General features: G+C 46.8%; 7 protein-coding genes across 8 annotated transcripts in view; all 7 read left to right on the top strand.

Moving 5' to 3' along the window:
• The window catches only part of LOC122386295, a 3,381-nt gene extending 1,696 nt beyond the window's left edge, over positions 1-1,685 (top strand). The window contains exon 1 of the mRNA XM_043375368.1: positions 1-1,685. This exon is cut by the window's left edge and continues 1,696 nt beyond it. Coding sequence (XP_043231303.1) covers positions 1-1,685 — 1,685 coding nt within the window.
• A 22,676-nt stretch (positions 1,686-24,361) lies between these two features.
• On the top strand, positions 24,362-65,386 carry LOC122386300 (solute carrier family 13 member 5-like). Its single transcript, XM_043375373.1, has 10 exons — positions 24,362-24,805; positions 36,335-36,461; positions 36,843-36,999; positions 37,386-37,544; positions 59,081-59,230; positions 60,552-60,680; positions 61,749-61,937; positions 62,457-62,539; positions 62,665-62,757; positions 63,612-65,386. Exons 1-10 carry the CDS (start codon positions 24,686-24,688, stop codon positions 64,079-64,081), a joined length of 1,677 nt encoding a protein of 558 aa, XP_043231308.1. The 5' UTR covers positions 24,362-24,685; the 3' UTR covers positions 64,082-65,386.
• An 8,619-nt stretch (positions 65,387-74,005) lies between these two features.
• LOC122386299 lies at positions 74,006-75,127 on the top strand. The gene has a single exon (XM_043375372.1). The coding sequence runs from the start codon at positions 74,006-74,008 to the stop codon at positions 75,125-75,127; it is 1,122 nt and encodes a 373-aa protein (XP_043231307.1).
• LOC122386298 lies at positions 75,045-79,320 on the top strand. The gene is made up of 7 exons (XM_043375371.1): positions 75,045-75,175; positions 75,586-75,772; positions 76,140-76,230; positions 76,723-76,937; positions 77,349-77,614; positions 78,306-78,471; positions 78,803-79,320. The coding sequence occupies exons 1-7, from the start codon at positions 75,143-75,145 to the stop codon at positions 79,024-79,026; spliced, it is 1,182 nt and encodes a 393-aa protein (XP_043231306.1). The 5' UTR covers positions 75,045-75,142; the 3' UTR covers positions 79,027-79,320.
• An 8,883-nt stretch (positions 79,321-88,203) lies between these two features.
• LOC122386318 lies at positions 88,204-94,526 on the top strand. The gene is made up of 7 exons (XM_043375392.1): positions 88,204-90,378; positions 90,789-90,975; positions 91,343-91,433; positions 91,926-92,140; positions 92,553-92,818; positions 93,512-93,677; positions 94,009-94,526. Exons 1-7 carry the CDS (start codon positions 90,346-90,348, stop codon positions 94,230-94,232), a joined length of 1,182 nt encoding a protein of 393 aa, XP_043231327.1. The 5' UTR covers positions 88,204-90,345; the 3' UTR covers positions 94,233-94,526.
• Positions 94,527-99,244: 4,718 nt separating this feature from the next.
• On the top strand, positions 99,245-109,561 carry LOC122386317 (centromere protein V-like). 2 transcript variants are annotated; one of them, XM_043375391.1, is made up of 5 exons: positions 99,245-99,536; positions 106,201-106,444; positions 107,545-107,642; positions 108,034-108,215; positions 109,340-109,561. In XM_043375391.1, exons 2-5 carry the CDS (start codon positions 106,424-106,426, stop codon positions 109,435-109,437), a joined length of 399 nt encoding a protein of 132 aa, XP_043231326.1. In that variant the 5' UTR covers positions 99,245-99,536; positions 106,201-106,423; the 3' UTR covers positions 109,438-109,561. The 2 variants fall into 2 exon arrangements, with proteins under 2 accessions (XP_043231326.1, XP_043231325.1); XM_043375390.1 differs by lacking the exon at positions 106,201-106,444 and having other exon boundaries at positions 99,312-99,536.
• Positions 109,562-133,566: 24,005 nt separating this feature from the next.
• The window catches only part of LOC122386308 (SCY1-like protein 2), a gene marked incomplete at its 3' end in the record, with an annotated part of 22,577 nt that continues 11,964 nt past the window's right edge, over positions 133,567-144,179 (top strand). The window contains exon 1 of the mRNA XM_043375381.1: positions 133,567-133,817. Within this exon, the coding sequence (XP_043231316.1) occupies positions 133,683-133,817 (135 nt within the window). The remainder of the gene's footprint in view (positions 133,818-144,179) is intronic.

The following is a 144,179-nucleotide window of genomic DNA, read 5'->3' as shown; positions in this document are numbered from 1 at the left end:
GGCTCAATCCGGCGGACGATGCTTCCAGAGGACTTCATGTCTCCGCGCTCGCGCACAACTGCCGTTGGATCGCTGGTCCAGACTTCTTGCGTGAGGACGTCGACCAGTGGCCACCAGTGGAGAAGCTGGCACCACTGGCAGACAACGAAGAAGAACAAAAACAGGCGACGTCAGTGAATGTCATCGCAGCATCAACACGACCAGAAGAACCGGACCCAGCGAAGTATTCATCGTGGATCAAGTACAAGCGAGTTGTCGGCTGGATCAAGCGTTTTGTGCACAACCTGAAGGCGTTCTTGCCTGGCCGACAACCTCCATTATCAGGTCCACTATCACGCTCTGAGATGGTGGAGGCCGAAGTCTGGATCATCAGACAAGAGCAGCTCACGACGTACGGGGAAGAACTCCGATGTCTGAAACAGCGACGGCCGATCCAGACTTCCAGTCCTCTGCTTTCGCTGACACCGATCTGCGACAGCAATGGCCTGGTCCGTGTTGGAGGACGCATCGGGAAAACATCTATTCCCGAGGAGTCCCGACATCCGATCATCCTGCCGAGGAAAAGCGAGCTCGCCAGGCTCATCATCATGCAAGAGCATGTCCGTCATGGTCATGCGGGGACAGAACACACGCTGAATGAAGTACGGCAGAAGTTCTGGATTCCCCAAGGACGCGCAGAGGTGAAGAAGCAGCTCCGCAGTTGCCTCTATTGTCATCGACGCAGAGCTGCTCCGGCGCCACCAAGGATGGCTGACCTTCCCGCTCAGAGACTCGAAGCCGATCATCCGTTCAAGAACGTGGGTGTGGACTACTTTGGACCACTGCGAGTGAAGCGGTTCCGAAGAACTGAGAAGCGATACGGACTGCTGATAACGTGCTTGGCGACCCGTGCTGTTCATCTGGAGCTGACACATTCGCTGGAAGTGGACAGCTGCATCATGGCCCTCAGACGCTTCTTCTCTCGCAGATCCCAGCCAGCGGTTATTTTCTCGGACCGCGGTACCAGCTTTATCGGCAGCAACCGTGAACTACGCGAAGAGCTAAAGGTGCTGCTAGCGCAGATGCCTGAGCGCCTGAGCGCCTTCGAGATTGACTGGAGGTTCAATCCACCAACGGCCAGCCACATGGGTGGTGTTTGGGAAAGGATGGTGAAGTCGGTCAAGACGTGCCTACAGGCAGTCGTCGGATCTCAGCTGCTGACCGATGAAGTTCTCCTGACTGTGTTCGCGGAGGTCGAACACATGATAAACAGCCGCCCACTTACCTATGTGAGCTCCGATCCATCTGATCCCGAGGCATTGACTCCTAACCACTTCCTGCTTGGTCGTGCTTCCCCACACCTGGCACCAGTCCTGACAAGAGGCAACGACATGTGCAGCCGTCGGAGGTGGAGACAGTCGCAAGCTGTGGCTGAACACGTCTGGAAAAGGTGGACTCGAGAATACATACCGACTTTGACACAGCGGAGCAAGTGGCGCCAGGAAAGAAGAAGCCTTCAAGTAGGGGACCTGGTCCTCATGGCTGAGTCCGATCTGCCCAGAGGAGCATGGCCTCTGGCCAGGATCGTTCAGGTCTTCCCGGGTAAGGACGGAAGAGTCCGGTCAGCTGCGCTACGGACCTCCTGCGGAAAGACGTACACCAGACCAGCAGCAAAGATCTGCTTCCTGGAGGAAGAGTGCCGTTGATCGCGGGAGCTGGGCTGCCTGGTGGCTGAGGATCATTCGCGAGGCGCGCTGTGCGGTGAGCAATCGTACAGTGTTTGATATTGTGAGGTGAATGTTTGAGTCATCGCTAAAAGGGTTAGCTGGCAGCGGTGTTTATATGTCTTGTATGTTTGTAACAACGACTTTGGTAACTGTGAAGAGTGAAGACACATTTATGTTCTAAAGGCCGCGAACGTGAGAATGTATAATGTCTATATGTAGCATTGGCGCGTCGGCTGAGCATTGTGTAGTGTTGCTGCGAGGCGCAACACGGTGGGGAAGTATGTAGTGGCCGACGGCCGCTCTCCGCCCGGTTACGGCCGAGCCATGTGGTGGCCACGTGCGTCCGGTGGTCCCGCTCGAGGCGAGGCCCGGCTCGGGTCACGTGAGGGCCCGCTGTCGTGATTGGCCGCCGCCGGCGTGTGCCGCGAGGGAGGAACGAGGTGACCTGGGGCCGGTGCTCGCTGCGCCGACCCACTCTCTGTCTGTGACTCGTGCGGTGAGGACGGTAAAGAACAAATACAGCGTCCTACTAAGTGCATCTTTGTGTGGTGGGCGGTGACATAAGTGGCGGAAGACGGTGCGAGCAGTGCTAATCGTGGCTGCTCCTGATACCTGTCTTTATGTCCTGGGGCCCACTACTTTCTCTCTCCTTTTCTCATTGAGGGTGTGGAGGGAGGCGGCTGCGGTGTCTCGCCATCGAGTCATCGAAGCTGACCGCGAGTGACGTGTCTCGCCATCGGGATACAACACTCGTGGCCTCCTCGTTCCTGGGGCGGCCAGTCGGTTTCGGTCAATCTCGCCATCGAGATCCCGGAGCATCTCAGATCCGTCTGACCACAGCAGCCTCGCCATCGAGGGGCTGTGGTCACTCGGCGGCTACCGCATTCCTTCCCATCCTCTACCAAAATCCACTTTCTCCTCACCCTGCACCACAGCCAGTCAGTCAAATCAAGTGTCGCTGTACGCAACTACAGACCAGAGGACGGCGTGGCGACAACCTTTGACCTGTGACCTACTTTTCGAGACCATGTTTGGCCGGAATCGCGATTCGGCGTATGTCGGCTCGCATTAGCCGCGCGTTTGCAGTCTTTTCGTGGTTTTAAGCGTTCAAACATGGGATATGATGTTGCTCCCATGCATTAGGGCGGGTGTCAAGTTCACCGGAAGGTCAGGTCAGGTCATTGACCTTTGATGACCTCGGTTCACTTTTTCGAGTTTTACATGTTTCTATGCCAGTTTTTGGAGCTGAATTCGAATTTAGCATCGATATGAACATTTACGAAGTAGTTTTGGTGCCTTCGTAACATGTTACGAAGCTGTCAGAGGCGGTTGCCACCTACTACGAATACCCTTACTGGTTGACCTGACCTGACCTGACCCGACCTGACCTAAATGCATGAAGACATCATCTGTGATCAAAACTAACATGATATTCGTGATCAGCACCCCGAAAAACCCCACAGCAGCCACGCTTTACGACTTTCTAACAGGTCCCGATTTTCACGACTTTTGGGTCATTGACCTGACCTGGAAGGTCAACCGATGACCTAGGACCTTAAAATTGGGTATCATCGGCTTCCTCTCGTCATGGGCAACACGCTCCTTTTTTGCGAAGCTCTAGCTCGATCAGGGGCGAAACGGCAAGGGGGGGGGGGTCCAACGGACCCCCCTCCCCCTTATACGTTCGCGGCTGGAAAAACACCAATACGGGCGAGGGTTATCCCTCGCCAGGCCAGGGCCTTTTTCATAACGTAGACGGCCAGGGGAGGGGGGGGGGGTTGGGACTCTATTCTCATGGACAAAATAACGTATTTTCAGTACCACTTTGACCATGTACCGGTTCTTGTGATTTGTGACCTGACCTGGGGTCACTGGAACACAAAACTCCCAGATCACATGTCAAATGGTTGCCCCTAGTTGTGTCTGAAATTTGGTGGCACTAAATCTTGCGGTTCTTACGCTATAAACGATAAACTCAGCGATTCCGTTGTTGCTTATATATGTAGTCTAACTTTACCCTGACATTGTAACGGTTTTGGTGACCTGACCTGAAATGGCACTTGGCAGAGACCTGAAATTTTCAGGGAAGGTGCCAAAAGGTTGCCCCCGAGGGATACATATTACATAGTTATACCAACCAAATTTGGCGGCGCGTTTTTACGTTATTCGCGAAAAACCTTAGGGGGGTTGCATCAACCTCCCAGTCCCCTAGCCCGGCGAGGGTAAAGCGGATTATACTGTATAGTTAGCACTTATGACACTCTGAATTGTGTAATACGAGAAGAAGTAGCCTTTGTATTACATAGTAACGATGCTCATCACAGCCATCTATTTTATTTAGGGGAGAGCGGGGTAATTTGGCCGCTTTTTTAAGAAAACGATGTAACTAAAAATGGACAACACATTTCTGCATTTTCTCAACGCTGACAGGTGCGGCATACATTTTACTTTTTTTGGACAGTAAACTTGAAATAATAGATTAACTACTTATATTGAAATTGTGACGCATTACAAAGGCCTGCAAAGCGGCCAAATTGCCCCACTAGCAGGGTTATTTGGCCGGGGGTGTGGGGCAATTTGGCCGGTGTTAGTTTGAGGCCCTGATTTTTGTTAAAGGCGAGTCAGCTTCACATTCAGCAATGACGTGTGTCCTATGACGCATTTGAAGCATTTTGGAGGTTGACTCAGCGGTCACAGGGGTCGAAAATAGTCAAAATAGCGGCTTTAGATGCGATGACAGTTTTTTTACGAATAGCTTTTGAAATAATCAAGCTGGGCCAAAACTAAAAGTACCATCGTAATTCTCTCGTCATTCCGCATCGAAACATGTATGTGTTGACCTCGAGAGGTCAAGGTCAAAGGTTGGCTTCAGGTCACGCTACCTCAGGTCGCGTGACCTCAAGGTTACGTGAGTCCAAGGTCATCATGTATATCATTCGATGCGCCTTGACGAGCTGAACACAATAAGGCCATTTGCGCGGCTGTATCTTTTTCTGTAAGTATTTATTAGCAAAAAAAGCGTTAGGTTACCTTTGATGACGTCACATACCCTTACAGCTGTCCAATAGGAAATATGGCATCAAGGTAGTCAAAGTTGGTCATGAATTATGTCCTTTATGGTATAATTGACCATTACAACTCGGCCGTCCCAGCATAGTGACTCTGAGCGCACCGGCCAAGTTGCCCCGCTACTTGGCCGGGACTATATATAGTCCCGGCCAAATAACCCCACATTGCCATTCTGAAAATTTTTGTCTTTAAAGTCGTCATGGCTGTACAAAACTAGATGAAATTGCTCTTGGAACCGCTGAGCACCCTAAAAAAATGGCGCTATAATGTTGGAATCCGTTTACAGCCCAAATACTACATGTTATACAAATCTTTAAACGGAAGTAAAAGTTACCATTTTCTAACGAAATTCACCTTTTATTAATTTTGAATAAAACTAAGAGGGGGAAAGTTTTAACATTTGTTCTCGAGTTAGTTCTACCGATGACAAATGAATAGAGACTTAAGTTATTTCATTCACTTTTATCAGCTTTCGCACAGGTGGGGCGGCCAATTTACACCACCGGCCAAATTACCCCACTCTCCCCTACTCTGAATTGTGAGTAAATTCAATGTTGCACGAGGATATGCCTTTCTAACTTCTTCTACATTCATCACATTACTGTATGCCTGGGCTATTCAAATACATTAGCCAGAGGGGTGTGGTAATAACTGGTGTAAGCAAATTGACCACGGTCAAAAACGAATTACCAAGTCAACATTTTGGGATGGCCTCGTTCAAAAAACGGCTAAGAGCTTCGGTCTAGACAATTATTTTATCGTTGGCATACAGTAAAATACATACCAAACTCGGCCGGTGATAAATTTTCAAGACCTCAGTCCTTACTGATTTTTGAACTCGGCCTTCGGCCTCGTTCAAAAATTCAGTAAGGACCTCGGTCTTGAAAATTTATTTACACCGGCCTCGTTCAGTATTATATATTACCATTATTAGCAACTATATCGTCAACAACTCTTATTCCCGAGGCATACATGTCCCTGATAAATGCTGGTTTTATCTATCTATCTTGAACCTTATACCCTAGGACGAACTTCTGAGAAACAACTTCTGAGAAACAAAATGTTTCTCAAAGAAAGAACATTTTCCCCATTTCTCCACAGTCACATAGCCAGGATTTTGCTCAGGGATGGGCCACAGATCGCAGCCTAGTGTCGTAAGTACCCCCTCCAAAAAAGGAAATTTCCTTGGAGTTGGACCACTGTTTTTGGGGTTGTCGTGCAGATGTTTTTATTTTTTTATTTTTTTTTATTTCATTTTATTTTTCGTCTTAAGAGGACCATTGCCCCCGTGGCCCCCTCCCCTTGGCTACGTCCCTGATTCTCCATTTATTGTGACATAGAGAACAAAGAGAAAAGTTAGAATAACGACCATGCTAAAACGCGCACTTCAAATGCGTACCAACCATGGTTTACACCCGAAGAAAATAAAATGGATTAATAACAGAGAGCCAAATTATGTTTTCGCTGAAAGCTACAGCCAAAACTACAGTAAGGTATAAGGTAGGTAATTCACCATCAAAACAGGTTTCAAAAAGCAGCACAAATCACCGAGCACGAGCTTGAGTACCATATAATCACACATTGCTCGCCATTCGTACAGACTACAGATCCGGTTGGGAAAACATGTTTCATGTTTGGGTAAATGGTAATTTAGCCTGCTTGCGGCGACGCGTGGCTGGCCGTTTCTTCCATTGTATGCGGCATACGAGCGAGGCCGCCACACTGGCGCAGAATGACCAGCAGTGAGCGACATTGTTTGCCATGGATTATTCATTTCATTTCATTTATTCAGTAAATCGCCCACGGAAATAGCCCATTGACGGGCAAAGTCACATGATATCCTCAAACACCAAAACAAAACCATAAACATAACACATACATACCATGGTGTGTCAAAAGTGGAAATAGCCGCTGCGCCGGCTACCCGGCAGCCCGCCGCGCCGCCATAGGGAAATTCATGTTTTTTGTCGCCTTTTCGCTCCTTAGTCCTTGAGTCGCTTGATCTAATTAGAGCTTAACCCGGCAGGCGGTGGGCCCACCAGCCACCTTCCGCGCGGTGGGGGGGGGGGCACTTTTTTGCCCCCCCCCCCCCGTATCTCCGAAACCACTGGACGGATCCGGAAAATTCAAACGGCGCTCGATAGCCCTGTCAAATTTGTCGAGGGAAACCAAATTTCATTGACCTCGGGGTCACCGATGACGTCACAGGTCAGGTCAAAGATAAAATGTTTCACCGTTCACGGGGCTTCTAGGGAAAGCGCTATAACACCGAGTAAAACGCATTTTGTCGAAAATCAGCGATAAGGCGTCAGTTGTCTAGTACATATGTTGCTATTAGAGGTCACTGGTCATACCAGGTCAGGTCGCAGGTCAGGTCACCAAAGGTCACCAAGGGTCACCACATGAGCCCAACTTTACTAAGGTTATGCGATGCATGTTTTATGGCCAGTTTTTCATTTCCAACTCAATGGTGTTGGTTATAAGACCATCAGGTACGGTTTAGGTCACTTTCTGGTGGAGGTCAGGTCAAGGTCAGGTCAAAAAAGGTCAAATTTCAAAGTTGATATTTTTGCATAAAATGGGTATCGATTCGATGCAGCTCGTCACGGGGAGTCTAATGGTGGTCTTTGTTTTGCGCTACGAGTTCTAGAATTGCTAAAAATTGAGTTTGAAAATTTGACGTCATCAATTTTGAACAGTTTTTTCGCTATAACTTGGCCAAAAAAAGAGGTATCGATCTCAAATTTGGTATGTAGATAGAAGGTGGTAGGGGCTATCACATATATTCCGGTTTTTTCGAAATTCAAAAAACTTTTTGGATTTTTTGGCTATTATATTCAAAAAATCTATTTTTTTATTTTTGGGAGTCAAAATCCAAAAAATTCGAAAAAAAAACGAAATAGCAGTTTTGTAGCCCTATTAATTCCACACCTTTTATGCTTGAAACATTTTTCTGTATCTCTAAAGCTGTAGGCCTGACAGCTCTTCCCGCGAAACCTTTTTTTGGGTCGAAAATGGCAAAAATGACGTCACTCTGACGTCATTAGCGGCCAACCTATCATAGCCTTTGGAAAAATGTTTGGTCACCATGTGCGCTAGCTGCTCCCGGGAGGGTACTGAAAGTTTGGTGACGATCGGCGCAGCGGTTCTCGAGATATATCGAAAAAACTAAAGGGGGGGGGGGCAAAAAAATGCCCCCCCCCACCGCCTTGAAGGTTAACTAGGAACGAGGCGGATCACTTGGACGTATTCGGGAGCCGAATACGTTGTTTTGGAGCCAATGCCTCGGAAACCCTATCCGCCCAATGGGAGTTTTTAAGTCTACGTGCCCAAATGTTGAGCGCGGCCGTTTTCGGTCGGTTTTCCGCGACCTTTTGGCGAAATCGCCTTATTTATTCAATCAGGGTGGACTAATTCGCTTAAACTAGGAATAAGGCGTTGAAGACAATTCTCCAAGGAATAGAGCTGTGCAAAAGTATTGTTTGTATTGTTACAACTGTATTCGCCCTCGAACCAGCTTCTTGGATTGCACAGTAGGCACATAAACATACATGCTTCCTGCCCTTGGATTATTCCTCACTTGAATGGAGCTTTTGCTATAATAATTATTCCAAGCAGTTGAAGGTTTTAGTGCAATGCAAAGTCGGAACCGTCCCGCGCCGGCAGACTCCCAGGCGGCGCCCGCGCCGCCGCTCTGGCAGGGTGTTTGACTTTATACCTACCCTTGTTGTTAGAAAAGCTGTGGACCGATTTACTTGATTCTTGCATGACAAGATCCGCCATTCAATTTAACAGACAACGAAAACCGAAATACTTAACAGACACCGAAAAGTTGACGTCAATTGCACGATCCGCCGCCCATATTGCGGTGCTGCCATCTATTGACAAGGCTGGAGAACTAAAACCGTTCGGCTATTTCCACTTCTGACACGCCATGCATGCATACACAAGTGTAAAATGTGTTTGCCATTGGATAAAAACATCCATTTCCCAACTGCAAACCACTGTTCAGTGGGTGGATATGCTCTCGCCGTTAGCCTCTTCGAGAGTGCTCTACATGCTGACCTAACGTGCACAGAAAGAAAAATGACACCCTTTTCTGGTTTTTAGGCTCTGTCAAAAATGCTACCATTTTTGGGGCCAAAATACATAACACCCAATAGGGTTGGGACCTATCTGCATGCTCTGTATGTTTTGGTAAAATAAAAAAGCTCAGAATTTTTAATGATTTAATTTAAAATCACTTTGTTAAAAAAATGCCTAGTTAGTTCAGAAATTAATTATTTGTGGCTGAAAACAACTTGCTTCTGATTGGTCGGGCTAATCATGACGTCACATGTAGGTATATAACTGTCTGTATATTTGGCGCAGTTGAGACATACATTGTCTATGTATTTTCCTATGGTAAATCGGAGTGATTGGTCGTGTTTTCAGTGTCTCTTTATTTTGCGATGGTATTGCGTGGCTAAGAAGTTTTATAAAGAATGGCATATACTAAAATGTTCCTTTAATAATGGAGCTTCAATATCTGTGAGTTTTATTGGCAAGCGAAAACTGATTTCGCTGTTATTTTATCTGGAAATCACTCATTTTTTTAGGTCAATATTCAAAATATTTTACGGGAACAAGTTGGCACTTTTCTTGATTTTTGCACTCAAATCGCGTGCGATTCAACTGTATTGGAACTTGCAAAACAGCTTGGTGATTAATTAACTGTGTTGTTATGGCACTGTTTGCAAAGCATGGATAATGAAACTCTGCCAAAGACTTAGCTACATAGCAATGCCTCAAGTAATACGCAGGAGGGACAGAATTCAGAGTCCGATCGAGAAGAATCTGTGCAAATGCTACGAAGACCAGGCAGCTCTGATACAATAGCTAGTCGTCTCACTACTCTCACTCCATTAGACCAGCTGATTCCTGACAGCACCGACTCGGATGCAAAGATGGAGCTCATCTTCCAAGCCAGAAACCAGTTCTTTGATGGAAGATGTGATGCTGCCTCTGTCTCTGCTTTGTTGGCCAGTTTGGACGGGGCGGAGCTCCGCTCCTTGCGTGAGCGGTTATTCGCCTGTCATCCAGAAATAGTTCCTCCGTTTGCTGGCCGTTCCCTGATTAGGTGCAATACGGGGAGCTGTAATCAGGGAAGTAACTTTCCATATGAAAGGGGTGCAGGTGCACCCCCGTCCCAATCCACTAGAAGTGCACCCCCATAGGCTAAGCGTCGCCCCACACGCCGCCCCACACGATTAGCTCTAGAGCAGATGGCGAGGGTGATTTCCCGGCTACATTCCATCTCGGCGTCGTCATGCTTGTGGGCTTGGAAAGCGTCCAGTCGTATGTAGGGTAGTGTAGGGGTAGGGTTGAGTTCAATAAGGTCCTTACATTTGAAAGGTTTGAACAACCCGCAATCAGCACAACATACCACAAGTTAAATAAAAAACTACCAAACTCCGCCCAACTAATATTAATAAACATTACAGCCAAACTAATGGCCTAAATAAAAAGATATCTCAAATCCTAACAGTTATCGCGGGTGATGGCGCCATGAGTTGCTATTATCCAAAACAGATGCAAATAAACATGTTTGTATGTCCTATGTATGTTTGTTTTAAAAACGTTGCAGCGGCGCTGGGAACTGCAGTCTTAGATCTGGGTATGTTTGGCATCTGCAACTCTTCATATACACATTAACCCTATTTCGGACGGGGAGGCCTTTCAGGATTTTCTTGTACAATTGCCAAACGCCGCGAGACATTCAGCTCATATTTGGTGACTTTTCCTAAATGCTCATTGCGCACATCTCAGCAAAAAAAAAAAAAAAAAATGCCGGGTCAGGTCAGGTCAGGTAACCAGAGCGGGTTTGTTGACCCCACCTCAGAAAAGTTTGCAAACACGTCAGAGCTTGAGTTTTTCACGAAGTTATTTCCTCTCATCAAGTCTTCAAAACAGTACCTGCAGTATGTGTCGTTCGTATATCTCAGAATTTTTGATCTGTGACCTGAGGTTAGGTCAGACAGAGTCGTGACCTTTACATTGCAAGCCTATGGAAAAGTATTGAAATGCGACCTGCACCTCGAGTAAACGAGTCAAAACCACCCAATTCTTTAAGAATTATGACAAATTATCTTATCTGTAATAGTCCAGGTGCCATTTACTGACAGGGACACCGGAGAGGGTTATCTGAGCCGAGATCATGTGAGGTGATATCTACCATACATCAATGCTCACAATACTTACAATATTGACAATGCTTTTGCTTACAACACTTACAATACTTATGATGAGACCAACCAGCAAGCACTCTGCCGTTACAGTTCTAACTTCTGTTTCGAAAACCGACGTTACACACATTCGCTGCCAGCATAACATGTATTGTTTGACAGTAACAAAATACAATTGACATCTGAACCCCAAACGGACCGCCATCCACTCAAATTTTATAACCCTGACCGGTCAGGGGGCGAATGGAGGTCATCTCCTGGGCATTACACTCAGCCCTTACACAAAATATCTCACCTCACAGTGATCATTACAACAATAGCACCGACTTGATAGTGGATTTCAAAGTACTTGCATCAGCTCTTCCTGCTATTGCAGACGATCATCTCCTCAGGGTAATGTTGTTCGGGACATGAACGAAGATCGTTTTCGGAGTTTCATAAGTGCTGCTGCAACAGCCTGGCACAAAACAGGACTTGTACGCTCTTCTCTGCACTTTGCCCTTCAGTATATCACAAAAGAATTGTTTAGAATCCATCTTACGCTTCTTTCACAGTCTCCCTTGCCACCGTAGGGCGTACCTAGATAGATTGCTGTTGCTGGTAAGTTAAGGCACGGTAGATAGAAATTACCTCGGTTCTCAACGCCTTAAGTTATTTTCATAAAAAAAAACAAATAAATGATCAATAAGATGACAGGAATGCAAACATTTTAATCGTAAAGTAGTCCAAATATTGGAATGAGCTTTTGCTTTTCAGCATCCTCCGATTCATCATCTTTATCATTTGAAAATTCGAGGTACATAAAATGTTTATCACGCGCTCAATGTTAAGTGGGAATATAGTACACGGCAGACACATCAATTTTTGACACTGAACATTTCATCCGTAAATGTTTTAGCATAATTTAAAGTTAAAAACAGCGCGAATGGCAGAGTGAAACAAACAACATCTTTCACCCATTGATATAACATGTAATCTGTGGTGCGCCAGATGCGCCATTATTTGTCAACCGCAGAAGGTGACATGTGACGTAACAGCATCAAGAGCATCTTTTTCAAGAACTTTTCAAAACAAGTTTCCTATCTTTCTTCCCCCATTTCTCTCAGGATATTGATTTTATGAGGCAATGGTATGCACCATAAATTCTGTGAAAATAGTTTGATCATTTTTATGCATTCTTAAAAAATCGAGTTCCCAACCCCATTTGGGCGCCCTGGCACTGAAATATGGGGTCCCGATTCCTAAAACGGGTTCGAAGGGGAATCAGACGCCTGTAAAGGGTGTCGAAAAGTGACCGTATAATGGAGCTGCGGGTCACCCGTCACCTCTTCGTGGGTGTCAGACACCCCTCTAATGACACCAGAAAGGGATGCTTTGGTACTCTTTCACGGTTTCAGGCAACCTATAGGGTGTCAAGCAAGTGGAGCAGCTTCGTTAACCCGCGAGTTGCTGGGGGGGGGGGGGCGTTAAACGCCCCCACCTTTTTCGCCGGGCCAAAGCATAACGCCGCAGGCGCGCCAAAATTTGGGTACCTGTAGGGAATTGATTGAGGTTAATTGTGACAAAGTTTCAAAAAAATCGATTTGAAAATTTTTGAGATATCGAGGTTTTAGTGACGTCATGATTTCTGAGTTTTCGACCAAAAACGGCATATGTTAGAAAATCATATAAAATCACGGAATAGACATAAAGACATGCCGTAAACGCCATTAGATTTCTAATACCATGAACAATCAAATGGCTATCTTCGATTGATGATTATCGTTCCGCATTTTCCAAAATCTTGAACTGAATCTTGGCAATTTCTCGTGACTACTTCACGACCATGATACATGCAATTCTTAAATTGAACTTTTTGAACCAAACACGTACACATATTGAGTATATATAGATTGACAATTGTTGATAAGCGTTTAGGAAGGCCTTTAAATTAAATATTCATTTGCTTTAAATTAAGAATAAAGTTAAAATTGAAAAAATGATATATAGCCCGACGTTTCGCATTTATTGCTTATTCATGGGCAACTGTTGCCCATGAATAAGCAATAAATGCGAAACGTCGGGCTATATATCATTTTTTCAATTTTAACTTTATTCTTAATTTAAAGCAAATGAATATTTAATTTAAAGGCCTTCCTAAACGCTTATCAACGTACACATATGATAAAATGAATGTCACCATCGTGTTCGACGCCCCAAATTACCCATAAAACATGTGTCAAAGGCTGCGAATATCAGTTTTGATTTTCGGGGATATGTGCCTACCCGGTTGACCTGGCCTTGACCTTGACCTATGCTTGAATGACCCCTACATGGAGCTGACACTCTCGTAGGCCTTTTATGATGGATTGTGCACCGTTTTGGTAGAGTTTATGACGAGAGGCGCCCATTGCGAAGTCCTGAAGTCCCTGCTACTGAAAGCCCGATTTCAGGTGTTTGACCTGATCTTGACCCGACCTGTGACCTCAATATTCAACTTTAAAGTACTCATCTGAAGCGTCTCGTCGCGTTCTTTCGTTTGCCGCCTCGTGCGTTTCGCTGCGCCTATTGGTTCTCGAGTTATCGGCTGGGGGCGTTTAACGCCCCCCCCCCCAGCAAACGGTGGGTGGCGAAATACCCCAGCAACTGCCGGGTTAAAAAGATCAAGTTTATCGTTCTCGTGTAAGAGTTCGTTCATCTTTCTCGGCATCCTGCAGAATAAACCATACTCACCGTTTCGACGCGAGCAAATGGAACAGCAAACAGGTCTCGGTGCCGAACTGAACGGGCTGGAACGGCCAAGCCAAACGCGGAACGCAGAGCGAGAGAGTCAATTAGGTGCTTGAAGAGCCGAGCCAGAAATAGCCGCGCTTACATAGGGCCAGGGGATGCCAGATTCACATGCCAGGCCTTTACACTTTTACCATTTTACTTGGTTCACCCATTTTCCGCTCCTCTTACACCCATGTACCACTCAAGGCACCCATGAACTCCCATGATGTTGCTGGCACCACCAATATTGGATCTGTTTTGCTTCGAATCCAATCGTACTCCTGTATTGGGTGTAATGTAAAGAACACAATACACCAAGCCAGTAAACAACGAATTTAGGATAAAACACCTTGTATCCATCCCTATGAATCGCAAGGTGATAATTACATCCAAAGTGTCATGCCTCACTGGAGGACAGACATCACTCGAACGAGCAGACGTATCGAAATACCCTGCACCAAACAATCATCACTCGCCATTAAAAGCCTGAACAAATAACTTCTTTCCAACCTCTGGGGTCATAATGACACCCGAAGTGTTATTGCTGTCTGGATGGCAAAATATCATACCACCATGACGAGTAAACATATCGGAACACCCTAAACTAAACAGGTATCCGTGGTCCAGGGACCGAGCACGAGGGCGGAGTTTAGACACCCCCTTCACCCAGCAGGGCGTAGAAATCCATGACAACCAGCGGGACGCAGGCTAATGCTCTTCTACTGCTCCATATTTTTTTTTTTGTAGCGTAATCTTGTTCACTGCTTTTTAAACCAGCTCTTACAGGAAAAATAACCAAAAATATTCAACGCATAATTGGTCACAAAAGTCTAAAAAAATGCCGTGCAAGGCATTGCAAAAGTTAGACCAAGAAAATGCCTTTTGGGGCGACAAACGAGCGAGAGAGAGGGCGAGCCTTGAACGTGCGGGATTGCGAGGGGTACTTCTAAATGACTTGTGCACGGCACCCTACCAATCGGTCTCTAGCGATGTGCCAAATTTAGGCACGATCGGCCTAGGCGTTTCAGGATCTGGAGGCGGCACCCTGCACGTGCGTGCACGTGCAAGCTGGGTCCCAACCGACTTTTGCATGACACCTTACTAACCGGTCCCCAGCCGTGTACCAAATTCGAGCGCATTCGGTTTAGCCGCTCTTGACATCTGGACTTGACCCCCTACGTGTGCACACATGCAGGATAGATATTGGCATTGTTAAAAACTGACCTTTTCGTTCTGCACGTGGCACGTGTATAAGGGGTCACCCACAAGCATCGCGAATAGCTCAATACTTGGTAGAGGGAATGAAGCTACACTGAAAACAATTTCACCCAAAACTGGCGAATAAACCGGTGCCTCGCGGGTACCCCTATCCGCAACTATTTCTAACCACCCTTCCAGGAGTCAATTTAGGACATAACACTTTTTATTATTATTACATAGACGTATTGATATAAATGGGAAAGGTAATGGGAATGTAAAATATAAAAACAACACGTTCCCATTGCCTTTCCCATTTATATCACATAACACTTTCCCAATTCACTCTGAAGAGTAGTAACCCTCCACGCCTACCCTTCGCCGACCAAGTCACGAGGGCCAAAAAAACTCCCACGCTTGACCATATTTGCGGGAAAATATATATATATATATATATATATATATATATATATATATATATATATATATATATATATTATGGCAATCTCACACCTAGAAAACATCGGTGATAAAGCTTCACTACGGTGGGAAAGGTCAAATCGAATTCCCATTATAGAAATTACGACATGAATCAGTCACCGGCAGTCATGCAGACCGCCCGAAATCAAGGAAACCTGTCGCCACTGCTTTTGTGACCTATATAAGAATCAAAATGGTTTCACTTGGTAGTTTCGGAAGAAAAAGCGTTGCCAATCGTCCCGTGATGAATATTGCAGAGGTTTTAAAGATGGGCCCTAACAATTGTACTTTCGCCCCCACTTGAAAACCGCCAAACAATGTGCCAATATACCATTGGTGCAAAAAAAAAAGTTAAAAAATTGTTGTAATTCAAAACTGTATGAAACAGCGCCATCTAGTTGTAACAGTAGATCCAACTCCTTCAGGTCAGGAAATGTAAAGGTTCGCCATCCACGGATACGCGTTTACGATACCTCGAGTAGTTCCAACTCTTTCAGTGAGGGCTGTGCCAATGACTCGACACCCGCGGGGACAATATCCGGTGCTGGGTAGCTACCTTACTGCAGACTGTGGGTACAGTGCATATTTACGAGTAATAAGGCAGGCAAGTCTGGGTACCCTCTAGCTAGAATCTGGACATGGCGAGTTAATACACATATACCACCCGCAGAGCAACGCTTAATTTGCAAGCTTCGGGTGAAATTGTTTTCAGTGTACTCTATAAAATTACCCCAAACGAATCGGTCCAGAAGCTGCTGAGCACGCAGAAACTGACCGCAGCCGGCCGACTGCTCATACTCAGGCATTTTTTAGTTTCCACGTAAGGCAAGGCTTTGCCATGCTCTGCTCGCTCGTAAATATTTTTGGCAGACGCTAGGGGCTCGACTCATTTCCTCGGCAGCATAATTCACTGCAGGCATGATTAATAACTTCGCCCAGCGTTCTAGGCATTGCAGACTACTGCTCGACCTCCACTGCCTGAGTTTTTTTTATTATTAATTTAGTCTTCCCGGTATGCCTAAGGCAACCACCAGGGAAGGGGAAATTACTTAGGCTGGCAATGAGCCAGATCTTTCGTGTTACTTTACTTTACTGTCAGCTATTTAATTCTGACCCAAGTAAAAGAGAAGAAACAAAATTTGCTTTAATTCGGCTCATGTGGCGTCCGACTATCAAGACAAGGGTGTCCAGAAAGGGGGTTGAATAATCATACTTGCTGCTGCGAATCTTGCTGCTGGTGGTGTGCAGGTGTTGCAATGCGTGATGTTTGTTGTGGGGTGTATTTACCAGGAAAAGTCCTAACTAGAAAAAACCTGGTGCCTAAGTCAAGGGGCAAAAACTGTAAAGCACAGCAAAAATCCCCGCAATAGTTACGTTACGTTATCCCACGCGGGGCTGGGGTCTCCAGCCAAACGCGCGGGGCTGGGGGGGGGGGTAAATTTTACCCCCCCCTCCCTGTTATCTCCCGAACTAATAGTCCGATTTGAAAAATTCAAACGCCAATCGAAAGATCTCATCACGAACAACTAAAAACATGTACTTAATTTTAAGTTTGAGGTCAAGGTCAAGGTCAGGTCAAGGGTACAAATTGCAAGTTCCTACAGTATCGGCCTTGCACCGTAGTTGCCGAAGAATGGAGTCATGGACTGAGACTGATCGCCCAAAACGTGTTCTTATGCTACCAAGACAATATTCGTTGCATACAATATCATTCAGAGGTCAAGGTCAAGGTCAGGTCAGGTCAGGTCAGGTCACCAAAAACAAAATATAGAAAAGGGCATGTGCGATACATGTTTTATGGGTCATTTTACTCATAGAATTCAATAGGCACACTCAATAAGTGATATGGACCACCTCTGGATGAATTTCAGGTCGAGGTCAGGTCAAGGTCAGGTCAAGTGAGGTCAAATTTTGAAGTTGGTTGTTAAGGCCTAAAAAGTGTCTATCTGATGCAGTTTTTCACGGCGAGTCGAATGGTGCTATTTTTGTTTCCGTACGAGGTCTAGAACTTCCAAAAAGTCATTTTTTCAAAATTTTTGTGTGTCGTGACGTCATACAATTTTGAATAACTCCCACATTTTTGAACCGATTCTTCTAAAACTTGGTATGTAGGTGCACATAGACCACTTCTCTGACATATATTCCGGTGTTTTCGATACACTCATAATTTTGGATTTTATAGCTATTTTCCCAAAAGTCAGTTTTTTGAAAAAAAAAATTGGGCCAAAATCCAAAATTTTCAAAAAACCGAGATCGCCATTTGATAGACAAAGTAGAATTACGTATATCCTTTTTTGTTACGTCTTGATTCCTTTAAAAATGAAGATGTTAGCGGCGTTTGAACTTTTGCCGTTTTTGAGGCGAAAATGGCGAACATGACGTCACTAAAACGTCAATTTCTCAAAAATTTTCCGACGGATTCCGCTCAAATTTTCAGGGAACGTGTCAAATTGATGTAAGAAAAGGTACTGAAAGTTTGGCGGCGCTGCGCGCCGCCGTTTTTGAGATATTGCAAAAATTCGCGAGGGGGGGGGGGGGTAAAATTTACCCCCCCCAGCCCCGCGCGGGTTATATCTCTAATGTGAACAGTGACAGTGTCAGTGTTATTGCGCAGGCTGTTCGCAGGGATCGGCCAAAATAAAACCGGCCTACCGAGTGATACAGCCTGCGCCCTGCGGGTTAGGGCAGCCGGTGTAACCCAGGTGCCGCCAGTCATATCCCTCCCGTCTTAGGGGTACTTACAACTTGACTGGGATTTGGGATTTGGGGGCTCTGGAGGAGTAGCCGTGAGGCATAGCTCAACTCCTAGGCAGCGATGTTGGTAGGGCTAGTGCAGATTATCCTTTGGAGGAATTCTCTGGAGGAAGAGACGGCGTCCGTGGTGAGGGGGTCCATCGAAATAGAAACCAGACACGGCTGCCCTGTATGCTTTGGATTCCGGGCGAAGGTCAAGGTCAAAGAGTTGGATTTCGTGGTCGTACCAGTGGAGGGTGGAGGGAGGGAAGAGAAGTGGCTTGCCGTTGGCATATTCAAATTTCAACGACCTGATTTCAGGTGGAGGGATCTCACCTCTGGGACGTCTCTTCGGGACGAGGTCTGGATCGGGATCGTCGGGGTCGTTTCGGGAGAAGCTGGCAGGTTGGAAGCTTGCCGTGTAGCTTCGGGTGAACGGCCTGTTTCGAGAGCAGCCGAGGTCGTCGAGGTCCGGGGCTGGTGTTGGTGGGTCGGGGATGTCAGTCTGGACTTCAGTGGAGAACAGTCGGTCGGGTCGAGTTTGAGAGGTCGAGTCGGAGGTGGTCAGTGTGGTCGTTTGGGTGCTGGCGTCAGTCGTCTGAGAGCTGTCCGTCTCGGTCTGGGTCTGAGCAGGGACTGTGGTCGCCTTAGGGGCCATGACCTCACCATCTGTCTGGACAGAGGCGTCTGTGCGAGCCGGAGGGGGCTGCATCGTTCGGTGCTGGTTCTCGAGCGGTGGCCAAGCTGAGGAGTTTAGCGCCGGCGGTTGGTATGGGGCTCGCTCTCGAGTGTCTTGTTTTGTCGCCTTCCAGACGGGGCAGCTGGTTCGGTCCCATGCGGGGTGTGGACCGGAGCAGAGGGGACACTTTGGGACCGAGGTACAGTCTCCTGTGGCGTAGCTGTCCCTGGCAGAGCACTGCCCGCAGATGGACTCTTTCCGTCGGCAAGAGCGCATGGAGTGGCCTAGTCTCCAACACCTACGGCACTGCCTTGGCAGTTGGATCCAGGGCCGCACAGGAACGGAGAGGTAACCACACAGGAGCTTCCTTGGCAGGTCGAGTCCTTTGAAACGAAGTCGAATCAGGGGGTTTGGAGCTTGGTTTTTAGATTTGAGCCTCTGCACCTCGATAACACCTTGCGGAGCTAGTTCGGTGAGAAGCTCTTCGTCAGAGAGGTCGCTGAGGTCTGGACAGTGGATAAGACCCTGCGAAGACATGAGGTTGGTAGCGAGAATTGCCGAGACAGGTTTTCCAAGCATGTTTTTGCAGGAGAGAAGGGCAGAGCTTTGGTCCTTGTTGAGGGTCGAGATGAGAATTTTGCCAGATCCGAGTTGTTTCGTTTTTTCGACTTCAGAGTGACAGATCGAGCGGATTTCCCTGAGGATGGCGAACGGGTTCCCTCGCAGTGGAGTGCCATCAGGCCGGCTCATCAGAATGAGAGCGCGGCCTTCTGGTGGGTCAAGATCGGGTGGAAGACGAGCCCCTGGAGGCGGTCTTGTCGAGTCAGAGCTTTGGGTGGACATGATCGAGAGAGCAAAAGATAAATAGTCCGGTTCGTTATCACCGCTAGGTTTCCCCGGACTGAGCAGTTATCCTAATTGACCTACCTAAGGCACATATAGCAAAAAGAGCTTAAGGCTGACTCAAAGTTAGCGACCAAGGTCGTCCATGGACGACCCTGGAGCTCGGACTGCCTGAGTCTCGCCGTCCAATTCCCACTATCGTTACCGAGCAGCCACTGAGGTTGGAGCATGCGCTCGATCATATGATGTCGCATCCACGGATAAATGCCCGTTTGCTCCCTCGCCTTACCGCAATTTGAGTCGCCGCCGGGCATGATGAAGACAATGCAGTTCGGTTGCCACACTTTTTTTGAGAAAATAAATTCAAGTCACTGAGCCAGGTGTCAGCCAGAGATGCCTTCACCTGAGTCAGCACAAGTGCCGACGGCCAATCAATAGGTGCAGCGCGTCACAGGTGGCTGACTGACAAGGCCCGGCGATCCGCCGAGTATTCAAACTCGCAACTGGATGCATACTAGAGGTGGCAAAATGTGGACCCGAGGACCCGGTCCAAAGAACCAGTCTGGACCCATATGGGTCCAGACCGGTTCCTGGAAATTTTCTGACGGGTCCAACCGGGTCCTACCATAAACTGTACATCTTGCACACTACACATTATTGCAAAATATGAAGTGAATGTTTCTTGGCACACAGTAGCTCATGAGTATTCTCAGTGGGAAATAGGCTGCTTTACATGTTGCTACTAATGATACCTACAAGTAGTTTGTATTAATTGACTTTTGGGGAACCGGGTCCAACTGGTTCCGATTCCAACTAAGGCCGGGTCCGACTGGTTCCAGAAATGTCCAGCTGGGTCTGGTTCGAGTCTGGTTCCCAAAATTTTCATCTTTTGCCACCTCTAATGCATACAACCTGCAAACACCAAATTGTTGTATTTGGGGTTGGGATATTTACCCAATGGAAGCAAAGGACTATTTTGAAGGAAATAGGTATACCACTTTAAGCATGGGGATTTGAAATGGAATAGCAGTTTTGTAGCCTGAGCTGAGACTAGCACAAATCAGGGGCTTTCACGGTCCAAAGACTATCACCCTATGGCAAATATATTCCATTTCTCGATCCGAAATAAGTGCCTTACGCAGGAATACGGTGCCTTACGGAAGAATGCCAAGAATGCGACCACCTCTGGCAGAGGCCAGAGCAACGTCAGCCAATCAGCCTTCAGTTGGTTTTAGGCTACGCAATATAATTGGTCAACTCTTAACCCGCGCCCTGGTGGGGTCTGTTTATAACGCGACCTGGTGGGGGAGGGGGGCTATTTTTTGCCCCCCCCCCTCGTATCTCCGAAACTACTGGACGGATCCGCAAAATTCAAACGGCGTTCGATAGCTCTGTCAAATTTGTTGAGGGAAACCAAATTTCATTGACCTCGGGGTCACCGATGACGTCACAGGTCAGGTCAAAGATGAGATGTTTCACCGTTCACGGGTCTTCTAGGGAATGCGCTATAACACCGAAAAAAAAAACGCATTTTGTCGAGAATCAGCGATAGGGCGTCAGTTGCCTAGTACATATGTTGCTATAAGAGGTCACTGACATTACCAGGTCGGGTCAGAGGTCAGGTCACCAAGGGTCACAGGTCAGGTCACATGAACCTAACTTTAGGTACTAAGGTTGTGCGATGCATGTTTTATAGCCAATTTTTCATTTCCAACTCAATGGTGTTGGTTATAAGACTATCAGGTACGGCTTAGGTCACTTTCTGGTGAAGGTCAGGTCAAGATCAGGTAAAAAAGGTCAAATTTTAAAGTTGATAGTTTTGCATAAAATGGGTATTGATTCGATGCAGCTGGTCACGGGGAGTCTAATCGTGGTCTTTGTTTTGCGCTACGGGGTCTAAAATTGGTAAAAATTGAGTTTGAAAATTTGACGTCATCAATTTTGAACCGTTTTTTTCGCTATAACTTCGCCAAAAAAAGAGGTATCAATCCCAAATTTGGTATGTGGATAGAAAGCGGTAAGGACTACCACATATGTTCCGGTTTTTGTGAAATTCAAAAACTTTTTGGATTTTTAGGCTATTATATTCAAAAAATCTATTTTTTGATTTTTTGGGGTCAAAATAAAAAAAATCAAAAATCCGAGATAGTAGTTTTGTAGCCCTGTCAATTCTACAGCTCTTATGCCTTAATCGTTTTTTCTGTATTTGCAAAGCTATAGGCCTGACAGCTCTTCCCGCGAAACCCTTTTTTTTGGGTCGAAAACGGCAGAACATGACGTCACTCTGACGTCATTTCCGGCCAACTTATCATAGCCTTTGGAAAAATTTTTGGCCACAATGTGTAAAATTGATGTACGGGAGGGTACTAAAAGTTTGGTGATTATCGGCGCAGCGGTTCTGGAGATATATCGAAAAGTCTGGAGGGGGGCAAAAAATAGCCCCCCCCACCAGGGCGCGGGTTAATAACTAAGGTTCCTCTGCGAACACTGTTTATCCTCTACCATAGATGGAAAATAGTTCTTCCTATGTGTATGCAAATATTTAAAAAAAAATTCTTTTCGGAAGCTTATTCATTTTCGATCATTTTGAGCGAAAACAGGATCATGAAACTGTTTCAGAGGAAAGTGGCATATTTCCTTTATTTGGCTGATTCACGATTATTGATCCTAATCCTATGACTGCCATGGATATGGGGACTGGGCAATGGGCATTCTGTTTACTCGTCAGTGGAAGGTGTCTTGTGTTCTGAACAAGTATGGACCGCGCCAGTATCAGCAGTGAACGTCCACTCTGACCGTCCGCAGTCAGACTCAGACAGGACCACGCCTGTAACACACCATTCGTGTGCTGAGTGCTCGTGTGATCGCATCTTAGCCGTCGAGGGTCGCCCACCATTGTCCCTGTCTCAAAACCATTCACTCGCCGACCATACCCCATGTCTCATGTTACGCTTTAACCGCTGCCCTCTTGGGACAGCTCGACCCCCACTTTCTCCACCCCTCCCGACCATCTCCTGCTGACTCTGTTACAAAAACCGTCGGTCGCCCAGCGCGTAAGGAACCGGCACCGCCGTCGGCAAGTGGCAACTATTTGCTGTCGCAATCCGGCGCTAAGGCATTCGGTCAGCGACTGAGATCTCTGGGAGGGGAAAGAACCTACGAGTACCTGGCGTCATTGATAGACAGCAGGGCTGGACTGACTGGGGTCCTGTGACCGGTGAACAGGAACGGGTCGGGGTCCGAGTGCTGCATGTGATGGGATCCGGGGGAGGCACAGCCTTCTCCCCGGCTAGATGGCCCTATCGCAGCATGCCACATACTGGTCTCGTCAAACCGCATTGTCAAACAGCGGCTGCAGGCACTGTTGTGCTGCATCGCATGTGTCACATGCATTTTTCATGTTTGTGAGATTAGGTCAAGCTTCTTAGGCAGTTGGATAGGTAGGTAGACTGCATTAACCCTGGCCGGCCGAGGGGGGGGGGGCGGGTGCCGCCCCCCCCCCATAGGTTTTTTTCGCGATAGCTCCGAACACGCTGGCGATAGAGAGCTGAAACTTGGCATACCTGACTTTTGATCCAAGCCGGATCTTTTGACACCAACCGCATTTTCGGGTCAGGTCAGGGCACTGACCTATGACGTCATAGGTGAACCTCTGCACGGTCTTCAGATGTCGCAACTTCGCAACGCCCTCACTGCCAGAGGAGATGTCACAGGGAAATGAAACTTGCAGGATCTAGTATCCATTATGAGTCCCACAACTTGAATATCTCGGATTTTTCCTAAAGGTCATATGAGGTCAGGTCATTTTCGTGACCTCACCATTATAAGTCAATGGGGAAAAATGAAAACTGATATTCTGGCGCCGGGAACGATCTCCATTATCTCAAGCACACAGAATCGTGATTTGATGCACTCCTTGCAAGGTTAGATGAGTCACTTTTGCAATGTTGACCTTGCGTGACGTCATTTATGACGTCATCAAGGTCATTTTAGTTTTTCGTCAATAACTCTTGATCAAATTGAGCTAGCGAGTCGAGAAAGCCGCCAATGGACTCAGGAAAGCCTGCCGAATCGAATGATATGCGACATGACCTCTTTCGACCAACTTCGTGACCTTTGGGTGCTGACCTGACCTTGACCTGAGGTCAACACCCCAAGTTGACCTGACCCGGACAAAAAGTATATCATTCGACGCGCCTGGACGAGGCGAACACGATGCTGCCAAAATCGGCGCTCTGCGGCCATTTTTGCGAAGTTATTCACCAAAAACTGAACCGTACCTTGGGGCGCTTGACCTGACCTCAGAGGTCACCGGTTGATCTAGGGCCTTAAAATCGGGTACCAATCTCTGCGTCTCGTAACGGCGCACACGCTCGTTTTTTCCGCGACGCGCTAGCTCCACCAGGGGCGAAACGGCGAGGGGGGGGGTCGTACCCGCCCCCCCCCCCTCGGCCGGCGCGTATGTAGAAAACCAATAGGTCCGGCGAGCTTAAGACCAGGCCAGACCAGGCTGATAAGAAATGTTAAGAGTTGAAGCTGGAGGGTGCGTGAAAACACCGCCGTCTGAAGTATCGCGCACCTAATGTGCTGTCACACCTGAGGCATGAACCAACTCATCACAAGCTCAACCTCACCCGATGCGAACCGATACGCTAAAAAAGACGATCTCGGACGCATTCAGACATGAGTCTCCTGGAATTCGACAGCCTTGGGTATATGCGGTGGCGCGCGCGAGCGTGACTGGGCCTCCTAGTGACGCCGCCTCCCGTATACTGACGCGACGCACCCGCCGCTGCCAGTGCCGCGGGCAGCCCGCCCGCCGCCCGCCGCTCGCGCCGCACGGCACACGCGCCGCCCGTCAGTCGCGGTGGCAGGCGAGCCGCGCAGGGACGCGACGTGGTGCCGTGAGGCGGCGGCGGCGGCGGCGGTGGTGCGACTGTCGTTCGTGACCGGTTCACGTCCGTTCCGTGTCCGTCCCGTGACCGGTTCGTGCTCGTGCAGCCATGGTGCGGCCGGCGCACGGCGGCTCGTGTGTGCGCGCTGCGCTGCGGTTCTGGAGGACGCCGGTGGTTGTGCTGACTCCGTTACTAGCGCTGATCGTTCCACTGCTGGCCCGACAACAGGTAGGTCCGGGGTTCTGAGAACTGCCAGTCACGGTCCAGCTCCCGGGTGGTGCACAGCCGACTGCAAAATATCAGCTGAATCGAATGCCATGTTTTGTCATTTAGTTGTAATGTAACGCAATTAAGCTTGTCTACATACTAGTGATGTCAAATACGGAAAATTTGGAAACCGATACCAAACCAAATACCAACCGAAACAATAGGAAGATACCGAAAACCAAACACAATTTTAAAACTGATAGAAATACCAACTTTTTACCAAATTCGGAGCATCTTATACATTAGTGAAGTTTCCTTATACTAACAAAATACCAAATGCATAAGGTTTGTGTAGCAAGGGAATTATAAGAAAGAAATGAAAGGAGAAAATAAAGAGAAATACTGCTGCATCTTGCGGTTCATCAAACACCGCAGTCCTCTGTTGTTCGGCTGGTTGTAGCAGAAGAGAGAACAATTCGCTGCTGTAATGCTGTCGGTAGTAGAGCTTGTGATACAGGGGAGCTTGAGAGTCGTTGAAAAGATCCCGAGAGAGATCTACATAGAGGGAGGTTCAGGTAGTGATGAAGATCCACCTGATAGAGATGTCCAGGTAGTGATGTGATCCTAAGATAGATGTTGATACACCTTAGAGAGAGGTATGGATCCAGATAGAGATCTTGATATGACGTCCACCTGGGAGAGATGTAGATACAGATCCACCTTGCATACAAATACATCTGATGGAAGATGCTTTTTGATTTAGAGGCTTGATGATTCTGTTCATTGTATAGACCATGATGCACGAGATGCTTCTTCACTGCTCGGATTAGGGATAGAGGGATCCGATCAGCTGGGTTTGCGGCACAGTTGGGCAGGTGAAGGACAGGGCATTCGAGGTCCCGATGACCACTGCCAAACATATGGGTGGTAATTACATTGATAAATTGAATGTGATCATTGTTCCAGTCACCCATTCCTATATCACTGGCCTTCCCATTAAGAAAATTGCCCACTTAATTCGCATTAGCGTTGCTAGTTTTAAGTTGCCCTCGAGAATCGTTTGTTCGACTGCCGTAACCGAATTCTACCAAATTCCTATCGGCCTTACTCTAAGATTCATGCGTCATCATTCTCACATCCTTGCTCGCATTACGTTCACATTTCATATATTCACCCAGATTTAATTGGTAGCCCCCGAAATTCCCTCCGATAGTGTTAGGCGTCTTACAAACCATGGTCTCCCCGGCGAGATAAATGTCTCTTTCCGAAATCCATATGCATGCTCCGCTAACCGGCGACAAAGATACTTATCGCAGGGCCGTCCAGAATAATTATGCACAAATATCCACCCTACTAATTTATGGGATTCACTACACGTCCGATAGACTTATGGTACACACATACACGATTTATATCCGACTTATCTCTCTACCGGGAGAGATTACCTATGCCCTCTTCCGGTCCGCGTGTAACATTCCCGTTCACGACCCAGGGACCACAGTTCATATCCTGGAACTATCCTTAAACCATGGGATTTACTCTTCAAGGCCTTACGTGTCCTGGAGTACATTCTTCCCTCCCCTGAGGCTGTCCAGTACCGCTTAGAGTACCTTTACGAAATAAGTAGAAATAAGTATGAGGACTTATCCGGGACACTACGGCTCGACTTATCCGCCCTTTGGGTAACTCACCCCTGACCCTCGGCTTCTTGCCTTTGGCATAACTTACTCTCCAATGCACTGTGCCAATCTTCCCCTTCCCCCTGCCGTAGAAACCTCTCACTGCCTTCTCACCCAGTGTTACCTAAGCGGGAAAATTAACAGTGGCCGGTACCACTGGCGGAAAACGTGCACATGCCCTGCGTACGTGACGGTGTGTCCCTCTTATCATTTCGGTCTGGACGTGGGTTTGGAGAAGTGCATCTGTGTCTCATACAGTCATGCTGGTAAACGTTACGCCATAGGAGACGGGCAAACAAGCCGTCTGTGCCTCACAATGCCCTGTGCCAATATTGTTGGAGTAATTATTGGCGCTAACTCGCAAGAACGCGAATAACAGAAACGCATAATTTATCCGAACCTAATCGTAATCTCAAGTCCTAATTGCTGCTGCACGCGTGAACCTAATCATCAGTTCTCGTATACAATCCTAACAAACCTTGAACCGTTCTTGATTTAATCAGATGATCTAGAACCAATGAGTTCGCACCGATCTGTCGTCTGGTTGTGATCCACCGTATCATAGTGAATTACTGAATGCTCAAACGGAAATGCCTCCTTGAAACTCGTTCGATAACTTCTGATGGGCTACTAGTTACCTAAACAAATTATCTTTAGAGAGTGTCAGAATATTGTCATAGGGTCCCTAGCCTTTCATAGGGAATCTAATTTAAATCATCCTATTAGCAGTAAACAATGCGCATCAAACGAAGTGCAGTCCTAGATATCGTATAGCATGTCATATTTAACTGTCTACGTTCTTATCCCGTTGCAACTTTCCGCAACTAACTAGGCTCCTACACGTGACCTTCACCTACCGCACGCGCCCCAATTACGGCTAACCCACTGCCCCTGTTGTGGCTGCTTTTTACGCCCTCTGGCGGCTCAACGCCCGCGTCGAGAGCGACGATACTGGCCGCCGGCTGGCGTCGCGTCGACAGTCAAGGCCACGCCGCGATGGGCGCGTCACCACTCGCGGTACAGTGCTCGTGCGGGTTGTCTCTTCTGGCCGGGTAGCTTTATCCGGATGTGTCAGTGAGTGTGAATCTGGTAAAATATCGCTGCAATATCTCCCCGTTCGACATCTCATCAGCTCCATTTCACGTAAGTTTTTTTTTTTAAATGAAATTCCTGTCCCATTTAATCGTTCCCCAACAAAGATAGTCTTTTCTAGTATTTATTCTACAAAAGCACAACGATCGGTAGGTACCTATATTAGTCGCATATTAGTTCTAACCACAAACAATTCTACATCTACCTCTTACTCGACATTTCGCCACTTCAATGACGCAAAGTACAAGGACCATCTAAAGTTGCAAAGTGTCAAACCGTCGACCTCAAACCACTACTCTCAACTCTGCACCTAAGTAACAGAAGAAATTCCGCCGTAAGCTCAAGCATTCGTATCTGTCGAAAATCATAACTCATAGCCATATTCATAGATCGATTGCATGAATCAGTCGCCACCTTAAACCATTACATTCTTTCAACCGTATTTACCTGTTCTATAACTGAATGATTTCGACTTCGCAATTAATTCCTACAGCAATATTACCAATGATTTCGCAATGCAACTGTTAGTGAGTACAGCACGAATCTAAACCCTCAATTTCACAAACGTTCCAATCTCAAATCGCACCCGCCGATAATAAATCGAACGAACCAGTTTAACCAAAGACAAAGACATTTCAACGCTGTCACGCATCCTGTCATCAATTTCAGCGTTCGAGACACTGGGCTGCTTATTCAAATTTTAGCATCCCGTTCTCGACCGAATCGCGATGTATTCCGTACTCCAACTGACAATAACGTATTTACTGGCGGCTCTGACATGACCTCAAAATTCAGATCCTAATATGCTACTAGGGTGTCTGGACCAATAAGTTCAAAGTAATTTAAGTTTTCCAATTCCAATTGAGAGTGCATTTTATGGCAACCGAAAATGTTTGGCAGTCGTCACGGCACGGCAGGCTGGGCAGAGGGGGGGGGGGGTCAAGGATCGGGATTGAGCAGACTTTTGAACAACACTCACATTCTGGAGTTTCTCTGTGCTTCCGCTTCTCAGTGTGGTCACAAGCGTCGGCGGCTGTCCTCGGTTCTGATCACTCGAACTGAAGAGGCTTCTCGCGGGTGACCCCGGACTGACGGCGGCTCCCAGATGGCGTCTCCGGCTCCAGCTGTGGACTGTGACTCTCGGCTGCTTGACTGTGATTCTCTCTCTGGTTGGGTGGCGCACCCTTTTATAGTTGGGGGGAGGGGTGACTGCCACGCCCTTGCGACGTCATCTTCCTCTGCCTTCTTCTGGTGGGTGGGGCCGTAAGATGGCGCCCTCTGTCCTGTTTAGTCACCTTGCTCCTCTGTGCCTGCAATTTTTGGCCGTCGAATCGTCTTCGTGTTGAGTGCTTTATCATTTTAATAATCGCTGGCATAAAACAATCCCCGAAAGGTTTGTGATTTTCGAGTTTTAATTTTGATTCTTCAATTTCATTTTATTCAAACTTTTGTTTCCTTCCGTTTCGTCTGCCGCCAACGCCCCTGTGACGTCACTCTTGCTCCGCCCACCGTACCGGGGCGTGGCCGTAACGCAGCGCCTTCTTCCTCTGCGGAGATCTCTGGAACTACAGGTCATTGCTTGCGGCTTGTTGTGGAGGTCACCTTCAAGGCGTTCTGCCGGGTCACTCACCCTGGGTTGTTGTACCCCGACAAAGGAGGCTGTGTGCTCCAGCCGGCATCCATCCTTTACACTGCTCCATGATCTGATGACGTATCTTGCTGATCCAGCGCTCCCAGCCGTTATCTGTCCTCGGCGTGGGTCCACGAGCTGTTGACAGTGTTACTGATCCAGCTGTTACTTGTTGGGATTCGAATCGTTCATCCTGCGGTAGCTGTCTCCAAAAGCGCGCGTCTTAATGGGAGTTTAACGGCTGCCCATTTTGTGCGGACAGTGATAGATTAAGGGAACTGGGGAGGGGGGGGGGGATTTGGGTGTGGGAAAGCGAGGCTAGGCGTGTGGCATGACTGCGAGGGAGAGGGACTGCCGGACCGAGCCGTGCCGAAAAGATACTACGTTTAATGTTCAAGATGTAGCGTGCTACATTTGAAATACCAAATACCAGCTTGGTATCGGTTTGGTATCGGTATACCAAAAAGTTGGTATCCGATTGACATCACTACTACATACTGTCAGCGTTGGGGCAGGGCAATAAACTTTGGACTCAGCCGGTGTGATGCGACACAGTCTACCACTCCATGCAACTGATTGCCTGTGAAAAGTGGAACATCATTCTAAACTGTAGTCAACTGTACCTACCAGCCTTGTGCTCAAGGGCGCATCTGTAGGTCCGTGTTTCGCGGAAAGGCTAGGCGAGCAAACTGTTTATGCTAATTATGAACAAATCAGACAGGTCCCTACAGAGTGCATAAGGGTGTGCTTCTGACACATTCTGATTAGACAACTTTGGTACCGACTACCGATAAACTCCATCGCAGATTATATGGATAACTGCTCCGGCTCAGGTTTTCCGCCTTTCACTCGCTATTTTCAGATGACCTTGTAATCAGTCACGAATCAGTACGATCAATTAGGTTGACGCAAAACTCATATGTGTAGCAACGTATCTCTTTGGTGAAGGATACCTTTCACCAAAGTTTTAGATTGGTGAAGGATCCTTCACCAATCTTGAGCAATGCAGGTGAGGGTCTTCACCAATGCTGGAACGACTGGGTTCGACGGTCGACCAAATGTTAAAAAAAGCAATGCCGAATGGGATGAACAAAAAGGCTAAAACGGCGATAGGTACCCAATTACCCCATCCTTTCAGTTATGAAGCGTTATGCCCACCTTTTTTCACAATTCACGCCATTTAATAAATGATAGGTAATATATTATACTGAACGAGGCCGGTGTAAATAAATTTTCAAGACCGAGGTCCATTCCTAACTGAATTTTTGAACGAGGCCGAAGGCCGAGTTCAAAAATCAGTAAGGACTGAGGTCTTGACAAGTTATCACCGGCCGAGTTTGGTATGTATTTTACTGTATGCCAATGATAAAACAATTGTCTAGACCGAAACTCTTAGCGGTTTTTTGAACGAGGCCATCCCAAAATGTTGACTTGGTAATGCATTTTTGACCGTGGTCACTTTGCTTACACCACACCCCTCAGGCTAATGTATTTGAATAGGCCAGGCATACAGTAAAGCCGAAAACTGTATTGAAGTTGGTAAACGTGTAAATGTGTCTCAGTAAATGCCGTGAATATCGAAATAAATTGGCTTGTTTTTACTTGGGGAAAGTTGTAAGACTTTGGTCACGAAAAAAAATGCAGTGGAGCATACCTTTAGGTTCCAAAGGTATGCTTGGATGGTGGATACCTTTGGTAGGTATCCAAAGGTATGCTTGGATACCTAAAAATTCAATTTTAGGCGTGTACTGAAAAGTTGACGTTAATTAGATGATAATGGCGATTGGCGTGAGACATTTGCGAGAAAAAAAAACAGGAGTTGGCGAAATCCCCCCCCCCCTCCTCCACTGCGGTAAGGTCCTACACCTTCTCCGAAGGTTCAGGTGACATCCTTCACCAATATTTTTGGCGCTCCTACACCCATGGGCCAAAACTCCAACTGTTGACTAATTGAGGCTCAAGGTCACGTCTTGGATCGCTATCAATCAACGCGCCATTAACTAGCGCCGCTTTATTGGGAGTGTTCTATTTAAAAATGAACCTATCTAACCATTCGTGTTATATGATAGGTAATAGGTAGCCATTTCACGACAGTTTGACCAAATCTGTAGGCACCTCTCTTTTACAGGTGAGCAAATATCCTTAGATAATGAATTAATTTCAATGTTTACAAAACTCTTAACCCTCGCCGGCACAGGCCATTGGGGTCCTTCGACGGCACAAGGGAGGGGGGGGGGGGTTGGTACGACCCCCTCGCGTTTGGCTCCTGATGGAGCTAGAGCTTCGCAGAAAAAACGAGCGTGTTGCCCGTCACAAGAGGAAGCCAATGATACCCAATTTTAACCCTCGCATGTGTGCGGCGTTTTCCAGCTTCTAATGTGTAGGGGGGGTCGGTTGGACCCCCCCTTGCCGTTTGGCCCCTGATCAAGCTAGAGCTTCGCGAAAAAAACGAGCGTGTTGCCCGTGACGAGAGGAAACCGATGATACCCAATTTTAAGGTCCTAGGTCATTGGTTGACCTTCCAGGTCAGGTCAATGACCCAAAGTCGGGAAAATCAGGACCTATTAGAAAGTCGTAAAGTGTGGCTGCTAAGGGGTTTTTCGGGGTGCTGATCACGAATATCGTGTTAGTTTTGATCAGAGATGATGTCTTTAAGCATTTAGACCAGGTCGGGTCAGGTCAGGTCAGGTCAACCAGTAGGCGTCGTGACGGGTATTCGTAGTACGTGTCAACCGCCTCTGACAGCTTCGTAACATGTTACGAAGGCACCAAAACTACTTCGTAAATGTTCAAATGGTTGCTAAATTCGAATTCAGCTCCAAAAACTAGCCTAGAAACATGTAAAACTCGAAAAAGTGAACCGAGGTCACCCGAGGTCACCAAAGGTCAATGACCTGACCTGACCTTCAGGTGACCTTGACACCCACCCTAATGCATGGGAGCAACATCAAATAACATGTTTGAACGTTTGAAACCACGAAAAGCTTGCAAACGCACGGCTAATGCGAGCCGACGTACGCCGAATCGCGATTCCGGCCAAACATGGTCTCGGAAAAGAGGTCACAGGTCAAAGGTCATTTGGGTCAGGGTCATGAAATTTTCAGGGTTGGTGTAAAATTGATCAATGCGAGGGTACTGAAAGTTGCGTCGCGATCGGCCGCTTTTTACGCGAGTTATTCGCGAAAAACCATGGGGGGTCCATCCGACCCCCTACACATGCGAGGGTTAAGTTCCTAGGTCATCGGTTGACCTTCCAGGTCAGGTCAATGACCCAAAAATCGGGAATATCGGGACCTATTAGAAAGTCGTAAAGTGTGGCTGCTAAGGGGTTTTCCGGGGTGCTGATCACGAATATCATGTTAGTTTTGATCACAGATGATGTCGTTAAGCGTTTAGACCAGGTCGGGTCAGGTCAGGTCAGGTCAACCGGTAGGGGTCGTGACGGGTATTCGTAGTACATACCTACCTGTCATCCGCCTCTGACAGCTTCGTAACATGTTACGAAGGCACCAAAACTACTTCGTAAATGTTCAAATGGTTGCTAGATTCGAATTCAGCTCCAAAAACTAGCCTAGAAACATGTAAAACTCGAAAAAGTGAACCGAAGTCACCAATGGTCAATGACCTGACCTAACCTTCAGGTGACCTTGACACCCACCCTAATGCATGGGAGCAACATCAAATCACATGTTTGAGCGTTTGAAATCACGAAAAGCTTGCAAACGAGCGGCTAATGCGAGCCGACATACGCCGAATCGTGATTCCGACCAAACATGGTCTCGGAAAAGAGGTCACAGGTCAAAAGTCATTTGGGTCAGGGTCATGCAATTTTTAGAGTAGGTGTAAAATTGATAAATGCGAGGGTATTGAAAGTTTCGTTGCGATCGGCCGCTTTTTACGCGAGTTATTCGTGAAAAACCTTAGGGGGGGGGGGGTTTCCCCTATGCCGGCGAGGGTTAAGAATAGACAGATTGTTATATTTTCAAGAATACCATAAACGAATTCTTCATATGCGATTTCATATTCGAAGAATTAAAAAAACTCAGTTTCATTCACGTTTTCATATTTAATTTTCATTTATAAAAATCGCAGTTAGCAGACAACCGAAAACGACGGCCATGCTGGCTGTGACGTCACGATTCGTATGCGCGCGCAGCGTTCCCGGACGGCGGCACTGAAGACGCGTATTGGGCCGTAGTAATCTCTGTGGTAATTCGCAATTTGCATCGTCTTTATTGTGACTTCGACATATTCAGCCATTCCTGGGAGAGCTGAACTGTTTTTATCATGTTTAAACCTTGTATTGTAGGAACTGCCTTACTTTTAAAGCCTCTTCCCACCCAACTGGCAGGATGTGCGGAGGGGGCTGACAGCTGTGATGGATTCCAGGACTACTGTAGAAGTAGGATGACTCCGGCTCTGTATGCTGCAGTGCGTGAGGCGACCAAGGGGCAGGGGGAGTGTCCTCTGTGGCACGCTGTGCCATTTGGGCATTTGGCTGCATTACGGCGTCCAAAGCGCACGGGGTGGCTCACTGCCAAAAGAACAATGGCTCTTTGGCGTTAGGTATCCTCGGTGCTGCAAAGGTGAAGGATACTGCAGCGATGGCGCGTGGCCGAAGGCTAGAGCCTTTAGTGATAAGGGAAGTAGAAAAGTTTCTGGGCGAAAAGATCGCCAGCTCTAGCATTGCATTCTTAGCAGCGGTGAACATCCTGCGTTCGGTGCTTCGCCAGACAAGGTAACTGCCAGTGGTAGTATAGTCGAGGTGAAGTGTCCCTCGTCTTACAAAACACTGCGTAGGTACATCGACAGCAATGATTCTAGAAAGATCAACGCGCAGAAACATGTGGCACAGGTGTTGTTGATGCTGAAGGCGCAGTGCAAAATGGCATACTTCTGTGTGGCTGATCCGTCCTTCGAAACCAATAGGCAGGTCACGATCGTAAGTGTTGATTACGACGAGATGTAGGTACTGTCGAGGGCTATTAGCGAGAGATGAGGCGTTTTGGCGTGCGGCTGTGTATGTACGTCGAACTGCGCCGCGCGCGCACGCCATAAGTCCTCGGTAGCTGCCAGCTGGTTCCACGTCGTCGCCTTGACTGAAGTGTTATTATATTATTCTAAGTCAACCCATTATAAGTCAATGGGGGAAAATCAACTCCCTGTTTTTTTCTTCACTAAAACGCATCGGAATGGCCCCATATACCATACACGAGTTCATATACGATCAACCTTCACTAATCACTACCTTGAGGCCTGTTTTGCTGTTGGGCAGCTGTAAGGTCATGTGACGTCATCAAAGGTCACCAAAGGTTCTCTGCCAATGACTCCTTACAGAAACGAGATACAGCCGCGCGGATGGTCTCATTGTGTTTAGCTCGTCAAGGCGCATCGAATGATATACATGATGACCTCAAGGTCACGTGACCTGAGGTCAACCTTTGACCTTGACCTTTCGAGGTCAGCATATATATGGTTCGATGCCGATTGACAAGAGGATCACGATGGTGCCCTTAGTTTGTTCCTAGCTTGCCTCATTCGAAAGTTATTTGAGAAAAACTATCCATATGTAGCGCCGCCATTTAGACTTTTTTTACCCCTGTGACGTCATCTTTGACCTGACCTGAAAATGACTTAAGTAAAAATTGTAGACCTTGTCCGTGCGTATCCCATGCCGTTTACCGCTTGTCGCTATCTTGCTTCGTTCTCGAGATCTCAGGGGGGTGGTCATCCGCCCCCACCCCCCTCGGTTGTAAGTTGGCGCGAACCCCCGTCGGTGCGCGGGTTAACAAACACTTTATCAGTTGTTGAGGATGAAGTACCTACTAGTACATCCTGGAGTAATACACCACTTATTTTGCTTTGTAGGTACCTACCATCTTTCTTCCACAAAGATTCACCTTCGTCCGCCGACCAACACTAACATAATGCAGCCAACCTTCACGGGGCTCGCTGGATACGAATCGTGACGTCACGACCAATCAACGCTCGTTATTTAGTCACGTGATAATAATTGACGTTTAAACCGATTTTTAAGGCATTTAGACTTCATGAATCAAGCTGATTTTTTTCACCGTTGGAGTTTTCGGATCAAATAGCACCTAGTACGTGCGAAAAAAGTGGCATTTTTGCATAGCGCAACACGTCTATTTCACAATTCATGTAGCACGATTTTTTAGGATTATCTTAGATCAGATAGTTATCGTGACCTAACCATTACCTATACGCCAATAGCAGAAGCATGAAACTAGCACCGATAATGATCTCCACCACTTTTATGTTTCATATCCAAGTTGCAATGTCCGATGCTGAGTTTTTCCGACCTTGCGTGAATTTCTATGACTTCATATATAACGTCACCGGGGTCATTGGCGGTCATCAGTTTTCATCAATAACTTTGGAAGTTGAGTTGAGCGATCGAAAATCCCTTGTGAGCGACTTGCCAAAATGAATTATATGCAATATTGGTCACATTCCATCAGCTATTTATATACACTGTGCCATCAGCTTCCTAACTTGAGCGGCCTTTACCTGAGCTTGACTCGAGGTCAAAGCAAAAGTTAACGCTTTTTAAACAAAAGGTATGGAATACCGCATTAGGTAAGTATGTACATAGGTAGGTATGTGGGTTGACGTGTCTGAGCATGTTACCACGATGATGCTGAACCATTCCTTTTGGTCCATTTTTGGTGGAACTATTTGCCAAATCTACTACAAACACTGTGTTACGGTGAAATGGTATGCTGTAGGAAATTATCGAAAGAGTTTTTTTATGAAGTTGGCTTATCTGAAATATTGTTCCCAAAGTCGGAGCCCCCGCCACTAAACAGCCATTTTCGTGGAGCTACATTTCGTAGGTACCATTTCTGTAGTCACCTAGCGGATTTTGTACGTACAGGACCCCTTCTCCCCCTCTGAGCACCGCAGACACGGGTAACATCGATAGCAATGCAAGGTATTTTTTCAAGCATCAGAGCCCAGTAACGGTTACAAGCTATAACCTAGTCATTCACAATGAGTATTCAGCATTCACCTTACCTGATGTAACATCTCATGACATGCCTCAGCAGAGTCGCATCGCCAGTCTGCCGCCATTCCTGAACGGAGGCACGACTCGCAGTGTGACCCCGTTTCCGTTCCCGCCGGCAGAACGGTGAGATCCCGCAGGAGGCTCTGTGCGGCTACTCCATTATCGTGATGGCCGTCTACTGGATGACGGAGGCGCTGCCGATCCAGGTGACCGCGCTGCTGCCCGTCGTCTTGTTCCCCATCACCGGTAAGCCACAGCCTCGACCACCTCACCGGCAATGACATTCCGTCAACGGCGGACGATGCTCGTCCGTTCTTCAATAAACTTACACTGGCATGTTTTTAGTGCAATTGGCGCACAAATGACAGAATTTTGTTGCTATGTTTTCAATGATGATTGGCTATGTTCAATCGATGATAAGCGAAGGAATTCAATAAGTCGAAAACCAATGCTTATGTTTTGTTCTTACCTGGCAATTTTTATGTCTACTTTTTTGGCGAAAGTAGGTATAAGAATTATCGAATCGTTTATGAACGATTTTGTTTGCCTGAACTCCTGTTACGACTGTCGCTATACCACCGCAATAACCCCCGTATGATGATAACGGAGACTGCCATTTTCTTTCAGGGGTCTTGACCACGAAGGAGGTATGCGGTCAGTACATGACATCGGCCAACATGCTCTTCTTCGGCGGTCTGATGGTGGCCGCGGCCGTGGAGCACAGCAACCTGCACCTCCGGATCGCGCTGCGCGTCCTCAGCCTCATGGGCACCGGCATCAAATGGTGCGCGCTCCGTACAGTGAGGGAGGGCTCCTCCTCTGTCAGAGTCACTCGCTCCTCTAGAAACTCATTGGGAGGCTTCCTGACTGGGAGATATCCGGGTGCCGGTAACCGAGGCTATACTTGTCTGGGTGCAAGTAGTTAGAAGGGCTCAAGTAACTGTGAGCAAGTGTGGGGAAGTCTCATAAGTCGTGATTCGTAACACTAAGAAGTAGCGTTATAAGATCCCTCACTTTGCCATCCCTCACTTTGCCTCTGGGCGAATGGCAGGGCTGATGTTACATTTCATGCAGCGGCAGCAAACCCATTTCGTTATCGTCTTCGCCACCTCTCACCATAAAATCTGCCTGACAGTTTGGTTTTCACTTCACCATCCTGTCCTTCCGCAGGCTGATGCTCGGCTTCATGGGTGTGACGATGTTCCTGTCGATGTGGATCTCCAACACGGCCACCACTGCGATGATGGCGCCCATCATTGAGCGGTTGGTGAACATCTTGGTGGAGCCGAGCGCGGACGAAGAAGACCAGGAGCAGGGTGCCAAGGGCAGGTCAGTGCAGCGCCTCTCTGCGCACGATGCATTTGTGCATAAGGCAGCAGCTCATACGCAGCTGTTGGGAAGAGTTTACATGTACATGTTTGACATTCATATTAGCCTTAGGAGTTATGGAATTCTAGAAATGCTATCAAGATGAGCAGCGAAATTATAACGCTTTGAAGTCATCAAGCGAGCCATTTGTTAACACCCGCTGATATGCAATTGTTGGTTAGTATATCACTTTTGACGTTTTTTTTTTTGACAATTTGTGGTCCGCCCCGGAGTTTTGGTCGGGGGGATGGTCGTTCCTCCGCCCATCGCCCTTTCGATCGGCCCCTGGGCCACGTAAGGAGTAAAGGATCGCCACTGATTGAAGGTACAGTTACTTCTCGTGAGCGATAGCTCCTGCAGCGTCTGCTGAGTTAGACGGGGGTGGGAGCGTGAAAGCGCCTCCCCCAGCACGACACAGAAAACTCAGACCACCAGCACGACGGGGGTTAATCAAAAACAAAATATTCTAGCAGAAAAATATTCAAAACACCAGAGTTTCGTTTATTAGTTTTACCACATGCCGAGATATCCCTTTAACATTAGCACGTGCATTTGGGAAATGGCTTCGGCCCGCCTCGGCTAATGTTGAAGGTATTTGGGAAACGATTCGGCCCTAGGGCTTTTTGATTTTCCCAGACAAAGTTTTACTGAATATTCTGAGCGGAAGAACCAATTCCAAAGAAGATATTTACGGATTGTGTGTTCACTAACAGCAACAGCAAAAGTGAGCAAAATTAAGTGACTGTGTGTTGACTTACTTTTGCTGTCAACGTAATTAAACTATTGGCCCAATCTTATAAAGGTTGTGCTACCAAATGGCGTACTATCATTCCACCCCACTCTATTTACGGCACCCTATTCACGCAATCTTATAAAGAGAATCGTATGGTAATTCTATTCACGCCATTTTGCCCACAGTACAAATCAACGCCAGCAGGAAACACGCAACGTGATTGGTCAATGTCTTGTCGCCGTCGCTATTGGAAATTATGCGTACTGTTTGCGAACAGCAAAAGTTATGTGTTTTAATTTTTATGGGCCATTTATTTCTTTTAGAGACACACATATGTGTAATTAATAAGTTATTTATGGAAAACGTGATAGCAAACTATGGAAAACACAAACATGCTTGAAGAATTCTCCTGAAAAGTGGATTGCCGACCAAATAAATTTCAGCGAGGGCATTCTCGCGCTCAGAAATTCGAGTGAATAAAGTGTTTCTTCTACTTATCATTTGCATTTATTTGCTGTTAAGGCATTGCAATAAATTTGTTAAAGAATTATTTAAATAGTCATTTAATTATAGTTCGGCTACTGTTTCAGTAATTTAAGTAATGCCGTTGACAATGAAGCTCCTACAATTTGAGCATCAGGATACGTACATTAGCTGGATCAATTCAAGATAGGTATAGCTTATTTTCCTTCTTGTCATAAGCTCTTGACATTTTCATTCTTGAAGATAAACTACTAAAATTCGAAGACTACGTACATGAACTGAATTAGGTCAAGTTACAGCTTATTTTCCTTCTTATTCAAGCATAGGTACCTGTTACCTAACCTAAAGCTAAAAAGCAATTCCTCAAAAGATTGAAGAACCCAGTCTACATATCAAAGCATATCAAGAAAAATACTCGGCTCAGAAGTCAGATCGAGATGCAGGAAGAGAAACAACACATGGCCTAATCTTATAAAGGTTGTGCTACCAAATGGCGTACTATCATTCCACCCCACTCTATTTACGGCACCCTATTCACGCAATCTTATAAAGAGAATAGTATGGTAATTCTATTCACGCCATTTTGCCCACAGTACAAATCAACGCCAGCAGGAAACACGCAACGTGATTGGTCAATGTCTTGTCGCCGTCGCTATTGGAAATTATGCGTACTGTTTGCGAACAGCAAAAGTTATGTGTTTTAATTTTTATTGGGCATTTATTTCTTTTAGAGACACACATATGTGTAATGAATAAGTTATTTATGGAAAACGTGATAGCAAGCTATGGAAAACACAAACATGCTTGAAGAATTCTCCTGAAAAGTGGATTGCCGACCAAATAAATTTCAGCGAGGGCATTCTCGCGCTCAGAAATTCGAGTGAATAAAGTGTTTCTTCTACTTATCATTTGCATTTATTTGCTGTTGAGGCATTGCAATAAATTTGTTAAAGAATTATTTAAATAATCATTTAATTATAGTTCGGCTACTGTTTCAGTAATTTAAGTAATGCCGTTGACAATGAAGCTCCTACAATTTGAGCATCAGGATACGTACATTAACTGGATCAATTCAAGATATAGCTTATTTTCCTTCTTGTCATAAGCTCTTGACATTTTCCTTCTTGAAGATAAACTACTAAAATTCGAAGACTACGTACATGAACTGAATCAGGTCAAGTTACAGCTTATTTTCCTTCTTATTCAAGCATAGGTACCTACCTGTTACCTAACCTAAAGCTAAAAAGCAATTCCTCAAAAGATTGAAGAACCCAGTCTACATATCAAAGCATATCAAGAAAAATACTCGGCTCAGAAGTCACATCGAGATGCAGGAAGAGAAACAACACATTGATCCCTGGACCCTGTGCCAGACAGAAAGTGAGGAGATACGAATAGTGAGTAGGAATTAACAATTTTTTGACAAACTAAGGTATATCATCATTAATTTAAATATCTAATCAGAAGCCATGAAGTGCCCGTTATTTGTGTCATACGTGAGACGTGAGATTAGGCTAAAGACCCATACCGATTCTATAAAGCAGTGGCTGCCGTTGCCGAAAATATATGATGATTACTGGTGCTAAAATCCTCTTAAAAAATCCCTTTTAATTTGAAAAATAAATCCATATAACGATGAACACTCGTTTTTATGTGTTTTAGTGTGCATTTAGTTCCTTAAAATACATATTTTGAAACTGATCGTTGTCTGTATAATAAGGATCATTATAATAAACCATGAGTTAATATGTGGAGGATGTTTTAATCTTAAAAATATCATAACGTAAAATATTGCATACTTGTATCATACAAACATGGAATTTATCTTAAATCAACTAAACTGTCTGAGAAGCTCGTCAAAGTACGCCACAAATTCTGGCGTGAAATGGACGCCGCTGAAACCGCAAACAGCTGATGATTGTCGGTGTTTTGAGATGTGCACAGCTGCTCACGGTTAAAATCAGTCTACAGCATCCTCAAAACCAGCGACTACCAATACCGTAAAGAGCGTGCCGTGTTTTTGATTTCACAGAGTTTTATAAGATTGCGTACTATATATCCAGCCTTAGAGTGCTGCCATATCCATTTCACGGCGTTTATAAGATTGGGCCATTGATCCGTAACTGTGCCAGACAGAAAGTGAGGAGATACGAATAGTGAGTAGGAATTAACAATTTTTTGACAAACTAAGGTATATCATCATTAATTTAAATCTCAAATCAGAAGCCACGAAGTGCCCGTTATTTGTGTCATACGTGAGACGTGAGAATAGGCTAAAGACCCATACCGATTCTATAATGCAGTGACTGCCGAAAATCTATGATGGTTACTGGTGCTAAAATCCTCTTAAAAATCCCCTTTTAATTTGAAAAATAAATCCAAATAACGATGAACACTCGTTTTTATGTGTTTTAGTGTGCATTTAGTTCCTGAAAATACATATTTTGAAATTGATCGTTGTCTGTATAATAAGCATCATTATAATAAACCATGAGCAGGGGCGGATCCAGGGGGGGGCATCTGGGGGCCGATGCCCCTAGCCTATCGAAAAATGCCGCCCCTCCGCCGCCGAAGGCGGCGGAGGGCGGCTTTTTTCCATACGTGATGAAGTGCATTTTACGGAAATGACCCGCATTTCTTTGAAGCTCATTTCATAATAATCTCTGGTAGTAACTATATGAATTTATATTTAACCCTCAGAGTATGTCGCTTCTCTCCCTGAAGTCAGAGTGCCGCCCCTTAATTCGAAGTACCGCTACTTAAAGTCATATTGCTACCCTTTGAAGTAGTAGTGCCGCTCTCAGAAGTCGAAATGCCGCCCTCGGAAGTCGTAGTGCCGCCCTCTGTACTCGTAGTGCCGCCCTCTGAAGTCATAGTGCCGCCCTCCGCAGTCTTCGTAAAGCTCCTTGAAGTCATTGCGACGCCCTCTGAAGTCATAGCGCCGCCCTCTGAAGTCATAGTGCCGCCCTCTGAAGTCATAGCGCCGCCCTCCAGTCTTCGTGAAGGTCCTTGAAGTCATTGCGCCGCCCTTTGAAGTCATAACGCCGCCCTCTGAAGTCATAGTGCCGCCCTCTGAAGTCAAAGTGCCGCCTCTGAAGTCATAGTGCCTTACCAGTCCGGTTGTCCCGAAGTGACGAGATATTTCCCACCCAGTCGGAGTAAATAAGGCGCTTCAAATATCATCCAGCATAAAATTAGTTGTTGAACCCGGTGCCTGACAAATTTGCTGTTTCACTTTCTCATTTTGGCGCCAGTGTTTACACGGCCAATAGCCATTCGTCTAATACCTATAGTAGGGCAGGTCATCAAGTGGCGTATTAATATGCTGGAAAGGGGAGGAGGCCAAACATGGGAATTAAGAAGGGGTCCTATCTTAACTTTAGGGGCCCCAGTGGTAACCTACTTTACCCGAGACCGAGTGCGGCTCCTAGCCAACTTTGCCAATTTTTCCCCTCGCATCCGGGCGCATAGCTCGTGAACCGTAAGTGTTACAGCGTCACGGAACAATGCATTTGATAGATCATTGGAAGCTTCCTCTGAGTTGTCCTTAGATTCGAGCTCAGTTCAACAATTTGGCCCACACTGAGAGCAAAAACTGCCAAAATAGACGGATCTTGCAGAAGCATTTGTTCCATTTCTTTACGTACGGGGACCCGCAGTTGCTACTGTACAGCGACCCTGAGTAAATTGTCCCAGCACTCTCACAGGGAACAACGATAAGCTGTCAGAGGGTACGCACAGAAAACCTCAGCTGCTCTTGTACAGGGACCGGCAGTCGATATCAATGTTGTCGGTTGTTACTGGACAGGACAGACGGCTATAGTTGGGGTTCGTGTACAGTAGCAACTGCGGGTCCCCGTACTATACATTTATTTTTTTGTTTTTATTTTTCAGGGCTCCCTCCAACGGGCACTTGTGTCCCATTTACAGGAGGGCTCCTCCTCCTCCTGCCCTCGTTCCCCCACCCCCCAGGCTACGGCTTAAGTGGGAGCCTACCCCACACCTGATGACACAGACGGGGACGACGCCCGCGGAACGGGCGGAACCGGGAATCGAACCCGAACCCGCCCGCACCGCGGGTCGACGCCTTAAAGGGACCCTCCCACCTTAACATTAGTTTTGAGTTGAGATAGCCAAGTTTGCGGCCAGGCTCAGAAACCACCATTTATCCTGGTCGCAACCCCTGCAGCTTTATGGTGTTCAAGAAATGGCTTCCCTTTACTTGCAGGGTGGGACCAGCGTGGTCCCTATCTCTAAACCATTACGGGAATCTGATGACGTCATCAGGCTTTCGAACGTCCGTTAAATGTTTGACTGAAACGTTTTGTAGCACGCGGTGGTATATGCTGCTTTGCGCGCAACAAATGCCGCACTTTCAAATAAAGTCGCTAGGAACAGCGGAGATCCCAAAAAGTAAACAAAAGTAAAAGTCTAATATCTTGAAAACCGGTGAATATTTTTCGATGAAATTTGGTAGATATTCGTTTTTGCTCTTTCTGAACCGAGCGACATCACTTTCATGCCAATTCATTAACTTTTTTGAAGGTGGGAGGGTCCCTTTAACCAACTGCGCCACCAGGGCCGCGTACATACATATATCTACTCACTCCACGTATGGTAGGCACAGTTTTTACCGTAATTGTGTCTCTCGTATCGAGAGGCGTTAAATTATCTATAGTATGACCTATAGTCAGTTGCATGCTCTAACCGAAAAAGGTCATGCTGTACATAAACTGATCTGTGTTGTTGGGCTGAAGGCATTACATAATACACTCTTTCATCACTCTACTATGTCTTCTTTTAAAGTTATTGTTGAATTTTTTGGTGCCTTTGGTGACCTTTCTTGTGACTTCTACAGGCTCCTGCACAGACCGGTAGAGGCCACGCTGGTCACTGAGAGGTCACGCTGGTCATAGGTCGGTCTCTAAGAGCTCCATGTTGTCGACCTCTGAGGACCCTGCACAGGCTTTGGAGGCTCCTAGATCCTTGAGGGCTCAAGATGGTCCCCGAGAGCCCCACGTCAGCCTCAAAGAGCAGATATCGATCTGCCTAGAGTCTTGCGCTGGTTGAGGGCTGATACCCTAAGCTTTAGGAGGGTCCAACTCGGGCTATGAATTCCTCTGATGGCTCCATGTGGCCCTCCAGGGCTTCAGTCCGACCTCTAAGGCCCAATCATGCATAAGTGCTGAATTCTGCCTGTCGAGGCCTTCAATGTGGCCTCTGATGGCCCAGCACCAGTCTATGAAGACCCCGCGCTGGCTTCTGAGGACTCAGCAGTCAGCACCAATCTCAGTTTTCAGAAGACAGAGGGCCCCACGCTGGCCTCAGAGTGTCCAACGCTGGGGGCCCCCACACCGACCAAAGAAGGCACCAGGCCCATGGCCTAAGAGGGCCCAAATTGTCATCATAGGGCCCTATATGGCCTCAGAAGGCCCTACCCCGTTGGTCTTACAAGGCCTACGTGCGGGCTTTTTAACGCCACACGCCCCTCTCACATTTGGCCTTTTAGGGTCCCCAAAGCGGCCTCTGAGTGCCCCATGCTAGCCTCTGAGGGCTCGTCCTGGGTCTTCGAGCGCCTTACGCTGGCCTCTTAACCCTCGCCCGTAAACGGCGATCTGCCACCTTCGCCCATGCAGGGGGGGCCGGGGGGGGGGTTGGTGCGACCCCCCCTTGGCGTTTGAAAACGGAGCGTCGTAGAGCTTAGCGGAAAAGACCAACGGATTGCTCTCGCCGAGATCTCGCGATTGGTGGTATATTTTTTGGTCCTAGGTCAACATTTGACCTACTTTTGACCGGTCAAAGGTCAAATTTTCGGAAAAATAGACTTTTTTTTCAACTTTCCGCGGCGATTGGCGCAAAACGGTGGGAGATATCGACTTGAAATCTTCACTATCGTGTTCCTTGATCAATTCTCTTTCGTTTGGTATGTATTTCGTTTCCCTAGCTCTAAAAATGGCGCGTTGGGAGCGCCGGAACTCGGCAAGGTCACAGTCGGCGGCAGAAATTCGAAAAATCAAAATTTAAATTTTTGAAATCTGATTGTATTTTTGGATTTGGAAGGTCCATTTGCTCCCTATAGAAGCTAATATTGCTGCATATTCCCATTGAGGTGACAAGAATTAGCAAAATAGTGGTTCGGGCGCTTTTCAAAAATAGTACCGGACGCTGTTCCTCTTGTGACGTCATAGCTCCGTGACCTGACCTGACCCGGTCAAGTTTCTTATACCATATGATAGCCAATACTTGCCCCAACATGCATGGGAAGTTTCATCACGATCCATCAACCGATGTCCGTACCACCGGCAGGAAACCTCGGGCGTTGGCACTCAGTTTGTGAAAATCCGGCCGGAGGCTGTTCCCTTTGTGACGTCATAACTCCGTGACCTGATATGACCCGGTCAAATTTTTTTATCAAAGGATGCGCAAGGTTTGCCCCATAAGGTACCCAAAATTTGGCGGCGCTGCGCGCCGCCGTTTTTGCACTATTTCCGAAAAACCTCAGGGGGGGGGGGTTGCACCAACCCCCCCCCCTACATGGGCGAGGGTTAAGTCTTAACCCCTCAGTAGAAGTAGGTGTACGAATACTTATGTTTGGGCAGAAATTTTGTATCCTAGCCTGTGCATGTTACATGCGGTGTATACGGTATATGTATGTTACGTGGTGTCATTCTGGCTTCTGAGGTCTGGTTTGCCCCTTAGTCGAAATTCATTAGCCAAGACCCTGAGATACCTAGTGCCGCCCTCTGAAATGAAAGTAGCTCCCTCTGAACTCGTAGCGACGTCCCTGAAGCCAGTTCACCCCCTTCTTAAAGGTAGTGTGCCAGCTTTCCTGGACCGTATGGAGTTAATGGCCCAGATAAGGAAAACCGGATTTTTAGAACTTATCCATACCTTCAAAACTCATGGAAACGTCTTAAATTCTTCAAATTTTGAGTACCCCAGTGCGAAATTCGCCCCGACGGGTTGTCGGTCGTACCCCAACCACATTTCACACCACTATGAACAATAAATGCACACACTGAAATCGCTATTACGGATAGGCTCATCCAATCAAGTTTCGATAAACCCGTTCATCATCATCTCCTGCGGTTTCGAACACGCCTGTTAGGTGGTGCGGTAGACCGCGCCCAAAGCCAGGGCCCCGGTAACGTGAGGTAGCCGAGTCGGGGCAGCGTGCGCTGACCCAAGCCGGGGCCGCGCGTCCTCCCGGTGTCATGTGATAGCCCGGGGCTGCCCGGGGATGCGGTAGACCGCGCCCAAAGCCGCGGCCCCGGCTTGGGTCAGCGCACGCTGCCTCGACTCGGCTACCTCACGTTACCGGGGCCCTGGCTTTGGGCGCGGTCTACCGCAGATGGCTTCTGCTCATACTTTGTGGTGCGGTGGTGGTGCGTCGGGCCGCGCGCTCTGACTTCGGCCAAGAAAAATGCGTCAGCTGATCATTGTCATTTCTGCCATTTTCATGTGGTGAGAAGGGGTCATAACTTTAGAGACGGCTGTTTCATATCAATTATTTTATATTTCAAACAATAAATTAATGTTCGACAGCCAAGAAACAATACCAATACAGGCTTACAGTTTAAATTCGACATTGTGTTGTCTACGATTAGACAGCTGATAACTCATTCCCGTACGTCGTAACTCTATAATGACCTTTGCTTATTGTCACATGTGCGCCGCATTCGCGATTGTTGCCGACGCCTGTTTGCAGGTCAGCCCACTAAGTTGTTATACATATCGAAAAACCGATAAACTTTTCGGCGAAAAAAGCACTATTCCAGGCTCACTTTTTTATTTTTTTGCGATATTAGGTAAAAACAGAAGCTTCTTATCCTAGGAAAAATAAAATGGGAAATCTTTGAAAGGTGGCACACTACCTTTAACCCTCGCGGGCCGAGGGAGGAGGGGGGGGGGGCACCCCTTACGATTTTTTTCGTGACTGCTCCGGAGCCGTTTTCGATAGAGAGCTGAAACTTGGCCTACGTGAGCCCCCATCAAAACCAGACCTTATGACACCTGATTCATTTCCAGGTTAGTTCAGGTCCATAGGTGGATAATTGTGCCGAACGGTGGGTGCTCGGGCGCAGCAAATCCGCCGCCGCCCTAGCGGTGACCTTGACCTCCACAGTCTGTTGCGGCTCCCAAGCCAAGCCGGCGTGGAATTGGGAGAGATCGTGCACCCACAGTTCAGTACAATTCTCCAACTATGGTCAGGTCACTGACCGATGCATAAACCTCTAAAGATATAAGTAAACCTCTGCACTCTGCAGTCTGCACTGTCAAAAAAAAAAAAAATGTTGCAACTTCGCAACGCCGCCAACGCCAGGCAAAGTGTCGGCGATGATGATGACACTTTCAGAAAGTAACAAGCTCCCGGGTACTCATACTTCGTATATCTTGGATTGTTCGTACAATTCATCTTGGGTCAGGTCAGTCACCTGACCTCCCCCATTATAAACCTATGGGGGAACTACCGAACTTGCTCTTTTTGGAACATATAGTTGTCATATAATCCGCCCGAAGACGCAAATAAATGTGTTTTCATACGCTCGTCAAAGGATTCCGTGCCTTATTTTGGCATTTTTTACCTACTTGTATGACGCCACAGAGAACGTCACAGAGGACGTTCTTTTGGGTCATAATCGTTTTTCGTTAATAACTTTCGACCAAATTAAGCTAGAGTCGGGAAAGGCACCATTGTGATTGCAATGAGCTTCCAAATCGATTGATATGCAACCTGACCTAGTCCGAACAGTGTCCTGAGGGGGCTTGACCTGACGACCTTTGTGTCAATCTTGATTGTGACCTTTACCGAACAAAAAGTACCCATAACATTCGACGCAGCTTGAGAGGAATACGATTATGCCTAAATTTTTGCTCTATGGCCATTTGTTTGCAAAATTATTTGCCAAAAACAAACACCCGACTTTAGGGTAATTTACCTGAGGTCACCAGTTGACCTGAGACCCTAAATTTGAATATCAATCGCTGCGTCTCGTGACGGCCGTCAAGCTCGTTTTTTTCCACTGGACTGGAACAGACCCTATAAATGCCGCCCCCTTAGGCGGAAAATGTGCCGCCCCTGTGCTTGACTGCCCCCACCCTATCGAAATCCTAGATCCGCCCCTGACCATGAGTTAATATGTGGAGGATGTTTTAATCTTAAAAATATCATAACGTAAAATATTGCATTTTTATATCATAAAAACATTGAATTTATCTTAAATGAATTAAACTGTCTGAGAAGCTCGTCAAAGTACGCCACAAATTCTGGCGTGGAATAGGTGCCGACGATGCCGCAATCAGCTGATTATTGTTTGTGTTTTGAGATGTGCACAGCTGCTCACGGCTGAAATCATTCTACGGCACATCCAAAACTGGCGGTTACCAAAACCGTAAAGAGCGTGCCGTGTTTTCGATTTCACAGAGCTTTATAAGATTGCGTACTATATATCCAGCCTTAGAGTGCTGCCATATCCATTTCACGGCGTTTATAAGATTGGGCCAAGGGTAGATATCGTTCCAATGCCAATGTATTTATTGCTGCAGAACATGGTCAGAGTACTCATTATTACTAGGGGAGAGGCGGGAGAATTGGGACGCAGGAGAATAGGGACACGCCAATATCTAAAAAATGGACAGCATCCTTGCACGATTATTGCCTTTACCTTTTGATTCTATGTGTCATGCAACGATGGGAAGCCTTAGCAACCCTTTTGTGGGCGTCGTTTGGGCTGTGCTGGCTGAGCACCAAAAAAGTTGTTTTTTCGAGTGCTATTCTGAGTTGTCTGTGCATTGCATATGACAAACTATCTTTCTTTCAACATGTTATGATGTTAGATTAACACCGTCCTTATGCGATTGCTAGTTTGTATGAACACGCTCTGTAACTGATAAATGACAAAAAATGCGTGATTTGTTATGGCGGTGTTGTGGGAGAATAGGGACACCAAATGGTAAAAACGGTAAAGTGGTGCAAAAATATGTATTTTTACCTTCGTGTTTTGGAAGGGGTTGCAGTTGCACCCTTAACCACAAATACATCAAAGCAAAGACCAGAAAGTCTTACTCTGGTAGGAAAATGTGCATTTTATGGGAACATCGTAATCGTGAAAGACGATCCCGGCATTTAACGAAACAGATAGTGTGAAGATAAGTTCCAATGTATCAAATGATTGCCTATAAACATAGACACGACAAATAATTCGAGATAGAGTCATCCCAATACCCGATTTTTATATGTCCCAATTCAGCTTCGTGTCTGTCCCTTGTCTCCTTGCATGTGTCCCTATTCTCCTGAAAATGAGTGTTTTTGTTTTTGTCCACATACAGGGTGATTCAAAAAATTTGGAACCCCTAACTTAAAATGTCTATTAGTCCAAAAGTATTCACTTAATTGACAAATTGCAAACACCATTAGAAAGAGCATTAAATCCTCTATAAAATCATGTCAAGTTGGTGCATGTATCCTGTTAAGTATTGACACACTGTTAGGTTTCGAAATGAGCGTCAGAAAACTGAGTGAAACGAGATCGCCAGTTGTTAACAATGCACTGAAATCCGTTAGCACTCCATCTGTTGTTTTTTTTTAGGAATAATACCACATCCACATTCAATTTTATTACATAAAAGTTTACGCAGAAGCACACAATAAAACAGATACACGCATCCTAGCTCCCGCTGTTCATCTCAGTATGTGCTCAAACCGAGCTCCGTTGGCCGTCACGCAGGCCTGCAGTCGCTTGCGGACGGCTCTAACTGCGCGGGCCAGCAGTCTCTGGGACAACTGGTCCCAGCAGGCCGTCAGCCTTTCCTTCAGCTCCTCGATGGTGCTGATCCTTTTGACCTCTGTACACCATTCGCTCCAGTTCGCGCCACACGAATAAGTTAAAAGGGCTGAGGACAGGACTCTTCGGTGGCCAGGCATCTGGCTCGATGAAGGCCGGGCAGGCCTGTTCCTGAAACTCGACCGCTGAGTGGGCCGTGTGGCACGGAGCACCGAATGACTTTTTTTTTGCTCCTGCTGAAATTTTAATTCATTACAATAGCACGTGAATGAGCTATTTTTATTCATGAACCTCCGACATGCGACATAGCCAGAACAGCAAACCGCAAATCACTGATTTGCGGATAATGTTGAAAACCGTTTCACTGAGTTTCGTGACATAAATTTTATAGGCATATAACTAGGGTAATATTTACAGTAATAGTTAAGTTCAATTAACTTGGTTTTATAGAGAATTGAACGCTCTTTCTTATGATGATTGCAATTTGTCAATAAAGTGAAAACTTTCGGACTTACAGACATTTTAAGTTAGGGGTTCCAATTTTTTTGGATCACCCTGTATAGCTACATCATTGCACAGGCTCGCTATTTTATGATGGCATAATGCAGAGAAATGGTGGACCTTTTATTGGCGCTGCGCAAAGCAGCTTGGCTACAATACTTGCCAAATAATACCTCAATGAACATGGCCTGAGAAATAAGTCCCAATTCTCCCGCCTCTCCCCTACATAATGCACGCAAAAAACGAACATTTTAAATGCATGAAGCATCTTAACGAGCCACAATGAAACATTTGCTATTGTTCCAGCTGCGATCCAAGACGCGTTTGATTCAGCGTTTCACCCAATTTTCAGTTTTCCTTACGGTTTCTTCACTCCTACTGGACTTCATATCTTTATTCTAACTTCTGGCGCTTCATCATCTTCATCCTCAGCTTTTTCAAACCCTAAATAAGGGGGACGTAGGGAATTTTATCTTTCATACTCAACGCAGCCCAATAATAAAAAAAAACACAAAAAATAACCACGGTGAATGGTGACTATAAATATGAACATAATATTAATAAAATATTAACACAATATTAAGAATATAACATATAATATCAAATGAATAGGTATGATATAAACTGTTGCGCCGGTACGGCATGTGGTAAATCTATATTACTATTTGAGGAGGGTGCGTCTGTCCGTTACCGAGGTCCCGACTTGGTGGTGCTTTGCGTGGACTACAGGCCAGACCGTTGCACCTAGCCCGATGAAATTTGCACAACTTATAGATCAAGGATGCGCGACGTGCCTTTGAGGGGTGTCAGCTCGATCGGATTGATAGGGAGCGCGTGGCGCGTGCTCAAAAAGTGCAAATTCGCGTCATAGACTTTACATGTATAAATCGGCGTGCGAAATCGGGCGAAAACGGCTAATTTTAGCCGACACGGGTCCAGTTCCCGTGCAATATCTTGGTGACCAGGGGTCCGACCGGCACGGGGAAAACAGCATCGGGTACAGAATTGAACGGGCTATTGAATGGTGTGCAATGCAGAGGATAGCACGCGCCACGTGCACCGGAGAGGGCACTTTTATTTGAAAAATTGCGGTTTTTGAGGGATTTTGGAATTAATTTTATTTTTAGGTGACCGTTAAATGGAGCGAGTTGAATCAACGCCTATTTGCAAGAGAAAGGTACCGCCTCTCATATAAAAATTGTGAAAAGCTGATTGATCCAAATCAAGGTGGTGCAAATCACAGGAGAAAATGGTGTTTGTCAATTTTGTGCCACTTTATTAATCACACGGGGTTTGCTGCATAACCTGATACCTTTGGCAATTGAATATGGTACCATTGGATAGAGCATTCAATTCTGTCCAATATTCACTCTTCATTTTTGCATGATTAGCAACAGTATCCTTAAAAATGTAAATGTTCCAAACCATTACATTGTCATTTTTTAGCGAAATTCATCGATGGCCCTCAAAAGACTTCACGCCAGTTTTCGAATCATTCATAAGCAGAAAGCATGATAATACGACACGGGCACCTCGATGCGATGTATCTTTTTTGTTTTGGCCGTCAAAAAGCATTCGAACGAAATGAATACCAACCAAATCAACACAGACCAACCCAATACCCACGGGTCACAAATAACCCTTCTTCGCGTTGCGGAGCACGCGGGTAACCCTAGTCTCTTCCCAACCTTGGGCTGTGAAAATGCAGTTTTATTCACCTCGGTTTTTTGCTACGGACCTCGTGCCTACCGGCACTCGGTCCTCCGCACAAAAACCTCGGTGAATAAAACGCATTTTCCCAGCCCCGGTCGGGAATATATAATCCCTCGCCGGACCTATTGGTTTTCTACATACGCGCCGGCCGAGGGGGGGGGGGGGCGGGTACGATCCCCCTCGCTGTTTCGCCCCTGGTGGAGCTAGCGCGTCGCGGAAAAAACGAGCGTGTGCGCCGTTACGAGACGCAGAGATTGGTACCCGATTTTAAGGTCCTAGGTCAACCGGTGACCTCTGAGGTCAGGTCAAGTGCCCTAAGGTACGGTTCAGTTTTTGGTGAGTAACTTCGCAAAAAACGGCCGCAGAGCGCCGATTTTGGCAGCATCGTGTTCGCCTCGCTCATGCGCGTCGAATGATATACTTTTTGTCCGGGTCAGGTCAACTTGGGGTGTTGACCTCAGGTCAAGGTCAGGTCAGCACCCCCAGGTCACGAAGTTGGTCGAAAGAGGTCATGTCGCATATCATTCGATTTGGCAGGCCTTCCTGAGTCCATTGGTGGCTTTCCCGACTCGCTAGCTTAATTTGATCAAGAGTTATTGACGAAAAACTAATATGACATTGATGACGTCATAAATGACGTCACGCAAGGTCAACATTGCAAAAGTGACGCATCTAACCTTGCAAGGAGTGCATCAAATCACGATTCTGTGTGCTTGAGATAGTTGGAGATCGTTCCCGGCGCCAGAATAGTAGTTTTCATTTTTCCCCATTGACTTATAATGGTGAGGTCACGAAAATGACCTGACCTCATATGACCTTTAAAAAAAAATCCGAGATATACAAGTTGTGGGACTCATAATGGATACTAGATCCTGCAAGTTTCATTTCCCTGTGACATCTCCTCTGGCAGTGAGGGCGTTGCGAAGTTGCGACATCTGAAGACCGTGCAGAGGTTCACTTATTTTTTTTTTTTTTTTTTTGATAGTCCGGCATTTATTACGAACAACAGTGATATTCTCACAAAACAAATGCACTGCATGACGATATAGTGGGGAAGCATCAGATGAACGATGCTTCAGATGAGCTTTTGACTGGTCTCAAACGACCCGAAAAAAATACGCACAATGATAGACAACAGCCCGTGTAGACACCTGACATTCCGAACAAGACACATGACATTCCGCATCACGTCTACAACACAGTCAGCTTTAACCCTCCCCTCCCTCCCTAGGTATTCACATGGTCACACTTCTCACCAGCTCAGTTCAGTCTCACAGTTCACTAATACCTCTCACACCAGCCACTTTACCCTAGCGCGGCTCTCTGCTGAGCGTGGCCGGCGACAGCGACTGATACAGCTTTGTGACGGCCGTCAGCACGGCGCTACGGAACACCTCGTCCTCCTCACAGGTCACCGACATGTCCGTCAGGTCAATGTCTTTTTTTTTAACGGGCCGCGGGCCCCCGCCCGCACCCCCGGAAAATCATCTTTCCCGAGGGTGCCCCCTAACCACCGCCCGGGCGAGGGGAGCGCCGACCCGACCCAACAGGCCGGCGCCCCGCCCGCCCGGGCGGCCGACCGGTCCCTTTCAATTGGGACCGGTACCCAGGTTGGCCCGGATGGGTCATAGGGGCGGGGGCCCAGTGCTCGGCAAACTCAGGGCTCCGCCACAGGCCGGCGTTCAGTGATCAAACACTCGATACAGTAGCTGCAAGGCGGCGGCGACAGCACAGGCAGCAGCGGCGGCAGCGGCGGCGCGGGCAGAGGCCGCCGGGTTATACTGCACGTGTACATTAGGCAACAGCCACCGGCCGGGCCGGCGCAGCGCAGCGACGAACCGTACGTGAAGGGCATACGACGGTGCGTGGTTGGGGGGTGGGGGAAGGGGGGTATAATAACTTTGACGTCCCCAAGCTGCATTATGGTGAATTATGTTTTACTTTATATATTAGTACGTAGGTATATTTTATGTGGGCATGTATAGTGTATACGTATGTCCTTATGAAGCATTGTAAATGTACGCATATGACGTATATACATGTATATTCACGCGTGCATATACATGTACATAAAACATATATACATATATCATATGTATATGCTGCATACCAGTTGCATATGCTCGTACATGTTTGTGTAAATTATTTTACTTACTATTGTGATATTTTACTTTTTTGTTCAATGTACAATCCCCTCGTTCTCAGAACAAAAGGGTGTACACTATTAATCTATGCTGTAATTCTTCTTTCGTTATCTGTGCGTAAGCATGTGTCCAGGGATTTCCATTTTTCCCTGAACTTCTCAGTTTGTCCATTTTTACGTGCTATATATTCTTCAGAAATAAAATCTCTTGAAAGGCATATCTTGAAATGAATGAAATAAGGCAACTTCTGTGCACGTCTTGCCTCGTATATCACATATTTCGCCACCGTCACGCAGTGTGTTATAATTGGTATTTCATTGTGCCCAAATAGTTTAGTTTTATTTGAAAGGTGACCTAACCTGTTGCTCGACATAAAATTGGAAACCTCATCCCAAAACCTGTCCACTACTGGACACATTACGAATAAATGTTTCAATGTCTCTGGTTCCGACTCACAAAAGGTGCATTTGTTATTTTCCTGAACATTAATTATACTTAAGAAAACATTAGTTGTCAGGATACGCATAATCAGTTTAAAATGGAATGATATATATTTGCTCACGTTTACACCTTTTTCGATATTATAAACTGATAGCTTTTCAAAATTGCCAACATCAGAAATCCATTTCCTTTCTATTCTCGCGATGTCTTCCTGTGCTCTGGTGTCACTTCCAGCAATTTTTGTGAAATATCTCGTAAATGTTTTATTGTTTAATAGGCACTGAATACGTGCTGGAAGCGCTGGTTGCATGTACCATCCTGGTGACTGTTGTTTTTTCAAGGGGGCAGGCAAACTATGCAAGAGTCCTTGGTACTCTAATGGGACACAGTTTATATTAAACTTTTCTTTAAATTGGTGCCATGTCATCAGCCTATTATTTTCGTACAAATCCCCAATAAATTTAACGCCCTTTCTTTCCCATCCTGCATACCTCTTCTTTTTAAATTTTGTTAGGTCTGAGTTGAAAATATTTTCGTAGCAAAGAAGACTGTCTTCTGAGCAGAACCTCATAGAAAAAGATATCCATGCGTTTATAACATCCTTCCAGAAAGGATTTAAGATATATTCAAGTTTTTTGTTCAGTGCCACGACACCGTAATTCCAAATGAAATCGTCATTTATTTTATTTGGTACAAGCTCATGCCACGTAGCTTTGTTTCCAGCAATGTGCCTTTTTATCCACTTGATTTTCAGTGAATTCACAAACGATTCAATGTCAATCATTCCAAGACCGTTTTCGGTTACTGTTTGACAAAGGCGTGCTCTTTTTATCGGATTTCTTTGCGAGCCCCACACAAAGTTAAATAAGATGTTATTTATTTCCTTCATTGTTTTTTGACAAGGATTTGGTAGGGAGGCAAGAATATGAGTTATTTGTGATAGCAAAAGAGATTTAACTATGACAATTTTTCCAACCAGTGTTAGGTTGCGGCTTTGCCATGTTCTGATTATTCTTAACATCGCGTCTTTTTTTAGCTGTATATTTTCTTCCGTGATATTTGAACACAACGGGTTAAAAACAATACCGAGTAACTTCAGTTTTGTTACCCATCTTAATTCAATATCAGGGCAAATAATGTTTTCTTCAAGTGCCTTTTTTCCAATCCACATTGCGTGACATTTTGTTACATTTGGCTTTAAACCTGAGAATTTGGCGAACCAGCCCAGCTCGTTGAAAACGTTCCTCAAACTTTCTTCAGATCCATCAAGGAAAAATGTTGTGTCGTCGGCATATTGAATTATTTTTACTGTTGTATTACGTATTTTCATTCCTCTGATCATATTGCTATGTCTTATTATATTTGCAAGTATCTCAGCGCCTATGATAAAAAAGTAGCATGACACTGGGTCGCCCTGTCGACAACCTCTTTCAAGATTTATCTGCCGCGTTGAAGCGTGTCCATTGTAAGTTATGCGCGATATGTTATCTTTGTGCAGACATTGGAAAATTTGGATAAAAGTAGAACTAAAGTTAAACTTTAACAAACATAATTCCAAGAACTTCCAGCTCATTACGTCAAAAGCGGACTTGAAGTCTACAGACAAAAGCATGCCATCCTGATTGTTTTTCTGGCTTTCCCATAATACATCATATACAACTCGGGTGTTCTCACCAATAAATCGTTTCTTTAAGAACGCCACTTGATCCTCATGAATAATAGAATTTAGAACTTGTTTGAGGCGGTTTGCTATGGTTGCGGAGAGAATCTTGTACGTTGAGTTTAGGAGCGTAATCGGACGCCAACTACTAATTAAATTTCGTGGTTTTGATGGTTTTGGAACTAAAGTAATTAGGCCTTCCCGTTGACTGACTGAAAGAGATCCTTTAGATAATCCATATCTTAGCGATTTGTAAACAAAGTACTTTATTTCTCCCCAAAATACTTTGTAAAATTCATACGGAAATCCATCAGAGCCAGGACTTCTATTATTTTGAAGTTTTTTTCAGCGTTTCCCCTAATTCTTCGACCGTTATATCTTTATCTAGTAATTCAGCCTCATTTTTTGTCAGTTTTGGACATTCAATTTTGTGGAGGTAATGTACCACCTCTGATTCCGAGAAACAATCATGTTTTTTGAATAAATTTTCAAAATGATTTGAAAGCCCATCAAGAATATCGTCAGTACTTTGTAATTGTCTACCATTCACATCCAAGCAAGGAATAACTTTACTTTCAAAATTTCTTTTCTCCAAATTGAAAAAATAGCGTGAGCTTCGCTCTCCATCCTCATACCAACGGGCCCGTGATCTAACTATTCGGCCCTCGTTTTCAGCAGCCCGCGCTGTTTGTAATTCTGACTGCTTTTTAACAATGTTTTCCATATCTACGCTTGAAGGGTTTGGTAATGACTCCAAAATCTGCAAGTCGCGTAAAATACTATTTTCATTTTCGGATCTTTCTCGCTTTTTCCTTATGGAATATGTTATGGTATGGGACCGTATTTTCATTAGTAATGTCTCAAGAAACAAGGCATCGTTTATTTTCATTTGAATATTTTCTCGGTTTTGTATATTTCTAAGGTATGACTCAGCATAAACTGAGCATGCGTATTCATGAGTTACATCCTGAAATACATTTTTTATGGATTCCAAGTAATTTTTGTCTTTGAGTAGTGAGCAGTTGAATTTCCAAAATCCTTTCCCTCTCTTTTGATCACTTAGGTTTAACCGTAACGAAACTCTGGAGTGATCTGACCTGTATCCCGGAATGATTTGACAAGATGTAGTTCTGTTAAGAATTGGTTCAGAGACTATGAAGAAGTCGAGTCGCGCACATTTAACTGGGTTACTTCTTCTCCACGAGAAATGTTTTTCACTTTCATTCATCACTCTCCATACATCGTAAAGGTTTAATTGTGAGCATTTTTCTTTCAGAGGTTCACTTATGACGTCATAGGTCAGTGACCTGACCTGACCCAAAAATGCGGTTGGTGTCAAAAGATCCGGCTTGGATCAAAGGTCAGGTATGCCAAGTTTCAGCTCTCTATCGCCAGCGTGTTCGGAGCTATCGCGAAAAAACCCTATGGGGGGGGGGGGGCGGCACCCGCCCCCCCCCTCGGCCGGCGAGGGTTATGGGAGCTTTCGAAAGACGTTCGTCTTTCTCCGTCAGCCTGTCTTAAAATGAGCACTTACACACACATAATACACAAGGTTAACCCTCGCATGTGTAGGGGGGTCGGATGGACCCACCCCATGGTTTTTCGCAAATAACTCGCGTAAAAAGCGGCCGATCGCGACGACACTTTCAGTACCCTCGCATTGCTCAATTTTACACCTACCCTGAAAATTTCATGACCCTGACCCAAATGACCTTTGACCTGTGACCTCTTTTCCAAGACCATGTTTGGCCGGAATCGCGATTTCGCGTATGTCGGCTCGCATTAGCCGCGCGTTTGCAAGCTTTTCGTGGTTTCAGACGTTCAAACATGTGATTTGATGTTGCTCCCATACATTAGGGTGGGTGTCAAGGTCACCTGAAGGTCAGGTCAGGTCATTGACCTTTGGTGACCTCGGGTGACCTCGGCTCACTTTTTCGAGTTTTACATGTTTCTAGGCTAGTTTTTGGAGCTGAATTCGAATTCAGCAACCATTTGAACATTTACGAAGCAGTTTTGGTGACTTCGTAACATGTTACGAAGCTGTCACAGGCGGTTGACACGTACTACGAATACCCGTCACGACGCCTACTGGTTGACCTGACCTGACCTGACCCGACCTGGTCTAAATGCTTAAAGACATCATCTGTGATCAAAACTAACACGATATTCGTGATCAGCACCCCGAAAAACCCCTTAGCAGCCACACTTTACGACTTTCTAACAGGTCCCGATTTTCCCGACTTTGGGTCATTGACCTGACCTGGAAGGTCAACCAATGACCTAGGACGTTAAAATTGGGTATCATTGGCTTCCTCTCGTCACGGGCAACACGCTCGTTTTTTCCCCGAAGCTCTAGCTCGATCAGGGGCCAAACGGCAAGTAGGGGGGTCCAACCGACCCCCCCTTCCCTACACATTAGAAGCTGGCAAACGCCGTACACATGCGAGGGTTAAGACAAGATTAAACACTTCTTAATAAGAAGTAAGTGTTGAATCTGTCTTTTATGATTTCTTCTTTCTTTTAGTGATTCCAGGTGCGTATTGAGCAAAGAAATCCAAACGAAGTAGGGGAATCCATATTGTTGCTCACCCCTTTATTGCTCCAATAGGTATGGGAAATTTTCGTCGCTTTGCGGGACGGAATAAATTTATCCGATCGGAATAATATCTTGCACCCATCCTTGTGTGCAAGATATTTTATAGTATCGACAACAATTTCAACCCGGCCCGACGAGTCCTAAAAACTTTGTCAAAATTGACCACCCTTATGTCCCCCCAACATTTTGGTTGGAGGGGATGTGTCGCCCCCTCGCTTGCGGAGCCCATAAACCCACATACAGAACCCATTTTCCTTCATAGAATGAACTTCCACTGTCGAATCGTTTCTCCTGCTACCGTTGTTCTGTTTGCTGCCGAGAGGTCCGGTTTCATATCGCTCTTCTTTTTTATGCGGTTTATTTGATGACCCTTCATCCCTTGCCGGCGATGGTTGTCAATGTGACGCACCTATAACAAAGAAGTTGTATTGTTCCCCGACAGTATGGCACCGCTTCGGCCTCCGTTGGGCGTCACGCGCAGGCAGCTCAGCACGGCGCTGTACATCTCGGTGGCGTACGCAGCTAACTGTGGCGGCACGGGCACCCTGACCGGCACCAACCCCAACCTGGTGCTCAAGGGACAGCTGGACGAGTGAGTACCCGGCTGACGGCGTGTCTAAGGACCTCCGTTGTGAAATGATTTTTCTTTAGATCCCATAGTTTTCGGCTCAACCTACAGCATACTTGTTGAGGGTGGGGGGTTAGGGTGATTGAACGTCGACGGGAGGCTGGCTAAATCCGACGCAATGTTTAAACCTATAGCCTTGGCAGTGTACTTGTAAGTGGCTGAAGGATCAACAAATACTATTGTTGGTTAAGAGAGCCCCGTGACTGACATGATCCACACTCGGTTGACTCACTTAGTGCCTCGCGAAGAAGGGGATCGTCGGAGCCCATTGCAATGTGCATTGACGTCTTTATACTAATTTACAGCCATTCATGGATTCAATAACCGTAGGTTCATAATCCTTCATTATTTCATTTACTTATTTGCTCTTTAGCTTATTCTTTAGTCCGTTCGTTCGTTCGTTCGTTCGTTCGTTCGTTCGTTCGTTCGTTCGTTCGTTCGTTCGTTCGTCCTTTTGTTGTTTGTTTGTTGTTTGTTTGTTTGTTTGTTTGTTTGTTTGTTTGTTTATTTGTTTGTTTGCTTGTTCATTTCTCGTTTGTTCGTTCTTTCGTTTATTTGTTGATTCGTTCTCTGTTCGTTCGTTCCTTCGCTCGTTCGTTCGCTCGTTTGTTCATCAGTTCGCTCGGTCGTTCATTCGTTCGTTCGTTCGTTCATCGTTCTTCCGTTCCTTCGTTCGTTCTTTCTGTCTTTCTTTCGTTCTTTCGTTTGTTTATTTTTTGTCAATTTGCTGGCTTGTTTGCTCGCTAGCTTTTTCGTTCTTCCGTCCGTCTGCCGGTCTTTTCGTCGTTTGTTCGTGCTTTGCTCATTTGCCTGTTGGCTTGTTCGCTCGTTATTTTTTGCCTTAGTCTCGTTCGTTTTTCCGCTTCTTTTTCGCTTTCTCTTTCGCTTTTTTGTTCTTGTTTTCTTTGCTCGTTCGTTCGGTCGTTTGTTTGTTTGCTTCTTTGCTGTTGAATACCTACATTCATTACTGATTCATCAATTTGTTGTATTTACTCATTCTTTCATGTATTTATGCATTCATAGAACTAACAAGGCTGTTGAAACTAATTTACAATGGACGCTAAACGTTGCCAACGAGATCATTAATCGCTATTAATAATCAGAATAAATTATGCGAGCTTACAACTTCAAAAATTAACAATCATTCGATTCAAATCATTTTTATCTTAGTAAGCAGTTGATTTCGAGCCTGCAATTTTTCAACTACTTTCCTTTTACCAGTGTTTGCGTGGCTTGACAAATGTCATCCCTTAGCCTCAGTGAAAACTGCAGTGTCTATTCGCAGGTTGTTCGGCGCCGAGACAGGCCTTACATATGCTAATTTCATGCTGTTTGGAGTGCCCTCCATGCTACTATGCACACTGCTCGCCTGGATTTGGCTCGTCATTCTCTTCCTCGGCATCAAGCAGTTCTGGTGAGTTTGTCTGGCCGACTGGGTGCTATTGTCGTGTACCGAAATGACATCGTTGTGCAGTGACGTGCGCTATTTGCTTTTTGCATTTTGTAGTTTCAATCCAAACTTAGGTATTTCAAATTCGTTTTACATGGAGCCAAGATTATAATGATTGGTTATTTTTCGTTTAATCACTATTATTACATATTCGGGACGCATGGTTGATTTTATATGAATTTACGTGGTATTTCATTAGCGCAATAGACAGCTTTTATGAATAGCACCCTGGGCGTTTGATACAGAACGACGAAAATGCATCTCAAGTAATGCATGCATGGTCGCAAGGCCCTGAAAAACCTCGTTGTAGAAACATAATCCGATGAACAATGAACTATAATAACTGGTGAGTATATATATATAACTGGTGAGTATATATAACTGGTAATAATAACTATATAACTGGTGAGCCTCTGTCTCTTGCTGCCCAGTTTGTCACCAATGCCGAACGTGTCGACCACAGCCGCAGTACGCGGCAGGATCACCTACTCAGCCTTCCCAACATTCGTGGTTCGGCCACCGGGAAGAGGCAGTTTGCATACCGCGCAGCCGCCGGGTACAACGCTTTACCTAGAGAGTTTTTGGACATGTCTGCTGCGCAGTTTAGCCGCAAACTCTTACAACATTTATTGGAGGTGACATAGTGTGCTGTCCGAGCAGGAGGGTCGTATCCGGCAATGATGTCTTTTTTTATTGGTGTGCGTGACGTTTGCTTGTGTTTTATTTCTCATCATTGCATGTCCAATATGTTTTGACTCTGACTCGAGAATAGCCCTTGGACCTCGGTCTGGTAAAGGGATGAGTTAACGCCGTAAATACATACATACATAATTACAAACGGGAAACCCGATTTTGCAATAAGCATGAAATGAGGCGAAAACAAAACAAACAGATGCTCGTGCCCCGGAATGATATCCCCATTGTCATCTATCGCATAAGAGAAAATAGTTAGAAAAGCTGAACCGTTGAAATAGAAAAATGTGCAACTCTCGTTCTGCTGCCTCAATTAGCAGTTTTCTTGCTGTCACACAGGTGCTGCAAAGATGAGGACTCTTCCCAGTTTGCCGAGGTGAAGAGGTCACTGCAGCAGCGCTACCGCGACCTGGGGCCCATGTCGTTCCACGAGGGCATGGTGCTCTTCCTGTTCGTCGTGCTCGTGCTGCTGTGGTTCCTGCGCTCGCCACGCTTCATCCCCGGCTGGGCCGAGCTCTTCCCAACTGCGTGAGTACCCATAACCTATCGGCCACCGCGCTCTATTTGATTGAGGCTATCATTATGGTTGAAAGCTACTAAGGTAAAATAAATGACACGACTCTTTTGGGCATATGCTAATGGGTTTAAGATGTCTGAAATTCGCCGATGTTTGGGTAGCAACCAGGCTCAAAATGTTTAGTGATACGATACCTACTCTATCAATATCACACAACTAGAACTAGTGCAGGTGACGGCCCATGTCGCATTGTTACAATGCTTGGGGACTGTATTCCATGCTCGGGGAGCGGAACTTGCCGCCAGCAGGCCTCAAAGCCATGCCTCTGTGCATTGCGCACGTGCCCGTAAGTCCGTGACGTTTGGCTGGCGTGACGTCACAAAACCTGACACCCCAGCCGTGCAAGTTTTCTCAAAAACGTCACAGATCGCTCCCCGGCAAAGGAACTCCGTTCACCGCCTGAAAACCGATATGTAGTGAGGCGAAATGATAAGTATATCTCATGAATAATTCTTTTTTATGTGCTTCAGGATATCTGACGCAACTCCAGCCATCTTTATCGTGGTTCTGATGTTCATCATACCAGCGAAACCGAATTTCGCCTTCTGGTCAGGTAGGCGAGGAGCCGCTGATAAACTCGAGTGCTCACGCACGGCGGCTCAAGTGCAAATCAAAACGGCATTCGCAGAGGCATTCTTGTCGACGTTGCGATGACGCTGGTTTGACTTTCCGTTTCAGCGACCAGCCGAGATCAGACTAAAGTGAGTCAGGGTCTTCTCACGTGGAAGGCGGTCCATGAGAAGGTGCCGTGGGGAGTTCTTGTCCTGCTCGGTAAGTACACCTAGTTATACCTGCCAGGGCTGTTCAGGTAGCTTAGGTATGTAAATGCCTCTGGGTAAGTACCTACCAGAGTTGTTCAGACCGGTTAGGCACATCAGTCAACGAACTGACGAAGCTGTCGAATGAATTTGCCTGCATTTACGCGTGTAAGAATTTCAGACCTGAGACGTTACCTTAAACCACGGCCATTTATGACACATAGCTGTCTTCTTTTAGGCACGGTCACGATGTAAATTTGGAGAGGCCTGTCTCGTCCTCATACATCAAACTTTATCCACACAGCAATAAGTTTCGCGATGGCATTCCCAATAGACGTAACTGTGTCGCATTATATTTCCAGAAATACGTGTTTACCTATATCTATCAGAATAGCTGATAGGGTATAGTTTACATTACCAAACCGAGTGTTCCGCTATTCTGGTATTAACGAGGGCACCCAGTCGCGTGGCACTAAAAGCAAACACTCCTAGCCTCTGCGACTTCTAACTCAGAATACGGACAGTACTGGAAAGCACTGGATAAGCGGAAGGTCATGGCATTCGCAAGAGCGCTGAGACATAAACATAACATCGTGAAATGTCTAAACGGAGTGTCACGCGCCTAACGTGTTTGGGTTCTGTCTGAAGTAAGCGGGACCAGCGCTGTCAAGCTGCCGGATATGGATGTGTTCTGTCGTACCACTGGCTGGCATATCCCTGGCCTAATATGTATGACTCGTACACCACTGAACACCTTTCTCTTAATTCTTTCTCGACTCATGCTCTGACCCCCCTCGGCAGGCGGCAGGCTCAACTCTAACCCATTCCCCGACTTTCGACTCTCACTGTTCTGACCCCCCTCGGCAGGCGGCGGGTTCGCGATGGCACGCGCCGCCAAGGACTCTGGCCTGTCGGTGCTGATCGGCGACCGGCTGTCGTTCGCGTTCGACCTGCCGCCGGCGGCGCTGGTCTTTATCGTGTGCCTGTTCACCGCCATGGTCACCGAGGTGTCCAGCAACACGGCCACCGCCACCGTGCTGCTGCCGGTGCTGGCGGCCGCCGCCCAGGACGCCGGCGTCAACCCCATCTACCTCATGCTGCCCACCACGATGACCTGCTCGTACGCGTTCATGCTGCCGGTGGCCACGCCGCCGAACGCCATCGTGCACCAGGCGGGCGGTCTGAAGACCAAGGACATGATCCGCGCCGGCGCGTTGATGAACGTGCTGTGCGTGGCCGTGATCACGCTGATGACCAACACGCTGGGGGTGGCGCTGTTCGACCTGCACACGTTCCCCGCCTGGGCCAACGTCACCAGGAACGGCACGGCCACGTAGGAGGGGAAGGGAGGGAGAGGGGGGGGAGAGAGAGGGAGGGGAGAGCAGAGAGAGAGAGAGGGAGAGAGCAGAGTGAGAGAGAAAGAGAGAGAGAGAGAAGGGAGAGAGGGGGAGAGAGAAAGACAGAGAGAGAGAGAGAGAGAGAGAGAGAGAGAGAGAGAGAGAGAGAGAGAGAGAGAGAGAGAGAGAGAGAGAGAGAGAGAGAGAGAGAGAGAGAGAGAGAGAGAGAGAGAGAGAGAGAGAGGGGGAGGGGGCGTTTGAATGTAGTTCTGCTCAACGAGAAAGTTTTATCTTCGAAGAATCGTGGGAATGTGACTGTGGGGAAACATAACACGAGACGAGGCAATAATAGCGCTTTATGAAAGATAATCGCATGAACGTTATGTGCATCGCCGAGTAGCCGTTTCATTATCATTCTGATGCCTTCATGTTCATGGTCCTGCTCATCTGTGACGTGCCTGTTGTACTGTAGGTTGCAAATCTCGCAAATGGTATCTTAGTGTTATGACGTGGTGTGAGTGGCAACCATTCAATTCGAAATGTTTGAATTTAATGTTTCTCTAGACGGCTTACCTAAAAGCATCTTATTTGAGCACTGTACTTCAAATGCAGCTTCTTCACTTGGAAAGAACAGGTTATTAAACAGTTTACGATCTTCCAAATCCGATCAAATAGGCGACATTTGAAAGAAAAATATTTTATTTGCCTTAACTGGGATTCCGTTTTAGCCTTGTACTTGGTTTGCCAATGCTGCGTCGGGAGACACACAGTGCCAACTTCGTTTATACTGGCATTGCCTGTTGAAGTATCGTTGTTCTTATTTTGCCCTAGAAATCCCTTGGCCTAGCTCTTATCTTCAGACGGAGTGTATGGTTCATGTGCTGAAGTGCTGTGCTGTGCTTGTGTATTGTGCAAGCCAGTCGGGAACTGGATTTGACCAAGACGGTGACTTGCCATTCCATTGCCATGGCGCTCGGCGCAGGCGACAGACAGTATCCATACATACTACGCTGAATTTTCCATTGTGTGTCTGCCGGTGTGCCGTGTTAGGCGGGTTCGAATATTGCTGCCAATTTTACAAGTGATGAAAGCGGCTATTCGAGTACGTTTGTCAACAGCATTACGCGGTTCCAGTAGCCCGAGGGGTCTTTTGAACGTCTTTTCGACGAGCAGGTCATGCCATTTTTATAGACGCTGGTTGCCAATTACAATGTGACTTCCATCCTCTCAGTGTTCAAAGTGTTACAATACATGGCCTTCGACGCGCGTACAAACGCATTTGTTTAAATACATATATCGTTCTTTCGTATATCGTTGAGAGCTGTTGCGAGGAGCATGATAAATGTAGGAAGTATCATTAGAATATATGACCTTCTCCTCGGAAAATGACCAAATGACCAAATGAATGAAAATGATTATTTATTGATGAATTGATCAATTCATCAATAAATAATCATTTTCATTCATTTGGTCATTTTCCGAGGAGAAGGTCATATATTCTAATGATACTTCCTACATATATCGTTCTATGGATAAGCAACTTTGTGCGGTGCATTTACTCGTAAAGGTTCACAAAAAGCTGTAACAATTCGACGGAAACTGGCGCACTAGCTTCCGACTTGACAGACAATACATTGATGACAATAGCACAGATATACGGCAGAACTGTGCGGGGAGGTTACAGTCGCTGGTAGGCTGGGCTCTGTTGACAGAAACTGGACAGCTTGATCAGGGTTTGGTCATCGGTGGGACGTCGGCCAGTGACGCACGTATCACTGCATAAAATCCACTGCAGCGCTGGCGTCAGCACCGGGAACAAGGATGTCAACGGACGTAATTGACATTGTGCAATATATCTACGCCAGGGGATGCGTATTGCGTAAATCAAGATTGGTCTTCATACGAATGCTGGATAACTAGGTGTACATAAACACAGATAACATGAAGGGAAGGCTATACGTAGCTACATTATGAGTTATGACTAGGCAAGCTGAATCGTCAAACTGCACCTCAATACCAATGAGTGATGTAATTTACTTCCAAGCTTTATTAGGTTGAAATATTGGTCTATCGGAATTTATTTGGACAAGTGTGAGTTCATAGCTGATTTAGAAATAAGATGGCCTTCTTCTACAAAATTTTGGGATGAATTGCGTGTTAGTTAATCAACTTAACAATGAAAGGCCATTTGTCATGCTGGTCCCGTAGTTCAGTCGGTATAGTATTGGACTCCGCGTGGCGAGAGCACGCGTTCCCGGTTACAACAGTCCGGGTTCGAAGCGCGACGGGCGCTTGACGTTTACGAGCCTCCTGACAGGTATGGTTGCAGTTGGTGGCAGGCCATAACCAGGCAGTCAGTCCGGCCGTGCGCGGCTATGGATCTGCTCCAGTCGCACTTCCTAACACCTCTAAACTCCTCCAAGATTGATTGCCCGTTCCCTAGTGGCAGCTCTAGCTCATACAAAGCCAAGGAGGGTCCTGCTCCACCTCCTCTATCTTGCTCTTGGAGGAGTTTAGAGGTGTTAGGAAGTGCGACTGGAACGACCCTATGTGCGCACGTTTAACTTTGGACTCCAAATCCTTCCATAGAACCGGAATTGCGCGATCGGAGGGTAAAGGGCAGGGTCTACGCAACAAGCTTCGCTTAGCGTGGGCGGCTCTGTCCTGTCCGCAAGGCGATATAGGTCTTGCGCTATACCTTGCGCAAATGTTGCGATCAACATTTTACATGTTGATCAATTTGGCAACAGATTCAGAGGTAAAGTAATTCAGCGCCATCCCAAAAATTGAGTGTGATGATTGATTATCACTTCCCACATAGGTATACATACTTGTATATAAGGATATCGAAGGCCTTGTAGTAATTACAGATGAATTATAATGAGTCTTTTTAATTCCTCTTCTTCGCTTTCCGACTCCTCCCTTTCCTTTTCTCTTTCCTTTTCTCTTTCCAACTTTGTCTCTGTTTTCGTCTTAACTCTTACCTCTTTCATCCTCTCTGTTCTTTGCTTATCCAATCCCTAGACATCTCAACTGCCGTCCACATTTAGTCCCCAAATGGAAGAGGATGACATGCGGTATCTTTCATTTCGCCAACGAACACAGCTGTCAACAGTCGCTTTTGAAGTATGATGATGATGCGGTGTTGAGCCAAAGACCGTTTTCGCACTCATGCCTTGTCAAGACTTATCACACCGAATTTATCGTCACGCCGATCAAGGAATGGCCGTGCAAAAAAAACGTACAAACATAGGTGACTGGCAAGGTTGTCACTTCTAGAACGCTGCCACGCCCTATAGCTGAACGCTCTGTTAGGCCGCATAAATAATGTTAAAGGGACTATCCCACCTTCTAAAATGTTGTTAAAACCAGTTAAATTGTGCCCGACTTTATAGATTGGATGACCAGGAACACGGTTCTGGCATTTATTTTTCATTAAACATCTTAGGCTTCCCATATTCCAAACACAAACTTTCAAATATGTGACGTCACAGCCCACAATTACCTCCTTCCCCAGGCCACATTACTGTCATAAAGCTGATTCTTTTACTCTGTAGGCACCACAACAAAGTTCAGACCAAGTTTCAAGCGATTTTTCAACGAACAAACCCATTTAAATCAGAATGACTAAACGAGGTGACGTCACACTAACGGTCGCTCCATGTTGAAGATAGGGCCTTGTACAAGGCCCATTTTCAAATGAAGGGAACTAATTTCTTCAACACCAAGAGGCCGCGGGGGTTGCAACCTAGATAGATATAGGTTTCTGAACCTCGCCGCAAACTTTGCTATCTCAACTCAAACCCCATGTTAAAGGTGGGATAGTCCCTTTAACCCGCGCCCCACTGGGGTCAGCGCATAATGCGCCCTACTCTGGGGGGAGGGGGGGGGGCTATTCATAGCCCCTCCTCTTAGCTCCGAAACTTCTGGGCCGATTGTCAAAACTCAAACGACGTCTAATAGCCCCGGAAAAAACTGTTCAGCGAAACCTAATTTCATTGACCTCCAGGTCACCGATGACGTCACAGGTCAGGTCAAAGTAAAAACTATCGATGTTTGGCTTGTTCACATTTTGGTCTCTGGTCCCCACCTTACAATTCAGATTAGGTTCATTTTTTGTTTACACACTGGTGAATAGATGCTTTACCCTGAGGGTACCAAACCTACACTTTGATTTTCAGGTCAGGGTCAGGTTGTCACAGGTTACGGAAATCTTATCACGCGCACCGACGGGGGGGGGGGGGGCGGATATCCGCCCCCCCCCCTGAGGTTTTTCGCGAATAGCGGGAAATTTGGTACGACTATTCTCTTATCAATTTTACACATGGTGTGCAAGTTTGAACCTGCCAACTTTTAAGGTCAGGTCACCAGGTCACTTTGAATGACCCAACCTCAAGTCACTTTTTTGCAACTTTGTCACCGTGCCAGAGCTACAGTAGATGTCGGAGGCCTTTGAAAGTCGCAGGATGTTATAAGGTCATTAGTAGCTACAATTTGTTGATCTCGGAATTTTGATATCGATGACCTAAGGTCAGGTCAATTTCTCGACCTCCCCATTATAAGTCAATGGGGGAAAAATCAACTCCCTGTTTTTACCACTAAAACGGGTCGGAATGGCCCCATAAACCATACCTGACCTAATATACGATCAACCTTCACTACCTTGGGGTCTGTTTTGCTGTTGGGCAGCTGTGAGGTCATGTGACGTCATCAAAGGTCACCAGTGGTTTTTTGACAATAACTCCGTACAGGAACAAGATACAGCCGCGCGGATGGTCTCATTGTGTTCAGCTCGTCAAGGCGCATCGAATAATATACATGATGACCTCGAGGTCACGTGACCTGAGGTCAACCTTTGACCTTGATCTTTCGAGGTCAACATATATTTCATTCGATGCGGATTGACGAGAGGATCACGATGATGCCCTTAGTTTGTTCCTACATTGACTAGTTCGAAAGTTATTCGAGAAAAACTCTCCATACCTAGCGCCGCCATTTTGACTTTTTTGACCCCTGTGACATCATCTTTGACCTGACCTGAAAATGACCTTAGTAAAAATTGTAGACCTTGTCCGTGCGTATCCCTTGCCGTTTACCGCTTGTCGCCATCTTGCTTCGTTCTCGAGATCTCAAGGGGGGCGGTCATCCGCCCCCCCCCGTCGGTACGAAGTTGGCGCAGACCCCCGTCGGTGCGCGGGTTATATCATGTATCGGTCACTGCACATGTTTTATGGTCAATTTAGGCCATAGCTTTCGAATTCAGTGTCGCTTATGTCATTTGAGGCCTTTTGCAGCTGAATATAGCTGAGGTCAGGTCACTTTCACGTCAAAAATGTCAAATTTTTAAGTTGAAATTGTCAATAAAAAGGTGTCTACAGGGTGATTTTTTTACTTGTTAAAAAGTAATTAGGTTTAGTGGGGTTAAAATGCAAATACATATTATAAAATTATATACCAGTATGACGAGCATTCTGGGACATTTCGATTTCATGCAAACACGATGTGAAGGAACGACCATCGTGTATTTTACTTGTGCTTGAACGGTTACCCCCTCTCTCACCGACACGAATCAGCCCGCCTGAGCACGTGTTGAACAGCACCATGAACTCCAATGCTAATTGGGCGGACTAAAAAGGCTCCTATCACCCATTTTCAGCTCTGCCAGATATTTCTAATGTTTTCTTGTTATATCTGCCATACCTGGGTCCAAAAACTAGAAGTCTAGAAAGGGCAGGTCGAGGATTTTGCTACTGGCGGCCCTCGTGGTGTCTGATTCGCTGTTTTTGTTTCTCCGGTCTCCCTGAAGACTGATTCTTGAGAGGCTGCACATACGCCAGATGGACCGTTTGAAGGCTATTTATGACTACAAGCTTGTTCGTGCATTATTTAACGTCTTTCTGAGGTATCTCCTTAACCCGCGCCCCAGTGGCGGACGGCGGTCTCAGCCAACTTCGCCCTAGGGGGGGGGGGGGGGGCATATGTTACCACCCACCTCTAACTCAAAAACTAAGAGGGCTAGAAAGACGCGGTAAAAAGTAGTCGATAGCTCTCAATGCGTACGTTTGAAAGTATTTCTGTCATTTTTCATCTTGGAGCAATATTGGGGTCACTGGAGGTCATCAAAGGTCAAAATTTGCCAAATGTCGTTATATTTTTCAGAAAACATGCATTTATCTCAGGAACTATGATAGCTAGAAAAACGCATGTAAGAGCAATCGATAGCTTATGAACTCTTCTTTTCATAAGGTCATCATCAAAATTGACTTCAGGTCAACGGTTTAGCCTCCAGAGGGCAACAACTCAAAAAATAGCTGTTTTTTCGCAAAGTGTTTTTCGACAATAACTTTTGACTAGAAAAAGCCACGACATTTCTATTGCCAGAATCGTGTTCCTCTCGACAAGACGCGTCGAATGAACTATAATTTGACCTTGAAAGGTCAACTTGAAAATTTGACCTCAGGTCAAGGTCATGACCTGACCGGAAAAGGTCATGTTGCATATCATTCGATGCGCCTCGGCAAGACAAACACAATGAGGTATCCCCAGCGTCCTATCTCTTTCCAATCGAGAGTTATTGGCAAAAATCTGTTTGCAGCCTCAAATGACCTCGGATGACCTTTCTAGAGGCTATCAGCAAAAATGACACCTTGGTCGTCACGGGTGGTCCAAATCATTGTGATTCTGAAATATTTGGACTGTACCTATGCGAACATACGGATCTAGAGGCATTTTCATTTTTCTCCATTGACTTATAATGATAAGGTCACGCCATTGACCTGACCTTAGGTCACGGATATAAAAAATCCAAGATAAACAAATTGTAGGCGCTCATAACATCATGCAATCCACCAAGTTTAAAACCTTTCTGACAAACACTGCAGGCTGGGCATGATTGCAAACTTTTTTTTAGGCCTGGTCAGTTAACTTGACCTGGTGACCTGACCTGACATGACCTGGGGTCAAAATTTCACACATTGTCCAAAATTGATGTACCAGAAGCTGCCCCAAGCGGCGCGGCGCTACGCGCCGCGGTTTTTTATTTATACGCAAAAAAACGCGACAGGGTGGTAACATATGCCCCCCCCACCTGGGGCGAAGGTTAATGATCGTATGCTTCGAACTGCCTCAATGCTTCAAAATCATCATTTTGTGTCGTTCCTTCCTGAACGGCGGTGGACCATGCGTGCCCGATTGGTGGGACATTTTCAGGCCCCATTGGGGCCGAGCCCTTCGATTAACCCTCGCTCGTAAACGGTGTTTTGCCACCTTCGCCCATGCAGGGGGGGGGGGTGCGACCCCCCTGGCGTTTGAAAACGGAGCGTCGTAGAGCTTAGAGGAAAAAACCAACGGATTGCTCTCAACGAGATCTCGCGATTGGTGGTATATTTTTTGGTCCTAGGTCAACATTCGACCTACTTATGACCGGTCAAAGGTCAAATTTCCGAAAAAAATCTAACTTTTTCAGATTTCCGCGCCGATTGCGGCAAAACGGTAAAAGATATCGACTTGAAACCCTCACTATCGTGATCCTTTATCAATTCTCTATCGTTTGGTGTATATTTTGATGTCATAACTATAAAAATGATGCGTTGGGAGCATCGGAAGTCTGCAAGGTCATTTGTGCATTGGGTCACGTCAGGCGTGTGACGTCACTGACCTGACCCTGAAACAAAATGAACTACAAGAAACAACCGACGATGCCTGAAATGGATAGCAAAGTCGAATTCAGGGCATCAAAATACCCCGAAAAGGCATACATAGTGCAAGAAGTCATTACAGGTCAACCGAGGTCACTGACCTTACCTTGACCTTAAGTAACCTTCAAAATGTCAACGGACATTGTGCCAATGTCAAATCAGCCAGTTGTGATTCTAAAACAATCCATCAGTGTGTCAGGTCAGTCGGCATTTATACCAATGCACAGTGGGGATTTTTCCGATCTAGCGCCTATTAATTCAAAAAAGCTTTTTTGGATTTTTGTTTATTTTTTTTGTGTCAGTGGGGCTCAGAAATGTCTGAATTTTTCATATATGGCATTGTTTTATCTGTATGCCCACAGCAAAACTAGGAAAAATGCGCCCAAAGTTCACACTCATGCGTGATTAGGGGAAGGTGGGGTAAGACGGACCAGCTAAGGTTTGAGGCCGCATATCTTGCTACACTGCTCTCGTAATTCATATTATTTATAGTCTTCGGAATGCTTAATCCTTCCTCTGTTGATATGTGTAAAGACTAAATTTCAAATTAAAGACATCTAGGTGGTGGATGCTCTTAAAGAGGGACATGTCAAAAACTCAGACAAGAAAAAACGTGGGGTAAGACGGACCACCCAGCAGTGCCTGCTATCCGTTCATGTGTGTTACACTTCTGCTCTGTACTCTTGTAAGAAAAAGTAACCAGAATGGTAAAATAACAAAATGAACCTTTATTCTTTACTCATGTGTGATGGAAGTGCAGCTAAAAGCTGGGGACATGTGTGTTGATTGTCGTTTGGCATGAATGCATGCTAACTGAGCACTTGCCTGCATTGCTCACATGCAACAAAGACTCCTTCCTGAAAAATTAGCTTACTTAACCCGCGCCCTGCTGGGGGGGGGGGGTGTTTGAACACCCCCCTTGTGGTTTTTCGCGAATATCTCAAAAACGGCGGCGCGGAGTGCCGCCGTTTTTGGTACACCTTATCATACATCAATTCTACACATGTTGTGAAAATTTCAGACCAAGGTCATTCAAGGTCATGTCACCAGGTCACTTGAAGTGACCTCACCTCATAAAAAGTTTCAATGTCTGTCATAGCTACACCGAGTGACCGATCGCTTTGAAACTTTCAGCGATTGCTAAGAGCAATAGCATGTACAAAATGTATATCTCAGAATTTTGATATCGATGACCTAAGGTCAGGTCAATTTTGCGACCTCCCCATTATAAGTCAATGGGAGAAAATTGAAATGCGCCTCTTTTGGACGAAAGACATTATAAACACTCCCAAACACTGAATTACAAGTGGTTTAGACACACTGAACATGAAAATGGTGTCCGTGATCCCTGTGTATGCCCTGAGGTCATCTTAGGTCACGAATGGTATCTAACAGTTTTTCGCAAATAACTTTTGATAGAGGCATGCTAGAGCGATGAAAACGCCTTAGATGTGTTCAGCTCGACGATACGGATCGACTGATATGCAACATGACCCTTTCCGGTCAGGTCATGACCTTGACCTGAGGTCAAATTTTCAAGTTGACCTTTCAAGGTCAAGTTATAGTTCATTCGATGCGTCTTGACGAGAGGAACACGATGCTGGTAAAAGTAAGCTCGTACAAGGCTTGGGTCAAAAGTTATTGCAGAAAAACTGTTTCCGAAAAAATCGGCTATTTTTGCAGTTTTTGCCCCCTGCAGGCAAAACCGTTGACGTTAGGTCAAATCTGAGGATATTACTCAGAAAGGGCGTTAATAGGGCTATCGAATGCGCTTTTCTGCGGCGCTGTAGCTCTATTGGTTCCCGAGTTATGCGTTGGCTTCTTGGAAATTGTCGACATTCGACCTGGAAATCGGCGAAATTTTGCCTTCAATGACCTCTGGTGACCTGACCTTTGACCTGACCAAAAAATTGACCGAAGTGATTTCCTCATTATTTTTGACGCTCTTTCGAACGCCGCCTCCCGCGTATCGCTACATGGCCCAGGAGCCGAGTTAGAAGGGGGGTGTTCAAACACCCCCCCCCCCCCCAGCAGGGCGTGGAAATCCAGGACCCCCAGCCGGGCGCGGGTTAAACTTGTGTCAATGTTTTGGAAAAGAACTTTCCATATGCACTTTCCATTCCATTGTGATGCACCAGCTAGAGCATTCTTGAAGTGTGTGAAAGGCCACAGTGGGTACCATTCGTGTGAGAGATGTGACCAAGCTGGTCGTCATATCCAGAACAGAATGACTTTTCCTGATATGGGTGCAAATGTTAGGAATGATCATCTTTTCAAGCAGATGCAAGATGAAGATCACCACACTGGCATTTCACCACTATCAGTGCTGAATGTTGGGATGGTTTCTTGTTTCCCTCTGGACTACATGCATTTGGTCTGCTTAGGGGTTATGAGGAAGCTGGTAGCCCTGTGGCTGCAGGGTCCTTTACTCTGTAGGCTTCCTGGGCACGCAGTTAGAGAAATATCAGAACGCCTGAAAGGTCTGTATGGAAGTGTGCCTCAGGACTTTGGACGACGACCAAGGTCATTGAATGAATTCCGGATGTGGAAGGCAGTGGAGTTCCGACAGATTTTGCTGTACACCGGCCCAGTTGTGTTGAGTGGTGTCCTTCCAAAGAAAAATTACCACCACTTTCTTCTTCTGTCTGTTGCCATGCGCCTTCTCCTGAGTGAGAAGCCGACTGCGGAGGAGATTGACTATGCTGAGAAACTGCTACGCATGTTTGTGGTGGAGTTCCCTGCATTGTATGGCAAAGAGAATGTTGTTTACAATGTGCATTCCCTCATTCATATCGCTGATGATGCCAGAAAGTTTGGGGGTTTAGATGGCATATCTGCTTTTGTGTTTGAGAACTTCCTGAAGGACTTGAAGAAATTGGTCAGGAAGCAGCATCAGGTAGTTCCTCAGATAGTGCGTCGGGTCCTCGAGGCACAACAGGTTGATTCTTCACTAAAAGGGCTCGAGTCTAGTGTACAAGGTGAACACTTCAGTGGGCCAGTGCCAGACGAATGCAATGGGCACTACAGACAGTTCACAAAGTTGAACGGAAAATTGGTACTCTCCATCAAAGACAGGGACTGCTACATTGAATGCGATGGAGGAATTTTCAAGATACTCAACATCATCCAGGACAAATCGGGTGAGGTCAAGCTTGTGACCGATCAGTTTGAAAAAGTGGGGGATCAGTTCAGCTTCCCTTTGCCTTCATCTAGTCTTGGCATTGTTCATGTCAGACAAGGATCAAAGAGGATGAATGTTACTGACCTGAAGTCCATCTCTCACAAGCTTTGGTTGATGAAAGATGCTCATGGCGTTTCTATCGTAGTTCCACTGCTTCATAACGCCTAGAAAGTCAGATTGCCAATGCTGTTCTCCACTCCATGGCATCCAGTACAAGTGAGTGGAGATTGGCTGGTTCCAAAGAAGCAATTTTTTCCTATCAGATTCTTATTGTGTGGTATGTTCACACTTCACATGCAGATAAATTAAAAATTAAACGTTAAACGTGTTGATCAGAGAAAATTTCTGCTCTCACATTAGTTTTGTGAGATATGCACTTAGATCTGGGATAGTCGAGCAGGCTTTAACTATAAGGTAGGATTCATGAACATGCCTTTTAATTACTTAATTTGTCCATGCTGTCAGTCAGCCAAGAGTGTGCACATTGCGCACCTCATGAGAAAACGTTGCCATGGTACTGAGACGTGAGCCCAAATAATCATTTTGAACTTTTTTGTATGGTAAGGTTCTCAATGGTTATTGAACAAGTGTGGCATGCAGTGTTGATGTTGATCACTTTTCCCTAGGCCATGTATGCCATCGTGGAGTTCGTGGGAGAGAACAGCACCGCTATCATCGCCCAAAGATGGTTCGTGGACGCAGAGGAGACTTCTTGCTTTTGGCCTCCAAGGAAAGCTGATGAGCAGGCTAGAAACCTTGCCCCGGCTTCACCTTCATGGAACAAGCATGACGTTAGGGTGCTTGGCAAAGCAGGTATGGCATCCCATCAGGCTAGCTTTAATCTTTTGCAAATGATTCATTTATGAATGAAAATTTTGCAATGATTCATTTTAAACCTTAACAATACTTTATGTATATCCCTGTAAAGTGAGTCAACAGTATTGTTTAAGCAGTAATATACTAAAGCATGAATTTGTTTGCGCTTTGTGTCAACCTGAGAAGTTAAATTTGGATTCTGTAGGAATTGTCATTTTCCAAAGAATCTGATAATTTTGTTGCAAAGTTCTATCAATACTAGGAAAGAAATGACGCGTCTAGAGGCACCCCTCCCCATGTGCATTTTAGGGTGGGAAAATCGCATGTGCGGGCAACGATTAACATTTTATGTCATTTCCACTAGCAACCTATGAGCGAGCCAGAGAAAAACTGACCCGAGCCGACGAAACTTCGGACCTGCAGACCGAGGACGAGGAAACTGCACGTAAACGGCGGTAAGTGTTTCTTGTGCTAGAAATACTGAGAGTTTAATAGGTAACCAATTAAGAAATAGGAAAACAAGACTGCTCTTATTATAAGATGCAATCAATATGAGGAGCCACTTAACTATGACGGATGGCGTCGTCCATGACGGGTAATACATCACACCTCGAGAAGTTGCGGGTAATGCTAACACCTCAGGCTGTTTCACTCGCCAACTACCTGCGCCCCGTGAGGAATTACAGTGCCAGGGCATTGCGAGCAACCGAGCAAGTTTATTTGTCCTTGGTCCTTTCCATTTAATTTTCAATATTCATATGAACACATCAAGTTAATATATCATTTGAGCATCACATGCTTATCCTCAAATTAATGCTTTATTACATGTTTTTATGCCTTTCGCTAGCCTCAGTGACTCCAGTTGAACGCAGTTTAATTATGTACGGTGTGTGTGGGTTTATACACTTGTTTGTATGTGAATTGAGCATTTGTGATGTGTTTTGCAGCCGGGTCCGGCACAGAGCTGTGTCGTCCAGCTCGGAGTCCGGGGAGGAAGAGGAGGTGATGATGCGGGCTCCTACGCCGCCGCCCGCTATGCGCTGCACCAAGAGTGCGACAGCACGCCCGACCGTCCAGCCGAAACCGTCTGGCTCCAGCTCTGCGCCGAGCACCTCAAACGGGTCCGACTGTCGACCTTCCACGAACGGACAGAGCGGTGAAGGTAATTTGTTGTGCGGCATACTGTGGATGGCAGGATTTTTTTTTTCGCAAGCGAATTAAAAAGGTTAATGACGCCAGTCACGTCGTCATCAAGCAAACTCATGAATGTTATTTAAGTAATGGACACTGACTAGGTAGCTAAGGGTTAAGTGTTTCGCTTCTTGGTATGCTTTAAATAAAAATGTGTAAATTGACCTTATGCTTATAACTTCGGAGAATTTAATTGAAAGAAGGTCTAGAATACATTTTCGGACTTTGTTTTCTTTAGGCGAGATCAAGCAACAATCAAAATTCAAAATTCAATTCATTGTTAAGCGGTATTGATTATTGCTTTCATCATAGCGACATTGATTTTTGCTTTCACCTTATGGTTGTCAACCTTTAAGGGATTGTTGTAATCGTGTCGTTTCAGACCAATCTTCAGTTCGTGGACTATTCGAACACTTGATAACGATGCTCGAGGACTACAAAGAGCGTCAAAATGAGATCCGCGAAACGCAGCAGGTCCATGGCGCCCTGCTGCACAGCATCCTGCGGCGGTTAAACGGCGGCGGCAGCGTCCCAGCCACGGCGGGAAGACTGCCGAGCGGAGCTGCCGGCCTGCCTCTGACCTCGATGGACGAGTTCAGAAGCCTTGAAGAGAGGCTGGGTGCGGACGAAGAGTTCGTGCAAGCCATGGTAAGTAAAAAAGGACAGTTTTTTTCAAACGGAACATAAAGCATATGTCACACGGCAGTTTCATATTGTGACCCTCAGTGACCTGACCTGAGGCCAGTTTCACCAACAAAAATAGACGGCTGCGATTTTTTTTTTGACAAAACGATAGTCTTAAAATGCCATTTACTGCTGAAAATACTAATCGCTGACTTGAAAAATGTAACAGCTTAGCTTTTAAGTGCTATATAATTTGGTCAGCAATTACTTTTTTCATGTGTTATTTTTTTAAAAAAATAATTGCAACCGTCTATTTTTTGTTGGTGAAACTGGCCACTGGTGGTAGTGACCTTAAATAGCAAAATATTGTTTGACGAACAAGTCTCCGTCGATGATTTTCAATAACATGTGACGATTTTACAACACATTTCTTGAAATGCCTGTAAAAGGTGAAAATGCGACTCTTGACGTGACCTGTGACGTCATCGGTTTGACCGAGGTCAATGAAATTGGGTCACAAGGTAGTTCCCCGGTGGGGCTATCGAACGCTGTTTAAATCTTTAAAGTCGGCCGGTAACTTTCCGAGATCTGGGGGGGGGGCGAAAGGCCTCCCCCCTCTACGGGTGGTAGGGTCCGCTGATAGACCTACGGGGCGCGGGTTAAGTTATCGGTTAGCCCGCCCATTACGTTAATCACACGAGGTCTGATTTCACAGGTGCTGTACCTGGGCGACAAAGGCGGCAGCACCGTTGGCGAGTGTGTCCGCCGCGTCATGGCCCAACTGATGAGGAGCGGCCTTGGGCAGCGCTTCAATATGAATGGGGCCCAGCGTCACGGAAAGACGGGCTTTAGAGCAACGAAGCTCTACACTGTCGTCTACAGTAAGCACATCTTCTAACCCGTTTTCTTAATACATTTCTATCGTGATGCTCATTTTATGGATAATGAAGTAGACAATTGTTTTTCTTTAATTACCTCATTAAAAACGTTACCTCACCAGTTTTGCTTTTATCACAGTATAAAGTTCTCGCTTCCTTTTGCTTCAACTGCGTTTATCTGAATTACCAGAAGCAACGCACGACTCTACCGCCAGCAAGACGCCTTTCTGGGCGACAAACTAGCGAGTGCGTCAGTTTCTTATTCTACATCTCGCTAGCTCATAACGGAAGGATTTGCTCGCTCGTAACAAGCTTTTTGTTGTTTTTTCGACAGGGGCAGTCAAACAGAACCCGGCCTTGTCGGTCACCGAGAAAGAGATCGCCAACGCCATCGGCAAGTGGCTGGTGAACAGCCGAGACCGGGAAGGGTACAGGACGGCGCGCCAGGCCACCAACAGTAGCGGCGGTGGCAGCGGGGACGCCGACACCAGCAACGGCGGTGGCGGCGGCAACGGCGTCGAACAGAACGATGTCGCTGACGAGGGCGGGGCGGTGTAGTGCATCACCTAGTGTCTCGCGTGGAATATACGTTTAAAGGAAACTGTCGTAGTTGTTGATGTATGAATGTACCAGAAGTGAAAGGAAGCGACGTAGTTTTAGTCCACAAAAGGACCTACAGCCAATCAGTAGTTTACCATGTAGTCCTTGCGTGGGACAGCTGACAAAGTTGCCTATCGCGATACCTGTTTGATATTCTTGTGGGCAGCACATGGTTATCAAATGGGATAGCCTGATATGGGATGAATGGAGCAGCCACGTGGCTACCACAGGGGAAGCCCATATCGACAGTTCCGAGCAAGAACATCCTAAGTGTCAAATTTTTTCGAAATTGAAAATTTTTTATACCATTCGACTCAGCTTGTCGAGCTGAGTCGAATGGTATAAAAATATCAACTTCGAAAAATTTGACACTTAGGATGTTCTTGCTCAGAACTGTCGATATGGTTATGAGGTGGGGCAGTCCATATGATTACCATATGGAGCAGCCCATATGGTTACCACATAGGAAAGCCCATATGGTTACCACATGGGGCAGCCCATATGGGTACCACGTGGGGCAGCCCATATGGTTACCACATGGGGCAGCCCATATGGTTACCACATGGGGCAGCCCATATGGTTACCACATGGGGCAGCCCATATGGTTGCCACGTGGGGCATCCCATATGGTTACCACATGGGGCAGCCCATATGGTTACCACATGGGGCAGCCCGTATGGTTACCACATGGGGCAGCCCATATGGTTACCATATGGGGCAGCCCATATGGTTACCACATGGGGCAGCCCATATGGTTACCACATGGGACAGCCCATATGGTTACCATGCAGAAACACCTTCCAATTATGTGTGGTGCCCATATGGGCAGCCCATGTGGGCACCATGTGGAATAGATGGGCATGCCCATATGGTAACCACATGGTTATGATGTGGGTGTGTTATCTGGGATTGGTTCCCGAGTTATGCGTTGGCTTCTTGGAAATTGTCGACATTCGACCTGGAAATCGGCGAAATTTTGCCTTCAATGACCTCTGGTGACCTGACCTTTGACCTGACCAAAAAATTGACCGAAGTGATTTCCTCATTATTTTTGACGCTCTTTCGAACGCCGCCTCCCGCGTATCGCTACATGGCCCAGGAGCCGAGTTAGAAGGGGGGTGTTCAAACACCCCCCCCCCCAGCAGGGCGTGGAAATCCAGGACCCCCAGCCGGGCGCGGGTTAAACTTGTGTCAATGTTTTGGAAAAGAACTTTCCATATGCAGGGTACAATGGACCACCACAGGGTAAGATGGACCACAGTGGTCCGTCTTGCCCCAAATCTAAATTCTGTCATTATCATGACGTATATGTCAAATAGCCCAACATTGCAAAACCTTGCCTTTCCTTAAGTGTGACTATAACTAAGCTTATAACTTTGTTCTTCACAGTTAACCCGCGCCCGGCTGGGGGTCCTGGATTTCCACGCCCTGCTGGGGGGGGGGGGGTGTTTGAACACCCCCCCCTTGTAACTCGGCTCCTGGGCCACGTAGCGATACGCGGAAGGCGGCGTTCGAAAGAGCGTCAAAAATAATGACGAAATCACTTCAGTCAATTTTTTGGTCAGGTCAAAGGTCAGGTCACCAGAGGTCATTGAAGGCAAAATTTCGCCGATTTCCAGGTCGAATGTCGAAAATTTCCAAGAAGCCAACGCATAACTCGGGAACCAATAGAGCTACAGCGCCGCGGAAAAGCGCATTCGATAGCCCTATTAACGCCCTTTCTGAGTAATTCTCTCAGATTTGACCTAACGTCAACGGTTTTGCCTGCAGGGGGCAAAAACTGCAAAAATAGCCGATTTTTTCGGAAACAGTTTTTCTGCAATAACTTTTGACCCAAGCCTTGTACGAGCTTACTTTTACCGGCATCGTGTTCCTCTCGTCAAGACGCATCGAATGAACTATAACTTGACCTTGAAAGGTCAACTTGAAAATTTGACCTCAGGTCAAGGTCATGACCTGACCGGAAAGGGTCATGTTGCATATCAGTCGATCCGTATCGTCGAGCTGAACACATCTAAGGCGTTTTCATCGCTCTAGCACGCCTCTATCAAAAGTTATTCGCGAAAAACTGTTAGATATCATTCGTGACCTAAGATGACCTCAGGGCATAAGCAAGGGTCACGGACACCATTTTCATGTTCAGTGTGTCTAAACCACTTGTAATTCGGTGTTTGGGAGTGTTTATAATGTCTTTCGTCCAAAAGAGGCGCATTTCAATTTTCTCCCATTGACTTATAATGGGGAGGTCGCAAAATTGACCTGACCTTAGGTCATCGATATCGAAATTCTGAGATATACATTTTGTACATACTATTGCTCTTAGCAATCGCTAAAAGTTTCAAAGCGATCGGTCACTCGGTGTAGCTATGACAGACATTGAAACTTTTTATGAGGTGAGGTCACTTCAAGTGACCTGGTGACCTGACCTTGAATGACCTTGGTCTGAAATTTTCACAACATGTGTAGAATTTATGTATGATAAGGTGTACCAAAAACGGCGGCGCTCCGCGCCGCCGTTTTTGAGATATTTGCGAAAAACCACAAGGGGGGGTGTTCAAACCCCCCCCCCCCCAGCAGGGCGCGGGTTAAGTGCAAAATAGAAACTAATCATGCAAGAAAGGCGCCGTAATTGAATCACCCGTAGACCTCTTATATTAGATCGGTTTGACGAAAAACAACATTTTTCTCAATAACTCAAAAGCTATGCATCATAGCAGCATGAGCTCAAGGTGGCCATTGTTACGAAGGAAAACAAACATAGTGAGTGCATAAAACAGTAGATACCAGCAGCGGTTCAGCCGGGAGGGCTGGTGGTCCGTCTTGCCCCGCCGCGCTGGGCCGTCTTACCCCACCTTCCCCTACTCAATGGGCTCAGCAAGGCCCAAAGGTATAGCTCAATTTCATTGTGCTGTCCTGTTGGTTTTAATCTTGCGAGGTCTTAAAGTTGCATATCGTCTGAAAGGCAACTTTATTAGGAATGGAATGGCAAACAGAAAGTATGCCACAACCTTACTAAGATCACAAAAATGCCCTTTACAAAAAACCCTTACAGACACCATATTGAAGGAATGGTATTCTAAATAAATGTAGGAAATCAACAATGTTCTCCACACTTTTCCACTCCGAAATATATCCTATCGAATTCGCCACTTTCTCCTGCACAAGACAACGCCTAGTTTGGCTGCCGAAACTTGCCTGAACACGGAATATTCACATTAGAGTATCTTAACACCCCACTCGAGGAGCGCTAGGGCAAACAGCACGATATAGGTATTTCCCATACCTGCTACATTGCATGATTAAATCGAGACATCCAGGCATTTTAATGGCACGTGCACTGTACCACTTTTTTCAAAGTTTAATGCAGTGCTTTAATATTGCCAGCCGTGTGGTTCAAGGGGTGTGTAATTATCTATAAGAATCTTGGGTGTGGTTAAACGCGTTGAACCACACGGCTGCTGACGTCACTATCAATTATAGTTGTGACTTGTGAGCTTTTTGGCAGGTATGGGAAACACCTTCCAGCCCTAAGGCCGGAAATTCAATAGATGTCCTCTCGCTTTTTTAGCGAAAAGAACCTCGGGCCTAACGGCAGAGGTCAAAAAAACTTCCTACTCGCTTACATTGTAGGCGACAGAAGCTGGCAGGCACCAGAGACATTTGGTGACAAAGTCACGAAAATGGTGAACACACTGCATCGCATTTGTTGACGGCGTTTGCGCACACTGCTAGCGAACAGACTAACCAGCCAATCCGCGGCGAGAATAACCCTGAGCGAACCAATCGGATGCTGGTGACACGGGGGGACAACGCTGAGCTGACGCCCCAGCCGCCAGGGAGCCTTCACTGTGGATTTTGTAGGCTCCAGGAGCCAACGCATCAAAGATTTTGAGCGGGCCTCTTCGGCGAGAGGTGTACTGTGATCATGAACACGTAACAAAACAGGAGTGGACTCTCGCGAGTAGCGAGTAGCCGCGTTCGCAACGACACTTAAGGCACGCAGCTTAATAAGCTACCTAGGTAGCTAACTAAGCCACCTTTGGTAGGAGAGCGTATAGTAGACACGAGGAGGCGTCTAGTTTCAACTATAATAATTCGAAATATTGGAAATTATAGGGCAGTTTTGCGGTAAATACATAATATTATGCACTATTACTTAATGGAAATTGTTGTTGAAGCATGCTGTAAGTCAATAATCCAAAATAACTTAAATAATGTATTCATCCGGTTGTACCAAATTGTCTACCATAAAATATCACAAAAAGGCTGCGGGAAGGCAGTAGTGGCTGTGATGAGGTGCAATTCGATGTCTTCTTTTATTTATTCTGTGTTAGAACCAGTGTCTTGAGTGGTGCTCCAGCTATTTGATGTGTACATATTTGTGAATTATATTAATTTATCGCAAATTGTGCCTCATACCTTCAGGTTAGTTAAATTGGCAAGCATATCGTGTTCTCAATTTTCATCTCTTCCCAATACCGTCCACGTGTTGCGGTGTTTTGCCTTGGGCTGCGATAGTTTGCGTGCAAGATCGTCCGGGCTGGATACGTAGTGGCGCTGCCGGGCCGCGCGCCAGCCCCAGTGGCAGCGATGAGGAAACATAGTTTTCCTGGGAACTAGATGTGTCGCAGCGCCCAAGCCCAGGCGGTGCTGTCGGGGCGCCGTTCCCCCGCCCCAGTGGTGCTACCGGTCCCGGCGAGACGTTCAGAGCGCGCGCTGGCCGGAGCGGCGTTGCAGAAGCGCCGCGTGATGGTCCCAGTCGCGTGGCCGAGGAATCGCATGCTCTCAGCGACACCGAAGAGGACCTGCTCATGGACAACGATCAGCGCCGAGCGTCGGTGTCTCCGCGTTCGGGCTCCGGCGATGAGGTCCACGGGATGGGTGCCGGACCGAGCACCGGCCCTGCCGGCGCTACCGGGCCGCGCGCTGGCCCCAGTGGCGTGGCCCCAGCGGCGCGCGCCGGACCGAGCACGGGCCCCAGCGGCGCTGCCGGGCCGCGCGCCGGCCCCAGTAAACAGGGATAAACTCAATAAACAGGGACTGGTGTTTAGCATAACAATTGTGCGTTTGCCAATGAAGCAAAATGTAATAGACAATTTTCATTCAAGGTTGTTTTCAGCAATTAAGCCAGCTGGCAACTGGCGAGAGAGGGCCACGCTAGACCCGGGAGGACCGTGCCGCCATCTACCTGCGGCACGTTAAACTTTCGATCCAAATTATCACCGGTGAACCGGGCGCGGGCAAGGTGGGGTGGTGGGTCCGTGGTGTCATTCGCAACAAGCACTGCTTAGCGGGGCACCCGGGCCCATAGCCACCCATTCATCCATTCGGACAAAATTTCTAAAAAAAAAAAACTATTAAAGAAGCACAGTTAAGCAGCACACCCAATGTGTCATAGCATAATGTCAAATTCGGCCTTTTAAGGGTGGAATTGTGCTTTTCAGGACCTTTTGAACACAGGACATGTAATACGACGGGTGAATGAAACAGTTTGTTTGTTTTTTTGTCGTTTATTCATGATTATGGGCATGGACAATGGACAGAAATAAAGTTGAATTGGTGCAAAAGCATAAACTTATTACGAGGCACCTCTTCAACAAAACAAAACGAAACAGAGCATCACCGAAATAAACACACACACACACCAGGTCCCACGCGCAACCCCGCCGCCCCGACGAACCTTCCGACCACTATAGCTGGACCACACGCGCTCCGCCAGCCTGCGGCCTCCCCCTAACTTTGTACGGCGGCCCGTCTGGCCAGACCGGGACGGTGCCGTTCCATGGCATATGCCGTCCCGGCCCCGGGGAGAGCTGTGGGATACCTCCCCGGGCCGGGGAGATCTGGTGGATACCTCCCCGGCGCTCCAGACGGGCCGCGAGCCCCCGCCCGCACCCCCGGAAAAGTTGGATATGTGCATCACTGACAAGGCAGGTGGATATGATCAACACTAACAAGTTGATAACTAGAAAGCTAAATATTCAGCCATATCAGTTTTTTGTGACAAAGCAAGATTTTATAAGCAAGGATATAAGCAATATAAGCAAGGATAAGCAAGGATATGTCTTTGAAAGCGGCAAAAAGAGGCTGAGGCTTCTACTTTAATATTTTTTAGCTGACAGTACACTGTACAGTGAATTTTAGCTGACAGAAATTATTTTAGCTTCCATCACTAGTTTTAGATGAGAGAAATCCAACCATTCAAAGCATTCGGACTAAATTTATATAAAAATTATTGACACCAGAGGAAGCAATATTGGCCAAAATAAACAAATAATTTCAAAAACAAGTTAGATAGACACTGCCAGAATGAAGATGGAAGACGAAGTCATGTGTGCATCAAATGGATGAAGTCTAAATAAAGCCTAGGTATAGTATGCAACTTTTAACACTGCATTAGAAAAGCATGTGGCACTTTTCCTAGCTATACACAAAAATGGGGACTTTGAAGCAGGATTGCAAATGAGTGAGGGCAAACTTTAAACATGGTTTTGATTTTATCAAAAAGTTAAGTGAGCTCCGTCACATCAATTACTTACCAGCTTTGAAAGATAAAGGCATGTACCTCATACCTGTACCATGATTTATTTACTGCTTCACAGCTCGATTAAATAGAATGAACAAGGAAAAATTTTGTTTGGCATTTAGGCAAATAACTTGTTAAGAATTGATGAAATCGTATAAAAAAATTCACATCCAGATCTGAGTTATTGAAGCAAAGAGAATATGTCTTATCGTTTGTTTATTCCAAAGAAGCTTGGGCAATTAAAATATAATGAATTTGGCATGCTTCTTACCCAAACACTTAAAAGATGAAATCGTATTGATTAAAACTACCTTCTCCCCAACTTGGTAGATAGGTTCCCATAAAAAGGTACTTGTGAACATTTCCCTATCAACGCAGCTTCGCCATCCAGCTTGCAGCGCAGCCCAAGTTTTCTTCCTCTACTGGTTGGATAATTGTTGCCACAAAGAACAATAATAATTTAGGCAAATAAAAATGATAAACAAAAGCACTTAAAAATAAAAAAGAACAATCCTTATTACACGACACAACACACCAGCTTGAAAAGCAGTCCACAAACACAGCACGAATGTAATTTTGATGCATCAGGTTTTCCTCACTCTAAAAACCTTTTTTCAATTTGTACTTCTAATCATTTTGTATACAAAACGTTACAGCAATGTATTGCGTTACTGAACATTAACCACTAATTCCCAGATTCTAATTACTAACTCAAGAACTCACATACCCTCCAGTTAAAAGGCAAACTGTAGCTTCGATTTGACTTTGATCCATTTGTTTCCTGATTCATGGCACCATCACTGTCACTGCATTATAAATACTCCACCTATACTCCAACCTCCTGTTCGAAATACAACTCAAACACACTATAAAAGCCTATCACATAATAGATACCATAAGTAAAAACAATAATAGAAATAAATCCAAACTATGAATGCGATGACTGATAAAATATACACCATTCAACCTTATTATACGACACAAGCCGTCGACTTCTCAAACCTCGACAAACGCAGCGCAGTTGATCGAGCTATGCCCTGGAGGCAATTTTCTATCGATTTAGTGCGGAATAAGTGCCAACAAAATAAAAAAGTACCGAGTGAGTAAAACTGTAAGCTATCTGAATTTTCCGGAAGACCGAGGCAGCTTGCTAAGCTACCTCCGGCGGAGGTGGCTAACGTGGCATCGTGGGATGCCAGAAGGGCTGGTGGTCCGTCTTGCCCCGCCGCGCTGGGCCGTCTTACCCCACCTTCCCCTACTCAATGGGCTCAGCAAGGCCCAAAGGTATAGCTCAATTTCATTGTGCTGTCCTGTTGGTTTTAATCTTGCGAGGTCTTAAAGTTGCATATCGTCTGAAAGGCAACTTTATTAGGAATGGAATGGCAAACAGAAAGTATGCCACAACCTTACTAAGATCACAAAAATGCCCTTTACAAAAAACCCTTACAGACACCATATTGAAGGAATGGTATTCTAAATAAATGTAGGAAATCAACAATGTTCTCCACACTTTTCCACTCCGAAATATATCCTATCGAATTCGCCACTTTCTCCTGCACAAGACAACGCCTAGTTTGGCTGCCGAAACTTGCCTGAACACGGAATATTCACATTAGAGTATCTTAACACCCCACTCGAGGAGCGCTAGGGCAAACAGCACGATATAGGTATTTCCCATACCTGCTACATTGCATGATTAAATCGAGACATCCAGGCATTTTAATGGCACGTGCACTGTACCACTTTTTTCAAAGTTTAATGCAGTGCTTTAATATTGCCAGCCGTGTGGTTCAAGGGGTGTGTAATTATCTATAAGAATCTTGGGTATGGGGGGGGGGGAGCTTCAGGAGCACAAATCAGGAGCTTTTACGGCCCAACGATCACCCTAGGCAAAGATTCCATTTCTTGTCCCGAAAAAGTGCCTTGCTGATCAAATGCGTGCCTTGCTGAAGAAATACCCAAAATGCAGCCACCTCAGCCTCAGCTTGGTGTCAGCCAATCAGCATGCTACTTACAGCCAATGGGTTTGTTCTACGCAATATGATTGGTCAATGCATAATAGGGTTCCGCGTCAAACAATATTTTACATATAATATAGTTCCTCCTATATTAATATATAGAAAATAATCTTGTGAAAAGGTTTTATTTTATTTGCTGATCATTTTGAGCATAAAAAATCCAAAATTCATTTAAGTGACTATCCCACATTTAACATGGGGTTTGAGTTGAGATAGCCAAGTTTGCGGTGAGGTTCAGAAACCACTATCTATCTAGGTTGCAACCCCCGCGGCAGTTTTTTTTAGGTTGCAGTTTTAAGCGATTTTTCAACGAACAAACCCATTTAAATCAGAATGACTAAACGAGGTGACGTCACACTAACGGTCGCTCCATGTTGAAGATAGGGCCTTGCACAAGGCCCATTTTCAAATGAAGGGAACAAATTTCTTCAACACCAAGAGGCCGCGGGGGTTGCAACCTAGATGGATAGTGGTTTCTGAACCTCGCCGCAAACTTGGCTATCTCAACTCAAACCCCATTCCCTTTAAAGGGAATAGTGAGATTCCATGACATTTTTTAATGATCCTAGTTTAATGTACATTATATTACAGACAATGGGCAAGACATATACCGGAAAGAGTTACAGCGCCAGGAGGAGACGAATTCTTCAGAGAGTTAATGAGCATCTAACAGTAATTGAAGAAGAGCATGCTGCTGAAAATGGATTAGGTGTTACTGATCAGGGCGCTACTAGGAATGACCATGAAGTTTTGTCATCAACAACAACTGAAGAGTATACTGCAGGCCCCTCTTTTGGGGAACAATCGCGAGGTTATGATGCATGTTCTGAAGAGCAGGCATGCAAGGAATCTGATATACAGCTCAGTATGCCTTCAGCTGAGCATGGGCATGCACAGTTGATGAGTCATGAGCAGCAAAGCTCGCTAAATCCAGGCACTGACAACAGAACTGGCCCTAGTCACATCAGTGACATTGATGAGACCGAAGATGGTCAGCATGCAAAAATGCTAAGAGAGTGGGCAATGAAGCATGGCATCTCGCACATGGCAGTTACTGACCTTCTGCATATCCTATCCGAGGTACCTGTTCCAGGTATACCAACATCTGCCAGGACTCTGTTAAAGACTGAGCGATGTATAGATGTCAAGAAGAAAGCAGGAGGTGATTACTTTTATTTTGGCATAAAGGAAACTCTGCAAACCATTGCAAATCACCTTGAGCATACAAGTAGCAGCATGAGCACTCTTTCTCTTCAGCTGAACATTGATGGACTCCCATTGTTTAGAAGCTCACGTACATGTCTGTGGCCTATCCTATTCACTGTGAAGGAATGGCAGAAAGAAGTGTTCATGGCTGCAGTGTTCGGGGGAACTGAAAAACCAGCTTCCTTGACAGAGTTTCTGGCTGATTTTGTGGAGGAGATGAAAGTACTTGAAGCTAGTGGCATTCAGGTTTCCAGCAGAAACTTCAAGGTTTTACTGACATCAGTGGTTTGTGATGCACCAGCTAGAGCATTCTTGAAGTGTGTGAAAGGCCACAGTGGGTACCATTCGTGTGAGAGATGTGACCAAGCTGGTCGTCATATCCAGAACAGAATGACTTTTCCTGATATGGGTGCAAATGTTAGGAATGATCATCTTTTCAAGCAGATGCAAGATGAAGATCACCACACTGGCATTTCACCACTATCAGTGCTGAATGTTGGGATGGTTTCTTGTTTCCCTCTGGACTACATGCATTTGGTCTGCTTAGGGGTTATGAGGAAGCTGGTAGCCCTGTGGCTGCAGGGTCCTTTACTCTGTAGGCTTCCTGGGCACGCAGTTAGAGAAATATCAGAACGCCTGAAAGGTCTGTATGGAAGTGTGCCTCAGGACTTTGGACGACGACCAAGGTCATTGAATGAATTCCGGATGTGGAAGGCAGTGGAGTTCCGACAGATTTTGCTGTACACCGGCCCAGTTGTGTTGAGTGGTGTCCTTCCAAAGAAAAATTACCACCACTTTCTTCTTCTGTCTGTTGCCATGCGCCTTCTCCTGAGTGAGAAGCCGACTGCGGAGGAGATTGACTATGCTGAGAAACTGCTACGCATGTTTGTGGTGGAGTTCCCTGCATTGTATGGCAAAGAGAATGTTGTTTACAATGTGCATTCCCTCATTCATATCGCTGATGATGCCAGAAAGTTTGGGGGTTTAGATGGCATATCTGCTTTTGTGTTTGAGAACTTCCTGAAGGACTTGAAGAAATTGGTCAGGAAGCAGCATCAGGTAGTTCCTCAGATAGTGCGTCGGGTCCTCGAGGCACAACAGGTTGATTCTTCACTAAAAGGGCTCGAGTCTAGTGTACAAGGTGAACACTTCAGTGGGCCAGTGCCAGACGAATGCAATGGGCACTACAGACAGTTCACAAAGTTGAACGGAAAATTGGTACTCTCCATCAAAGACAGGGACTGCTACATTGAATGCGATGGAGGAATTTTCAAGATACTCAACATCATCCAGGACAAATCGGGTGAGGTCAAGCTTGTGACCGATCAGTTTGAAAAAGTGGGGGATCAGTTCAGCTTCCCTTTGCCTTCATCTAGTCTTGGCATTGTTCATGTCAGACAAGGATCAAAGAGGATGAATGTTACTGACCTGAAGTCCATCTCTCACAAGCTTTGGTTGATGAAAGATGCTCATGGCGTTTCTATCGTAGTTCCACTGCTTCATAACGCCTAGAAAGTCAGATTGCCAATGCTGTTCTCCACTCCATGGCATCCAGTACAAGTGAGTGGAGATTGGCTGGTTCCAAAGAAGCAATTTTTTCCTATCAGATTCTTATTGTGTGGTATGTTCACACTTCACATGCAGATAAATTAAAAATTAAACGTTAAACGTGTTGATCAGAGAAAATTTCTGCTCTCACATTAGTTTTGTGAGATATGCACTTAGATCTGGGATAGTCGAGCAGGCTTTAACTATAAGGTAGGATTCATGAACATGCCTTTTAATTACTTAATTTGTCCATGCTGTCAGTCAGCCAAGAGTGTGCACATTGCGCACCTCATGAGAAAACGTTGCCATGGTACTGAGACGTGAGCCCAAATAATCATTTTGAACTTTTTTGTATGGTAAGGTTCTCAATGGTTATTGAACAAGTGTGGCATGCAGTGTTGATGTTGATCACTTTTCCCTAGGCCATGTATGCCATCGTGGAGTTCGTGGGAGAGAACAGCACCGCTATCATCGCCCAAAGATGGTTCGTGGACGCAGAGGAGACTTCTTGCTTTTGGCCTCCAAGGAAAGCTGATGAGCAGGCTAGAAACCTTGCCCCGGCTTCACCTTCATGGAACAAGCATGACGTTAGGGTGCTTGGCAAAGCAGGTATGGCATCCCATCAGGCTAGCTTTAATCTTTTGCAAATGATTCATTTATGAATGAAAATTTTGCAATGATTCATTTTAAACCTTAACAATACTTTATGTATATCCCTGTAAAGTGAGTCAACAGTATTGTTTAAGCAGTAATATACTAAAGCATGAATTTGTTTGCGCTTTGTGTCAACCTGAGAAGTTAAATTTGGATTCTGTAGGAATTGTCATTTTCCAAAGAATCTGATAATTTTGTTGCAAAGTTCTATCAATACTAGGAAAGAAATGACGCGTCTAGAGGCACCCCTCCCCATGTGCATTTTAGGGTGGGAAAATCGCATGTGCGGGCAACGATTAACATTTTATGTCATTTCCACTAGCAACCTATGAGCGAGCCAGAGAAAAACTGACCCGAGCCGACGAAACTTCGGACCTGCAGACCGAGGACGAGGAAACTGCACGTAAACGGCGGTAAGTGTTTCTTGTGCTAGAAATACTGAGAGTTTAATAGGTAACCAATTAAGAAATAGGAAAACAAGACTGCTCTTATTATAAGATGCAATCAATATGAGGAGCCACTTAACTATGACGGATGGCGTCGTCCATGACGGGTAATACATCACACCTCGAGAAGTTGCGGGTAATGCTAACACCTCAGGCTGTTTCACTCGCCAACTACCTGCGCCCCGTGAGGAATTACAGTGCCAGGGCATTGCGAGCAACCGAGCAAGTTTATTTGTCCTTGGTCCTTTCCATTTAATTTTCAATATTCATATGAACACATCAAGTTAATATATCATTTGAGCATCACATGCTTATCCTCAAATTAATGCTTTATTACATGTTTTTATGCCTTTCGCTAGCCTCAGTGACTCCAGTTGAACGCAGTTTAATTATGTACGGTGTGTGTGGGTTTATACACTTGTTTGTATGTGAATTGAGCATTTGTGATGTGTTTTGCAGCCGGGTCCGGCACAGAGCTGTGTCGTCCAGCTCGGAGTCCGGGGAGGAAGAGGAGGTGATGATGCGGGCTCCTACGCCGCCGCCCGCTATGCGCTGCACCAAGAGTGCGACAGCACGCCCGACCGTCCAGCCGAAACCGTCTGGCTCCAGCTCTGCGCCGAGCACCTCAAACGGGTCCGACTGTCGACCTTCCACGAACGGACAGAGCGGTGAAGGTAATTTGTTGTGCGGCATACTGTGGATGGCAGGATTTTTTTTTTTCGCAAGCGAATTAAAAAGGTTAATGACGCCAGTCACGTCGTCATCAAGCAAACTCATGAATGTTATTTAAGTAATGGACACTGACTAGGTAGCTAAGGGTTAAGTGTTTCGCTTCTTGGTATGCTTTAAATAAAAATGTGTAAATTGACCTTATGCTTATAACTTCGGAGAATTTAATTGAAAGAAGGTCTAGAATACATTTTCGGACTTTGTTTTCTTTAGGCGAGATCAAGCAACAATCAAAATTCAAAATTCAATTCATTGTTAAGCGGTATTGATTATTGCTTTCATCATAGCGACATTGATTTTTGCTTTCACCTTATGGTTGTCAACCTTTAAGGGATTGTTGTAATCGTGTCGTTTCAGACCAATCTTCAGTTCGTGGACTATTCGAACACTTGATAACGATGCTCGAGGACTACAAAGAGCGTCAAAATGAGATCCGCGAAACGCAGCAGGTCCATGGCGCCCTGCTGCACAGCATCCTGCGGCGGTTAAACGGCGGCGGCAGCGTCCCAGCCACGGCGGGAAGACTGCCGAGCGGAGCTGCCGGCCTGCCTCTGACCTCGATGGACGAGTTCAGAAGCCTTGAAGAGAGGCTGGGTGCGGACGAAGAGTTCGTGCAAGCCATGGTAAGTAAAAAAGGACAGTTTTTTTTCAAACGGAACATAAAGCATATGTCACACGGCAGTTTCATATTGTGACCCTCAGTGACCTGACCTGAGGCCAGTTTCACCAACAAAAATAGACGGCTGCGATTTTTTTTTTGACAAAACGATAGTCTTAAAATGCCATTTACTGCTGAAAATACTAATCGCTGACTTGAAAAATGTAACAGCTTAGCTTTTAAGTGCTATATAATTTGGTCAGCAATTACTTTTTTCATGTGTTATTTTTTTTAAAAAATAATTGCAACCGTCTATTTTTTGTTGGTGAAACTGGCCACTGGTGGTAGTGACCTTAAATAGCAAAATATTGTTTGACGAACAAGTCTCCGTCGATGATTTTCAATAACATGTGACGATTTTACAACACATTTCTTGAAATGCCTGTAAAAGGTGAAAATGCGACTCTTGACGTGACCTGTGACGTCATCGGTTTGACCGAGGTCAATGAAATTGGGTCACAAGGTAGTTCCCCGGTGGGGCTATCGAACGCTGTTTAAATCTTTAAAGTCGGCCGGTAACTTTCCGAGATCTGGGGGGGGGGGCGAAAGGCCTCCCCCCTCTACGGGTGGTAGGGTCCGCTGATAGACCTACGGGGCGCGGGTTAAGTTATCGGTTAGCCCGCCCATTACGTTAATCACACGAGGTCTGATTTCACAGGTGCTGTACCTGGGCGACAAAGGCGGCAGCACCGTTGGCGAGTGTGTCCGCCGCGTCATGGCCCAACTGATGAGGAGCGGCCTTGGGCAGCGCTTCAATATGAATGGGGCCCAGCGTCACGGAAAGACGGGCTTTAGAGCAACGAAGCTCTACACTGTCGTCTACAGTAAGCACATCTTCTAACCCGTTTTCTTAATACATTTCTATCGTGATGCTCATTTTATGGATAATGAAGTAGACAATTGTTTTTCTTTAATTACCTCATTAAAAACGTTACCTCACCAGTTTTGCTTTTATCACAGTATAAAGTTCTCGCTTCCTTTTGCTTCAACTGCGTTTATCTGAATTACCAGAAGCAACGCACGACTCTACCGCCAGCAAGACGCCTTTCTGGGCGACAAACTAGCGAGTGCGTCAGTTTCTTATTCTACATCTCGCTAGCTCATAACGGAAGGATTTGCTCGCTCGTAACAAGCTTTTTGTTGTTTTTTCGACAGGGGCAGTCAAACAGAACCCGGCCTTGTCGGTCACCGAGAAAGAGATCGCCAACGCCATCGGCAAGTGGCTGGTGAACAGCCGAGACCGGGAAGGGTACAGGACGGCGCGCCAGGCCACCAACAGTAGCGGCGGTGGCAGCGGGGACGCCGACACCAGCAACGGCGGTGGCGGCGGCAACGGCGTCGAACAGAACGATGTCGCTGACGAGGGCGGGGCGGTGTAGTGCATCACCTAGTGTCTCGCGTGGAATATACGTTTAAAGGAAACTGTCGTAGTTGTTGATGTATGAATGTACCAGAAGTGAAAGGAAGCGACGTAGTTTTAGTCCACAAAAGGACCTACAGCCAATCAGTAGTTTACCATGTAGTCCTTGCGTGGGACAGCTGACAAAGTTGCCTATCGCGATACCTGTTTGATATTCTTGTGGGCAGCACATGGTTATCAAATGGGATAGCCTGATATGGGATGAATGGAGCAGCCACGTGGCTACCACAGGGGAAGCCCATATCGACAGTTCCGAGCAAGAACATCCTAAGTGTCAAATTTTTTCGAAATTGAAAATTTTTTATACCATTCGACTCAGCTTGTCGAGCTGAGTCGAATGGTATAAAAATATCAACTTCGAAAAATTTGACACTTAGGATGTTCTTGCTCAGAACTGTCGATATGGTTATGAGGTGGGGCAGTCCATATGATTACCATATGGAGCAGCCCATATGGTTACCACATAGGAAAGCCCATATGGTTACCACATGGGGCAGCCCATATGGGTACCACGTGGGGCAGCCCATATGGTTACCACATGGGGCAGCCCATATGGTTACCACATGGGGCAGCCCATATGGTTACCACATGGGGCAGCCCATATGGTTGCCACGTGGGGCATCCCATATGGTTACCACATGGGGCAGCCCATATGGTTACCACATGGGGCAGCCCGTATGGTTACCACATGGGGCAGCCCATATGGTTACCATATGGGGCAGCCCATATGGTTACCACATGGGGCAGCCCATATGGTTACCACATGGGACAGCCCATATGGTTACCATGCAGAAACACCTTCCAATTATGTGTGGTGCCCATATGGGCAGCCCATGTGGGCACCATGTGGAATAGATGGGCATGCCCATATGGTAACCACATGGTTATGATGTGGGTGTGTTATCTGGGATTGGTTCCCGAGTTATGCGTTGGCTTCTTGGAAATTGTCGACATTCGACCTGGAAATCGGCGAAATTTTGCCTTCAATGACCTCTGGTGACCTGACCTTTGACCTGACCAAAAAATTGACCGAAGTGATTTCCTCATTATTTTTGACGCTCTTTCGAACGCCGCCTCCCGCGTATCGCTACATGGCCCAGGAGCCGAGTTAGAAGGGGGGTGTTCAAACACCCCCCCCCCCCCCAGCAGGGCGTGGAAATCCAGGACCCCCAGCCGGGCGCGGGTTAAACTTGTGTCAATGTTTTGGAAAAGAACTTTCCATATGCAGGGTACAATGGACCACCACAGGGTAAGATGGACCACAGTGGTCCGTCTTGCCCCAAATCTAAATTCTGTCATTATCATGACGTATATGTCAAATAGCCCAACATTGCAAAACCTTGCCTTTCCTTAAGTGTGACTATAACTAAGCTTATAACTTTGTTCTTCACAGTTAACCCGCGCCCGGCTGGGGGTCCTGGATTTCCACGCCCTGCTGGGGGGGGGGGGGTGTTTGAACACCCCCCCTTGTAACTCGGCTCCTGGGCCACGTAGCGATACGCGGAAGGCGGCGTTCGAAAGAGCGTCAAAAATAATGACGAAATCACTTCAGTCAATTTTTTGGTCAGGTCAAAGGTCAGGTCACCAGAGGTCATTGAAGGCAAAATTTCGCCGATTTCCAGGTCGAATGTCGAAAATTTCCAAGAAGCCAACGCATAACTCGGGAACCAATAGAGCTACAGCGCCGCGGAAAAGCGCATTCGATAGCCCTATTAACGCCCTTTCTGAGTAATTCTCTCAGATTTGACCTAACGTCAACGGTTTTGCCTGCAGGGGGCAAAAACTGCAAAAATAGCCGATTTTTTCGGAAACAGTTTTTCTGCAATAACTTTTGACCCAAGCCTTGTACGAGCTTACTTTTACCGGCATCGTGTTCCTCTCGTCAAGACGCATCGAATGAACTATAACTTGACCTTGAAAGGTCAACTTGAAAATTTGACCTCAGGTCAAGGTCATGACCTGACCGGAAAGGGTCATGTTGCATATCAGTCGATCCGTATCGTCGAGCTGAACACATCTAAGGCGTTTTCATCGCTCTAGCACGCCTCTATCAAAAGTTATTCGCGAAAAACTGTTAGATATCATTCGTGACCTAAGATGACCTCAGGGCATAAGCAAGGGTCACGGACACCATTTTCATGTTCAGTGTGTCTAAACCACTTGTAATTCGGTGTTTGGGAGTGTTTATAATGTCTTTCGTCCAAAAGAGGCGCATTTCAATTTTCTCCCATTGACTTATAATGGGGAGGTCGCAAAATTGACCTGACCTTAGGTCATCGATATCGAAATTCTGAGATATACATTTTGTACATACTATTGCTCTTAGCAATCGCTAAAAGTTTCAAAGCGATCGGTCACTCGGTGTAGCTATGACAGACATTGAAACTTTTTATGAGGTGAGGTCACTTCAAGTGACCTGGTGACCTGACCTTGAATGACCTTGGTCTGAAATTTTCACAACATGTGTAGAATTTATGTATGATAAGGTGTACCAAAAACGGCGGCGCTCCGCGCCGCCGTTTTTGAGATATTTGCGAAAAACCACAAGGGGGGGTGTTCAAACCCCCCCCCCCAGCAGGGCGCGGGTTAAGTGCAAAATAGAAACTAATCATGCAAGAAAGGCGCCGTAATTGAATCACCCGTAGACCTCTTATATTAGATCGGTTTGACGAAAAACAACATTTTTCTCAATAACTCAAAAGCTATGCATCATAGCAGCATGAGCTCAAGGTGGCCATTGTTACGAAGGAAAACAAACATAGTGAGTGCATAAAACAGTAGATACCAGCAGCGGTTCAGCCGGGAGGGCTGGTGGTCCGTCTTGCCCCGCCGCGCTGGGCCGTCTTACCCCACCTTCCCCTACTCAATGGGCTCAGCAAGGCCCAAAGGTATAGCTCAATTTCATTGTGCTGTCCTGTTGGTTTTAATCTTGCGAGGTCTTAAAGTTGCATATCGTCTGAAAGGCAACTTTATTAGGAATGGAATGGCAAACAGAAAGTATGCCACAACCTTACTAAGATCACAAAAATGCCCTTTACAAAAAACCCTTACAGACACCATATTGAAGGAATGGTATTCTAAATAAATGTAGGAAATCAACAATGTTCTCCACACTTTTCCACTCCGAAATATATCCTATCGAATTCGCCACTTTCTCCTGCACAAGACAACGCCTAGTTTGGCTGCCGAAACTTGCCTGAACACGGAATATTCACATTAGAGTATCTTAACACCCCACTCGAGGAGCGCTAGGGCAAACAGCACGATATAGGTATTTCCCATACCTGCTACATTGCATGATTAAATCGAGACATCCAGGCATTTTAATGGCACGTGCACTGTACCACTTTTTTCAAAGTTTAATGCAGTGCTTTAATATTGCCAGCCGTGTGGTTCAAGGGGTGTGTAATTATCTATAAGAATCTTGGGTGTGGTTAAACGCGTTGAACCACACGGCTGCTGACGTCACTATCAATTATAGTTGTGACTTGTGAGCTTTTTGGCAGGTATGGGAAACACCTTCCAGCCCTAAGGCCGGAAATTCAATAGATGTCCTCTCGCTTTTTTAGCGAAAAGAACCTCGGGCCTAACGGCAGAGGTCAAAAAAACTTCCTACTCGCTTACATTGTAGGCGACAGAAGCTGGCAGGCACCAGAGACATTTGGTGACAAAGTCACGAAAATGGTGAACACACTGCATCGCATTTGTTGACGGCGTTTGCGCACACTGCTAGCGAACAGACTAACCAGCCAATCCGCGGCGAGAATAACCCTGAGCGAACCAATCGGATGCTGGTGACACGGGGGGACAACGCTGAGCTGACGCCCCAGCCGCCAGGGAGCCTTCACTGTGGATTTTGTAGGCTCCAGGAGCCAACGCATCAAAGATTTTGAGCGGGCCTCTTCGGCGAGAGGTGTACTGTGATCATGAACACGTAACAAAACAGGAGTGGACTCTCGCGAGTAGCGAAGGGCTGGTGGTCCGTCTTGCCCCGCCGCGCTGGGCCGTCTTACCCCACCTTCCCCTACTCAATGGGCTCAGCAAGGCCCAAAGGTATAGCTCAATTTCATTGTGCTGTCCTGTTGGTTTTAATCTTGCGAGGTCTTAAAGTTGCATATCGTCTGAAAGGCAACTTTATTAGGAATGGAATGGCAAACAGAAAGTATGCCACAACCTTACTAAGATCACAAAAATGCCCTTTACAAAAAACCCTTACAGACACCATATTGAAGGAATGGTATTCTAAATAAATGTAGGAAATCAACAATGTTCTCCACACTTTTCCACTCCGAAATATATCCTATCGAATTCGCCACTTTCTCCTGCACAAGACAACGCCTAGTTTGGCTGCCGAAACTTGCCTGAACACGGAATATTCACATTAGAGTATCTTAACACCCCACTCGAGGAGCGCTAGGGCAAACAGCACGATATAGGTATTTCCCATACCTGCTACATTGCATGATTAAATCGAGACATCCAGGCATTTTAATGGCACGTGCACTGTACCACTTTTTTCAAAGTTTAATGCAGTGCTTTAATATTGCCAGCCGTGTGGTTCAAGGGGTGTGTAATTATCTATAAGAATCTTGGGTGTGGTTAAACGCGTTGAACCACACGGCTGCTGACGTCACTATCAATTATAGTTGTGACTTGTGAGCTTTTTGGCAGGTATGGGAAACACCTTCCAGCCCTAAGGCCGGAAATTCAATAGATGTCCTCTCGCTTTTTTAGCGAAAAGAACCTCGGGCCTAACGGCAGAGGTCAAAAAAACTTCCTACTCGCTTACATTGTAGGCGACAGAAGCTGGCAGGCACCAGAGACATTTGGTGACAAAGTCACGAAAATGGTGAACACACTGCATCGCATTTGTTGACGGCGTTTGCGCACACTGCTAGCGAACAGACTAACCAGCCAATCCGCGGCGAGAATAACCCTGAGCGAACCAATCGGATGCTGGTGACACGGGGGGACAACGCTGAGCTGACGCCCCAGCCGCCAGGGAGCCTTCACTGTGGATTTTGTAGGCTCCAGGAGCCAACGCATCAAAGATTTTGAGCGGGCCTCTTCGGCGAGAGGTGTACTGTGATCATGAACACGTAACAAAACAGGAGTGGACTCTCGCGAGTAGCGCTCAGTGCTTGTCCAATTTTCAAACAAGTTTGAATGCTTTCAAGAAAGGGACTGGCGCCGTGATGAAGGCTGAGTTGTTTTGTGGTTATGATTTTTTCTGTTTTAAGCAAGGCAGGACATAACACTGGAAGTAAGGAATCTTGGGTTGTCTAATTTTGCTGGTTTGGGTACTTGTAAGTTGGATATAACAAGTAACAACGCTAGCCCTGTGGGTATCAAAAGCAAGGCTGTTTGGATTTATGCCTGATTTTGAAACACTTGCCAAAGCTGTCAATGAATAGGTGTTTTGTGTTAATATTGACACAACTTTCATTTTGATTTTAATTTGTTCAGCCCTAGAAGAGCAGGAATTTCAATTTTCATTAGCTGGTAAAAGTATACCAGTCCAAGGACTCCGAAAAAATGTTGTAGGTTGGTATGTAGGTTGTAAGCTGGGAGGTTGTAGGCTGGTAGGTTTTCTGTTTTGTGTTGGTATGTTGTAGGTAGGTTGTAGGTTAGAAGGTAGGTATGTAAGTTTGGTTCAGGCTTACTTGTTCTCCTTCATTCCGACTTCTACTCTTTTACTCTTGTTGCGTTAAGTGTTTAAGAAGTCTGAATGAAAGAAAAACATCATTACCTAACCTAATCTTGCTTTCTACCCTTTCACTATTACCTACCAGCCTACAGCCTATCTACCTTCTACCTACCTGTACCTACAAATTACAACTTCCTTACCTTAAACCTGCCAACCGACAAGCTCCAAAGCATACAACCCACCTACCTAGCACCTACACCTTTTTTATTTTGGCTTATTGTATGCTAGTACCAAAAAACCTAATGATTATAATTTTAGTTTAATAAAATTAGTGGCATTGATGTAGAAAAGGAACCTTTTGCAACATGTTGCATAGGTAGACTAGGTATATTGTATTATACATAGGCACCTATTATTTGTTATGTCATAACAGGTGTGAAATCTCACCATATGGAACACAAATATAAATGTATTATGGAGAAATGTAAAATAGAATGTCAGCAATTCTTAAATGCATCTGCACAAGATTAGTTACACATGCATTCAGTGTCCCAAAGTTGAGTTTTGGCTGGGGTGTAAGAGGGGGATATTATCCACCAAAAAGGGGCAGAGGGTGGAAACTGCTGGTTAGATTTGATACAAAAAGAGTGAGAAAAGATCAAAAGCATTTATTTTTATCCATGAGTATCTATGATCATAAACCAACTCCAAGTATCCACACAACTCAGTCCACCACACCTGCCCACCTGTCTAAGTCCACCACACCTGAACTGCCTTTTGAGGTAGCAAGGTGTTCTTGGCTGAGAGTGGTTAATTGCTCTTAGAAATTGGTGGTGAGTGAGAGTGGCAAATGAATCTGAATCTCAGTATTTTCCACCCAAATCAACAAATTTTGGGGCACTGTAATAATATATTATCCAGGTTTAGGGCCACACTAACATTGACAACACTAACATTAACATTGGCCTAATAAATCCTATAATTTTTCAAATTTTACCACCCTAGTGCAACACTTATCCGTCGTCCGGGGGCAGGGGACACAAAGGGGGTTGAAAAATTTTGTAGGTGACACAAAATATGTTTTTTTGACCTCTGCCTAACGGCCCTCGGAATTTTCGCTAAAAAACCTCGGTGACATTTATTGAATCATCCCGGCCCCGGGCAGGAATATATTGTTCCGGACATAGGCGAATAATTTTACTTCGTGATTTATATGATGCATATTTTCTGAGACACATTCATTAGGAATAGGATGACAAGCGTAAATTATACATACCGTAACCTTATTAACCATCGCACTTGTGGGGAGGGGGAGGGGGAAGGGGTCGGATAAAACCCCATGGTTTTCCGCAAATTACTCGCGCAAAAAGCGGCCGATCGCGCCGAAACTTTCGGTGCCCTCAAGATCATCAATTTTACATCTAACCTAAAAATTTCATGACTCTGACCCAGCTGACCTTTGACCTGTGGCATATTTCTCGAGACCATGTTTGGCCGGAATCGCGATTCGGCGTATGCCAGCTCACATTATCCGCGGTTTCCAGTCTTTTTGTGGTTTTAAACGTTCAAATATGTGAAATGATGTTGGTGTCATGCATAATGGTGGGTGTCAAGGTCACGTGAAGGTCAAGTCAAGGTCATTGACCTTTTGATGACCTTGGTTCACTTTTTCGAGTTTTACTTGTTTCTAGGGTAGTTTTTGGTGCTGATTTCGATTTTAGCAGTCATTTGAATATTTACGAAGTAGTTCTGGTGCTTTCGTACCATGTTACGAAGCTATCAGTAGTAGATGACACCTACTATGGATGGCCGGCAGGACGCCTACTGGTTGATCTAACCTGACCTGACCCGACCTGGCCTAAATGCATAAAGACATCGTCTGTGATCAAAACTAACATGAAATTCGTGATCAGCACCTCAAAATACCCCGTAACACCCTAACTTTGCGAAGTTTCAAGAGGTCTCGATTTCCCAACTTTAGTTGGGTCATTAAACTGACTTGGAAAGTCAGCTTATGACCTTGGACTTTGAAATTGGATATATTCGGCCTCATTTCGTCATAGGCAGCACGCTTGACTTTTCCGCGAAGCTCTAGCTTGATCAGGGGCCAAACTGCTGAGCGGGGGGTCCAATTGAACCCCCTATACTATGTTGATTATGCACATTTACAGGTAAAATTCTCACCAGGACACACCAGCCAACATCTGTGCACAATCTGGCTACAATTCTAATTTTGGTTTGCCCTCTACGAATAAATACGTGCTAGATCGGAAAAATCCCCACTGTGCAATGTGAAGCAATCTCCAATTTAGCGTAAATTTGGCCGGAGGTTGTTCCCTTTATGACGTCATAACTCCGTGACCTGACATGACCTTGACAAAAATTTTTACCAAAAGTTGCGCAAAGGATGCCCCAAAGGGTACTGAAAATTTGAGCAGGCTATCTGAAACGGTTCGGCGTGTAGCTAAGAAAAACCTCAGGGGGGGGGGGGGTTGCACCAACCCCCCCCCTACATGGGCGAGGGTTAAAAGGGACAAATCATGACACCATACAAAATGTGCCAGATTTATCTATCACGTGCATTGCTTTTTTTGCACAAGATTTTTCGATTTAGGGACCACCATTGACGCTTACTTTTTAACAGTTAAAAAAAATCACCCTTGAATATATCAGATGCAGTTTGAGCTCAGTAGCACGATGGTGCTATTCATATAGCTGTACAATGTCAAATACGTACTGAAAAAGTGATTTGAAGAAAAACATAAAGCTTTTATGTGCTATCATTTTTCTGTATTTGCAAAGCTATAGGCTTGACAGCTCTTCCCGCGAAACCCTTTTTTGGGTCGAAAACGGCAGAACATGACGTCACTCTGACGTCATTTCCGGCCAACCTACCATAGCCTTTGGAAAAATTTTGGTCACAATGTGTAAAATTGATGTCCGGGAGGGTACTGAAAGTTTGGTGACGATCGGCGCAGCGGTTCTGGAGATATATCGAAAAGTCTGAAGGGGGGGGGGCAAAAATAGCCCCCCCACCAGGGCGCGGGTTAAGTGGTTGGTTGCCAACATCACAATAATCGATCTACATTGATGAATACCTACATCTAATGGCTGTTGAAAACCACTGCCGAAATGTGTGCACGAACCTTCTCATTTCTATTGAGTCATTTTACAGGAGTGTCCTTGTCATTTAAAGTCATTACACCAAAAGCACATATAGACTAACCAACCACTCTTTTGCTGGAGGGCCGTACCTTATTCTTAAAATGTTCAAAATTTTGCAAATCCGAGATAGCAGTTTGATAGCGCAGTGTATTCGGAGTCCTCTCAGGCAAAAAACTTGGATTTAGCTAAAAGCAGAGCTCTTGAGAGCAATTGCCGTAGTTCAATGTTTTGCGCGTCGAAATCGGCCGAACATGAAGTTACTCTGACAGTACATTTCCGGCCGACCTGTGGTAGCTATGAAGTTCATATTTTGACACAATGACTCCACAAAGCGCCGTACTGCATGACCACCCAGACCGCCGCATCGTCTGTACACGGCGAATTGACCCGTTCTGACGGTGTTGGCATTACCCATCCATACAGATGGAACCGTTGACGGTTTGTAAAAAAAAAAAAATAAGGACTAAAAACCGGAATAAATTTGCAGCAAAATGAATATTAAATTAACGCTCTTACGAACTAGTAAGATCTTCCTATAAGCTATTCAAAAGTAACATTTATTGTGAAACACCTTGTAAGTATGCACACATTCCGCAAATTGCAATTATGCTAGTCCTATAAATAAGCATCAAAACGCTACTGCTCACGCCTCACAACATCTCCTCCCTGATCCAGTACAGAACTCTTCCCGACTGGACGGCCTGCTCGTAAATCCAGGGACTGAACGTATACCCTGTGTTGGTTTCATGCGTCACCAGCGTCCCGTACCACTGGGTGGTGGCAGACGCAGAGGTGGTCAGAACAGCGGACCCGGCCCCCAGGTTCAGCCAGGGCATCCTCTGCTCAATGCCGGTGTCCTTGTACTCCCAGTTGTCGAACTTGGCCGCTCGGCTGACGCTGGTCTGCGTCGGCGCCTCGTGGACGAAGCTGTAGCCGCGCGGAGCGAGCCAGACGCCGCCCCAGCGCCGGCGGCCCGTCTCCGCCTGCGCCTCGATCCGGTAGGCGAACCGGGTGCCGGTGCCCAGGTCTCGGATGGCGTCCGCCCTGGCCAGGATGGCGTAATTGGAAGTCAGAGACGGCGACCGCTCGCTGCGCCGCAGAACGCTGAGTGGGCTCCAGCCGTCCCTCGCGGCGACCGTCAGCAGCAGCGTCCAGCCGCCGCCGTCGTGGCTGAAGTCGCACAGCACCGGCACCGGCATCCCGGTGAACCAGTAGACGCCGTCCCGAGGAGAGCCGCCCTGGTCGCGCAGCTGCAGACAGGAGCGGGCGCAGGTGCGTCTCTCGGGCTCCCAATACGGTCCAAGTCCTGGCAGGAGCGGCACGGGACTGGTCTCACAGGAGGGCTCCTGCTCCTCCGTCACCGGGTGCAGCTCCTCCGTCTTCACGTGCTGCTGAGGAGGACACTGGCAGGTGACGTTCTGGTCGGCCGCGGCCTCCAGTCGCCCCTCCAGCCGTCCGAACTGCAGCTGCAGCTCGGCCAGGCCGTGTACGGCGGCGTCCAGCCGACCCTCCAGTCGACCGAGCTCGACCAGAGCCCTCTGGCCGGCGTCAGCACCGCCCTGCATCGCGCGCGACACGGCGGCCTCCACCACCGGGCCGAGCAGCGCCGCCAGCTGGTCAGCAGCTGTCGGCTGCAGGTCAGCAGCTGAGGGCAGCTGGTCAGCAGCTGTCGGCTGTAGCTCAGCGGCGGACGGCGGCACATGGACAGCTAGCAGCAGCAGTGCAGGGAGGACGGGAGCGAGCCATCTGCGCATGACGCCCGTCAGTGTGAGAGCCACTGGATGTCCTGTGCCTGTCAGTGGCTCAGTAGTCAGTGCCCAGACTGCCCACCTACTCCGTATGGAAGGCCCAGGAAAACTCTTGCCCACGAGATGGACATTCGGGCTTATATTTAGCGCAGATGGTGGAATTCACAGCCGAGATGGGGGTCTGGGAAGGTTCCTGTTTATCGCAATGGTCATATACACAAGCGAGTGTGTAGGCATCGAAATTCATAATATTTATTTTAGCACACCAGACGACTGGAATGTCCAGTGAATATTCTGACAATTAGAGGCACAAGTTGACCGGAAGGGAAGGTCAAACACTTAATGCAGCCGCTAAATTTTTTCACGAATATACCCAGAACCTGCAGACTGATCGAGGTCTGTACCTACCCAGTACCCACCCACCCACCCATGACCACCGGTGTAAGTGATGCACATGGAAAATTTTCCTGCATTTAATAGAAAAAAATAATGACGATGATCACAAATTTGAAATTTGGCATCCTACGGACGAATGACCTAGAAACTTGGGTTTATCATCAGAGTGTTAGATGTTAACTAAACACAGTGTAGGTTAGCCTGAGATAGGCCTAGACCTAACAATGAATCATGCATGTCAATGAGCTAAGGCGTTTATTTCATTCACGTTTAGGTATTTTTGTCCGCCATCGCGCAGACTGGGACGACCAAGTTCTCCTATCGGACAGTTTACCCCACTCCCTCCTACCTACGGTATACAAATTACAATTATAATTGTTGATGTATGCAATATATGGCATTGTTTTTAATGATGGAAGGAAGCCGTTTCGGCATGGAAAGGCCATTGCTGAGATTGGGGATGGTAGAATAGGGTGTAGACGTCTGACCGTGCGGACCGCCGACGGTGGGGTGGGCGCCGCAGCGGCAGAGACCGCTCTGATGGGCCGGCAATGTCCCGATGGGACAGCCCACACCCTGCCACCCCAGAGAGAGTCCAACGAGGAGCTGCCCCCACCGCCGCGCCGGTTTATAGGTCTGACCGCCAATGTGAGGAGGGATGCGATTAGGACTGTTCTGAGGCTGGTGAGGATGGATGTTTAGGTGTGTTCACATTCCCCAGTACCTACCTACACTATGGTCTGTGAGTGGGAACCCGGGAGGCGACGTGACATGACGCCCTGAGTTGTGACCATGGCCCATGGGGATTGAGGAAACATGGAACACGGAAGCGTTATCAACGGTATAGGACCGTGGCAACTTCAAAAGCCAGTCACACTCATCAATTAGAGCATGACTAACAGACCTTAGGTGACAACGGAGTGCCCAGTGCGGATAGCCCAAGGCTAACCTATGATCGCTGCTTCCTGTAGTTGTCCGTCTGGCCGCTAGGGGCGCTGCTGTCTGCTGCAAGACAATAGGGACTCCCCGGCTGCGCTGAGATCAGACGAGCCGTCTGACAGGGCGCGTGCGGAGCCGACCAGCAGGGAGTCGGAGTCAGCACCCACCGAGCGAGTCAGAGTCGGAACCAGAGCTCGAGTCAGAGCCAGCGAGGGCTGAATTCGGATCAGAAAAGGCCGCGATCACATCGGCGAAATGCACTACAACATATTCCAGGTACGGCGTATGGGAAATTACACCTATCCTGTCTGCTGTCCCAGACAAAGTGTTGACGCTGTGGTGAATTTTTGGAATGGACATTTTTCAGGAATCAGAGGTGCTAACTTGTTTGCAGTTTTTCGGACGGCGAGGGTTGAAGATCGAGCTAATAGGTCACATGCCTATAGCGACAAACGCTGTGCGGGGTGTTTGAAAGAACCCGAAAATGTTTAAGAACTTGGGTCTGTTAACGTTTGGGTCATATCACAGGTCAGCTCACCACAGGTCATGTGTCACATAGGACAGCCCACGAGTATCGCCCGCCACGCGAACAAAATAGCCGCTGTGTAGGTCACTTTTTCAGCTAGCTTTAATTGAGATCTTTTTTTAAACATCAACGATATTTTTGCGCTGTTGGGCGATTATTGAGAACAAAAATATCCGCCGCCGGCGATTTTCTGTTGGGAGGCTATAACTTCTTATACCTACCTGTGTAACGGCTTACTAAAATCATCTCTTCTTACCTTTTTCACATTGAATGTCTTCGAACGTTGGTAAGCCCGGCCTTGTCGGCTTGTATTACGCACCGAAATGAATGAATGATACCTCTAAACGTGTTCATGTTATGGCGCTATACCTCTAAAAAATCCATGGCTTCATATAGGCAAAATATAGATCGGGCTAACATTGACATCGCTGCCCTTTTCGCTGTCAGTTCTCACGTGAGAATCTGTTTAGGGAACGATCGGTTCCGGCACAAGTCTGACCTTATTATGCATGGGTGTGGCACTTTGGACGTTTGTTCAGGGTCGTACCGGCCATGGTTGGGTGAGACCGCTACGTGGCCTCGACGTGTGCACTGCCTGATCACTGGCCAGCATGCGACTTAATTAAATTCACCAATACATGCTAGGGAACGAAACGAAACCTTTGTCATGAAACTTATTGCCAACAGCGGTATGAAAATATACTGAAAGTAATGGTTGTGAGATGCATCTTTGGCAGTTAGTGCTAATAACATAGCAAAATATCACGAGTGTCTATTGCTTCCTGGATGTATTAAGGCTACGTGGCAATGTAAGTAGGCAACAAGATCACTCATTCACGGCCTTTCTCAGGATGCGGAGGGCAAAAGGAAGCACAAAGGAGGCTGCGACTGCGGCCAGGTGCGGTACGAGGTCATCGCGCCAACCCAGGTCACTGCCATCGAGTGCAGGTGAGGTCACATCACAGGTCACTGACATTGGGTGCAGGTGAGGTCACAGGTCACTGCCATGGAGTGCAGGTGAGGTCACAGGTTACTGCCATTGAGTGCAGGTGAGGTCACAGGTCACTGCCACTACTATCTACATTTCAAGTAGGAGGCAAAAAAAAAAATCGAAAATAGGGTTCTTTACGGAAGAAAATGCTTACATCAAACGGCATTTCCGTACACATTTCCACACGCGCAGTAGGTGGTTTCTGCTGTCGTTGCTGTCGGACATGGATTGCCATCGCTATCCGTCCTACTACTATAGCTCACCCCTCTATCCTGCCAGCTCGCCCTCTGTAGCGCTGCTAGGACAGAGGGACTGTCCTCTGACCTCCCTCCCCCGCCCTGTCGGCAGCTGCGAGTCGTGCTCCAAGCGCCAGTCTCGCTACTTCCCCGTGCCGGCAGACCAGTTTCGGCTGGTGCAGGGTCACGGTCACCTGAGCACCTTCGGCGCCGGCAGCGCCCGACACAGCTTCTGCAGCACGTGCGGCGTACAGAGCTTCTTCATACCGGCCGGCGGAGACAACGACGTGGTCGGTGAGTGGTCCGTGGTCCGCGGTTCCTAGTCTATCTGTGGTCAGTGAATGGTCCGAGGTCGGCGAAAGGTAGATTTTCTTCGCTAAACGGGCACAAGCTAAACGGTGCTGTTGCACAGGCGGTCCAATGTGTTTAGCTTTCTGTGACAGCGACGGTCCAATGCATTGGGTTTCCTGTGACAGCGACGGTCCAATTGTAGGTATACGGTTTCCTGTGACAGCCAATGTATTAGGTTTTCTGTGACAGTGGCGGTCCCAGGTATGTATACGGTTTTCTGTGACAGTCAATTTTCTGTGACAGTGTTTGTGTGACAGCGGTGGACCAATGTGTCGTGTTTTGCGTGACAGCAGCGGTCCAATATGCCTTGTTTTATGTTACAGCGGTGGTCCCATGACGTTCATCTGACAGCGGGGCCCTTACGATGACGTTTTTTTTGTAACAATGCATGCTGACACATGCACATATGCACAAGGAAACAATGCATGCTGACACAAAGGAATCTCTATCATTTCGGTAAAATGTTCCAAGAGCTATGAGAAAGTTCGTCCGGAAACACTCAGTACGTCCTTGGCCTCTGCAGAAATCGATGGAATTGATAGTTCTGCTGAGTTACAGCGCTATGGACGGCACGATTTGACCATATCTCCCGAACATGTGTTGGCCGTATTCCGAGTTTATTGCTCTGTGCACTATTGCTCCTCCCCTTACGACTCAGTTTATCAGCGTGCGGTGTTGATAGAGGGGGGGGGGGGGGTTGCCAGCCCATCTATTCACACGGCCGGCGCCCGGCCATGCCCTGCAGGTTACGGGAAGCACGGGTCACCGACGCACCAGTGTCCAACTGAAGAACGTCATAACTCGTGTCTGCACTCTGCAACGAATAATGACCAAGCTATTGTTTCACTGAGAGACACAGACTGCGTGGGTATATGGGGTAGTGGGATAACGGCTTTTAGAGGCCATGCCACGTCATACATCCGGTCGCTGGGCCCACCCTTCCATATCCCCCATATCCCCGCCGTAGTGAGGGGGCGGGGCGGGGAGCAGCGGGGTGCCCTTCAGCAGTCGGGCGTATCGCCGTCCAAGGTTTTCCGTCAGCTGAGCGCCGCCCCTATGCTCGGCAGGTGTCATGCCTCACTGCCTCGACCCGGGAACAATGAAAAAGGTGAAGACGGAGCGGCGAGACGCCAGCAAGTCGCCGCCACCGTCCCGCGCCAGGTGAAGGTCGCCGGCGAGCGGCCGAAAACACCGCCGCGCCGGGCTGCCTCCCGACCTGTGCCTCATCGAATATCGTGATCGTGAATTGAACCATGTTTATTTAATATATTGGTATATGGTGTGATAAATTGTCTCTTCGCTTAGTCATTTTCATGACCTTATGTCATTATGTGTAGTTATATAAAAGGTCGGAGCGAAATCAATAACAAGCACATGCAACGATCCCTCAAGCAAAACCAAATGAATTGGATCATTCTAGAGTTTTTAGGATTATTCTGCCTATATCTTCGCTCCAATAAAGGCAAACACGGTTACACGCCTATTTGAATGTCATAAGTGCTAGCCTTGACATTATTTTTATCACAAACGTTTTCAACATGTTAGCTGAAATATTTATTTCTAAAACACGTTTAGATTTTTTGGCTGCTCACATTTTGGCCCCTCCGAAAAGTTGTTCTTAAAAATTTCCAGTTGTGAGAAAATAGCTTTATCTACAAATAAATACGTAAGTCCACTAGTCCAACACATCGTCCATCATACAAACCAATTGTCAGCGAACATTATTCCGCCTGAACTATGCGCCGGAACATGACGTGCAGCATCTCCCATCCAAGCTTGCCTTCAAAGTGCGGAAATTCTAACCCACTTTTTCTAACTTGAGATTTATTACCTAACCTGAGGGTTAAATACAATAACATTAGCAAATAATATTTCTTTAGGATTGCGAATAAAAAGCGCAGTTGTAGTACTAGTTATACATGTAACAACCATTGAGCATTCATTTATGTTACTATTTCTTCGCCTGCTCGAACGCGTCGCCAGAGAATAAAGGGAATCTCCTTACAGTACAGCGTTTGACAGAAAACAATGATTGTTTGACATTGTGTATGGTTTATTGCACAGCACATGGTCTTATTCGTTTTGTCACGCGTCTAAATAGCACACACCCACTTTTAACATGCTGCAGTTTTGACGCTACTTGTGCTGATGAGGGTACTGTGCTGCCACCAAAAGTATAAATAGGTACAGAGCCAATCTCCTTACGGGAGAACATTATTTGATATCTAATTATGTAAGACTCTTTAGTGCCCTGCTAGGTAAGAACATGGTGGCAACTGGCAAACCAGCTAACGGAGCAAAAGCAGGGTTGATGCAGTCAGTTCCTACTCGGACATTTTGTTGTTGTTGCATTTCCTCTGAGCATTGTTGAGCTGAGCTCACTGCAAGGGCAAATGTCACTTGCTCTTATATCAGAAATCGTACTTTTAAAGGGACACTCCCACCTTAACATTAGTTTTGAGTTGAGATAGCCAAATTGGTGGCCATGGCCTGCAAATACCGGTTTGGGCACTCACAACATCGAAAAATGCTTTAATTCGAAGATATGGAATTTCAAACTTGCAGTTTTCGGATTCTAAGGGGCTAATGCATTGGAATGCCCCCTTAGAATTTGTGACGTCAGCGAAGATCTAACGATTTTTAAATCTTAGACTAAAACCATCGTTAACACGTGGTGGTATACGCTGCTTTGCGCGCAACGTCCGCCGCACTTTAAGGCTGCCAAATTATTGCTTCCAAATAAAGTCGCTAGTAACAGGGGAGATCCCAAAAAGTAAACAAAAGTAAAAGCCTAATATCTTGAAAACCAGTGAATATTTTTCGGTGAAATTTGGTAGATATTCGTTTTCGCTCTTTCTGAACCAAGGGACATCACTTTCATGCCAATTCATTAACTTTTTTGAAGGTGGGAGGGTCCCTTTAAGACTGCGACCTACTGCTGCTGTACCCCTCAGCGCTAGGGACCTACCACTTGGCTGAAAAACTTTATACGTGGCCACGCCAGGCAAGGAGGAGACTTTTACTGTGGCAACTGTTTTGGAAGGTCCTCTAACATCTACCGGTACTATGGCTATAGTTTTCTCACTTGAAGGCTCAAAGACAACACAATAGACACCCATCAATATCAACATCGACAATGCATTGAGATGTAGAACATACGAAGAAGGCTTACAGAGAGACTCTGATGCGTGAATGTGCGTAGCCCGACACCTAACCGTCCCTCTAGCCAAATGGATCCGACACCATTTGTAATATGATGTAGGCCTACCCGAAGAAAACAGGAACGGACTATCTCGGCACTAGAGAAGAACATCTGAAATACAACGATCTTACGAACAACGTTTACAAACACATGTGAGCCGCCCGGAACAATCCCAACAAAGACGTCGTCAGGGCCATCGTGGGAGAGCGGAGCCGAAAAAGCTGCGCATTCGTCATGCTTTTAGAAGAGACTGTCGTAGAAAGCCGCAGAGGCAAAGAAACTGAACATCTTGAATCAGAAAGAAACGAGCGTACTTATGTCACAGACCTTCGGACATTGATGCTATGTTATGTATTCACTAGATAAAGTGGAGGATGCAGGCAAGTGATACATTTCGACATCGAAATGAATTACGTCTTTTATAGATGTCAAGGAGGCACATGAGCGACGAAGGAATCAACTAGCAACGAAGGCTTCAACTCTAATTTTCCGGGAGTGGCATCTACAAAACATGCCATTTTCACGCACATCGCAAATATGCCCGTGAAAATGACACGGCTCTTAATCCGCGCATGACTGGGGTATTTACCATACGCAAGTGATTGAGGGAGGGGGGCTCTCCAGAGACCTCCCCCCTCCTATCTCTGAAACTACTGGGCCGATCGTCAAAATTGAAACGGTGTCTGATAACCCTAGAAAAACTGTCGAGCGTAACCTATTTTCATTGAACTCGAGGTCACCGATGACGTCACAGGTCAGGTCAAAGTAAAAATTATCGGCATTTTTGCTTGTTCAAAATTTAGGCACTGGCCGCCGGCTGACAAGTCCGATCAGGCTCATTTTTGGTTTACGCACTTCTTGATATATGCCTTAGATACTCTGAGGGTACCGAACTTTTACTTCTTTCAGGTCAAAGCTAGGTCATCCTAGGTCACGTAAATTGAACATCATGTATCGGTCACGTGACGCATGTTTTATGGTCCATTTTGAAAATAATGTCGTCTGTGTCATTTGAGGTCATTTTCAGCTGAATTTACTGGAGATCAGGTCACTTTCAGGTCAGAGGTCAAATTTTGAAAATGAAGTTTTTCAACAAAAAAGGTGCCTATCATATGCAATTTGAGCTCAGGAACACGATGGTGCCATTTATTTTGCTGTACGATGTCAAAAACCTACTGGAAATGTTTTTGAAAAACATAAAATTGTAAAATTTTGACAATAATGTTAATAACTTGGCTATTTTTGAAGATATTGGGTTAGAACTTGCTAGAGTAATTTATCAGTGTGTGTTCTATCACATATACTCCAAGTTTTAAATCAAAAACTTTTTGAAAAAATAAAAAACAATATTTTTTTGTAATTGTAAAACATATTTTTTCTAAATTTTCCGAATTTTGAACATTCGAGATAGCAGTTTGATAGCTACGTGTATTTGTAGACCACCAATGCAAAGAAATTGGATCCAGCTTTAAAATAAGCTCTTGAGAGCGTTTGCCGTAATTCAATATTTTGCATCAAAAGCGGCCGACATGACGTCACTCTGACGTCATTTCCGGCCAAACTATGGTAGCTAGAAAGTTGCAATTTTAACACAATGTGTCAAATTGATACCGCCAAGAATACCGCAAGTTTCGTGTTCATCCGTCAAACGGTTTAGAAGATATTACTGAAAAACGGGAGGGGGCTCTGTAGAGCCTATTTTTTTGCCAAGTTTCCATAAGACGATCAAAGCTTATTGACTGAGGTCCGAAAATATAGGTAACTGAGACCTTTGCAAAAACATACTCAAATTTTCGTATTTCAAGTCAGCAAAGGATGGCATTGCTGTACAGTGTACACATACAGTCTCTCTTTAAAATACCGCAACCTTTTAGAAAAGGAAGTACCGTCTCTCTGACATCCTCAGTAGCTCCTTCTTGGTCGGGTTCGATGGTACCGCCGCACCGTGGTGTGGTATTTTCAAGAGAGACCGTACAGGGCACACTATTCCAAAGTGTCGCCGTTGCTGTACCCGCGTCCCTCGGTCAGCCAGGTGTCGGTCCTCCAGGCCGGGTCGTAGCGGGCCACGCGGACGTACTTGCGAGAGCAGCAGCCTCCGATGCCGACGGCTTTGACTGTGATGAGATGCGGTGCATTTACCGAGTATATCGGGTTCGCCGCGTCGTTGCGGTGGATTGTGACTTGGCCGTTGTTGTAGCGAACGGTGAATGTGTTGTACTCCGTGCTGCTGAGCACAGGGCCCGTGTTCACTGTCTGCGAAACGGTGTTGATGTCGCCGAAGTAGAGCAGAAGAGATTTGTCCTTCGACAGGCCGACGTAGATGACGAGGATGCTCGGCGTAGCGGCGTCTCCCTGCAGCGCCACAGAGCAGTCCGTCTGCGCCATACAGTCGTACTTGACGGTGACGTCGCTCGTGACTGTGATGTTGCGGTAGACGTAGGCTTCAGGGGCGATGTCCATGACGGCATCCTCAGCCACACCAGAGTCCTCGAACAGCCATGGGTCCGCCACGCCAGAGTCCACGTACATCCAGGAAGGAGCATTGTCACTGTAGGCTTTGACAAAGTCTATGGGTTGGGTGATGGCTGCTTGGCCGGTGACCATGGTGGGATTGCCTTCAGGCCCGATTGTCATCAGTCCCTCGCACCAGGATATCTTCAGCCGAGTGAAGGTTTCTGAGTTCACCACGTCTGGCGTGGTGGCGTCCTGTGCCAGCCACTTGGTATTCCCAGAGGCGTCTTTGTAAAACAAGTCGGTTTTCGCATAAGTGAAACGAAAGGAAAGCCTGATACCGTCACGGTCGTCAGACCACGTGGGGACGATGCTTATCTCTGCCCCACCACCGAGTTTCACGCTGATGTCCAGGCTGCAAGTTCCCGGCTTCAGTCTCTTCCAAGTCCAGACGCGCCAGTCCATTCTCCAGAGCTGCCAGCGGGGGAGCGCCAGGCCAGGTCTCAGCTCCCAAAAGTTGGGAGCGGGCTGACAAACACGTCCCACGCACTGGTATCCACCTGGTGGCTTCAGTTTCACATTGCAGTGGGCGTCCCCCGCGCAGAACTGGCCGGCCGCCTCTGCTGCGCATTCTGACGCGCAGTATCCTTCTTCCACACAGCTGGGGTCGTCCCAGAAGGGCGTCTGGGTCTCGGCGGTCAGGTTCTGACGGTCGTCGTACACGTCGTAATAGTCGACGGCGGCGTCGGCGACCAGCGGCAGGCCGTCGCAGGCGCGCTGACCGAGCAGCTGGCAGTTGGTCGTCTCGGACACGGCGCCGAAGTTGATGGCAACGCAGCTGGAGTGTCGGCCGCACAGGCCCAGGCACTGGATCAGGGAGGTCACCTGAAGCTGGTGCAGGGGCGGGGCCGCTGCGGTCACCAGCCGGTGGCCGGAGCGGTACCGTCCGCTGGCGGCCACGGCCCCGGCGCCACCCAGCATCTCTCCCGACAGGAGGAGCAGCGCAGCGAGCGAAACCGGCACGCCCCAGGACACGGCTCTGGGCGCCATTGTACTGCGCGCGGCGCGTGCACCTGAACTCGAGCTGAACTCGGTGTGTAACGCTTCTTTTCGCCCTGATGGCGGTGGAAGTGAGCACCACTGGCTGCAGAACCGGCCGCCTCTGACTGACCGCCGTGCTGACTGTCCTGGACCGCTGACAGCCAAGTCTGGTTCCCGCCGAATGCGCCGCTTTTATTTAAGGATGAGTAGGGGGTGAGTCTGAAACTTTATTGTTTTCAACCGGCATCAAGACAATGAGATAGCCGAACCTAACCCATCTGGTATTAAAAACTCATTTTCCGTCATTTGAAGCAAAGTAACGGCGTTTCAACGATTGACGTAAATGTTTTGACCGACGTAGTGATTTAAATAATTGGAGGGTTCTTTCTCAACTTAACTGCATCAAATCTTGCCACTTAAAATAATTGATGAGACTCTACACATCAATACAATTTAGCATTCTAGTGTAGTGTCAGCGTGTGCTAGTATTTGAAAACAATAAAAAAGAAACAAGACTATTAACCCGCGCCCTGCTGGGGGGGGGGGGTGTTTGAACACCCCCCCTTGTGGTTTTTCGCAAATGTCTCAAAAACGGCGGCGCGGAGCGCCGCCGTTTTTGGTACACCTTATCATACATCAATTCTACACATGTTGTGAAAATTTCAGACCAAGGTCATTCAAGGTCAGGTCACCAGGTCACTTGATGTGACCTCACCTCATAAAAACTTTCAATGTCTGTCATAGCTACACCGAGTGACCGATCGCTTTGAAACTTTCAGCGATTGCTAAGAGCAATAGCATGTACAAAATGTATATCTCAGAATTTTGATATCGATGACCTAAGGTCAGGTCAATTTTGCGACCTCCCCATTATAAGTCAATGGGAGAAAATTGAAATGCGCCCCTTTTGGATGAAAGACATTATAAACACCCCCAAACACCGAATTACAAGTGGTTTAGACACACTGAACTTGAAAATGGTGTCCGTGACCCTTGTTTATGCCCTGAGGTCATCTTAGGTCACGAATGGTATCTAACAGTTTTTCGCAAATTACTTTTGATAGAGGCATGCTAGAGCGATGAAAATGCCTTAGATGTGTTCAGCTCGACGATACGGATCGACTGATATGCAACATGACCCTTCCCGGTCAGGTCATGACCTTGACCTGAGGTCAAATTTTCAAGTTGACCTTTCAAGATCAAGTTATAGTTCATTCGATGCGTCTTGACGAGAGGAACATGATGCCGGTAAAAGTAAGCTCGTACAAGGCTTGGGTCAAAAGTTATTGCAGAAAAACTGTTTTCGAAAAAATCGGCTATTTTTGCAGTTTTTGCCCCCTGCAGGCAAAACCGTTGACGTTAGGTCAAATCTGAGAGAATTACTCAGAAAGGGCGTTAATAGGGCTATCGAATGCGCTTTTCCGCGGCGCTGTAGCTCTATTGGTTCCCGAGTTATGCGTTGGCTTCTTGGAAATTTTCGACATTCGACCTGGAAATCGGCGAAATTTTGCCTTCAATGACCTCTGGTGACCTGACCTTTGACCTGACCAAAAAATTGACCGAAGTGATTTCGTCATTATTTTTTACGCTCTTTCGAACGCCGCCTTCCGCGTATCGCTACGTGGCCCAGGAGCCGAGTTACAAGGGGGGGTGTTCAAACACCCCCCCCCAGCAGGGCGTGGAAATCCAGGACCCCCAGCAGGGCGCGGGTTAACCCGCGCCCTGCTGGGGGGGGGTGTTTGAACACCCCCCCTTGTGGTTTTTCGCGAATATCTCAAAAACGGCGGCGCGGAGCGCCGCCGTTTTTGGTACACCTTATGATACATCAATTCTACACATGTTGTAAAAATTTCAGACCAAGGTCATTCAAGGTCAGGTCACCAGGTCACTTGAAGTGACCTCACCACATAAAAAGTTTCAATGTCTGTCATAGCTACACCGAGTGACCGATCGCTTTGAAACTTTCAGCGATTGCTAAGAGCAATAGCATGTACAAAATGTATATCTCAGAATTTTGATATCGATGACCTAAGGTCAGGTCAATTTTGCGACCTCCCCATTATAAGTCAATGGGAGAAAAATGAAATGCGTCTCTTTTGGACGAAAGACATTATAAACACTCCCAAACACCGAATTTCAAGTGGTTTAGACAAACTGAACATGAAAATGGTGTCCATGACCCTTGTTTATGCCCTGAGGTCATCTAAGGTCACGAATGGTATCTAACAGTTTTTCGCAAATAACTTTTGATAGAGGCATCCTAGAGCGATGAAAATGCCTTATATGTGTTCAGCTCGACGATACGGATCGACTGATATGCAACATGACCCTTTCCGGTCAGGTCATGACCTTGACCTGAGGTCAAATTTTCAAGTTGACCTTTCAAGGTCAAGTTATAGCTCATTCGATGCGTCTTGACGAGAGGAACACGATGCCGGTGAAAGTAAGCTCGTACAAGGCTTGGGTCAAAAGTTATTGCAGAAAAACTGTTTCCGAAAAAATCGGCTATTTTTGCAGTTTTTGCCCCCTGCAGGCAAAACCGTTGACGTTAGGTCAAATCTGAGAGAATTATTCAGAAAGGGCGTTAATAGGGCTATCGAATGCACTTTTCCGCGGCGCTGTAGCTCTATTGGTTCCCGAGTTATGCGTTGGCTTCTTGGAAATTTTCGACATTCGACCCGGAAATCGGCGAAATTTTGCCTTCAATGACCTCTGGTGACCTGACCTTTGACCTGACCAAAAAATTGACCGAAGTGATTTCGTCATTATTTTTTACGCTCTTTCGAACGCCGCCTTCCGCGTATCGCTACGTGGCCCAGGAGCCGAGTTAGAAGGGGGGGTGTTCAAACACCCCCCCCCCCCAGCAGGGCGTGGAAATCCAGGACCCCCAGCAGGGCGCGGGTTAAGCTACTGATTCAGGGGTGGAGAAATATGCCGAGTTGGGGTTGCACGGGCGCAGCAAATCCGCCGCCGCCCTAGCGGTGACCTTGACCTCCGCCGTCTGGTGCGGCGCCAAAGCCAAGCCGGCGCAGCCGGCGTGGAATTGGGAGGGCTCGTGCTACCCCAACTCGGCACAATTGTCCACCCCTGTACTGATTTGGTTGTATGACAATAGTACGTAAAGTGCAAGGTATTTCTATTTTTCCATTTGACATTCTATCACTTATGTTCCAGCCTTAACAATGTTAGAGCTGGTGCATGTGGGGATGGTCCTATGTCTTCTTCACTATGATAGGTACTCCTAATATAATGCAATATGGCCACCAAATCTCTCAACAAACATTTCCTGATCAATTTTACATGCATATACGAGTACATACAAAACATTATGCAAGGGGTGATAGGCTGGTAGGACACAACGTAGGTAAATGCGGCATCGTGCTCTACAATTTTGGATCACAAAAAAATATTTCGCAGGACAAGTTGTCGCGCCTTATAGTGTCGTGTAGTCGTGTAAGCCAAAAAGTTTTAACCCTATTAGTGGCAGGGGGTTGTTTTTATCCACCCCTCAGGTTTTTCGGGAATATCTCCGAAACCGCTGAAGCTACGATGCTGAAATTTTCTGACTTTTCCTAAAACTAAATTGGGCACATTCCCTGAAAATTTCAAGTTCATAACTTTACCAGGGGCGGCTCCAGAGCACTGGGAATTGGGGGGTCCTATTCGTGAAGCGAGTCATTTGGGCGAAGATCACGATGCTGCACCAGTTTTACGAACAGTGAATGAAAGGTATCATGTGATAACATATACAAAGTTATTGTGCATCCTCTTTTGACACGTTTTTGCTATAATAGACGGATCCAGGCGTCCAAAAAGGGAGGTTATTTTTTACCTCCCAACATAGGTGCCCTGACACCGCCTATGCATGACCAATACAATTTTAGTCGTTCTCTTGTAAGAAAATTGTAACATAACAAGACAATTGCCACCCTTTTTAGAAACAGTACCAACAAAAACCTTATTTACTATACTTTTTGTGTACCCCCAATCTCAATGATCTGTATCCGCCTATGATTTTTGAAAATGCATACTTTTAGAATCCATGTGAATTCCTGGTTCATTCTCTATCGATCGGCAAAAGTTGCGTTAAGATTGGTTCAGAAACCTGGCCGTGATAAACAGTCTAAAATGTATCTGCAATTTGCCCGTTTTTACCCCCCTCTACCCCCCTATTGACATTTTTTATTTTATTTTTTTAGAAATGTAGATCTCGTTGAGCGAAATCGAATGCCGTTTGAATTTTGAAAATCGGCCCGTTAGATCTCGAGATATCAAGGGGGGTCGTAAACAGCCCCCCCCCCCCTGCCACTAATAGGGGTAGCCAGGAGCCTGCCACTAATAGGGTTAAACATAATGGTGCAAACTGACATAGTTGCTGCTTAGGGGGTTGTTTCTGCAAATACGAAACTTTTAAAAAGTAGCTAGCAAAAAGTGAGAAAATAAAGAAAATTCAAAACTAAAAGCATTCAATTGAACCTTATAGCTTTCCACCCAGCATGCCAAATTTCAATTCCAAATATACCTATTATCAATTATGCACATTCAACTTCAATGACTGAAGATGATAAAAAGTAACAAAAAATTACAACGAATACAATGTAATCAATTTTCTTCAAGCTATTCAAGTTATTTGCTTGTCTATTCATCAATTACCAACGATGCCTAAATGGGAATATAATTAAATAATTCGTATGCGAGAGAATTGGCAAAATTAAGCCGTTAAACTTATCCTATTTTAAATTCTTTATCATTTCATGATAAATAGATGCTGTAGTGTCGTGTAGTCGTGTAAGCCAAAAAGTTTTAAACATAATGGTGCAAACTGACATAGTTGCTGCCTAGGGGGTTGTTTCTGCAAATACGAAACTTTTAAAAAGTAGCTAGCAAAAAGTGAGAAAATAAAGAAAATTCAAAACTAAAAGCATTCAATTGAACCTTATAGCTTTCCACCCAGCATGCCAAATTTCAATTCCAAATATACCTATTATCAATTATGCACATTCAACTTCAATAAATAACTAAATATGATATCAAAAATCAATAATAACTAAATATGATAAAAAAGTAACAAAAATTACAACGAATACAATGTAATCAATTTTCTTCAAGCTATTCAAGTTATTTGCTTGTCTATTCATCAATTACCAACGATGCCTAAATGGGAATATAATTAAATAATTCGTATGCGAGAGAATTGGCAAAATTAAGCCGTAAAACTTATTCTATTTTAAATTCTTTATCATTTCATGATAAATAGATGCTGTAGTTATGGTTCTAAAATTAGCAATATCGCAAAGTAGAATCAATGTAAAGACCGCCATCTTTGACTGTCTAACAGTTATATAGTTCCAAAGTGCGTTTGATTTGATGCCAGAGTAATGGTTCAGCTTACAAATACACAGGCGTGATGATAAGTAAAAGCAGTCGAAACAGTCACTTGTTGCCCTAACAGCTTTGTCGTCTTCACTGCTTGCCAAGGACTTATGAATTGTGACTGTGTCAGCATCGCTGCAGAAGCGCACACAGTGTCAAGCCTCCTTAACCCTCGCCCGCACATGCCATTTTCCCATCCTAGAGCGCACATGGGGTGGGGGGGGGGGGGTGGGGGGGGGGAGCCCGGGGGTGGTGGCCACCCCCGCGCCATTTCGTTCCTGCTGGAGATAGGGTTTCGCGGCAAACACCATCAGATTCTTTGGGAAGAGATAAATCCAATGGTACCCAATTTTACCCCATTAGGTCAATCATTGAACTTCCGGGTCAGGTCAAACTAAAAAATGTTGCTGTTTGGGGCCACTGTTTGATTATCACGTGCTGTGCCCATCATATACCGATGGCGCTGCCGTTTGTGATGCCATGCCAGCTAGAACAGCTCTTTGTCACGCTATCCGAGTAGGTTTTTATTGGCTGTTGTCATTTCAGGTCAAGTTAGGCCAAGGTCAATGATATGTGTTTGTATGTCTGTGTGTGTCTGTGTGTATTCTGACTTGTGCACCGATTGGTTTGGGTGTCCCTATTACATGGGATCATGAAATGAGAAGCTTTTACCAAAAATGCAGTAAAAAAAAACCAGACGAAAAGGAAATTCAGCTAGCCTAAAATGCAATGTTTTAGATGACCTAGGTTAACATTGACCTTGACCCTGACATCTGTAGATCGTCGGATAACATGTTCCATGATAGGTGGGAGGAAGGACTAGCAAAAAAAAAAAAAAGAAGAACGAAATCAAGGTGTCAAAAACTCATGAGACCCATACCTAGCCAACGCAAGATATTGGGTATTGGTCATTTGGGTCAGGACATGACCTAAAGAACAAGGTCATATCGCCGAAACCAAAAACCACAGAAGCTTGGAGGAATTTTTCACTGGACGGTTAGAAAGGATAGAGAAGCAGCTATACGAAAAAACAGGCTTCTAGCTTTAAAAAATATTTAGTGCAGAGCAGGAAAACTAGCTGGGCGTGGCAACCCCACCCCCCACCCCATGTGCGGGCGAGGGTTAAGGACACAGGTTGAACTACTTAAGGTCTAGGCCAGAGAATCACTGGCGCTGTACCCACGTCCCTCGGTCATCCAGGTGTCGGTCCTCCAGGCCGGGTCGTAGCGGGCCACACGGACGGACTTGCGGGTGCAGCAGCCTCCGATCCCGATGATGTTGATGTTTTGTATGAGATACGGTGCGTTTGCCGTGTACATCGGGGTCGTCGCGTCGTTGAGGTACACGGTGACGTGGCCGTTGTCGTAGCGAACGGTGAAGGTGTTGTACTCCGTGCTGCTGAGCACAGGGCCCGTGGTGAACATCTCATAGTCACCTTCGACGTCACCGGCGTATATCAGAGAGGACTTGTCGTTTGAATAACAGCCGGTGCAGATGACGAGAACGAGTGGAGCAGCCGAATCGCCCTGTAAGGCAACAGCGCAGTCCGTTCCTGTCATGCAGTCGTACTTGACGATGATGTTGTTAGTGGCGGTGATGTTGCGGTAAACGTAGGTTTCCGGCGGGATGTCCATGACGGCATCCTCAGCCACACCCGAGTCCTCGAACAGCCATGGGTCCGCCACGCCAGAGTCCACGTACATCCAGGAGGGAGCGTTGTAGCTGTAACCCATGACGAAGTTGATTGGCTGAGTAACACTTGCTTGGCCGCTAATCATGATTGGATTGTGATCGGGTCCGATTGTCATCAGCCCTTCGCACCAGGATATCTTCACGGGACTGAAAGCATCTGTGGTGACCATGTCCGACGTACTGGCGCCGCGAACAAGCACCTTTCGGTTCCCATTTGCATCGTGGTAGAACAGGTTGATGTCCCAAATAGTGAAATCAAATGTAAGTCGTGTTCTAGAATCACTGTCAGCCCACCCCACGGCAATCACTGCTTTTGCTCCGACGCCGAGTTTCACACTGATGTCCAGGGAGCAGACACCCGACTTCAGTCTCTTCCAGGTCACGACGTGCCAGTCCATCCTCCAAAGCTGCCAGCGAGGGAGCACCAGGCCAGGTCTCAGCTCCCAAAACTCCGAGGAAGGATGACAGGTGCTGTTGACACACTGATACGCTCCTGGTGGCTTCAGGTGGACACAGGACACATCCACTGTGCACGACTGCCCTGCCGCTTCCGCTGCGCACTGTACCGCGCAGTATCCTTCTTCCACACAGCTGAGGTCGCCCCAGAAGGACGTCTGGGTCTCGGCGATCAGGTTCTGAGGCTCGTCGTACACGTCGTAATAGTCGACGGCGGCGTCGGCGACCAGCGGCAGGCCGTCGCAGGCGCGCTGACCGAGCAGCTGGCAGTTGGTCGTCTCGGACACGGCGCCGAAGTTGATGGCAACACAGCTGGTCACCCCATGACACAGCGCCAGGCAATGTATGAGGGACATAGTCCGGTGCTGCTCCGATGGCAGGGAGGAGTCGTTCAGAAGGCGGCGGCCGGATCGGTGCAGACCACTCGCGTACTTGGCTTCGACACCGTCCTGTAATACCATTATTAGCAGAACGAGAAGCACTGCAAGCGAGGCCTGCACCAATCGGGGCATGGCGCTGTCACCCCACCTGTCGCCGAAGACAAGTTGAACTAGTCTGCTGTCTGCTTCTGGATGTGAACGTGGGGCCAAAGTGTCGAGTTCTTTGCTGTTTCCCGCGTGCGTTTCGAGTGTTTGGTTGCTTTGCGACGAGAAGGTAATCGCCTTTCGTCATTTGACATTTTATTCAGCCATAATAACTGGTGATGCGATTGCACAGACCGACTCACTCTGACCAAATTAGCTTTGTGTGTGTAGTGTGCCACTCTGTGCCACTCTTGGAATACAAGTCTGTATGCTTTGCAGACATACTTGTAATTGAGTTGAGGCTTGATCGGTCGCCGTCATAACCGAAAATAAAAACAAGCCAAGGTGTCGGCGACCAGCGTAAAAACATGTTTGATTGCTATTAGCGCGATAGTGTGCTTTGCCGACTGTGTTTCACAAATGCCAATACAGCCCAGCGTTTTGTGAAAGTTTCATCAGTGTTATGCTGAAAAAGAAACGTTTGTTGCTTTTGTTATCTTTATCAATTTCCCAGATATACAGGATAGTCCAAAAAGGATGGAAACATTTTAAACTCGCATGATACATGTATTATTGCATGCAGGTGATTGGAAATGATAACAAATGAGAGCGCAATTTATAGAAATGCATAATGGCATCACTCCATCTGTTCTCCCTTCCTCCCTCCCTCCCTCTCTCTCTCTCTCTCTCTCTTTCTCTCTCTCTCTCTCTCGTTTTCAGCCTCTCGCAGCAAATGTTCAAAGTGACCACTTTCGCGAGACAGGCACAGAACGGTCCGCCTGGCGGCTGACGCGATAGCCCGACGATAATGTCCTCTGGTGTGCCTCGCACAACCTTGGTGATCGCTCTCTTCAGGTCACAGAGGCTTACTGGACCTTCCTTGTACTGGGCCTTGAGCTGACCCCATAAGGAAAACATCCATAGGGGTCAGGTCGGATGAGCAGGGGAGCCAGTTCCGACTGGCACCGCGGGATAACAGCTGGTCACCGAAGTTGTTCTCGATCTACTTGATCATTCTTTTCGCGATGTGAGGAGGCGCACCATTTCGCTGGAACCACATGAGGTCCATGAGACAATAACCATGCTTCTATTAGGCTCGCTTCCAGAACTACTTAAGCGTCGCCTGGTAGCGCCGTTGGTCGACGGTCAAAGTGTCTCCGCCCCCATCCTCGAACCGAGGTGGAACATGCCTGTCTGCTCATCTGGCCAGTGGCCTGACCGCTATGGACTTTTTTTCTCTAGGGTCATCTCAAGGGCCGGGTTTACAAGGAAGGTCCAGTAAGTCACTGTGACCTGAAAAGAGCGATCACCAAGGCTGTGCGAGTCACCCCGAAGGATATGTGTCGTCGGGCTATCGCGCCAGCCTCCAGGCGGGCCGATCTGTGCCTGTCTCGCGAATGTGGTCACTTTGAACATTTGCTGTGAGAGGCTGAAAACGAGAGAAAGCAGATGATAGTGATGTCATTATGAGTTTCCTCAAAATGCACTCTTTTGACGGGATGTGCGCAATAAATTGTTATAGGAACACTCACCGAGTTTGCGTTGAAAAACTTGCTTTGTTTGGTAATGGCACAAGAGACATAAACATCCTTTTCGCCCTCTTCCCGCGAATAATGGCATGATACTTATTTCGGTCAGAGCTCAGCCCAATCTCTAAGGGTCACTTATTTCTTAAAAGGTTCCTTACGGGCCCCTAAGTGACCAATCCGGCTTTTGAGTGCACCACATCGGCATTCGATCCTACGTCAGTTGCTGAAATCTGAATATACAATAATATATTTATTTCTAAAGGCATTATGGCTTATGCAATATGCAGGCACTTGGTATCCCTCACTTATCCCTCATTGGGGCCCTAGCGGGCTCCTGAGGGCCCACGCCTATCTTCAAGAACCCTAGACGGGCCCCTTCGGGTCATTTCATTTCACGATAGCATAAGAAGTCTCCACGCGAGTCCTTTTCATCTGAGGGCGCAGCCGCGCCCTAATGTCTGAGGTACCCAACAGCAGCTCCAATGGTCTCTAAAGGCCGCCCCACACTGAATCTCGCATGCGGATTGCGAGTTTTTAGGTTTTCGAGTTTCTTCCAAATAAAAGAATACAGCTCTATGTTGAGTGACCCACACCATCATGTAACAAGCGAGTCTGCATATTTTTAGCATGCGAGCCAACTTGCATCGCATTCCAAAAGTTGATTTTGAGTCAACTTTCGATTTTCCTCGCTGCGAGAGTTGCGAGTTTTGGTGTGTTTTGTTGAAGTCGAATTTTGGTTCGTTGTGCTGTTATTGCGATAATATGCAATTTTCTGAGGGTGTACCGGCTTCACTGCATTCATGTAGTACCATAAAATAATGGTTTAATTACTCCATGAATGAGTACCTATTATACCCGCGAATCCAAAACCCGAAGACTCACAACCCGCATGCGAGGTCTGTGTATGTAGTGTGGGCGGCTTTAACACTGGCGGATCCAGGGGGGGGGGGGGCATTTAGGGCCATGCCCCCCAGGCCTAAGGTGGCCCGTTCCCCCCCCCCAAACGATAATGAGACATAGTTCAATCAGTGCGTGGCCCAGGAGTCGAGTTAGACAAGGGGTGTTTTACCACCTCCCGGCCCGCAAAGGTTGCGCCAAGCACAGACCCGTAGCGGGTTAACTGGTCGACAAAAGCAATGTGAAGTGTTTACAAAGTCATCATCATCATCATCACGTTTATTAAGAAACAAAAGAATACACAAAATCAAGATAAGTAAGAACTGGTGCAAAAGCACTCGAAAGTGCTTAATTCGAGGCACCAGCTCTGTTAAAGAACATACAAGCAAATAAACACATACACACATATACAAGAACTTAAAATGGATTCAAACAAACTAAATCGCCGGTCGCCGCCACCAAGCCGAACGCGTCGCGCATTAGAGGTTGTCCAGAGAGCCCCGTTGCCGACGCCACCCCACCGAGACACGCCCATCCCGCCTCGTAATTAAATAGTCAGAGTGTTGGGATTGTAAAGCGCCCAGAATTAAGTAAGAACGTTTGGAAGTGTTGAGCCACCGCCCGGCCGTCGCCACTATTTAGGTTGGTGCCATGAAGAAGGATTTCCAATTTTTTATTAGTTTGGTATTCATGAAAGTTAGTATGGAGTGTTTGCGATACTTTTTGGTAAAGGATGCGTCTTTGAGGTAAAAACAATGGACATGCTGTGATGAAATGACGAACGCTTTCTATGCTGTGACCACAAGGGCATGCCGGAGAATCTTGTTTTTGAATGTTAAATTGTTGTGAATTTAAATCGGACATTCCATTTCTTAGTCGCGAATGTAGGATGTTGCCTGTCTTTGACCCAAACGAGTAGTATTTTGGTGGCTGGGGGGAGCCAATATGGTGTACAATGTGTTTTTTGAATTCTACTATGGATAAGGATTTAAATGTTGCCGGTAGTTCGTTGTACTCTTTGCTTGTGGTGATAAAGAATGATCGTTGATATGATGATGTTTTCGGACGTTGGATCGTGTGGTCATGGGCATTTCTTAAAACCAACTGTGTATCTGTCACCCTTGTGTTTGTTATAAGTTCTTGTATGTACTTCGGTAAAATTGGTTTCGATTTAACGAGTTTGTGATATAGTGACAATCTATGAATGCGTCTTCTTGTCGTTAGTCTGTCCCATCCTGTCTCGAGTCGTAATTTGTCGGAGGGTGTTCTAAAGAGTGCTCCTGTCGTCAGTCTAGCCGCTCTGTTTTGCAATGTCTCCAGTCGTGTCGTGTCCTGTACTGTGATATGTCCGTCGTAAACAGTGTCACAATAGTCAAAGTGTGGTCTTACATAGGTAGTATATATTTGGTGAAGGATGGGTCTTGGCAAATGTTGTGCAATAGGATACAATGGACTGAGGGATATGTTAACTTTTTTGCATATTTCGTTAATATGACAATGAAAGCGAAGATCGTCAGAGAAAATTAAACCGAGATGTTTGTGTGATTTTGCTAGTGGTATTGCTTTCCCTCCGAACGAAAGAGTCGGTGGCATTTTGGAATGTTGTCTGTGAGTGAATGTTTGTTGCACTGTTTTGTCGGCGTTGAAAGTGATAGCCCAATTTCTTCCGTATTCGAAAATAGAGTCCAGGTCTTTTTGGAGCGATTGTTCTGTTTCGCGTAAGTCAGTTTCTGAGTGTGAGGCATAAAGTGATGTGTCGTCAGCGAAAAATAAAATATTGTGCTGTGTCTGCTTTGAAAGGCCGTCAAGATAGATAAGAGCTAAAAGTGGTCCGAGGACGGAGCCCTGCGGGCATCCTGCATTTATGGTCTGTGGTTCTGACAGTGTGTTGTTTATGCGTACCATTTGAATACGGTTTTTGAGATATGACTCCAACCATTCTAAAAGTTTTCCAGTTATTCCAAAATCATGTTCGCATTTGAATAACAAGCCTTTATGCCAAATTTTGTCAAAGTACTTTGCAATGTCCAAAAAGATAGCTGTGAATTGTTTTCCTGTGTCTAACGATTTATACATGTTGTTTGTTAGATAAAGAAGTTGTTGTTCAGTGCTGTGATTTTCTCTATAACCACTTTGTTTTTCCGTGAGGAGTGAGTTTTCTATAAAGTGAGAATACATTTTTCTGTAAACTATTTTTTCGAATACCTTTGAAAGAGCTGATAAGATACTAATTGGTCTATAACAAGTAAAATCTGAGGGGGATCCTTTATTCTTGTAGATAGGTGTTATGTGGGCAGCTTTAAATGTTGATGGAAATTTGCCTTCTGCAAGTGATTTGTTAAATAAACGAGACAAAGGTTCTGCAATTAAAAGAGCTGTCATTTTCAATAATCTCACAGGAATTTCATCTGGGCCAGTTGATTTGTTGACGTTAAGACTGTTCAACAGTTGTAATACCTCCCTTTCACTTGTCCGGATGTTTTCGAGATTAGGTGTGGCTATTTGTTCGGGTGTAATATCTGGAAGCTGCTGCGAGTCTGAAATGTTGAGTGTCGATTGGGCGGCAAAGTGGTTGTTAAGTATTGCTGCTTTTTCGGGGTCCGTTGTGATAATGTCGCCATTTGGTGTTTCTAGCGGTGGAATTATGTCAGTTCTGGATTTTCCCATTAGCTTACGCAATGTCTGGTGATATTTTAACGGATTGGGCTTCAACACCAGTAGTTTTTTAACTTCGTTCTGCATGTATGCATTTTTTAACCGTCTATTAAGCTGCGTTACTTTGTTTCGCTGGTATCTCCATCTGTCCCAGTGGTAGTCCAGATTTGTGTTCTTGGCTTTCTTGAATAGTCTATCCCGTTTCCTTATATTCCTCTTCAACTCAGAAGTGACCCATGATTTTTTGTTGGACTGTATTTTCACGCGTTTAGTCGGTATTGAGGCAACAGCTGCGTCGTATATTGTTTTCGTAAAATTTGTTGTCGCTGTGTCTACGTCACTGTCAACTAAACGATCCCAGTCAGTGTCCATTAAAAGATTTGTAAGACGAGTTGTGTCCATATTTGTGTAGTCCCATACAGGGCTGCGGAGTCGATGGATTTTCGGCGACTCCGACTCCGACTCCGACTCCGGCTTTCAAAAACCAGCTCCGACTCCGACTCCGACTCCGGGCAGAATTGTCGACTCCGACCGACTCCAACTCCCGACTCCGACTCCGCAGACCTAGCAGGGCTGCGGACTCGGCAGATTTTCGGTGACTCCGACTCCGACTCCGGCTCGGGTTTCTAAAATCGACTCCGACTCCGACTCCGACTCCGGTCACAACTGTCGACTCCGACCGACTCCGACTCCGACTCCGACTCCGACTCCGCAGCCCTGGTCCCATATCAGTCTGGTGTCCGCTTGATTTTGTAAGGGCAACATGAAGTTTAACGATGCGAATATTGGGCAATGATCCAAATTAGCGAATGGAGATAATGTACCGCTCTTAGTGATTATTTCTGTACAATTCGTGAATATCAAGTCTCTTAAATTACATGAGTTTCTTGAAAAACGCGTTGGCTCTGTTATTAGTTCGTGCAAACATAATCCATCAGCGGCGTCTTTTAGCGCATTGTCAAATGGTGTAACTCCACTGCTGCGAATTTGCAATTGTTCACTTAAGTATGCGTTTCCTGCGTTGAAATCTCCTAAAATTAATGTGGCAGTGGGTGTATGTCTTTGCGCCTGTAGCACGGCTTCCGAGAAATTTCCAATAAAATTGTCTAATTTTTCAAAGTACCTAATATTAAGGCATGGATCGGGTTGGCTACCATTCCTTTATTTTTTCTTTCTAGTTAAAAGGTATTCATCGTGTCGGGGCTGTGACAAAAAATAAGTGGCCTGAATCCGATGAGAAAACAGGATTTAGGGGAACCCTAAGTTTGGCTCCTGCATGAGTTACCCCTCCCCCTCCCCAAACGCAATTATCTGGATCCACCAGTGGGAGTGTGGCCGTGCGCTATTTGTTAGACATTAGAAGCCATGGTTCCAAGAGGAGGGACACGAGGACCCCAGCCACCGACCACGACGCGTTGCGTGCAGTGCCCCGCGGTAGGAGCTCACTGCACCGCTCACTGCACACAGTGCCTACACGGCCGGCAGCACCGCTCAATGCACACAGTAAGCAGCCGGCAGCGCCCCTCACTGCACGCAGTAAGCAGCCGGCAGAGCCGCTCACTGCACACAGTGAACAGCCGGCAGCGCCCCTCACTGCACACAGTAAGCAGCCGGCAGCGCCCCTCACTGCACAGTGCACAGTGCACACAGTAAGCAGCCGGCAGCGCCGCCACTTTGTCGGCCGACCTGGGTGACTGGGTCTGCCTTCAGAGGTGCCGGAGAGGGCGCCACACGCTACCGGTCGGACAGCGTGAAGACAGACAACTTATCGTCTTCTCCTGATTAAATCTGGTCAGAATGATGTCTGCATTTTTTAAAAGAAAAAATGTCATCTTAAAGAGATAAATGATGAAATGAACACTTTGAAAACCGTGCTTACACAGACGCACATACTTTTATGGTACTGGAGTGTTAGCCTTGACCCGTTGGGGGGGGGGGAGGGGGCAAAGGGTCCCCTTGCGGTTTTTCGCAGATAACTCAAAAACGGCTGCGATTTTCGACTTGAAACTTTCATTACCTCTCCGTACATCAATTTTACACAACTCCTGAAATAATTAGGTCCCAAGTATCAGTCAGGAGTCGTATTTATGATACGTATCAGCTTCTTCCCGACTGAACGTGAGTAACTAAAGTCACTTTTACGTAAAAACTGTTTCCGTTGTAAACCAGTACAATTTAACCTTATTTGACCTTCCTGTGACGTCATAGGTCCAAGAAAAATGGTCGAGGACGTTTCTGTGGTTGCATATATATTACATGTCTTCATAAAGACTCGAATATTCACAATTTAACATGCCTTTTCTTACGATTCACGAAAGTGTTTTCTGATTGGTCGAGGCTGACCTCTGTTGTGACGTCATAGGTCATCATTCACTCAGGTGATTATCCACATGCCAGATCTATCATATACAGCATATCCAGACTCATTTTGGAAACCTAGATTTCATTTTTATGACCGACTTCTCGTCATTGTAAATTGGACTGATTTACATAACATACCTAACATATATTTCCATGCAATAACAGGCCACATGGGCCCAACAAGGTTACATGCACATGTTCATCAATGCAGATAAGTTCACATGAATCAGACATATCTCACATACATCGATAAACATTCTCCTTCCACTTTTTTGACCTCCCTGTGACGTCACAGGTCAAATATCAAGGTCATCAATGTCCTATACATGTATTATGCATCTCGATGAGCTCTTTCGAATGCCGTTTGAATTTTTCCGATCCGGCTATTGGTTCCGGAGATACGAAGGAGGCCCTTTGCCCCCCCCCCCCCCAAGGACGTGGAACCTGACAGACCTCAACCGGGCGCGCGTTAGGAAGCTGCATCTAAAACGGAAAAAAAAGTTTGTCACTGGTCCATGCCATTTATCATGTCATTTTCTGTTGCCGATCGACTGTAATGGTTATTTTCAGTTAACCTAGACTATTTTCAAGCTGGGCCCAACTTAGTTTTAGGGGAAACAAAGCAATTTTCATTCCTATCACGCGCACTGCAGCGGGTCTGAGCCGAACACGAACTGCAGGGGGGGGGGGGGGTTGAAAACAACCCCCCCTGAGATCTCGAAAACGGCGCAACGTAGCGACAAGCGGTAAACGGCGTTGGATAGGTTGAGATGAGATGTACAAGAAATACTAAGATCATTTTTGGGTCAGGTCAAAAACGAGGTCACCAGAGGTCACCGAAGACAAAATGTTACGATTTTCACAACAGGAATTTCGCGGTAGTTTTTCTTGAATAACTTGTCTTGCACACAAGACAGAGGATCGATTCGAACGCCATCGTTCTTAGCTCGTCAAGACGCATCGAATGATATATAATATGACCTCGAAAGGTCAAGTGGAAAATTTGACCTCAGGTCAAGGTCATGACCTGACCGAAATAGGTCATGTTGCATATCATTCGATCCGCATTGACGAGAAAAACACGATAAACGTCGAACGGAGTCTCTATCTCTATTCAATCTCAAGTTATTGAAGAAAAACCGCTGGTGACCTCAGGTGACCTAAGATGACCTGGAGATCACCTTCCAAAGGTCATAAGTGATATGTTTCGGTGAAATCACCAACAGGGACCTGTAATACTATGATCCTGAGCGTATTGAAGTCATAGGATGGCATTCAGAGTAAGTTGAAATTTCTCCCATTGACTTATAATGGGCCGGTCGCAAAAATGACCTGACCTTAGGTCATCGATATAAAAATTCCGAGATATACAAGTTGTAGCTCGTGATGACTTTACTATTTCCTGTGGGTTTCACGATCATATCTCAACAACTGTAGGCTTGGTGGGATTGCAAACTTCGAAATTTACGTTTCGAGGTAGGGTCACTTGACCTGACCTGGTGACCTGACCATAGGTCACCTGGGGTCAAAATTTTTACTCAAGGTGTGCAAAAGTTGGGAGAACAGGTATGCAAAATTTGGCGGCGCTACGCGCCGCCGTTTTCTCGCGATTTGCGAAAAACCACAGGGGGGGGGTTGAAAACAACCCCCCCCTGCAGTGCGCGTGCTATTGGTCAGACAGAAATGAAACGTTTGTAAGCCTCTGGCCGACTCGCGGAGCTGATTGTGCTCAGTGCACCACGGAAGACAGAATGTGCTTGAAAGCTATGCCCACATGTTGAAATGGTAGAAAACCACGCTGCATCGCCGCAGTCCCATTGGATCATCTGGCGGAACTGGGACCATGAGGTGGTGTTTCTATGGTACATCATCGACACACCATCGAATGGGAATTGGCAGGTGGTGTCAGTACCGCACAGGTACGAGTAAGGACACACAATTCCAACGGCAGGTAAGAATACACCATTCCAACGGCAGTTTTTTTTTAAATAAATTTAGCTCGAATGTTTGAATGGACGGATTGACAGAGCCGGGGCCCACGCTAAGCAGAGCTTGTTGCGTAGACCCCGACCCCTACCGTCCGATCGCGCAATTCCGGGTAACGGGAGAATTTAGATGCCAAAGTTTAACGTGCCCTTCAAAGCCGGACACGACCTGTCCCACTCAATTGACTTCAACTGGCTGCGGTTGCTACCACCAACCGCAGACCATCCCCGTCAGGAGTCTCCAATATCGAGCGCCGGAGCGACTCGAACCCGGGCTCTCACTACCGGGAGTCCGGTGCTCTACCAACTGAGCTACGGGACAGGCCGTAGCACAGTCAGTTAATGATATACAATCGCCACACCATTTCAAAGGCAGGTAATGATTAACATCAACACACCATTCTAACGATGAGCAGGTGGCGGCACTATCGCACAGGCAAGTGAGGTCAAGACGCACCAGCGACGCACCGTCCCTACTGCTGCAGGTGGCGCCGAGCGAACAGGTAAGGACACACCATCGACACATGCTATCGCCATTGGTGCAGGTGGCGCCGCGAGCGGACAGGTAAGAACACACCATCGACACATGCTATCCCCACTGCTGCAGGTGGCGCCGCGAGCGGACAGGTAAGGACACACCATCGACACATGCTATCCCCACTGCTGCAGGTGGCGCCGCGAGCGGACAGGTAAGGACACACCATCGACACATGCTATCCCCATTGGTGCAGGTGGCGCCGCGAGTGGACAGGTAAGGACACACCATCGACACATGCTATCCCCATTGGTGCAGGTGGCGCCGCGAGCGGACAGGTAATGACACACCATCGACACATGCTATCCCCATTGGTGCAGGTGGCGCCGCGAGCGGACAGGTAAGGACACACCATCGACACATGCTATCCCCATTGGTGCAGGTGGCGCCGCGAGCGGACAGGTAAGGACACACCATCGACACATGCTATCCCCACTGCTGCAGGTGGCGCCGCGAGCGGACAGGTAAGGACACACCATCGACACATGCTATCCCCATTGGTGCAGGTGGCGCGTGGCGGCGATCGAAGCCGGCGCCGGCGCGCCCCCGACCCGGTCGGCGCCGGCCGACACCGGGCACCAGTTGCTCCGTCGGCACCGACTTGTTGCGCGCTCCGCCGGGCCCACGCCGTGGTCGGCACGCGCGCCCCAGTCGGCGGCGGACGCGTCCCATTCGACGGAGCGGGCCGCGCGGCCGGGACTGTGCCGCCATGTTCAAACTGGGAGGCACTCGCACCGATGGCAACCCCATCAAAAACCTGTACGAGATGGGGAAGCAGGTGGCCACCGGAGGCCCAGAGGGCGCCTGGAGAGTCTACGAGGGCCACCGCAAAAACGACGGCAAGGTGGGTCCTGACGCTCGGGCGGGGAGGCGGCGTGGGCAACTAGCTATTCACGCAGCAGGTATTAGCCGTTTTCACGACGGCCATCTGGTACACATTTGGTGCGCATTTGGTGCAGATTAGGTGCATATTTGGTCAAATTAGGTTTAGTGTATCTCTTAGTAGCTATACGCTTGGGTTGCACTAATTGCTTATATGCCTGCTTTGTCATATTATTAGAGAGTATCATCGATTAACCCTAGAACGCCTAGGGGGGGGGGGGGTGTATCAACCCCCCCCCCTGAGGTTTTTTCGAAGTGCACGCTAAACGGCTTGTCGTAGCGGGCTGAAATTTTCAATACCCTCTGGGGCAACCTTTGCGCATCTTTGCCGAAAAAAAAATTGATCGGGTCATGTCAGGTCACGGAGTTATCACGTCATAAGAGGTACAGCCTCCGGCCGACAGTTACCAAACGTGTGCGCCGAATCCCTAGGTTTTCTGCCGGTGATACCCACATTGTTTGATGGATCATGATGAAACTTCCCATGCATGTTGGGGCAAGCATTGGCTATCGTGTGGTGCAAGAAAATTGACCGGGTCAGGTCAGGTCACGGAGCTATGACGTCACAAGAGGAACAGCGTCCGGTACTATTTTTGAAAAGCGCCCGAACCACTATTTTGCTAATTCTTGTCACCTCAATGGGAATATGCAGCAATATTAGCTTCTATAGGGAGCAAATGGACCTCCCAAATCCAAAAATACAATCAGATTTCAAAAATTTAAATTTTGATTTTTCGAATTTCTGCCGCCGACTGTGACCTTGCCGACTTCCGGCGCTCCCAACGCGCCATTTTTAGAGCTAGGGAAACGAAATACATACCAAACGATAGAGAATTGATCAAGAAACACGATAGTGAAGGTTTCAAGTCGATATCTCCCACCGTTTTGCCGCAATCGCCGCGGAAAGTTGAAAAAGTTTGATTTTTTCGGAAAATTTGACCTTTGACCGGTCATAAGTAGGTCAAATGTTGACCTAGGATCAAAAAATATACCACCAATCGCGAGATCTCGTTGAGAGCAATCCGTTGGTTTTTTCCGCTAAGCTCTACGACCTTCCGTTTCGAAACGCCAGGGGGGGGTCGTAACAACCCCCCCCCCTGGTCGTTCGTGTTATGAGAAATGGCCTGGTCGTGCGAGGGTTAAAACACTGAAATAAATTCATAAAATGAAGATATTTGCTGTAAAAGAGAGTAGGTGCAGATTTGGTCAAATTAGGTGCATTCGCCGAATAGCCCGTCGTGAAAACGGCACTATGTACTGATAAGCAGTACCGACTGGTGTAGGAGAAAGGGGAGAACCGTGTCTGCTTGCGTTCAATGTTCATCGGACTAGAGACGGAGGATATTCGACTACTCATACTCGGTGGTATGTTCATCCCGCGTACATCTTGTACGCGGGATGAAACACTGAATTCATGTATGTTCATACAGGTGTGACTACCGGTGTCAACGGCTTCTATAGCCGTGGTTTCTAAAATTCGTGGAGTGTAAAAGAAAGTTGCGCTGAAGTTCTGCAGGGAGAGGAAACGTTTCAACGTCGCCCGGCATTGTTTCAAATATAGGACTTTGCAACAAGCAGAACTGCGTGTGGAATGCAAAAACCCGAAGATCAGCGTTCTCAGTAAACAACATTGCAACATTATTTAGTGGTAAAAACAGGCGGACTTTTCTTACAAAAGAAGAGAGGTCAGGAAAATTGGTATGCTGCCGAGGCTAAGCACGACCTGTCCTAAGCTTTGAACTCTCATTATATCAATGAATCAAGTTATCTCAGACCGAAAAAGGCTGTCTCAGGTAAACTCTCTGATGGCGACATCCGTGGCGCGATCCGTTTACTCGCTTCCAGTGACGTCATTGTCCAGGACTCCGATGAAGCCGTTAAAAGTCTGACGGCCAAACATCCACCCAGTCCACCCGACTTGTCTTTTCCACCACGCCCAGACGGGTCTACACCACCTATACCGGCAACTGAGGCGGATGTATCGGCAGCCATTGCCTCTTTCAACACGGGCTCTGGCGCGGGATTGGACGGGCTGAGACCCGCACATCTGAAGGACATGACCGGGCGATCAGCTGGAGAGGCCGGTCTGCGCCTCACCACAGCGCTGACTGGGCTGGTGAACGCTGCCCTCAGCGGGGAGCTACCTCAAGTGGCACTCTCTGCCTTCTATGGAGCCTCCTTGATTGCCCTGCGCAAGCCCAGTGGTGGCATCAGGCCGATTGCTGTTGGCTCGGTCTACAGACGACTGGCGTCGAGGACAGGTCTTCGGCCCCTGAGTGCCCAACTGGGTCAGGATCTGCGCCCTGTCCAGCTTGGTTACGGCACACCAGGGGGCTGCGAAGCTGCGGTCCACGCATCGCGACAGTTCTACCAGCACATGACAGAAAACAGCGTCATGGTGAAGGTAGACATGGCCAATGCGTTCAACACGGTGCGTCGTGACCACTTCCTTCGTGTGGTGCGTGAGCACGCTCCTGCTCTCTACCCGCTTCTCTGGCAAGCGTATGCTCAGCCAACCCCGCTGTACTACGGCACTACTGAAATCACTTCAACGACCGGTGTGCAACAAGGTGATCCATGCGGACCTGCTGTATTCTCCCTTGCAATCCACGAAGTTGTATCTGATGTCACATCTTGCTTCAACTGCTGGTACCTGGATGACGGCACTATCGGCGGGCATGTGGACAGTGTTTGTGAAGACTTGAAACGGCTTATCCCTGCCATGGCTGCTATCGGTCTCGTCCTCAATCATGCTAAGTGCGAGATCATCGTGCCTCGTGAAGCCACAGCCGAGCAAATAAGCTGTTTCACAGACAAACTACACAGCGTCATCCCGGGAGCCGCAGTCCTAAAAGACTATGAGCTTACGACACTTGGAGCACCACTGACAGAGGCCGCCGCTGAGCTGACTGTAAATGCCAAGAAGGAGGAGTTAGAGCGCATGCTGGAGCGGCTTCAAATCCTGGACTCTCATTTGGCCTTTTTCCTTTTGTGCAACAGCCTGTGGCTACCAAAGCTGCAATATCTGCTGAGGGCCAGTCCCCTATACCGCCAGCGAGAGATTCTGCAGCCCCTAGACGACCTTCCTCACCGCTATCGCCAATGTGACCCTTGGGGAAGAAAGCTGGAAGCAAGCCGTGTTACCGATACGATATGGCGGACTTGGCCTTCGTAGAACACTGGACGTGGCTTTGCCAAGCTACGTGGCGTCTTTGCATTCTTGCTATCAGTTGCTAGTGTCCATGCTGCCCACGAATCTGAGAATCAGCGTAGAGCGCGAGTGCACATCAGCTGTTGAAGACTGGCTGGCTGCAACTGGTGGTAACTCGAAAGTTCCTGACGAGGACGCCAAAGGACAGCAGCGTGCATGGGACACGGTGATCGCGGAGCGCCTCCAAGATGCCCTACTCGGGAATGCAAACCAGTTTTCTCGGGCCAGATTGCTGAGCGCCGGCACACCTGAAAGTGGTGCTTGGCTGCATGCGATACCATCGGGAAATCTAGGCACTCTGCTCGACAACGACACACTGCGTGTTTCAATCGCGTTGAGGATTGGAGCGGATGTGTGTAGTTCTCATCAATGCAAATGCGGTGCAATCGCAGACAACAAGGGATATCACGCTCTCACGTGCCGTCTCAGTGCAGGCCGATTACCCAGACACACTGCACTGAATGACGTCATACGGCGTGCCCTTCTGTCAGCTGGAGCCCCGTCCATCATGGAACCCACCGGAGTTGACAGGGGAGACGGCAAAAGACCGGACGGCATGACGGTCTTCCCGTATTCGAAAGGAGCCAGCCTGGTGTGGGACGCTACTTGTGTAAATACATATGCCGAATCCCACATCTCCTCCACTGCCGCATCTGCCGGAGCCGCCGCCCAAGACGCCGAGCAAAGGAAGTGCAGAAAATACATGAGCCTCTCGGACCGTTTTCTATTTGAGCCGGTAGCATTTGAAACTGGAGGAAGCTGCGGTCCCTCGACGAGGTCATTCGTCAAACAGCTCGGAGCAAGGCTCACCAACGTCTCAGGCGACCGCAGGGAGACTGCTTGGCTCTGGCAACGGCTTTCAATGGCCGTCGTACGAGGAAACGCCGTTTCAGTGCTCTCCACAGCTACCGGTCTGTCTGTAAAACGGCATCACGAGGAGCTGGGTGGTACAGCCCACTTTGCTGCTCACCAGCCAAGGCAGTGGCCGCCGCGGTCTCAAACGAAGCCGCCCGCTGACCGCCAGCTGCTGCAGCCGTGCAGCGAGAAGGCGGAGACTGCCGGAGACCCGTGTCCTTCGCCTCCAAAGTCCGCCAACAGCCTCATCTCAGCTCGCCTGGCGAGATATAGACAGATTTATGAGGAAATGAGGGCGGATTTTGCTGCACAAGACCTTCCACGGAGCCGCGACCCTCTGGACGATCCAGACCTGGCACCGTACCTCGTGCGCAGCGTAGATCGGTGTTAGGGTGCATCGTGTTATTTTAGAGTGTATGTATCGTGTAAATGTATCTATGTAGTGTGAATGGAGTATTAAAATATATCTTTTGCAGCTGGCAAAAAAAAGTTATCTCAGATGCTTCTAACTTCTAAGTTCTAGACTAGTCCTAGACCTGTCGTTGAAATTCGACGCAGGCCTTTGTTAAACCATTAGTCTAAAGCTGTTGTAAAAGAGTGCACAGTAAATCGTAAGTCACGATTTCAGAAAGGCAATTGCTGGATCTACTCAACTTCTACAAAATAAATGAAAAAAGACATAGGGATTGCTGGTTTAGCTGGATGTTGAAGCATATCATTTTAAGTGAGCCCGCATTATAGGACGTACTATTTAAGTGCACTATTTAAGTGAACCATTCTGTAGGCAGTAACCAGATTAGGTATCCGATTCTCTCCGCCTGAGTGAATAGCCAGGATCACGGAAAATAAGCCGGATCAGCTAACAAAGTGAGACTCTATTCCTGACCGTACTGAAAGAGTGTGAACGCGTTCTCACGTCATTGTATTTATCCCAGTAAAAATGTTATATATTTATTCCAAAACAGCTCAACTAATAGAATCTGGATTGAATCTAATCAGCCGAGCACCTTCATTGAAAGGTGTCAGAGTCCAGCACACATCCCTCCCGAGTATCTGTGTCAGAGTCCAGCACACATCCCTCCCGAGTATCCGTGTCAGAGTCCAGCGCACATCCCTCCCGAGTATCCGTGTCAGAGTCCAGCGCACATCCCTCCCGAGTATCCGTGTCAGAGTCCAGCGCACATCCCTCCCGAGTATCCGTGTCAGAGTCCAGCACACATCCCTCCCGAGTATCCGTTTCCGTCGTTGTCGCTCCCGCAGCCCTCCGCGCGCCGTTTGCCGCTGCCGCTGCCGTCACCCATCCATCGCCGGCCTGTGCCGCTGATCCATAACCTTGTCAGCTGGGCGGCGCGGCCGTCTGTTTCACGCTCCACAACGCCGCCGGCGCCCCGAGGGAAATCGGCGGCGCCCAGCCGCCTCCCGGCTCGTATCTCGTGAGTTCTCACTGCTGGCGCACGGCACGGCGCGTCCGGCCGGCCCAGCGGCGCACCACCGCGCCGGCCGCGCCGGCCGCCGGGGCCGGCCAGATGACCGCCCTTATGGCCGGTCATCCGAGCCGAGTCGTATTATTTGGGATGGCCGCCCGCCATGTGAGGGCATGTGCTCCGAGTGTGACCGCAGAGAGGTCAGGGCAGGTCGTGCGCTGCCTCGTGCTGTTCGGAAGACGTGCATCCAGAGTCGGTTGATGTGTGATGGTCCTGGCGCTGCTAATGCAGGTAGACATGATAATGACAAGCTTTTTTTTAATATATTGTGCCGGGCGCCGGCCCTGCCTGATTTAACCCTCGCCCATGTAGGGGGGGGGGGGTTGGTTGGTGCAACCCCCCCCCGAGGTTTTTCTTAGCTACACGCCGAACCGTTTCAGATAGCCTGCTCAAATTTTCATTTGGGGCATCCTTTGCGCAACTTTTGGTAAAAAAAATTGTCAATGTCATGTCAGGTCACGGAGTTATGACGTCATAAAGGGAACAACCTCCGGCCAGATTTACGCTAAATTGGAGATTGCTTCACATTGGTATATGTAAATGCCGACTGACCTGACACACTGATGGATTGTTTTAGAATCACAGCTGGCTGATTTGACATTGGCACAATGTCCGTTGACATTTTGAAGGTTACTAAAGGTCAAGGTCAGGTCAGTGACCTCGGTTGACCTGTAATGACTTCTTGCACTTGTATGCCTTTTCGGGGTATTTTGATGCCCTGAATTCGAATTTGCTATCCATTTCAGGCATCGTCGGTTGTTTCTTGTAGTTCATTTTGGGTCAGGGTCAGGTCAGTGACGTCACACGCCTGACGTGACCCAATGCACAAATGACCTTGCAGACTTCCGATGCTCCCAACGCATCATTTTTAGAGGTATGACATCGAAATATACACCAAATGATAGAGAATTGATCAAGGATCACGATAGTGAAGGTTTCAAGTCGATATCTCTTACCGTTTTGCCGCAATCGGCGCGGAAATCTGAAAAAGTTAGATTTTTCCGAAAATTTGACCTTTGACCGGTCATAAGTAGGTCAAATGTTGACCTAGGACCAAAAAATATACCACCAATCGCGAGATCTCGTTGAGAGCAATCCGTTGGTCTTTTTCGCTAAGCTCTAAGACGCTCCGTTTTCAAACGCCAGGGGGGTCGCACCAACCCCCCCCTCCCCCTGCATGGGCGAAGGTGGCAAAACACCGTTTACGGGCGAGGGTTAAGCCTCGCCCCTATCCGGTGTTTTGCCAGCCACCAACGTACAGGGAGAGGGCCGATGGGTCCATTGGACCCCCCGGCTCCCACCCCCCACCAACACCGATCGGCTCTTGACCAAGCTAGAACTTCGTGGAGGAAAAACACTAGCGTAATGCCCGTGACGAGAGGAAGCCGACTTTACCTAATTTTAAGGTACTAGGTCATTGATTGACCTTCCAGGTCAGGTCAATGGCCAAAAAGGCGGTAAATCGGGATCTAATAGCACTTTACAAATTGAGGTTGTGATGTACGTTTGTCAGGGTCCTGATTTCGATTTGGCACATGTTTTTATGAAAAATGATTCATGCTTTCGGAGCTAGGTTGGGTCAGTTCAGGTCAACCAGAAGGCGTCCCTCCGCCTTTTCGTAGTAGGTGCAAACCTCTGCGGACAGCTTCGTAATATGCTGCATAGGCATCAAAACTGCTTTTGTGATCTTGCGGAACTAAGCGGAATGTTATAGGTACCCGAGTTGGTATAAGTGAAACAATAACCAAACATTTGTTACGATTTCCTCCGGGATGTGGAATAATTTTCATGCTGACTACATCAATTTGAATTTTGTCTGATCTAACCTGTCTTTTCCTTTTATAAATCTATCTTTCTTTGACTCACTCTACCGGCAGCCCTTTCCAAAGCTCAGTGTCCATTGTCTGCAAACGACGCCACGATCAAAGGGGCCTTCACAGATCACCAAACAAAGCTACCCGCTGTCGTTCCGAGCACCAGCGATCACCACCACTGCGGCACCGATGACATCCAATAAATAACCTAATGGGACGGCCGGGGCCAACTCTGTGCCTGGTCACCCCCATTTGCCGGTCAGTCGGCGTCCCAACCTGTGGAGGCAGAGCGCCTTGGCCTTCTGTCGGTGCCCATCCGCTGTCTGCGTGGCCGTAACACAATCAGACAGCGCCGCGGAGCGGCTGGACAACGGCCATCGACCGTGCACGACCACTGACGGGCCGCGGACCGCGCCGTGCGCGAGACATCGGACGGCGTGCGTGCACCCATGACTCAACGGCTGACGGCTGCAGGTCGGTCACAGCCACGGAACAGCTCTGGGCTCTGGATGTTTTGTATTTCATAAATAGGCAAAAGGTGGACATTCATATTATACCATGTTGATCGATCCAATAGTGCTAGATTGGTTTCATTTAACTATAACATTTTATAATACAACTACTTTCGAGAAAAATGCGATCCTATACTGCTATGTAGTGCTTACATACGTCCTCTTTCACTCTCGATTCCGGATAATTTTGCCCAATGCCGACCACGCGCACTGTGTAGGTAAGTGCTCTTGCATTTCGGCAGGGCATTGACCCCAGTCGGAGCTTGGCACCCCTGTTGTTGACCCAAGGAATAAAGAACAAGGGCGCGTCGATCAATCATTTCTTTCCGACATTTTTGCCTGCGCGCTCTGTCAGTAATTGCACTCGTGAGTCAGTAAATGGTGCTAAAAGGTCTGTTTGCCGCGATGGACGTCTAAGTCAGCCTAGCCTTGGTGACAGCTAGGCTGATATTGTAAAGGACGGAGGCTATGCTAGGCCCTTACAATCAAACGTAGGTGTGAAGCATGCTTACTGTTAATGTTTCTGAACGATGATGATTTTTACGCGTAAATGTGGATTGTTTACATCAATCGGTGGTGTGAGCTGAATCACGGACAAGGTTGGAGATGTGTTATTTCTGGCTGAGACACCCTATTTGTGGAACATGAGAACAGCTACGTGATCTGCCTATCATATCACTCCTAGGTTTGAAATTGCTAGGGTTAATATTTATTGAAGGTGCTCATTTCCATGTAATGTTATCATATGAAGAATACGCTACGCAAATTCATTTACGCCTGCCCGATATATAAGACTCAAAATTATGTCCTTGATCAAAGACCACTTTTAGTTGAGCGTAAGCACCTCTGTAACAATATCTTATGAAGTCAGCTAGAAGGTACTATGCCGTTGTTCCGGCCGTACCTACTTCTGACACTGAACATCAATCTCATCTCTTTTACGTCTGCATATTTCATGTGCCAACGGCGACGGTCGCGAACGTTAACCAGAATCACGCGTCTGCCTAACTGCGCCGTCTTCTGGGGCACGCGCAAATGAAATCCGCAAGCGTGGCCCATCGCGCCCTCAGTGGATCGCTGTGAATGACTGAAACATTGCCAGCAAAGCTTTTCAAACTATATTAGATGGCAGGCGATTCATAGCCGCCTGTCCTGTGTCCGGAACGGTAACAGATATTGATGCGGCCACAAAGGTGCTGACTGCATGGGCACTGGGCAAATTACCATCAGCTCGTTTATCTGCTAGCTCAGTGGAACTACTATAGTTAATACTAGAGTGACCTGCGTGCTCCGCAACGCGAAAAGGGGTATTTTCGATTGACGGGTGTTTGGTTGTTCCTGTGTCGGTTTGGTTATCTATCCATTTCGGTCGATTGCTTTTTGATGGCTAAATGATTTGGTTTGGAAAGAATATCCATCGCATCGAGGTGCCCGTGTCTGATAAGCATGCTTTTTACTTCAAAACCTGTCAAATGTGTTTTATAATTTAGGTGCGTAGTTTTATGGCAAATGAAAGGCGTAGATAATTTTCGCTAAAAATGGTTTTGCAGAGGTTTGAAACATTTATATTTTTAAGAGTACTGTTGCTTGTCATGCAAACGTGATGATTGGATCTTGAAGAAAATTGAATGCTCTTTCTAGTGATAGCATTTTCAATTGTCAAACGTATCAGGTTAAGCAGCAAAATCCGTGTAATTATTTAGTAGCACATTTTGGACAAATACCATTTAATTCAGCGATTTTTTCCACATTGTTTTTGATCAATTAGCTTTTCACAATTTTTCCATGAGAGACGGTACATTTTTATTGCTAATAGGCGCTGTTTCAACTCATTCCGTCTGACGATCACCTGAAATTAATATAAATTCCAAAATCCGTCCAAAACGTCCATTTTTCAAAAGAAAGTGTCCTCCCCGGTGCACGTGGCGCGTGCCAACCCCTGCACCGCACGCCATTCGATAGCCCGTTCGATTCTCTACACGATGCTGTTTTCCCCGTACCGGTCGGGCTCACGGTTACCGAGATATTGCACCGGGACCGGACCCGTGTCGGGCAAATTTGGCTGTTTTCGCCCGTTTTTGCCAGCCGATTAATGCATGTGAAGTCTATGACGCGAATTTGCACTTTTTGGGCACGCGCCACGCGCTCGCTATCGATCCGATCGAGCTGAGACCCATCAAAGGCACGTTGTCCATCCTTGTTCTATGAGTTGCGCAAACTTCAGCGCGGTAGGTGCAACGGTGTGAGCTGTAACCCGCGCTACGTAGCACCATGTCGCGACCTTCGTAATAGACAGAAACTACGTCACCACAAATAGTAATATAGACAAGCGGCTGCGCCACTTGCTTCGCGGCGTAGCCAGAAAATGCGGCAGCAGCCAATTTGCTTTCGAATGGTATTTGATTTAAATTGATCTGTCGTCTGGAAGCAGAAATATGGACGGTTACC

Source organism: Amphibalanus amphitrite, unplaced genomic scaffold (genome assembly GCF_019059575.1).
Source record: "Amphibalanus amphitrite isolate SeventyFive unplaced genomic scaffold, NRLGWU_Aamphi_draft 000246F_arrow, whole genome shotgun sequence".
Taxonomy (NCBI): Eukaryota; Metazoa; Arthropoda; class Thecostraca; order Balanomorpha; family Balanidae; genus Amphibalanus; species Amphibalanus amphitrite.
Note: the sequence above shows the minus strand (reverse complement) of the source record. Positions and strands in the feature narration are given on the sequence as shown.

What these genes read in the sequence shown, in the direction of transcription:
- LOC122386300 (XM_043375373.1), top strand. Translation starts at nt 24,686, where the DNA reads ATGGTGCGGCCGGCGCACGGCGGCTCGTGTGTGCGCGCTGCGCTGCGG. An exon ending in ATGGGCACCGGCATCAAATG is followed by an intron (nt 37,000 to 37,385) that starts GTGCGCGCTCCG and finishes GTCCTTCCGCAG; the next exon opens with GCTGATGCTCGGCTTCATGG. An exon ending in GCCGAGCTCTTCCCAACTGC is followed by an intron (nt 61,938 to 62,456) that starts GTGAGTACCCAT and finishes TATGTGCTTCAG; the next exon opens with GATATCTGACGCAACTCCAG.
- LOC122386299 (XM_043375372.1), top strand. Translation starts at nt 74,006, where the DNA reads ATGACTTTTCCTGATATGGGTGCAAATGTTAGGAATGATCATCTTTTC.
- LOC122386298 (XM_043375371.1), top strand. Translation starts at nt 75,143, where the DNA reads ATGCTGTTCTCCACTCCATGGCATCCAGTACAA. An exon ending in CTCCATGGCATCCAGTACAA is followed by an intron (nt 75,176 to 75,585) that starts GTGAGTGGAGAT and finishes ACTTTTCCCTAG; the next exon opens with GCCATGTATGCCATCGTGGA. An exon ending in GAACGGACAGAGCGGTGAAG is followed by an intron (nt 76,938 to 77,348) that starts GTAATTTGTTGT and finishes GTGTCGTTTCAG; the next exon opens with ACCAATCTTCAGTTCGTGGA.
- LOC122386318 (XM_043375392.1), top strand. Translation starts at nt 90,346, where the DNA reads ATGCTGTTCTCCACTCCATGGCATCCAGTACAA. An exon ending in AAGAGTTCGTGCAAGCCATG is followed by an intron (nt 92,819 to 93,511) that starts GTAAGTAAAAAA and finishes CTGATTTCACAG; the next exon opens with GTGCTGTACCTGGGCGACAA. An exon ending in GCTCTACACTGTCGTCTACA is followed by an intron (nt 93,678 to 94,008) that starts GTAAGCACATCT and finishes TTTTTTCGACAG; the next exon opens with GGGCAGTCAAACAGAACCCG.
- LOC122386317 (XM_043375390.1), top strand. Translation starts at nt 99,494, where the DNA reads ATGATTTTTTCTGTTTTAAGCAAGGCAGGACATAACACTGGAA. An exon ending in GGCAGGACATAACACTGGAA is followed by an intron (nt 99,537 to 107,544) that starts GTAAGGAATCTT and finishes GGCCTTTCTCAG; the next exon opens with GATGCGGAGGGCAAAAGGAA. An exon ending in GTCACTGCCATCGAGTGCAG is followed by an intron (nt 107,643 to 108,033) that starts GTGAGGTCACAT and finishes CCCTGTCGGCAG; the next exon opens with CTGCGAGTCGTGCTCCAAGC.